The sequence below is a fragment of the Melanostigma gelatinosum genome, assembly GCF_949748355.1.
Source record: "Melanostigma gelatinosum genome assembly, chromosome: 2".
NCBI lineage: Eukaryota > Metazoa > Chordata > Actinopteri > Perciformes > Zoarcidae > Melanostigma > Melanostigma gelatinosum.
The window spans coordinates 22,482,677-22,625,487 of NC_136635.1; the positions used below are offsets into that span (position 1 = coordinate 22,482,677).

The following is a 142,811-nucleotide window of genomic DNA, read 5'->3' on the forward strand; positions in this document are numbered from 1 at the left end:
CAGCGGGCCGGACCTAGAGACCTGCGACTGCGCGCGGGACATGGAGTGCCTCGGCGCCCAAGCGCGCCGTGGAGCCGTGCCTCCCCCGCCGGCACCCGAGCGGACGCCGGCGGCATCGGCTGCATGGAGGCCCGGCAGCGCTGCGAGGAGGACGGCGACTGCCACGCCTCCCTCGCGGCCTACCTGTCATACTGCGGGCAGCTGTTCAACGGGCGGAATTGCTCGTCCAAGTGCAAGGCCACCATCCAGCAGATGCTGTTCATCCCGAACGGCGCGCCTGCTGAACCGCTGCGTTTGCGACGGGGTGGAGAGGCCCTTCTGCGAGGTGGTGAAGGAGAACATGAGCAAACTTTGCTCCATAGGGGACCACAATGGTTATTTCAGACCAGCCGGATGTGGAGGACCTGTACGAGGATGAAGACTATGACCCTAAAGGTGACAGAGAGGAGGAGTTTTCCGATCATTCCTCTGTTTCACAGAGGTTGCCCGGCTACATGACGCTCCTGTTTGTTCCTCTAGCAAGGATATTGTACTGAGACAATGAAACATTTATTGGATTTATGAGAGCGAGAGAAACCCCCCTCCTGAGAGCCAAGAGTCCAGCTGGAGTTGGGATGGAATCAGTGACTTGATTTAGAGACGCTTCGGTATGGACTCGAACTCAGGTCTGCCGGATAAGGGAGAGCTATTTTACACACCCTCAAGGCCTCGCTGCCATTCCATTTTAGTTGCAGGGCGACAGTAGTGATTTGCGCGTGCTTCCCATCACCGTATAATTTGAATAGTAATTTGTCTTCGAGCACATCTCCCTCTGAGCGAAAGTGTACTCTTTTTTTTTTTTTTTTTTTTTTTTTTGTCGAAGCCTTTCGGCAAAACAAAGTAGTTCCAGGTGACGATGAGAGGAAGTGAACCACGGCGGACCTTGTTGCTGAGTGGAGTGCCTTTAAGTAGCTCCCTGTTTGTTTGGTTGGTTTCAATGGTACTTGGGAGTGTGGCTTTATTAAGACCTTGGACAAACATTGGACCCGTCCCGGGTCTCTGTTTGCTCTGCTCTCCATTTCAAAGGGGGGGGCTCTCTGCATTGTCGCAGCGACCGCACTTCAAATATTTGTTGGAGCAGCAGTCGAAGGACGAGGCGAGGGTTGTGGGATCAAGTACTGAAATGAACTGAAGAACCTCTTCCGGGCCACGCCGTCTGCCCCCCCCCCCCACGTGAGATTGTTTTATTGAACTTTTCCTGAGACAGCCACCTACCCCCTCTTCCTCTTCTCCACCGCCTGCCCGCTTTCACGCCTTCAAAAAGACCCCCGTCTTTATCACTGCTCTCACACTGAAGCTCAGCCAGGAAACAGCTGACTGCTGCTGGTGCCAAAAGGTCGACATACCTGCTGCTGGTGTTACCCGAGGTCCACACCGATAGCCCAGAGATTCCAACCAGCAGCCTTTCAGCCCCGCTCTTTTCGTCCACTGTTTTAGGCCGATTTGTCAAAAAAGGGAACGCAAAAACACAAAGTTTTTGTCGGCAACGATCACTTGTGACGAAGCCGCTGATTTGTGTCGTCGCCACTTGAAGTTGTGTCAAAGCGAATGTTTCTCTTGTTTTTGTTCTGTCACGACGTCTCGAAGAATGTTGCTGAACGTTAAATTATGAAGCTAGAATATGAAGCATGTGTACGTGTTTGACAGTTATATGCAGTTATAAGTAAGCCAACGCAGTCACTTCGACTCAGCACGGACACACAAACGTAGCTCCGGGGGTTTTGTGCGCACGCGAAGAAAATGATTTGCGTTTTATAATAAAATGTTTATGAGCTAAAGTGGTGTTGTGATGTGATTCGTCCACAGAGAGAGAGAGATCCAGAGAGGAAGTAGAAAGATCAGTTGGTTTTCCTCTGAGTGCAGTAATACGTATACCATATTAGATTACTTTGTACGGTCTGATAAACAGTGTCTGAAAGCCTCAAAAGCAGAGGTTACGGTCTGAAAATGTCATTCTCGAGACAAGTGAGCACAGAAGGTCTTCCCGTCTGATGTTTAAGGGATGAGGTCAGTGTAACTGAAACCTGGTGAGGAATTTAAAGTGTCGAGCTCCATCTCCATTGAAGCAAAAAAAGACAATTCAGGATTCTATCAAATTTAGGCTCAAGTTGCAATTAAACTGCCATGATTTTTAGAAGAGGGCAGAGGGAAAGTAAATAAAACTCGTGAGTTGATCCAATTGAGTCGGTGTATCAGAAGGACTTTTTATTTTATTTTTTAGTATTAATGACCAAAACCTCTCGTGAACCAACTGTTTCAGAGCAAGCAGCCATGTGGGGCTTGCTCCACACTCGCTTTGGTATTTACAAGTCATTAACAGATCGTAAAAAAAGAGGCATTTAGCATCCAGGTGTGAGGTGTACACCTGCTCTGCGAATGTCACTTTAGTCACGTCCAAAAGGTGCAAACGTGCAGCATCGAGAGTAAAACATTCACGACCCGAGAGAAAAAAGGTGTTTAGCAGGACGAGAAGGAACTAATTCTGTTAAACCTGCCTCCGATGTCAAACTCTTTCCTGTTCCTTGACACAAAACAAAAAGACCCGTTTCTATGACCTCGTATTCATCAGGATGCCCCCCCCCCCCCCCCAGGATTGCGGGACTAAATAGACCTACACGTGACGGGGGATTACAAGTTTGTGACTTGGGTTACAGGTGCCAAATCTCAACATCTTCGAGCCCGGAGATGACTTCCGCACAGCGTCTCCTGATTTTCTCGCTAACCACAGGAATCCTCCGGAGCTTCCAACCGTCCAACTGTGTCGTAAAAAAACGAACCGGCGAGATAGAGAAAGACAAAGCGGCCCTTGGGCTGCAGTAATAGCAGGACTCCCTCCAGTTTAGTTGGATTGTTGTTTTGGTCCAATCTGTCTTAACCATTGCCATGCATTTTAAAGTCCTCCAACATAATCACCCCCCCCCCCCCCTCTCCCACCCTGATTCTGGGAGCAAAATCAAAACAAACAAGAGTCGAATGTGTGGAGGGAAACACAGAGGCAGCACTGTGCTGGAGCCCATTTTCTAAATTATCTTGATTCAACATGTCTAACAAACCCCCCCGACTACTCCGCCCCCCCCCCCCCCCCCCACACACACTTCGCTCCACCGCTCCAAAGTGGGAGTGACCCGGGGATTTAGGGAGCTCTTGTCCCCCAGTTGGTACAATGTCCCATTCATAATGGTCGCGATCGAGCCGCAGTGAGCGGCTGACCCGCTCTGTGTTTTTTCGGCGCAGGGGGTGCCGGAGTCAAGGGCACCCTGGTTCCCTTCAGGTCTAGAACACAGAGACCCCTCTTTGCTGGGGGCGACGCCGGTGCCAATATGACTCGACCGCTGTCCCATTGACGGCAGCCAGAGAGAGGGAGCCTGGAAGGGGAAAGGGCAATAAGTAGTGTTGATGGAGCTGCAGCGAAATGGAGGCCAATTACAGCCACAATGCCGTAGGTTGTGGTTTTGGAGAGGAGACTGGGGAGGGGGGGGGGGGGGTCTTGGAGGTCCTTCCATTTCTGAATCTCCCTCTCTGGGTTGCAGAGAGTCAGGATTTGTTTTTTTGGGGGGGGGGGGGGAATGTGATTAACCAGCAGGTATGGCAGAAAACATTACTGTGAGTCGTGGGCAGATCTGAAAACCACCGTTTAGACCTCAGGAAACTACAGCCACACGCTTGTAGGAAAACTAGACGTATTTTTTAAAAGTTAGCAATTCATTGATTATTTTCCCAAGATTTTACCTCCAAAAAATTCACTTTTTTGGAGGGGTCCTTAAGAGAGACTTAGTATTGCACTTCCATAAAGCTCAGGGACTCGCATTAAACACTTTATAAAAAGAAAAGAAAAAAGAATGGTCAAAATCATTTGGTTTAAGCCTAACCTGCCCCTACATTCCCCACAATGCAACGAGACAGCATCTTTGAGTCGACGCCCTACCTAGTAACCACCCTCAACTCCACACCTCCAGATCGCAACACAGGCTTTTTGGTGCAATAATTGATAATCAGTGCATAATGTATCATATTATGTCGTATATTTTAGCGCGTGCGAGCGTGCCAAACTGTCCAGCTTAGGGCCGCCGCTCTGCACTCAGTCGGTTCCAGCTGATGATGCCGTTCCTCCAGCTTTCTAAAATGGTTAACTTTCTTTGCTTTTCCGTTTTTCTTACGAGCTTTATTTCCACTTTTCTTTCGAATAAAGTGCAACCAGTAGTAAGAAGAGAATAGATAGAGACGAGCGCAATTAAAGATAATGTACTTGTAACGACTTCTGTGTGTAATTCCCACAGTTCTTCGAGATCTGGGAATTCTTCAAAATCAGTTTCCACAGTTTTGCAGAACCTCCACATGAATCATATGATTATCAAATGTCCCTACTTGGCCTGCCTCCCCCCCCCCCGTGGACACGAGCCAGCTGTTCCTGCAGAGCTGCCTTCCAGATGCTCCCACGGCGGCACATAAATCTCTCCAAAGGCTCTGAAAGACGAGCCTCGACAAAAAGAGCTTGCAGACTATAGAGAGGCTTCGGGGGTTTTATTTTTCCACTGCATTTCTCATGTAATAAATACATACGATATAAAATCACAGCTGTATAAACACTCACATAAAAAAAAACAACAACAACACAGTGGTGTGGAAAATCTCGCCAGCAGCCATATTTAAACGTTTCTCCCTTTGACTCCCGTTCCCACAAAGTAAAGCTCCCTTTTAGGTATTCATGCACTTTACTTTTCTGAAATCAAAACAGTGTGTGAAGACCTACAACAGCGACGGTTAAGCTTTTTCAGAGGCCTAGTTATGAAGGCTTTGCAACCCTGCCGGATCCCTCGCATACCCGGCCAGTGCCAAACCTAAGAAAATGCAAGTCCAGTGTAAATAAGGCAGAGGCCGCACCTCTCCAGCTTTCCCCTCATAGTGGTGGAGAGGGCTCCATCAGCGGGGAGAGCATGGTGAGCCTGTGGTCCACCCACAGCAAAGGCAGTGGGGAAGGGAGGGCGAGGGAGTCTGTGCATGTTTGCAGAGGTCTCCGTATAATATACTTAACATGACGGTCCAGAACCGACGAGATGCTTCTTCACGCCACAGCTTCCATTTGATTGCGTTTATTGCAGGTTTTCACAGTTTTCCCCGGCGCGCCCCGCAAATACTGTTTTTTCTCGTGCGGCAAACAATGCAACAGCCTCTGTTTGACTGGTTTTACCATGACAGTGTGGCCATTGTCACACAAGCTGTCCGGCATTTACATATCAATGGCGTGCCAGGGGGAGGGATTCAAGGGCTAAGCGGTGTAAAGAGCAGGGAACTGGCTTTCACATTCACCAGCGTGCAAATCCAAAACTCTAGAGCTACTTTCAGTATTTTAACAGCCAAACTTGTTGTTTTTTTTCCCTTCCTTCAAAAAGTATAAACACAAGTTCTCAACCTGCCAAATTATCAACTTTCCAGCAACGTCTGAAGCATTGGGCACATTTGGCTGGAAACTGTAATATCCCACCCGGACAGCGTTGGGTGGTGAAGGTGTGACGCAGGTTTAGTTTGGCCCGACAGAAACCTGGTCAGGTGAAGGCTCTGTGTCCCACATGAGCACCGACAGGCAGGCTGATGCTCCGCTTGGGCGTCCCGGCCCAGTTTCCCACGGTGGCCGTCCGGCTTACTGCAAACAGCAAGCTGAGAAAACACAAATGGTTGACGTGTGTTAGGATTCACTTCTTTTTTTTTTTTTTTCTTTTTTTTTCAAGATTACTGCACATCATCAATTCTGAATGTACCACCATGGTTTGAATAATAAAGACGACTCTGTGGGTCAGGAACCACATCCGCAAAATGACAACATAGATGGTACATAAGAAGTGAAGTTGGTCACCATGTTGTAGACCACTGTTTAAGCATTTGGCTTTTTGACAGTTGCCATCTTGTTTTTTTGGCAACCAGAAGTTACACGGGAGAGTGGTATGGCCGAACGCTTGTTAGGCTACCCAATTGTTACTATTCACTTCCATGAAATGAAAACACACTGTGAAAGGGTTAATGTAGTTAGACAAAAACGCAGACAACTCCTAGAATTTGAATTCTAGCATCATTGTGTACAATGTGAACGGTTGGTATGAATTGACATTTTCTCGGTACCCTACTTTCTCTCAACTTCGACTGAAACCCCTAATTTCCTACATTTCCCATCGTACCAGTTTAACACATTTCATTCATCTTCATGATGATGATTTTACGAGCCATGGAAATATGCATGCTGGGGGGGGGGGGCAGCTGTTGTTGGATCAGCGCCAGCTAGTGTGGCTGACTGGTGTGTGGTTTTATTAAAACAGCAGCAGCGGAATAAGACGCCACGTTCTTCGTGAAACTTGAACGGCCTCTAGAGTCATTGGGGGGGCCTTCCCCCATCGCCATTCTTTTGTATTATTTTTTAAAAATTCATAATTCCCCAGGAATTTCTTGCTGAGAACAGGATATTGTCAGGGCTTTAGGTATCCACTATCCATCCAGGAGCGAAGACCCAGAAAATACTGGGAATTAGGCTGTGTATATTAGTTCAAGTTTTGTACATTATTTCATTTAGTAAAATGTAACTTTTGTCAACGATACATTGCTTTCTATATAGTTTAGTAGTTGTTGCTTCTTTAGTGTGCAGACAGGGAAGCTCCCGTATATAAAATGTAACATTATTTAGATTTGATCTGAATGAACACTGATTCTTACAGTATTTAAAACTAATTTGCATGCGAGTATGTGATAGGAATGAAGTGTACATGGCTTTTACAAGAGGGCAGAGTACAGGAGGAGCCCAGGGCTGCCCTGACATGAAATCAAAGAGCCAGACAGTCCTGCGGGGCCGGCCAGCACAGCAAGAGAATGGCTCACATTTTACAAGTGGAAAAAAAGCTTTTCCTCACTTGATCTCCCCCCCCCTCCTCCACCACCACCTTTCCCGTACCAAACCTCCGTGTAGGTGTAGGCTACAGCCGGCTCCTGAAAGACACAGCTCTCGTGAGCAGAGGAGCGGCTCATGCAACGCTGCAGGGAAACTCACAGCTTCTGACGGAGTCCGCGAGATGTTCTCGGTCCAGAGACGCGTCCCTCTGAGTCTCCTGCATCTGATCAACAAACACATACTCGTGATCACCCAAAACTAACAACCAAACACGGACATTGCACACAGATATAGGGACCAAAAGGTTTTCCTTCATTCAACGTTTGCATCAATGTTAAGTAGAAGACATTGTAGTATCCAGAAAGGAGTCCTAATCTTACCCCTAATCTATTTTTAAATTCAAACTAATTGTGTCAAGGAATGCATGCTTACCTTGACATGCTTTTTGAGGTATTCAGCTCTGGTCATGAGGCTTTTAATCTGGTGTGAGACATAAAATTCCCGTAAATGTAATTACAATTTTCACTTCCAATGCAAGTAGTTACTCATGCCTTCATATGCATCAGTCATATGTTTTTGTTGCTTTTCTGTAAAGCATTATGGGTAGTGAGCATCCAGTAACGTCAACATTAATTTGTTATTATTCAGGTTTTTAATTGTAATGAATTGTAATTTTATATTTCCACTAGATTAATGTGACGTTATTCATACGTTGATGCATGCTTTTGTAGATTAGTCTGAATAATTACCTATGCCGGGAGAATCATGGAGCGCAAGTTACAGCTTTGAAAAGCTAAAGAGTGCTCTACAGTACGAACGCACACGGAGGCCAGTCGTGGCAGCATGTGCTCACACACACACACACACACACACACATACACATACACACACATGCTTTCCATTGAGTCCCCCACCCCCGCCACCCTAATGCTGTGTTAGATTATTGCGGCCGCATCTGAATTTACTTAAGACAAGCGCCCATAAAACTTCAAATGGGGAGATCTATGAGGCCTCATTCAAAGCCCCATCACCCTTCTGGGGTTGGTTGGTGAAATACTGGTGTCTGTTGTTGGCTCAACAACAAAGCACAAAACAAGGGATTAGGAGCTTTAACGGCAGACAGGCACAAGTCCTTTGCATGTGTTTCTTTGTCTTTACTGGACCATCAAACCTTTGGCTTTGTATGTAGTCTACAGAAAAAAAGGGTCTTATTGGTGAAACAAGACAAGAGACAGTAAATGGCAGGACTTTGTTGGTTTTCCATTAAAGTTGACTGCTGTTACTAACTTTTATTCAATTAATTGATCAGAACACAAAAGCCGTTTCTCTATAGTTACTTGGCCCCTAAACACAACACCGACACATCATCACCTTTTAAGTCAAAAAGGCAAACTTGTTAGGAAGCAGTTGCTCATTACACATCAGATACATCTGATGAACGGAACATTCAGGTGGTCGCTCTTCCTTTTAGCTCTTCTTGGTTTCCTCGAACTCCTGAGGTAAATATCGGACTGCTGAGCAGCACACGTGATACACTGTGTTCACCAGAGAGTCGCTCACATTCTCTAGATTGGCTGTGGGGCGGTTTCGCAAAAAAAGAAAAAAAGAAGCTGACTGCTGTGGCTGAAAACAACAATAATGAGGGCTGCAACCAAAACAGTAACGTTGTGGGTGGTAAAAACCAAACCAATGAGCTGAAAGACGTTGTAAAACTCTCTAGACTTGGGGCGATAATTGTCTTGGTTGTCACTACGTGCGTCTCTTTTCACAGACAAGTGGCCATGCGATCCATTGGGGATATAAAACAAATTCACTATAGCTGCTTTTAAGTGTTCAATTATAAAGTGGACAGTGATCTGTGCGTGTGTGTGTGCGTGTGTGTGTAACAGTAATCTAGACGATGGATTTGGCCTTTACCACAAACAAAACATGCACATGTGACAGCTGGAAAAGGCTCATGGGTCATGTGATGGCACTGAGTGATCGGCCCAAGAGGCTCGGGTGGAAGTGACGATTAGTTCTTCCGAATCATGAGCGCTCGACCGGTAGGCCACACTCACCTCGCTGTGGAGCAGCTCCCTCCTGCGGCCCTGGGGCTCGCCTGGCTCGCAAAAGAGAGGAAATAAAGGACAGGGAAAAAAAGACAGAGATGAATGAGGAGAGGAAGGGAGGAGAGAGTCCGCTACCTAATCACCTTGTTTGTTCATGAAGAGGTCAACTACTAGATAGGATTTCACTGGCGTAGAGACGGGGGGGGGGGGGCTCAGGGGTGGATTCTAATGTAGGCCGGTGTTTTCACAGTCGGTCCCCGTGGAAGGGGAAGAAGGACAGAGAGGGGAGGAGAACTCTCTGGTGGCAAGGCATGTTGGGAAGCTGCACGACAAAGAGCTCTTAGCCAAACAAAGAGAAAACTGGGTTTTTTTCCATGTAATTCCCGCTGCTCGGGACGGATTGGTCGGACCGGTATATTGCCGATCTGCTGACAAGACGAGGTTGCAGCACCCACAGTCTATCACCTCAAGTCAAAAATTGCTTTTATGAATCCAAGAATCCTCGATAGTTTACGTTCATTAGCGAGATCAAATCTCTTATTTGTTTCCAGCGTGTGATAAAGAGAAGGAAATGAAGTGCGCTGCCTGAACGGAATGGGAAGCAGATGGCCGGGCTCTCGTACCACACACGGGGGTGCTGGCACCGGGTCTCATTTCGGCTCAAAGCCACATCTGGATCACTCTATCCCACCTCTCCCATTAGGCCGATCTTCCAGATGAGCTCACGAGCCCGGGCCTAATGGACACCAGCCCACAGAGAGTCTCTTCTCTGGTGCCTCTGTCTGTCACGTATCAAGTGTCCCCGTCTCTCTCCGAGTCCATTGCTCCAATCCGTCAGTTTGTCTTTTACACTTTCTAAATCACGTCTCAGTTAATTTCCTGAGTCTTATTATACTCCTCGCTGCTGAGCTCTCTCTGTTTCCAGTTCAGTGTCTCTGTATCTTGACTCTCTCTCAAAGTTCTTTTTGTCCCTCTTTTTCAGCCCGTATCATTTTCCCTGTCCAGATACATCTTGGCTCGTGTCATTTTCTGGCTGTACCCTAAACTCTTAATTCATTTCTCTCACAGTCATGTCTCTCAAGTCCGCTTCTCGAATAATTAATGTATGCAAACACACACGGCCGCCTGAGGTCTGAGGGGATGTCTCTGAACGCAGACGTATCAGATTAGGACTTAAACCTTCGCTCCAGTGGAGCGTCTCTGTAGCCAACAGCAGTTAAGTACGATAATTGCGTCAAACCATCTTGCTTGGAAAGAAAAGGGGTTCATCTACCTGCCAGCGCCAACAGTAGTTCTCCTAAACACTGTTGGTACACATCCAGGGCCTCGAGATCATCCACCCCGCTCTCCTCCTATAACGGAAAATTGAAAATGAGGCAATGCACTCGGGCCACCCTGGTGCTGGCATGGATCCGCTATTTCAGTCGGTTAGCTTTGCAAGATGAGTTTATCATTCGTGTTCACAAACAAAAGAAGGCTGTAAACAGCAGAGACACATGAAGGAGATGGTTTTGGTTCACCAATGATTTGGAAAGCGATCTCTGAAAGGGGATTGGTTTGTACCCTGCAGGATTGTTTTTTCTCTCTCTTGTATTACTTCTGCTTCACCCTGCCTTTGTGTGTCTCTCTATAGCAGAGGCATCACCCCCCCCCCCCCCCCCCCCTTCTAACCTTAGCAATGGCAGCGGAGGCCACCTCCAGAGCAGCCAGCAGCCGTGGTTGGCCTCGAGACATTTCTGGAATGAGTGGAGGAAACAGGAAATACTACTTTGAGTCCTACTGTACGTCGATCAATGCATTCTGCTAGAGAATATGCAACACTTTGTAATCAGCATGCCCCTGCAGAATCCTCAGACTCCAGTATTGTGGACTAGAGATACTTCGATTTTTTTGTGAAAGATTCCATAATCTTGACTTTTGGGAAAACATCTGCGCTGAGCAGCAGTTTAATTCAATTACTAAATTAGCATAATTTCAAGATGTACAGACTCACCAGAAAAATCATAAAACATTATCATACAGCGGCCGCCGGCCTCTGCACTGAGATGCGCTCTTTACCTCGGAGGACATCCCTGGAGGTGCGGGCCTCCTCAAAGCTCAGCCTGTTGTCCGAGGCCACCAGGGCCTTCAGCTCCTCGGCTCTGGACACATACTGGCGGACCTGCGGGAAGTCCTCTCACAACTTAATCATGTCAACCACGCCACATGCTCTCCAGCCACACCGTAGGGTATTCAGAGAAGACAGTTCATTCCAAGTGAAAGCCCACCAGAGTGTGGGGAAGAAAAAACAAAAACAAAAAAGGACCAATTGAAAATAGAGCATCATCCAAATGTGAATGCGGGCGTGTTTTCAGGCCTACCTTCTGCCTGATGGCGTCTTTACGTTGTCGGTCCGTCTCGTCTGTGGGGGAGAGAAGAGATGTTTTACGTTTAGCGCATTATGCTCTGCCAGTTTATTGCGCTGGGACAAAAGGCGGTTGCATTGTTGAAGGGCTTCAGCCACGGACAGGATGTGAGAGCAGCTGTTGCTGTGCTTACAGTGAATGGAGGGGACAAAGTGCTCAAGGGCACTGCAGTAAAGAGACAGCGCGGCGGACCTCTCCCCCTGCTGGTCCTTCTGGACGGCCTGCAGGACCAGCTCTTTCTGAAAAGGAAGTAAAACAGGAAACTGGCATCAGCGAATGCAAAACCGGAAAACTTCCCCCCCCCCCCCCTTGCTCATGCACGCCTGCAGGGTCACGCGTGCTCGCGCTCTCCCTCACCGCTTTCACGAGGCTCTCGGCGCTCGGCATGTGCTCCATGTCCACGAAAGGGTGGGCGAAGAACTCGGCGAAGGTGATCCGGGCATCTGGGCTTCTCTCCAGCAGCCGCAGCAGAAGGTCTCTGCAGTCCTTGGATACCCTGGCCCCGGGAGGGAGCTGATGGACAAAACATGACCTTATTATGCTGCGCGCCATCCACAGGAGGGGGGGGGGGGGGGGGCAGAGAACTTTTATAGTCTCACGTCGCCACTTGTGAATCCCCTGGTAATGGGCCGTGTGCTAATGCCGTCCCTTTAGCTCGATGTTTGACACGAGAATTCAAGTGTCCTCTTAAGCCCTCCATCAATAAAAGTGCAGCTCTCCGATACCGTCACTATGGCGATTGACATTTGGTTTGCCAATGCAGCGGGGCAAATCAGGGCGGAGACACGACCATGACTCTTAATTGTCAGCAACCGGTTATTTTTCATGTCCACATGTCGAACTCGAACAATTTAGCATTTTTAAACCAGAGGTACCATTGAAAGACTACTTCATATCTCTTTAAGCTATCTTATTCCCACGTGTATGTATATTTGGATGATTTTATTTCCTTAAAAAAAAGGCTGGTTTACATCCCCATCAGTGTTACTGTAACTGAAGTACCAGCTAGAGGCCCTACGGTCCAGTCAACCTTATACAGGCAATGATGATCTACCCTCCATCATCACATGTCAAATTCAGATTATAAAGTATTTTATCTCCACACATATATTTAAGCAGGATTGCTGACTGTTTCAAGCAATTCACTGATGAGAAGCTCAATCACTGCTCAAAAACTTACCTCGATGGGTTGGTTGCTCCGGATCTTCTCCACCAATTCGGCGTATGACCGTGATGCAAATGGTGCTCGCCCAAACAGTGCCTCTATATGAACACAAGCAATGCTGAGTAGACTATTCCAAAAGGATAATCTGGAAGCTGATGCACCTACTGTAGTAGTAATAATAATAATAATAACAATGAAAAAAACAGAGTGCACGCAGCACTACAAATTAAGATTATCTGAAGCAGTGTGTCATTCATGTTGAGGTTTATTACACATTTAAAAGAGATGAAAGGGTGACCACAAAGTACTCACCATAGAGAATGACTCCGACTGACCAGAGGTCCACCCTGGAGTCGTACTGGCGTCGGCACACCATCTCGGGAGCCATGTAAAGAGGAGAGCCTCTCAGGACACTCTGCTCATCCCATGGTGACATGTACTGGGCGAAACCGAAATCTGGGAACAAATGTGACGGGTATCAGTGGGCGCAAGCCCCTCCTGAAGCTGACGTGTTTATCATGCAAAACGCACAAAAGTTTAAGTGGAGTTTAATAAGCTATATATACAAAAGGAAAGTTGACTTTCCTGCTCTGCAAGCAGAACAGTATAATCGTGTTAGATTCTTGCTGAAATCATCACCTGCTAGTTTTAGGACGGAGCCGCTGAGCAGAATGTTCTGAGGTTTCAAGTCCAGGTGTGAGATGTTTCGCTCATGAAGAAACTGGAGGGCACAGGCTGTTTGTGCAGAGAGACACACACACACAAGTCCTAAAGTTTGTATCGAATAAGAATACATTGAATGCTATTTATAGAGTGAGTTACTGTCGATTTCTTCAAACAATTTACATGGCTTTCAAAACGCAGTAGATTAAAATAACTGGTACGCAAAGGCTCTGTTGACATGGAACCAAATCTGTTGTGGCGATTTTGTTCAAAAAAAAAGTATGACTCACCAATCTGTTGCAGGAAGCGCCGGACCACCCTCTCAGGTATAATCCTGCGGCTGCGTATGAAGCAGGATAGATCTCCACCAGAGCACCACTCCAAGATCAGATAAATATTCTCAGCATCCCACTGATGAAAGAATACATGTATACTTTTTGACCACAGAAGTTGAAACCATCTCTACTGGGAGAGTGGTGGTTTCCTGCTGCACCTTCGAATGACGTCATGACCCTCCTAAATCAACATGTAGCTTGCATGGACAGATGCTCATCATTTTTTAAATATGCAGGGACTAGTTTTATTTGCTCTGAATGGACTTCGTTATTTTTATTCCCTTGTACAAGCTGCAGCACATCTAAAAGACACAAATGAGCTGACCTGAAAGTCTTTCAGCTGGACTATATGTGGGTGGCTCATCGTCTTGAGGATTTCAATCTCTGTGAGCAGGTTTTCAGTCGACGCCCTGTTCAGAGTCTTCTTCTCAACCACCTTCACCGCCACCACCTCTCGACTGTCCCCCTGCAACGTCACAGATGGGAATGAATCTTCAGCTTTCACAACAACAACCACACTGGCCTTATAATATCAGTGTTGACAGTCAATGCAATGAGATTTTTCTGTTTTTTTTGGGACCAGATTGCAAGATCAATATGCTATTTATACCAGACAAATGGCCCGATCGTCACCACATCTATGGTGAGGTCAAGGCCAGTCAGTGTAGTGATGCTTCAAAACAGTGGAGACAAAAAGTGAATTACATGACTACATTTTGACATATATGTGATGTTTCCCCTGACTCACCTTTCTGTAGGCCTTGTAGACTGTAGCATAGGTACCACTGCCCAGCCGCTCTGTGAGGATGAAGTCGGACAGTTTTGGAGGAGCAAAGCTGGAGGTGGAGGCCATGCTGACCACAGCGACATCAAATTCCCCAATCAGTCAGAATAGAGATAATAACCTTTGACCTATTGGGACAAGGAGGGGATGCTTTATAGGACATGGACCTGAACGTTTATCTGACACCATTCCAATTTTAATGTGAATTAATCATTTCACCAATGTGTTTGTCAATCATTTACAGAGATAACTGTAACGGTAGCATTTTTTTCCGATGTAAGGGGCACCATTTAGTCTGATGAACAAGTTCAAAGTTCACTGAATTGTTTTACTGGTTACTGTCGCCACACTTGTTCTGAATACGCGCTGAATTTCAGACAGACAGTCTTAAGCCGTATCCTGGAACACATGTGTCTTCCTAATGAGTAAGGAATCAGCAAAGAGCCAGGTTAGTGAACTGGATTTGTTGTGCACCCGTTTGGGAGCTAGCTAACGTAGCACTCTCTGTGCTGGCAGTGAACAGTTAGCAAGTATGCAGCTGAGGTTGCACAACTACTGCACAGTAGTAAAACCGATCGCCAGAAATAACGGTGAAGTAGGTTTGTAAAACAGACATGCAAATAGCTGACACTTACCTGTAGGCTAACAGCTCCACATCACAAGAATGGGAAGTCAGTGTTTACGTTGCTGTACTGCAGTGGTCAGCTGACATTAACGTGTATTAAGAAATACGTTACTGCCGCCTAGCGTCGGCACTTCATTACTGCAAAATACCTGCCACTATAAAGATGTATCTTAAATAAAATAAACCACAAAAATCAGACCGCAAATGTTACTCCCTTGGGTGTTTAACAATTTAGTAATAATTCATAATTTTAACCAAATGTTTTGTCAAGCAGCTAGTGTTATATTTCTCCTTTCGTCCACAAAAGTGGTAATTGTCATTTGCTTTGATTCGATTTTTAAACTCATATATATATATGTGTGTGTGTGTGTATATATATATATATATATATATATATATGTATCACAAGTTTTATGACAGGGGATACCCGTGTACACATGCTATATATATAACGTGAGCGGTGTTATTTTCAAAAAACCCTCACCGGAAGTGAGGGTGTCACGTTGGGCGTCATTTAAAGATGGCGGAGTGCTTGGCCGCACGCTTGACCGCCCAGGAGGAGCAAATTCGGCTCCTCTCCAAGGAAATCTCCACCTTCCGCGATGGATTGAGCCGCGGTGTGGATGCCGTCGGTGTTGCCTCGGGGGTCTCCCCGGAGCTGGAGAGCCTGCGGACCGAGAACGAGAAGCTCCGGTATCGGCTGCTGCACCTCCGGAGGGGTCTGCAGGCGGAGCTGGGGCTGGAGGAGGCGCAGGGCAAGAAACGACAAGTGAAGCGTGGCAAAGCTCCGGAGAAAAACACCAGCAGTGAGCAGCAGACAAACAACCGAGCTGATAAAAAGGTAATAAAGACTGTGACGGAGCATATTGTCCCAGTTTAAATGTGTAATGATGTGTAATATGATGAGGGGGTGAGTAGTTGTATCGTCAGTGCTGCTCCTGCTCGGCCTCAGTCCAGAGAAGCCAAATGACAAAACACCACCTCATTTCCAGAAATAGCTGCCCCTCTCAATGCCACACGGTGTGCCACGCTTTCAATAGTGAACATGTTAACTGACATAACAGGCTGATAATGTGACTCAGACAGAAATAGTGATAAGAGCTTATTGTATGAGGACACTCACTGGTCTCTGTTTGTGGACAGGTGCAGGTGGCGAACCCGGACACCAAACCAGGGGACAAGAACAAGAAGGCCAAAAAGCAGGAAAAGGGACAAGGAAACGGAGCCGTGAACGAGGTGAAGCACAGAAGGAACACAACCTGTAGGCTACTCCTTCAGTCCATCACCAAAAACAAAGAATCTTTTCAACGATTCAAGGAACTTTAAAAAAAATTGTTTTTATTGTGCAACACAGGGATGCACAACTAAATTCAGATGTAACACAAAAAACACAAGACGAGCAAAACAAAAACAGTCGTGCATGAAACTGACAGATGACGTCGCATGACTCCAATCCTGCCCGACGTCCTCTCATTGCTAATTCAACATGAGGAAAAACATTGTCCATCAACTTCGACTCTCACCATAGCTCTAGTCGTGAAACATGATGGCTCTCGGGGCAAATCTCTGGTCGTGCTTTTCGTTTGTCCTGAGCGAACCGGCGTCTTGGGTTTTGATTGTTGTCTGTAATATTTTTCCACTCTGTAGCAGAAGTCGTTGCCCGGGTACGTCGCAGAGCGCCTCAGCCTCTATGAGGAGCTGAAGAGGGAGAGCGACGCCCTGCTGGCAGAGAGAGCTGCGGCCGGCAAGCCCGTCGCCGTGGAGCTGCCAGACGGACGTACGGTGGCGGGCAAAGCGTGGGTCACCACGCCCTACCAGTTGGCCTGTGACATCAGGTAGGTGGTGCTGAAACACCCGGCCACATCCACTGACTGCAGCATCAATCGATTGCTGCCACAATGATCAGTTAAATTGCCTGACACAAGCAGACGCCTCAGAGGGAGACTTGACTCTCCTGTTTTCCCACGTGTGACTGCACCCCCCATTGTTGTTCCCAACTCATGACGCAGCATTTCTGAGGCCACCTGTCTTGATCTTTCAGCCAGGGCCTGGCCGACAACGCGGTGATTTCTCGGGTGAATGGGGAGCTCTGGGACCTGGACAGACCCCTCGAGCAGAACTGCTCTCTTGAGATCTTGCGCTTTGACGATGAGGATGCTCAGGCTGTGAGTACATTTGAGGTTTTAAAATGGATCAATGCATGGCTGGTGGCTACGGAGGGAAACCTCTGAGATGCGTTCTGTTTTACAGCGGTATGCGATCAGTTGTACCTTAAATGTCCCATGTGTTAAAAATGTCCGAGCCACAATGTACTTGTGCTGTGTCCTAGGTGTATTGGCACTCCAGCGCTCACATCCTGGGGGAGGCAATGGAGCACTTTTATGGCGGCTGTTTGTGTTATGGACCCCCCATTGAGAATGGCTTCTACTACGACATGTTCCTGGATGCACAGAAGTGAGCAAGTATTTTCACTATCACTGTTCAGACATGCATTCTGGTCTAAATACATTTGATACATTCTCAATGCGTCCAATCCTAATCATGAACATCACTGCTTCTCAAACCAATTTTGTTGAGCCAAAAATGTTGTGCGGTTTCCTTGAAAACCACAATAAGCTGAAACACTGTCGAACAGCATTTGGTAGTTAAAGGCACATCGGAGCAACACCGACTGTGAGCACTGGTATTAACTCAACCTGTGTGCTGTTTGCAGGGGGGTGTCCAGCACTGAATTCGGGGACCTGGAGACTCTGTGTAAGGCCGTGGTGAAGGAAAAACAGCCCTTTGAGAGGCTGGAAATCAGCAAGCAGACCCTGTTGAAGATGTTCAAGGTGGCCGAGCCGTTTCAAAAACAAAGAGAAAAGTGTGGTTTCTACATTCTTACATAGTTGTGTAATTATTATATGCATGTATGGAATTTGGTAAAAAAAAAATATATATCTATGAAAGACAAGAAAATCTTCGAACTAACTCTAGATGTTTGCTTCTTTCAGTACAACAAGTTCAAGTGCCGCATTCTGAATGAGAAAGTCAGCACCCCCACCACTACAGTCTACAGGTACGTTGCTTATGAGAAAGAAGAAGAAATATGAATTTGATACTTTTTTATTTTAATGCTTGAGTTGTATTTGGGTCTTGAAGTTAACGGTGGTGTCATTTCCTGAATCCTGGTTAGATGTGGGCCCCTGATCGACCTGTGCAGAGGTCCCCATGTCAGGCATACCGGCAAGATCAAGGCCATGAAGATCTACAAGGTATGTGGAAAGTCCTGTTCCCGGATCATGAATATTTTCAAATGTTGTCATTTCTTACTTTGACATTTTTGTATTTAACAAGTCATTTTAACATTTTTACCAAATTTGCTCGCAGAGTAGATTTCCCAGTGTGTGGCTCCTCTATAACCATGTTCATATTTCTCTGCCATCAGAACTCTTCCACCTACTGGGAGGGCCGCTCCGACATGGAGACTCTACAGAGGATCTATGGGATTTCCTTCCCCGACTCAAAGATGCTGAAGGAGTGGGAACGTTTTCAAGAGGAGGCCAAGAACAGAGACCATCGCAAGATTGGCAAAGTGAGTCACTGTAGGCAGTCCTGTTCAAGCCAAACCCAGCTGGCTGAGGCCCTAAAACCGGAGACTGAAACCCAGTACAAAGTGACATTTGGAATGGTAATTTCATAATATGATGGCTGACTCATCGCCTTTTTGAAGGAGCTTTTTGCGAGAGTGTTTCCTCGTGAGAGTCTCTCTGTTTTGTGTGGATGTGGTGAAACGCCGGAACGAACCCGGATCACAGTTTCCGGGCAAACAATATACAAACAAAATCCAACGGCATGCAGAGGTTAGGAAACGTTAAGTCATCCTTTTTTTTTTATTTTTATTTTTTACAGTTTTGGACAGTTTTTTTTTCCAGTAAATTGTCTGTTGCTGCTTCGTACCAGCTGAGGGCGCTGTGTGTCTTCACATCAGCACGCATGAGGACCACTGTGAGTCATCAGAGCACCCCAGCTGCTTCCCCAGCATGGGAGACGCAGGCGGCAGCACCACCTCAGTCTGCACCGATCGCAACACATGTTCCATATAACCCCCGCCCACACGAGAGTCCAACGGGAGGTGACAAAAGTGACATGTTGTTTTAAAGATGGTGCTCTGTGGCATGATCCCAAAGCCACTCTTCGCTTTTGAGTAGTGCATCATGAAGGCAGTATATTTTGAACATCCAGTTATATTAACCAATAGCATTGAAGGAAAAATAAATCATGTTATGATCAATGATTGGATTAGCATGTTATTCCTCACCGGTTTTGACATGAGACGGCCTGGTGTGTCAGATTACTTAAACAGGATTACTATTAAAACCAGTTTTAGGTAAGTCAGTCCTACGTTACCCTGGAAACCTCTCCTTCCAGACTAGCCTGGTCCTGGTCAGGCTGGTTTTCAGCATAACTGTGCGTTCCTTTACTGTTTAGTATGCCGGGCTGTTTAGTATGCAGGCCAAAAGTACCAGGTGTTACAATCAGCTGTACGGAGGACGGTTCCGCCGTACAGCTGTTTTACAATGTTCTGATAGTCTGTAATGGTGTTTTATTTTTATTTGACATTTCAGTTACAAAAGCCTAATTGGAGTTTTTCTTCAAAATCAAAGTGAATTTGACAAAGCAGCGTCCTAATTATTTACTCTGTTGGAGTGGTGCTGTAAATGGCTGCTGTGATTTGTTTCTGCTGTAGCGCCAGACAGAGAGGTGAGGGGAGGGCCTGTGTAAACTCAGACACCTTGTGTCAATGCTGTTTTAAAAGATGAATACAAGGAAGGTACATAAATCACAGGACCGCAATCCTTTTTATTTATTTTATTTTTTAAGTGGGGAAAGGAATAAGACTACCAGGGCACACCAAACCCATCGCTCTCTGTTTTTCCTCCACTCTCGAGTCCACTGAGCTTGTGGTTTCTTTCCCCGCCGTGTGACGATTGCAGAAGTCTCTCCTGTCCTTGCTACTTGTACCTGCTGCAAGATAATAAGTGACATGTGAAGTCTTTCTTTATCTGCTTCGCAGGATCAGGAGCTGTTCTTCTTCCATGACCTCAGCCCTGGCAGTTGTTTCTTCATGCCACGCGGAGCCCACATCTACAACACACTCACCGAGTTCATCAGGGTAGGAGCGGTGCCTCCCTTACTCAGTGCATTAATGTACATTAATATTCATTTGCTTACATTATCATTACTATAACCAAAATGAGCAAGTGCGGCTCAAGAGATGTGGATGAAGACTTTGAGGTGAAGACTTTGATCACCGTCTGCTGTTTTCTTGTGAATGCTTGTATGTGTCCCATCCTGTGGATGCTTGAGAGGCACTTTAATAGTTTTGTGCCCCTCAACATGGCAGGCTTTGTTGTTTTTCGTGATCCTGAAAAACATGTCTTCTTTATTATAATTTGTTTTTTTTAAACGTCCTCAATGAATGTTCTGTCAAGAGCACTGAAAACCAATGTATTTTAAAGAACATTTATTTCATGAGCATTACAATGGTGCTGAAAAAAACCGATATATATTCATTCCAGAGATGCTGAAACACAAAGCCCCTTAAAACCTCTCTCGTGCACGAGGCTACATAGTGGCTGTCGGCTCATTGACATGCAGACCACGAACTTCTTAACTTCTGTAAAACATGCGATCACTACGGAGCTCAATGATGAATGTTTTAGTTCAGGTCAGTCAGTTCAAACTCTGCTCGACGCCCGAGAGAAGCTCAATTAACACCTGAGCTTTTCACAGAATTGCAGTCAGAAGTGTCGGAACCAAAAAATGTCTCATTCGTCCGATTGGCCTCATGGGAAGGTAAATTTGAAAGTGTTGGGGTTTTTTTTTCTTCTTTACTTCAAAGCCAAGTTTCCACATGTAGTTAATTAGGTTGACCGGTGACTCGAGTGGGCAGAAGTTCTCCCTGTTAAGAGCAGACTTGTCTGAAGTTTTAGTGCGACCGCACAGGAACTGGCCTCTGAAGTCCCCGCGGAGATGTGTTGACATCTTGGAAGACTTTCTCACACAGCACACACTAACACGGAGACCTCGCATACATTGCACAGAAGCGGTGCAAGATCATTATCACGTCACTTCTGTTATCACGGTGTTAAAAAAAAGAAATACATGTGCAATGCATTTCCCTCTACGACATATTGCTAAAATGTTTTTGAGAACATTTCTAAATACTTGAGGGTGGCTTCTAATGACTGCAATGGAAGAGATGCAGTCAGTCGTCACTTAGCGCACGACGTTCAAGTTTTGTATCTCTCTTGTGCTAAATCGTACTGGCATGCGTTGTGTTTTTAAGCTCCTTCCTGATTGAATTCACAGTTACACATATTTGCAGCTGAACTAGACATTAAACTGTTTTGCTTTATGAAAACAAACATAAATAAAAACCCCACAGGATCTGATTTGCACTGCAGTAGCTCGGGATTTGTGCCAGAAGTCATGATTCAGCTCAGCTCTCAGTGAAGAACCTGTGCGTTTTTCAACTGGCCGGTCGAGCTCGTTTACGTGGTTTTGTTTTGTGTTTGTTTTCTAGGACGAGTACTGGAGGAGAGGCTTTCAGGAAGTAGCCTCCCCCAACATCTATAACAGCAAACTGTGGGAGACATCCGGCCACTGGCAACACTACAGCGAGAACATTTTCTCCTTCCCCGTGGAAGACGACATCTTCGCGCTCAAGCCCATGAACTGTCCCGGGCACTGGTAACTTTAGATCGCTCATCTCTCCAAAATGTTGTAAGTCAATCAATCAATTAAAGCGCGTCTCATGTCATTTCGGTGCCTCGCTCTCTGGTCGTCCCCGCAGTCTGATGTTCAGCCACAGGCCTCGCTCGTGGAGGGAGCTTCCCTTGAGGCTGGCAGATTTCGGGGTCCTCCACAGAAACGAGCTGTCGGGAACGCTGACCGGGCTGACCAGAGTGAGGCGTTTCCAGCAGGACGACGCTCACATTTTCTGCATGATGGACCAGGTGACCACATCATTAGACTTCAGCTTTCTTCAAGTTTTTTATGTCTTTGAACATGGGGAAAAACGGTTTTAGAAAAACAAGTTATGAGTAATTTCCTAAGTTCTGAGTCATGTTTGTTTTTGTTTATTTCTACAGATCGGGTCAGAGATGAAGGGCTGCCTGGACTTTCTGCGCTGCGTCTACGACGTGTTCGGGTTCTCCTTCCAGCTTCACCTCTCCACTCGTCCGGAGAAGTATCTGGGCGACATCGCTGTGTGGAACCAGGCAGAGAAGGTAAAACCTGCATCACGCGTCGTTGTGATGATTTGTGGTGGAAAAAGAACTCCGGGTACCTCAGTGAATTCTGACAAATACTCGGCAGAAGAGGTGACTTTGCCTTCCGGGTGCGAGTCATTGCTCTGGTGACATGCATATATGAAATTCAGGGATCAGCTGGAACATGCCTCACCTCAACACTTAAAACCGGGCTGATTTTTGTGTCCACTCTTTAATAAAAACTACATTTATTGTTTGCCTACTTTTCCCACTCAACCGGCCCTGAACTTGGACTTGTTGAACACCACACCACTCTCATTTCTGTCGGTGGTGTGTTTTCATTAGACGACATCGTCGTAAATTGAACAAGTGCATCACTTCTAATGCAAATGTAGAATGGGATTCAGGCAGTGCAAAGCCCAGACTGAACTCGTTAACGTGTTGACTGTGCATCGTGTTTGACAGCAACTGGAGAACAGCCTGAACGAGTTCGGGGAGCCGTGGAAACTCAACCCTGGAGACGGGGCTTTTTACGGACCCAAGGTCGAACATTTGAGATTTCTCCTGCCAAACGCAAAATCATGTTTTTTGTTTGAAGTCCCTGAGGTCTTTAAAGTCCTGCGTTACTTTCTGTGCCGTCGACAGATTGACATCAAGATCAAAGATGCAATCGGACGTTACCACCAGTGTGCAACCATTCAGCTGGACTTCCAGCTGCCCGTCCGCTTCGACCTGACCTTTGTGGGGTGAGTCAGCTGATGAAATCATTGACACACTGCCGTGTCTGTGAGCTCTACTGCACCGAGGGTTTATATGTTAATCCCCCCCCCCCCCAAATAATACGACGATAAACATGAAAGGCTAGGAATACGTCTAGTTTGCATTCATACTGGCGCACTTCCCAGAAAGCCATAATACTCTCCCTCTGATGCAATGTCTTACAGGAAGGATGGGGATGACAAAGCCCGACCAGTCATCATCCATCGCGCCATCTTGGGCTCCGTGGAGAGGATGATCGCCATTCTCACAGAGAACTACGCAGGCAAATGGTGAAGTGCCCTCAAGTCACTCATACATTTCAGAGCTTTCATTTTTTTTTTTTAATCATATTGGATAAAAAGGAAACAATATAGCCAATACAATTGAAAGCCCACTGCTTTCAATTGTCTCAGTGATGTTTCACCGGATGAATCGGATGCCATTATTCTAGATGGCTAGATTTCTTCTTTCTTTTTTTTTTTAACGATGTCTTCTCTCCTTTCAGCATCCCCATACCATAAAGATTTCACCCAGTAGTTCCTTTTGTTTTTTAAGAGAGAAATGTAGGTGGCAAAGCTCTTAACAGCAGCTTCATTAAAAGTCTGTCCGTCCTCCCAACAGGCCTCTCTGGCTCTCTCCCCGTCAGGTGATGTTAGTGCCCGTCAACCCGTCCTGTGAGGATTATGCCAAGAGGGTACGTCTTCCACCACCACCACATCTCGACCACATTCAAGTGCAACCACATGACTGCAGACAATGATTATCTATAATAATGCTGAACCATAAAGGATTGTTTTGTCCACCCTTTCAGGTGTGTAAGCAGTTTACGGAAGCCGGTTTCATGGCAGACGCTGACCTCGACTCCGGCTGTCTTCTCAACAAGAAAATCCGTAACGCTCAGTTGGCCCAATACAACTTCATTCTTGGTGAGATCATTAACTGGCCTAGCTACATTTGGCTACAAGGTTTTGAAAGGTTTTCAAAAAATTATCAACAGAAAGAACATGTGATTTGTATGAAATGAGCTAAACTCCTGCTATGGTCCTTCTTCACAGTGGAGTTGTCGGTAAACTAGAATAACAACAGTAAATTCTTAATTGGTTGTCTATAAAGCAAGTGGGCCTCCGAGCTGGCCGAACACCACAGTTGTTTAATTCAGTGGCGCAAAGTGGGAAACGTGTTAGGGTAGCTGTGTCTCCGTGGTGTGACCTGGCCCATGTCGAGCTGTTGTGTCTTGGCAGTGGTCGGGGAGAAGGAGAAGATGACTGGCGGCGTCAACGTGCGCACGCGGGACAACAAAGTGCACGGAGAGCTGTCGGCGGCCGAGGTGCTGGCTCGCCTGACCCTGCTCAAACAATGCCGCTGTCCAAACGCAGAGGAGGAGTTCTGATCGAGACCAACAGGACGGTTCCGGACCCTCACCTCGGAAATACCTCAACTACAGTCTGATGAGCCGTAAAGGGACGAGTGATGGCTCATGTCGAGCTGGTGCAGTGGTAGTGTAGAGCAGAAATCACAGATGGAGAAAAAACTGATGAGCCGAATGTGATGAATGGTGCTTCGTAACACCTGTAATGTGTTTGTGTACGTGGTGTTAAATGTCTAAGTAAGTTCATCTGAAGGAAAGTTGCGGGATAATGTAAAGAAACGATGTGATCATAATGAAGGTTATGTGAATTCTGCCTCTGTGTTGAACCTCAGAAATAAAATGAATCGAGACACGCAACCGAGCTTGATTGGTTTACTCATTTAAAAGAAATAACATGAAACTGAACGGGTGTTTTCTTTTATTTTTTTAAGGCAGTCGTTTTCTGTGAAGTGCATTGGTTGTTTGTAGTTGTCAACAATGGAAATACCGGTACAAACGTTAATGGTGGCAATGATTTGTCCTACTGAGCAATACAGAGCCACATGCTTCTACATGACAAGATCAAATCAGGAGCAGCTGTTCCCACGTCAGTGCTCTGGTGCGTATGACAGGACAGTAATTTAGTGTCTACAGAAACCATACCTCAAACACCGAATTAAATGTGACAACATTACAGGAGAAACTTTAATGACTGGTTAGCAGTTCATAATGAATGGATGTCAGGATTTCTGTGGGTGGAAGGGCGTTCTGCTTCTGCTGCGTTCACAGTCATGGGAAATATGGCACACAAAGTCTTTTCCGTATATCTTTTCTGTCAGTCTTTTCCACACTACTTTAAAACAAGGGTTTTGGGGACACACTAACATATTTTGCAACATGTATTTTGATGCCACCAGCTGATTATAGCTGTGGTGAACGATATAAAGCATAGAAATAAGTGGGGAAAAATGTAATTAAAGATGGTAGTCACAACAAGTTATAGTTGCAGTTATTATTCTGAAGTTTACTGTAAAGATATTGAGGTTGATGTTTAATTTTGCTGGAAGGTCTATGCTCAAACCCATAGACTGTATATAAGAAAACACCAACTATTCACTTTGCATCAAGGCTATGTGAATGGGTAAGTGTAACAAACGTATTACTGTTTGAGCAATTGTTGTCCACTAAATACATCTGCCATGTCATCCTCTAGGATTTAGCTAAGAGGTCAAACAACCAGAGAAAACATCAACTACTGTATTTGTGAGCACTTGCCTCAGTCTAGCAGAGGATTGCTGACAATCGCTTTTTCTACGTGACCTGAATGTAGCTTTGGGTAGCGCTGCTGCAACAATGGCCACCATCTGTCAGAAATGGAGACCCGACCGAGGTCGCTGCTTCAAAACCTACGGAATCGTTTTCGTGTTGTTTATGGACCTGGTCTTCCAATGTGTTAACGGTAAGGTTACGGTGACGGCTGCAGATGTAAAACCGCGTGACTCGCGCATATGGCTAGCTTACATTTTGTCGTTTTTGTACGAACGTTAGCTTCCTCCCACCGAGTTAGCATTGACGTCAACTGGTTAACGTTAGCCAGCGAGCTAACGCTAGTGCATCTAGCTAGTTAGCTAGCAAACACAGGACGCAATGAGTCGCGTTAATTGAACATTTGCTTGTCTAATACAACAACCACTTTAGTTTATGTATTTTTAATGAACAATAATAAAGAGTTAACAGTTGACTACCCCGCTAATTAGCGTGCAACGCCTCGGTAAAGTTACTGTTGAGCAGGAACGTTAGCTAGCTTAGCTTAGATGCGAACATATAATACTGTATATTTGATCACTAACACATTCACGAGACTTCTAAGTTAACGTTATATATTAACCATACGTTATTGACGTGTCTGATTCGTAACACGCCAATGCATCAACGTTATTGATCATCACTTAACATTTCCACAATCGGCACAATATGAAGGCTGTTGTTTATTGTGACGTTATGTTTCATATCCATGCTGTGGCAGATGAGGGAGTTAAACTGTTCCCTGTGTGGTTGCTTGTCAGGGTACCTGAGCTCCCCTCACGTTGGCCAGGAGCCTCCCTACTCCAGGGACGCCCAGCATGGACCCGTCATCACCAGCCCAGTGGTCCCTGCTGCCGCATCAGGTAAACACATCGGATATTAATCAACATCAATCACACTGACTGGAACCTGGAACATGTTGACATGTCACAGATTTGATTATTTTGAATGTCGGGGTGCGACATAGTAGAAATGAATTATAAACTCCAAATCTGGGCATATTGGTATACTGGTTATGTCACCTCTATAATATAATAAGGTAATTATCTTTCTTCGACTTAATTTGTCCGTGTAATAACTAGGGATGGGTATCGTTAGGATTTTATCGATACTAGTACTATTATTGATACTGCATATCGGTTCGGTTCCTCTTCGATACACTTATCGGTTCTTTTTGATTATTTTGTGAGAGAGAAAAAAAGAAAATTAAAAAGAATCAACAGTGCTTCATTATTCATATGTAAACAAATAGTCTTTATTGAACTGCAAAAGCAGAAATGTTTAAATAACTCACTGTTGTTGACGATACTATTTCAATACCAACAACTAACACGAACTTATAACAACACAGCTGCTCCCCTTTTTAATAACTATGTATCAAACAACTCAATACACACTGACTTATTGTTGTTATAAAAATCCCTTTGACTCCACTGTTGAGAAGGGCTGCAGGCCTTTAAAGGTAAACTGGGTAACAGCCCTCTGACACTCGCCCACCCTCTCCTGTGTCGTCTTCCCTGAGGCGTGAAGGGACCTGGGCTGGGACCGGTGGTAGAGGGAGGGGGGATGGGTCATGGCTGCAGCCTCAGCCCGACAATCTAGAGAAAGTTCCCAAATCCTTAAAATACAGTTGGTGTTTTATTAGCTAAGTGATTAGCTTTCATTGATTATACTGTTCTTATGATCCCTAGTTATACCAAACAAACAAGACCAGAGAAGCAACGGTTTGTTCAGGAATAATTGGTCAACTTTCAAATATATGTTTTAGGTTTTTAATTAAAAAATCTATTCTCTTTTTTACCCGGTATTAGAGAGAATATTGCTCTGATGTTGTCTCGACTTGGAAGAGTTAAATACTTTTCAACAGAGCAAGAACATTTTCTTTTTTTTTGTCTTGCTGGCCAGCAGGCAGCCTTAATGGAGCAATCAGGGATGAATGGCCCTGTTCAATGCCTCTTTGTTGGAGTTATTTTTTGTTTTGTTGTTGAGGACAGAGCGTTAGTCATTTACCTCCAGCAGTGGTACGCACTTACAAGTGCACTGCCACATGAAATTGTGCCAAAGCTTTGTTACATTACGTTGATTATTCTTGCTCGAAGAAAAAAACCCACGTCTGTAACTGAATGTTTTCCAGTGTCTCCTGCAGATGAAGAAAGCTACACTTCCAAGTGTCCTAGTGGGGGTTCGTGTAGTCGCCTGCCAGCTGATTGCATGCACTGCAATTACCAACACAATTACCAACCCAACTGCACCTACAAGAAACCAGCTTCCTTCACCTGTAAACCCAAAAAAGGAGTTCACTGCACAGTGAGTAGCAGTTTTTATCATGCGATAGATCTATGCTGCCTTAAAAAAAAAAGGATTGACAGTAGGGCTGCAACTAACGATTATTTTAATCATCGATTAATCGGGTGATTCTTTTTCCGATTAATCGATGAATCTGATTTTTTTTTTAAAGCATTCATTTCCAACCCTTTATTCAAAAACAGAACTGATCTTCAGAAAGTGCACAAACAGGTTGCTCCTTGAAAATCCCTGAGCTGTTAAAGTAACAATAAAAAATAAATAAAAAAATGGACGAACACAAAAAACATACACGTGCACGAAAATATGTATATTTTTGTTTAAAGGGACCTGAGCTGTCAGAACAATAAATAATTCATAAAAAATAAAGAAAAATACAAATCAGAAAACTTAACAGGATTTGTTTGAACGTCAGAACTTGTTCTCTACACTACACTCAACAGACGCTCACACTCACACAAGTTCACTTGAAGCTTATTCATTAAATTATTACCATCATTGTCGTAAGTGCAAGTTAAGTTAATTTATACACCACATTTAAACACAGCTTAATGACCAAGCGCTATAAAATAACTTTAAAATGAAATAAAAAAGTACAGCACACAAATATATTTGTCAACAATAACTGATATGGGACAAAGCACAGAATATATATACATGACAACAGATTGAAAAATGAATGGGCCAAAAAAGGCAAGTGAATACAAACGTGTCTTTAGTCTTGCAAACTATACCACCCCTGCTTTACTACTGCTATTAACGAGCTAACGCTAACTTGTCATGCTTGTCGAGCTGGATAACGAGTAAACACCAGCACCAGAAGAGCTACTGGAGGGACGTTAGGTTCCTCACTTCAAAACGGAACTAAAGTAGGATGCTGTAGTGATTTACCCTGCTGTTGAACATCCTTCCTCATCAAGGACTCCAACATGTTTACGTTGTTGAATCAGGAAATAAATACTGTAGCCATCTGTGTTCACCCAGAGCTCTAAGATACCTCATTTCAATAGAGACTGGACCAAACTGTGTGTACACGTGTGTGTGTGTGTAAACAATGAATCGACACTGCCGTATGTGGAGCTGCTACAATGTTAGCATAGCCTAGCATGAACACAAATAGTCCCAGGCGAGACTGGCGTTTTGTGTGAACACGGCATGAGGTCGTACTGATTTGTCTGCCTCCGCCATGTGTTGCAGAACAACGTTACGGGTCTTTCCTCTACCGCCGCTGTGCTCCGCTCTTTTTTTATTTTTATACTCAAACATCTCCGCGACTTATTGCGTGGCGTAATAATCGCGCGACACAACGAATCGATTATGCAATTCGATAATCGATAATGAAAAATATTTTAATAATCCATTGTTATCGATTTAATCGATTCTTTGTTGCAGCCCTAGTTGACAGTCAGAGGTCTACACCTTGTTTTGCTCATGGAGTGGTCTCGTGTGACGTCACAGTTTAGCTGTCGGCCATGTTGGAGTACACACAAAGCCACTGGCATGCACGGCTGAGTCGCATAACCTATCGGTGGTGAACTTTTGTGCTGTCTTTGGTTGTGGCAGCAGAGCTGATAGACAAGAAATCATTCTTTCGTTTGCCAGCGGTCATTACACATCAAGGAAATGACACGAAGGAGCTATCCAAGTGACGTCGCGAGAAATGGCTGTTACGCATCTCTCGAGATATAAAGGAATGGAATTTGGCGTACACTAGAGTATGTGCGGATCACTTTATAAGTGGTACGTGATTTTATATACAAATTCGTTTGTGAACAGTATTTAATAAAGGAAATATAAATTAAACTTTGACATGAGAAGGCTACCGAAGCTTCATCGGCCCGTGACAGCAGTCGGTACCAGAGACGTGTGGAGCGTGTACAACAGGCGAAACACAGAGATGCAGCCTCAGCATTGCTTGATACGAGTTTAACGTCAGATCATATATATATATATATATATGTATATATATATATGTATATATATATATATATGTGTGGGGGGGATGAAGTTAGGAGTTAGTTGAAAGTGAATTCCTACACACACGCACACAATGACGTGCACGTACAATGTAAACAAACACACGTGTCTGTTTGCGCTGAGTAAACATTGAATATTGCTAAATATCGGACCAGATCTGTATATATTTACTCTTCCAATGACGAGATGAGAATTGTCGACGACCGTTGCTTTGACGTCTCGGACCCATCCACTGAGAAACTGATTATAAGCGTCGAGCCCTTTGTAGCACTCCAACTCGTCTTTTGTGTAAGGACTGGGGGTGTTCACGAGATACGTGTAGATGTTGGCGTAGTTTACCGATGGAAGATAAGTAGGATCGGCACTGAAACGATCTGCACTCATCGTATAGGGATCCAAGTTACCAATAACCTTCAATTTGGCCAGGTAGCGAACCTTTGATGCACTATCCAGTGATTCAAAGTATTGTATTTTCGCCGCACTTCCTTGTTTACGCGCCGCCATGTAGGATCTGTATGTACTCCAACATGGCCGACCGACCTCGTAACTAAGGAGATCGTGACGTCGGTGAGACCACTCCATTGATAAAAAGGGAAGTGAAACATGACACGAGAAGTGAAGTTGTGCTTTTAGCGTTTGTGTCAGTTGTGAAGATGGAAGTGATCTGAATGCTGCTTGAAGAAAGTATAAATAGGGTTGTCGGGATTAACCGATTTTGTAACCAGACACGTTGTTTGTGTGTGCGGTAAAATCTCATCACGCACAAGTCACTCTATACGTGCGGTTTGTGTCCTGTGTGAGAGAGTCGTGACACTCACCTGAAGAGTTGAGAATGCGACCTGTAAAAATTTCTGAGGGCCCCGACATTCCAGCTTAATTTCTGGGGGGAAAAAACGTGCCTTCAACCGGCATTGTGGGAGCATTTTGTATATCTACAAAATGACCAGGAAGTTGTTGTAGAAAAGTGACGGGAAGGGGTCCAGCACTTCCAATATGTTCCAGCGTCCTCCATCCACCCCCTTTATCCCTGAGTCAAGGTAAAAACTAAAATTCAACGAGCTAATGTAATAAACTGAACCAACACAGTTTAAACTCGGCAGGAAGTTGTCCACAAGCTGTTACTGTTTGCTTCCAGAATCTTGCAGCAATATCATATTACCTTCTGTGCTGAGGGTGGAGCTGTTGTTCTCTCTCTTTGTTTCTCTCTCTCTCTCGTTGTGTATAGTCTATTTCTATACAAGCAGTATAAATGATTTTTAAGTAGCCATAGGTTACACTGTAAAAACTAACTCGTTACATTGATGATGATGAATACTTTAGTTGTTGGCTATGTAATCATGAAACCGTGATATTTCCTTTGAGAATAATCGTGACATCAGTCTCATATCGTGACATCACTATTGACAAATAGTAGTTGTGTGGTGAGAGAATTAGTGATTTTAAGAAACAGCTGTTTTTTGGAATACATGTGTGTTGATGACCTGATGTTTGTTTTTTTTGTATTTTAAGGGAGAGTTGGGACAGCAGCAAACCAACTTCTCCCTCTCCATCAGCTGTCAGTTCTGCTGGCAGCTGGACCCGTCCCAGTACCGCTGCTCAAACTCCACCAACTGCATGACGGTGTCCTGCCCACGCAAGCGCTACAACGCCACCTGTGACGTGTTAGACCACGTGCATTGTTTAGGTATGGCGAAGGCTCCGCTGTAGAGCCTGTTTGGTTGCTTTACCTTTCGTGTCTCAGTCAGGCATTTGCTTTTTCAAGGCGTGAGAGTTTTCCAGATTTTTTTTTCTCCCAGTTAAGATTTTACAAAGTGACCCTTTTGGCTCGAACAATAATGTACATTTTTTAGCCAATTCATGGTTGCCCAAAATGATAATTTGTCTATCAATTACTAAACTTGTGTTACCTTGAATTCTCGAAGATGTCTTTATCTGTCTTGCATGCCTCTGCAGTGAAAGCAGATTCTTATTTTTTTAAACAGAGAAAGGAAGAATTGTTTTGAATCGTAATAGTTATATACGATAATGCATGCGTTTTGTGAGAGGTTGTAAACGGATGTTTTGCCGTTCTTAAACACGGCCCCTATTTACTTCAAAGACGAGTTTTCTTCAAGAGCTCAAGGTAACACGGGATTGATGAAGTATTCCTTTAAAGTCTCCTATGCAGGGTTAGGCTCTCTGTTAGGTGATACTTAGTGTGATCTAAAAATAATACTGTTGAGTAATTATGGATCTTGATCTCATCAGGTACACAATTACAGTCTGTGAACCCACAATAGTTCATACAATAATAGGGTCAAGCATTTTGAAATGTTTTCCACAGATATTGTAATTTAGGAAAATGTGTTTCAGTCGTGCTAATTTGTTTCACCAACATTTTATTTGTGGTTTTAGTGTTCTTCATTTGTGTGGGAAATTTTTGTTTCCGCTAAATCTATTTTTTTTTGTCTGCAGGTAATAGACATTTTCAGAAACGTTTATTTTGTAACTGGACGGGTGGATACAAATGGTCAACGGCATTAGCACTCAGGTAAACCTGCCACTAGCATCAATAGTTATGACCGGCTTAGACGCTGCAAACACTCAACAAAAATCACCGTGGATCCAGATGTGTGCTCTAACAGTGTCTTTGTCCCGTGTCTTCTCTCATGTCTTTCCGTAGCATTACGCTTGGTGGTTTTGGGGCCGACCGGTTTTATCTGGGCCAGTGGAGAGAGGGTCTGGGCAAGCTGTTCAGCTTCGGGGGCTTGGGCATTTGGACTTTGATAGACGTTCTTCTGATAGGGGTCGGTTATGTGGGACCTGCCGACGGCTCGCTCTACATCTGAGGCGGAAGTCCCGTGACACGTGGTTTCGTGCCCCCCCCCCCCTTCACACCGCTCCACCCTCAAAGATAGAAGATCTGAGATGCTGTGTGCACGCTCCGAGCTCGCTGCGCAACACGTCCCCATCCCATCTGCTAACTGGCAGGAAGTGTTTTGCTCATTACGCCAGCCACGAGTCTACCCACACAGCCCATCAGGTCGATCCCAATCACTCGCCGTCCGTCTCCTGCTGAGATCCTGCGGCTGGATCTGTGCGCGGGGATGAGGAGCCGGTCATTATGTCTTTCTGGTTGGTTTGACTTAACCGGTGGTCAGGCTGATGTAGAGATCGGTTCGCTTTCCCGTGGAGCAGCGCTTTCACCGACATCCTGCCACCTTGGAGTCATGTGTTGCTCCGCCCCTATTGCAAGGTCAATGCCATGGTAACCATGTTGTTACCATGGCAATACCATGGTAACATCACACAAAATAGACTAGCTAAAAAGGTAGTATATGTATGCCCTGAAAGAAAGCATTAAATATGCAGAAGGGAGTTTGTCCAGGTGTTTGTATTTCCAGCAGACAGTTGGTCTTGTGGATGAGTTCAACGGTTATTTTAAAGTTGTTCTTTTGTTTTTATAAATTTTGTTTCCTAACATTGAGTCAGGCCACAACTGTATAAAACATCGCCTCAAGGGATAGATAAATGATACCGATGCTTTTCTTTAGCCCAAATAATGTAACGTTTATTATTAAAGTTCATATGTAGTAAAAAAAACGAATGCGTAAGAGTTACTGTATATTCAAGCTGCAACTGGTAGAGAACCAGAAAGAAGTGCGGCGGCAACAACTCATTTCTGTCATGACTCGCAGCAACGTGTAGTCACATATTTCTTTTTGGGAAAGGCAGAGATAAGAATCTCAACCGTGTCTGTCTACGTATTGAAACCCTTGAAATGTGTTGCACTAGAAAACTGCAGTCGCTTGTGGTTTCCCGTGTTGGAGATATATATATATATCAGAGATATCCAGTGCATTCAGCTGGTGTTTTACTTCCTCACTCATTATCGTTCTTCACATTGTAGAAAGGGTTCTGTGTACTAACAGCGTAAGATTCTTTGCTCGAGGCCGCGTGGCACACAATGGGCTCATCCTCTCACTTCATGTAAATATGTTTTTCTGTTTTCAGTGTCTGGTCAACTGTTTCACACTGTAAATTACGTTCTTTTTTTTAAGTTATGTTAATAAAATTGTGAAATATGACACGTGTTGACCCAATTGTACTCTCAGCACTAGCAGGTTGTCTGTTGTGATTCACTCGTTGGTTTATGGTGGCGTTTGATGGGGGAATGAGAAGTGGATTAAGAAACAAAACACTGAAAGCTAAACTATTTCAATTCTGAAATGCAGGATTGCAGAAATTAAATTTAGAACTTTTGAATTTGCAGTAAGCGAGCAGCGTTGTTTCCCATCCTGGACAAAGTGACGCTCAATACTTTGAGGTCAGAGGTCAGCCTCATTTCACTTTTAGGGAACAGCACAGATGTTTACGGTGGGACATGAGCTCGGGCCTTCTACGTCAATGCTGTTGGAATTCAGGACTCTTCATTAGCTCGGGTCATTTACACACGTCTGTGCCTTTTCTCACATTAAACACAGAAAGGGGTGTGTCCCTCACGGGTGTGTGACAGAGAGGGGGGGGGGTGCTTTCCTAACTACTTAAACATGAACAGAGTTATAGTGAACCAGTTATGTCAAGTTTTTACAACCGCACTATTGTACTCAACAATCCATGTAGAAACCCCTGTGCTCATGTTACATAATGTGAGGTTGAAAAAAAAGAAAAAAGTCACAGGGATGGTGGGCTTCATTTCCTTTCTCGTAACTTCTTGGTTTTCTGTGTCGACTTTTCCAATTGGCTGTTGTAAATAGACTCCACCCTAATGCTAGCTCCTCAAATGTTTCACCGCCCACTCACAGCTTCCTCCCACAGACTGATGCAAGCGTGTGTCACACACACTCCGAGTTGAAGTGGAGACGTGAAACGCTCGCATACATTCTGTTGGGTTTTTTTCTCCCCTTTTGGAAATGTTGACAAAAGGCTTCCACAGCATGCTCCCTATACGACTCAGATTTAAGCTTCATACCACAAATCTGCTTCCTTCAAATTAGAACCATCTCCAAAAATCAAACCCATCCTCTCACCCGCTGTTAAATCTCTTCTTAAAACCCATTTTTACAGACTGACTTTTATGAGATTTGTTTTTACTACTTTATTGTATTTCATTTATTTAATTCAGTTTATGGTATCGATTAGTTTTGTTTCATCGGTTGTGCCGTTTTATCAGGGTTTAACTTTTACCTGAGTTTGTCTTGCTTTGTTGGTCTTCGTCTGTCAAAGCAATTTGTAAACTCGTTTTTTAAAACTATAAAAATAAAGTTTGGATGTTTGCTGCTGTCTGCTCTAGTATGCTGTGGGTTTATACCCGTCACTGATTTATCCATCTGCGTGTATGCATGAAAGTATGGGTAAATTATTGTATTGTACGTGCATTTAAAACTAATAATGAATATACTTTAGTATAAGACAATGTGCTTAATGCACAATGTCGTGAAATGAACTTCCACAATACTGAACTCAAACAAAGGTTCTACTCTATAACACATGTAATCTGATCATCTTAAACGGTAAAAAGTAATGCACTAGATAACTTTTCATATATACATCAATGGCTACCGTCCAATTACAAATAATGACCAGAGTGGTATTTAGGTTTGCCATTATCCCTCTTTGTGGTATCCCCATTTGCTGTGATTATAACAAACCCTCCTTAGAGGTAATTATAGTTTGTCTCATAAGGATAACAGCGTAATTTTGCCGTACTTATCCCAAACAGTCTTTATTCGCACCGTTAGAATGAACAGCCATCGAGAGGCCGGACAAAAATCACGATGTCCTGATTTTGAATTGCTGATCATGCGACGAGGCGAACAAAAGTATTCATCCGTCTCTTACGCAATGCCACTTCGCTCTGAATGTCGGAGAACATTGAACATGAAAAAGATCCCACCCCTTGGACTTTTCTTTCATCCAATTTATTTTTGCAACACCATTGAATCAGTGATGTAATTAATTAGTTTGACACTAACCAGCACATATTATTTAATGACAGAGCTATCTAAATTAAGAACGAATATAAAACAAAATAACTGACTGCGTAAGTGCTCACGCCCACGCAAATCATTGCTAGTGAGGCCAATACTGTTTTAAAAGGCACATCATTAGTCGAGTGGAAATCACCTGTATGTAACCAAGCGATATTAGGATCAACGCGCCTGTATCTGAACAGCTGGTTCGTCATTAGGGCAAGTGGAAGTAAGTGGAAGGATGCTGGAAAATTTGCTAAATATCCCTCAAAAGGCTTTCCGAATACTAAAACATACTAAAGTCAAACATGAGCAGAACGCCTCCCATCCGCAGCATGAAGCCTCTGGTGGCAGCATGATGCTGTGGGGATGCGCCTCAGCAGCAGGCACTAAAAAATGCTGAGATTAAGGAAAGGTTAAACACAAATGCCGCAAAAATACAGAGAAATCATAGAGCATGTGTTGTAGTCTCTGGGCGATGACTTATTTTCCGGCAAGACAACACAAAACAAAGCCAAAGCCAGACAGGAACGCACTGCATCCAAAACAACAATCATACTCTCCCAATTCAGAATCCAAACCTCAATCACAAATATGTGGCGAGACTTGATAACTGCTGTTCACTCCCGTCTCCATACAACGTGATTGAGCTTGGACAACGGATGAATGGGGTTTGTCCAGATGTGCCTACCTATCCACTTAGACTTCAAATTGCTGTTAAAAAAGGGGCCTCTGCTACGACATGTTGACTGGAGGTGGTGAACACTTGCGCCACCAGTTATGTTGTGATACATACTTCAATCTTGATCATTTGTAGACAGTGACATTAAGGTTTTCCTGTTGACGTGTCAAAAAAAAAAGCCTAATCACAGTCAACAATGTAAAACATGAAGAGTAGAGACTACTTCTCGCATTGCAAATACCAAGACACATGGAATGGGAATAAATGACTTGTGCAACTGGTCTGCTAGGTTTGTGGAGGGTTGATATAATCTAGCATCTCTCTTACACCCCATCTGTGTAATCCATTCAAAAAAAAAACAACCACCAGTGTGCCAATTCTGCTTTCCAAGTGTTGAGACGCCTCGACAGTCTTGGCACTGCAACAATGTCTCACTCAAAACTCACTTACATATTGAAATAAAAACAAAGAAATAAGATTGGATCATGGGTGTGTCAGACCATCATGACCGCCTTGAAATGTGCCATAAAAAAAAGGAAATAGAGAAAGTCTGGTCAATTGCAATTTTAGTGATTTATTTGTACAATAGGAATTGCACTGTACAAATGCCCCAGCTCAGATGTAAAGGCAAGAACATCACGCATTTTTTTCCCTTCTGCCTGACCCCAACATCCCTCAAACCTCAGCGTGAGCTCGGACTGATAGTAGCTAGATTCAGAGAAACGTATAAAATAAAGCTAAAAAAATAAATAAAGCAGCTCCCTGCCGGACAAATCAACATTTACAGGGCGAGAAGAGACCCTTCCCAACTTACTGCCAAAGCGTACGGAAAATACTGAAATAAAAAAAGGAAAAATAAAAAAAACATGTCCAGATTTAGCTGTCCAACCTTTATGGCAGTGGAGCGATTATGGCCTCAGTTTAAATAGTATGTATAAAAAAAAAAATTTAAAAAAGGGAAACTCACAGTAGACAAATACAGAAAAGGCATATGGTGATGTCTCTATCACGTCCATGTGCCTATACCACTTATACATTTATACACCATCCACAGACACTGTTGTGAGCTTTTACACACAAGACAGAGGACACGTTTCAATTAAAACAAAAACAAAAAAGTGGAATTCCCTCTCCAACCCGCCCCATGTAGAACAAGTTTAGACGGTAATGGGGGTGACATGGTCCATTTCAAAGCAATATCAATTTACATTCACTCAAATCCCCATTAGTAAATCACTAATGTTACGTTATGGTAACTCATAACTTCGTATAAAAATATAATCAAAGAAAAAAACAAAAAAAACCCAATGAACAAAAATATATCTACACAGTCTCGAATGCGGGGTGGGGACTGAGAGCTACTGCCAAGAACAGCTCGAATAGATCATTTTTATTTAATTTTTTTTGTGGGGGGGCAGGTTAAAGGAATGCGTAAGGATGCTCCACATATCAAGTCTGAGTAGCCGCAGTCTTTCCCCTCTCAGCAACAGAGACACAGTGAAAGCCGCGGGTTCCGTCGGGACCCCTGGGCAGCCTCGTTACCCCCAGTGGCAGGCCGTCGGCGTTCTGGATCTTCCGACCCATCATCGGACTGCCGACCGGGCTGCTCTCCTGCGACGCCACCTGCTTGCGCCGCTGAACCCACGGGCTCCCCGAAGGGGTGAGGCTACTGTCCGAGGAGTAGTCTGCCCAGCGGCGCCCGGAATCCGGGCTCAGTCTGCCCTCGCTGGCTAAGGGAGACTTGTGGGAATGGGGGGATTTGCGCTGAGGACAGGGGCTGGCGCGGGGGCTCGTCCAGGGACTGTTGCGCGGGGACATACTGGGGCTGAGGTGATTGTTCTGGACGTTGAGGCCCGCAGTGGTGGGGCTGAGCTTGTTGCAGGACTGGGACTTCCTGGCTAGCCTCGGGGACGTAGGGTTGCTCTCAGTGTCCGAGGAGCTGCAAGCCGAGTCGTCCCCGTGGTACTGAAGCTCTCGCACCCTGCTGTTGAGCGAGCGACTTTTGCGCATCCCTCCTTCCTCCCGCGGCCTTTCCTTGGTTACCTTCTTCTTGGGCGGCTTGGTGCCGATCAGGACTACTTTCAACCCCAGCGAACCGGCGCCTCCATCCTCGCTCCCCACGGCTTCGTTGGCTTTGACAGAGGCCTCCACCTCTTCGAACTCCACAATGGCACATTCCTCAGTGCCCAGCTGAGTGTAGCGGCCGCTCAGCCTCTTCAGGTCGGCCGGCAGGTCCTTCCCAGGCTTCAGCACTCGGACGGAGGCGATGGCGCCGTATGCACCGAACTCCTTCAGCAACAGCTTCATCAGCTGCTCCTGCTGAGTCGCTCCTGCCTCGCCGCCGCCTCCATTTTCCTTAGTGAGAGCTGCCAGCTCCGGCCACCTCTGCAGATCACTTAGCAGCAGCATGCGGCTGGGCAACGACTCGCTGGCAAAGACCGGCACTGCGGATTTGCGCCGCACCTTGCGCCCCTCTTCGTTTAGCTCGAGTATACCGGAGTGTCTCAGAGCGTAAGCGGTTGTTCTCCAGTCTCGAGTCAAGTGTTTCACCTGCAAAAGAGACAAAGCCCGTGTTACATGGGATGCCAAGTAGTCCAAGAGGGCCTTCTCATAACCATCAGGGCACCTATTGATCCCCGGCAATCGCTTCTCTGAGAGAGTTATAAGGCCCATCAGCCGGATCAGTCAGCAGCGCGCACTGCCCTCCTTCCAGTCATGCTCCCTGAATCAATATCTCTACCAAACATCCTGGCCTCACCGCATTACTCAATTCACCGCTGCGTGAGCGTTGCTCAGGTGTAGAATGCGTCACCTCAAGTGTCTTCAAGCTCATATAAGAGTGTCCTTGTTTATATTAAAAATGAGTGCGTGCGTGGTGCCTCGGATTATTGGTGCCATAAATAGAAGTTTAAAAAAAAAATCAAACTACCAAACAAATCTGCATGCATGGGCCTAAAGAAGCACCAGCTGGTGTGAATCCATGTGAGAAAAGCATTATTTACACAGCCTGTACGTCACTGGGAATTTAAAAAATGACAAATGCTCTGCCCAGGTTCCTCTTTTAACCGCCTCCGCCTTGCTGTAAACTTCCATTTGTACATTTTGGCCAGTGTGCATATATCCAGTTGCCAATCGCTGCAGGAATATTAATAGACAACATGAAAAGAACATAATGACGACTATTAAAGCATGCGACGCGTAGGCTACAATTTGTGGACATGGAATTCCAATTATTTCCTATTGTGTTTCCCCATTCTACCCACGAGCATTGCAACCATGGTTACCTTTTTGAACGAAGTGAGCAACTTGACACTGACAAAGCCCAGTTTGTTGCGTCTGACGTGCTTAAGGAGGAAGGCGTCGTGCTCCAGGTTCTCATCGGACAGGTAGTACTCGATCTGAGCGACCAGCTTCTGGGTGAGCTCTGAATCCGGCGGCTGCCAGCTCTCCTCCTCCAACTCGCCTCCGCTGGTGCCGGCACCGCTGTGTGTGTGTGTGTGTGGGGAAGACAAAATGCAAACGTGAGTCTAAAACACCACCGCAACGGTTACACACCTCACTTTCATTAATACAATGAGCCAGAGGCTTACAAGTCATTTGGCAGGAAAACACCCTCATCCTGAAATCTCCCTCTGAAGTGGACAAGCTGTGTGCAGTCACCATGCCTCATGATGCCAGACCTCGGCAACCGTGCCCCACCAATCCTCAATAACTACCAAGACTTCTCCATCTGAAGGGCACCAGAGTCACAGGCTCTCCCTCCCACACAGAATATGGTAGCCTAACCAATAAACTCCTCCTCCTCCTCCTCCTCCTCCTCCTCCTCCTCCTCCTCCTCCTCCTCCTCCTCCTCCTCCTCCTCCTCCTCCTCCTCCTCCTCCTCCTCCTCCTCCTCCTCCTCCTCCTCCTCCTCCTCCTCCTCCTCCTCCTCCTCCTCCTCCTCCTCCTCCTCCTCCTCCTCAACTTATTGAGTGGCGTAATAATCGCGCGACACAACGAATCGATAATGAAATTCGTTGCCAACTCTTTTAATAATCGATTTTCATCGATTCATTGTTGCAGCCCTACAGACAATTGGAACAGCAGCTTACTTGATGACATCACTACCTCAGCTGGTCTCATGAGTTTAATCAGTTTTTCTTTCTGTAAAGTATTTTTACAATCAAACTAAATATGACAACCCTGCTGTTTTCATTTTCATTTAAAATCAAAAATGATATTATTATTTACCCTATATATACATACATACAATTATATCTGTATATATACACATATATACATACATACACATATATATGTATGTGGATCAGATCCCGCTAGCAACACCTCACATCTCCGAAATAGTCAGAGCAGATTTTTTAAATCGGCTGAATCTTAACAAACCGACCACAGACTGTGCTTGGCTCGACGTGAACTTTGAATTGGAACAGTACTTGGGCTGAGACTGATTACGTTCCACAAGTCCAGGATTTTACAAGTACAGAGAAGTACGTTGTCACTTGTTGGAAATTCTCTTTATGGGTTGTTGCATCTCCTGTCCACCCGCTGTGATAGTTTTAATGTCGGCACACAGACAACATGCTATCTCATCACTTCGACTTTCTATCTCATAATTTCGACCATGGGGATATTTTTATTTTCACATCTAACTTTTAATTTTTGTAAAAAAAATAAAAAAAGAAACTATTTTAATTTTATTTTTTTTGCTGGCGGATTCGCGGGCCACATAAAATGACGTGGCGGGCCGGATCCGGCCCGCGGGCCGTATGTTTGACACCCCTGCCTTAAGGTGTGACCTGCAGAACAAACTGAGAGGCATGGTATGGTCGGAACCCACGGATTTGCCCCCCCGTTGAACTTTCTATTACTGACTCACTCCTCGCGCACGCATTTCGGGGGGGGGGGGGGGGGGGGGGGGGGATACAAATAGCGTGGCCATAACGCAGGGGAATTAGGTTAAAGTGCAGAATATCATCCCTTTATCTCTCAGGTGTCTCTGGTTCTGCAGCGCCGGCGCGCGACCGACAGGTGGTTTAAACACTCTTTGACCAGTTAAATAACCCTCGAGTGTGTCCGTGGGTGAGCGTTGACGCCTCCCAGATTGTAAGCATCTATTGTCCCCGCACATTTGTGGCGTTGTTCTGTTGTCACCGCAATACACCTGTCGGGATTGCGCTTCTATATTTGCACAGCATTTTTTCTTTTCTCCTTCAACACGCTTGGCATTCTTTCAGTGAACGAAAACAGTCCCAGCTGTACCCACGCTGGTCATGTGCCGGAGTTCCAATATAACCTTGATAGCAAGAGGAAAAACCTGTCATTCACTCTCTGACCTAAACGGAACCGGGTCTGCCATGAGGACTAGTCTGCTCCCATTTATGAACGAAACAAGTGCACTAAAGTAAGTCAGTCAAGGCCAGGAATTCAGTTTTTGGTCACCAAGTGATGTATATAATTGACTACAATTTACCACAAGCATCACTGACTAAGACAATAAAAAAAGTAGCAAATAAGTCCAACCTGGATTTGTCGTGTCTTCCGATGTCGTCCTCACTACAGCTGCCTCCGAGGAAGTCAATAATATTGGCGGACACTTCCTCGGGCTCCTCGTCCTCCGCCGCCTGAATGGCCACCGTGATCGTCACCGTCCCCATCTCCTGCGTGTGCTGATCCACGGTGATTACCTCATCGATGCTGCGCTCCGCTGACGCATCCGAGACGCGCTCCTCCGGGCTCAAATCGGGGCTCCCCGCGGACTCGCTCATGTTCGCCGAACACGTCGAGGTGCCTCCACCCGCTCCCTTCCCTTCCGCGGCTGTAGCAGCTGCAGCAGCGGCAGCAGCAGCGGCAGCGCCTCCCTGGTCGCTTCGAATCTTGCTCAACGCGAAGGCACAGACAGGATACGGGGCGCGTAAAGCCGCTCGACGCTTCTTCTTCGGGCACCAGTGATGGCGGAGGAGGACCCAGGGGGCTCCGAGGACGCGCTCCACGGCTCGCCAGAGGCCCCCGATCCAGATCCGACCCGACGGAGGGCCCTGAGGAGCAGCGGGGCTCGTAGCAGCCGGCGAGACGCAGCCTGGTGGACCTGGCGAGACCGACGGGCTGGAGCCTCCTTGGTCTACCGCTGCTAGTGCTGCCACTTCCTCATATGTAAGAAGCTTTCTGCTTTTGAAACGAGCTCTGGGATTGGGCCGCGGCGGCAGCGTCTCCTCGCACTCATTCCCAGCCCACAAGCAAAAGCCGACACAAAGCCAAGAGGGAGGCAAGAGGAAGGAGAGGCAGCGCATGAAGGCGTTCACCAACGCGTGCATATTCCTCGTTCTCTTTTTTTGGTTTTTGCTTTCATACACAGGGGTTGTATTTGTTTTGGGGGTTGTTTTTTTGGACACACAGAGTGTTGTCTCTTGCTGGGAAGACACGAATGACGCGATGGCCCGGCGCTAAGTAGGGGAGCAAATGCACGTGTTCCCCTCTAATTGGGAAGTAGCCGTGTCAAGGACAACCCCTTCTCTAACGCCGCTAATTGGATAATAGGCTCCAGCGTCTGGTGTATGGCACACGAGCCAAGTATGCAAAGTAGCCTGTAGCCTGCCTAAAGGAAGGGAGGAAACACGGAAGTCAATCGTGGGTATTCATGGCAGTCAAAATCACAGAGCAGCAAACCATTAGGGTATCACAACTACAGAATAAGGAGTTTAAAAAAACTAAAGGCATAAGTCTTCCTCTCTGTTGGAATTTGGACCCCCCTCCCTCCAGAATAAGACAAAAAGTAAATTCTATTTTCAACAAAATTGTATTTACTCCACATTTTATACTGTTGTTCGGTCATATTTTCTGCAAAGGTAATCTCCATACACAATGGTCTGCATACCATTATCTATTTTCATTTGTTTTCATTTGTTTTACGGAAAAAGTGTGAATACAACTATATATATATATTTAAATTTATATACACCATGCGAAATAGCCTACTCTCATTTATGAACAAAACAAGTTGGAAAACAGTTTTTGGCGACTAAATGATATCATTTACGAGTTAGACTTTACCACTAGCATCAGTCACTATAAGACAAAAGTAGAAAACAACTCAAACCTTGATTGATCTTCAGATTTCGTCCTCACTACAGCTGCAGAGGAAGTCAATATTTTTGGATGATACATATTTATCAAATTGTGTAGGGAGATTAATTTGGCAGAAAATATAACCGAACAACAGCAATAAAATGTGGAACAAATACAATTTTGATGAAAACAGTATTGACCGAAGAATGATTGAAGGATATTGAGTCCACAAAACACAATATTGTGTTATGCAAACTCACCCTCAAATCTAAAAAAAACTCCCCAAATTCCCAGAGACAGTTGGCTTACTGAGGCCATGACCTTAGTGTTCTTAATGCTATGTGGCCCTGCTGCTCTTGGCCTATGGGGCCAGTGAACCCTCCCTAAAATCAAAGTGAACTCTGATTCATTTGTTTGGTCTCAGAGATCCACTGGGACTTTAAAAGTAGGCGTAGGTGTTTCGGTGAGAGTATAATTATTATTATTACAGTCAACCTGAATGTGTCTTATACCCCAGCCTGCTTTTCTTTGCTTGTTGTTGGCCTCATTCCTAATAGCCTTGTAAATCACACACACCAGTGTTGTCGGCTGTTGCCTGCCCTGCACGAAATATCTTTAATTCCTCCCCACTGGCAAGCCAGGCTCACAGCTGGCGGGCAGTCTGACTCATTCCCTGCACCACATGCCATACAACTCTCCAGTTTGTGTACAATGCAACATGGGGGGAAAGAGCGACAGAGACAATGAGTGATAGAAAGAGGGAGGAGAGTGGTTTGAGGAAGAGATTGGCATCAAATAAACGGAGGCATTTAGTTTCTTGTTGAGGACTTACAGTATATTCTCAGAAGAAGCTTTGCCATCGGGGTCATTTCAACTGTTTTCAATACAATTCCTGAACCCCCAGAATTGAGATGAAGATTGATGTGAAAGCTGTGAGTCCAGGAAGTGATGTCAGGACTGCACTGTAAGCACCCGTAAACTGCACCGCAGATCACTTCCTCTTTTCAGGCGAGGTTGTCCCAGTTTGGCATAGCCTCCTCATACGAGTACCGCGATCCACACAAAAAATGTCCGTTGAAAGATGTGTCTACTATTTTGTCACGAGGCGTGAACAAAGAAACAGAGGCCCCTTTAAGTACAATGCATTTCAGCAGCACCACCAACTACAGCCTATCAACACCTCTCTCAAAGACGTATTACAGGGCTGTTTTATTGGCACTAATTAAAATGCTTCTAGGTGTACTAATAAGCTGGAAACTCACTGCCATTCTGAAGTCCCTCTCTGGGCTTTTCCCCTCTAATTTGCATCATAACCATTTCTGGCTACTATTGCGTCACCAACACCCCCAAGGAGAATCTCTCTTTGAATTGCCTCTCCTAAGGATTCTTCTCCAGAGGATTTCACGTTTCCTTCCTCTTTATTTTCCTTTCTCTTGTCCCTTTACTTCTTCTTATCGTAACCAGAGTGGAACTGAAGCCTCTCAGATGAGTCTCATAGGCTTTCACTGCAGTATGTCTATATCCTGGAAGTCTGACAGTCTTCGTATAACTTGTGACTGTCTGACATTCCTAATGTTTGACTGTGCAGTTTAAGGACCCTTATTTGCAGAGGACAAATGCAACCATGTAAAATGAAGATTCATGAATCTACTGGTAGTACAAAAAAGTAAATGAATTATAATATCTCAAATGCTGAGACAAATCATGATGTGTCATCCCTAATGGGTCAGAGTCAGGTCCGCCACTTTGGTCCAGACTGAAATATCTCAACAACTGTTTTTTCACAACATTTGGTACAGATGTTCAAGAGCCACTGACTTTTCCTCAAGCACCACCTTGAGATTTACATTTGTGGTTTTGACTGAAATGTCTTCAAGGGGCCCTCCACCGATTGCACACGTGAACACAACATCGCTTGTCATGAGGAGTACTCAACCTGTGAAAAGAGTTGTGTACGTCCTATGTGGTGTGGCTCTGAATGGAGCTCTCTAAAGTCTGAGATAATACTCAGATGATGTCATCAAGTTTATTTCCACCCAATGATGTAATCAGGGTCAATGTAAGATGCCATTGAGTTGCATCATGGGAATTCTAGAGTCCCTTGTTTTAGTTTTTTTTATATTCTTTTAAGCTTTCGTCATATTACCAACTAAGTCCATTTATCTGTTTCAGTTTTGAGCATGCGTAATGTGGTTATAGTTTTAATTTGTCCAATAGGCCTACTATGGTTCATGTCCAAATACAGGAAAAACCAAGCCTCAGCTGAACTTTGTGTTTAACGCCAATTGGCAAATGTTACTAAGCCAACACGCCAAACTAAGATGGTGAACATGTTAAATGTTCTACCTGCTAAACATCAGCATGTTAGCATACTGTTGTTAGCAGTTAGTTCTAAGCATTACTGTGCCGGAGTAGAGCTGCTAGCATTAGGACAGAGGTTTAAGTGAAACAGATCCGTACCTTCACCCAGTAGGATGATTGAAGCCTTGGGTGAACAGCACATGCATTTCCCTTTGAGGTTGTCACTCTAGGTGGATGCTGTTGTCAAAACCTGCCTTACCACTCGCGTAGTTGAAGCCATTGTTGTTGTGAGCATGAGGTAAAAGTAGCTAAGGACAGGAGGGAATTTGCTGACATGAGGCGTGTGAACTTTTAACAAAGATTTCAAAAAAAAATGTAGCTCACTGAAAACAATTGTTGTTTATTCCCACTCGCTGAAGCCCTCCTCTCTTTGCTAAGCTTGATATTATTGACACGGTGTGACCCGGCAGATGGAAGGGGGCTTTGGAATCCGATCTGTTTTCCTTTTTTTTCTCTACTTCCATGTCTGAGGGACACTGCAATAAATGGGGGATGGTTGTCAAGGCTGCAAGGAAACACTTGCAACCCCCTTCTCTGGCAGCCAAACCGAGGGCGATTTAGGCATGTGAGTTTGTAATTACCACAGATGTCATCGATTACAACTAAAGAGAGATCTTACATTAATTTCATCAAAATAAGAAAATAAATGAAAAAGGAACAAGTCTCTTCATTGTCCTTCTCTTGTCTTGTGTACACTCTAGGTTACTGGGGAAGTGGGTTGCTGAGGACCATGTAAGCAAACAATAAAACTGTTCCTGGACCTGTTATTCTTTGCGTGTACACTTACACATAAGCCAGTGTTTCGACCGTGCTGGTTTCTCCTGAAGTATCTTACACGCACAGCGTGTTACATGAATGAAGAACTGAAGCTCGAATTCCTTAACCCAGGGTAATCCATTTTTCCATAAATCTTTTCAGTTGGTCTGGTTTAACAAGAAATAAAAATGAGAATATGTTTTCAAATAACGTTTCTGTTTTGACATCTACAGGTCCTCGATCAGTGAAGGCAGGAGTCACGCTGTGCTGCAGCCAACAAATCAGCGCTGCTGATGCAATTACCCCATGTTTATTTCTTCATTTTCTGTTCTAAAAAAACGCCAATGTGCATGTTTTTCCAACAACCAACAATATATATCATTTTTGCTGTGCTGTACATCAGACTGAGACTGAATGTGTATACTTTTCTGCAGCCGCCATGTCCAGTTTAAAACAAACAATCTAATTTTCACTCCTGCATGTATCCATCTCTGCGGCATGCCATTTGGCAAAGCTTTAAAAGTACTGTAGATAAAGCTACACATAACTGGAATTGACTGTACATTGTACTTTTTTTTCAATATGGCCTGTCATACAAACTGTTGATGCTCACCTCCCATAATATGTGTCAGCCTGTGCCTCGTGAATAGATTGTGACAGACAGTGTGTGGGATGGCCCTTTGATGAATCTGGACTTGTGTTCTCTGAGCAACCGCTCATTACTGCCAGAGTAAAAATGCTGAAAATACACAAACGCAATCTATTTCATCAAATGTGGTGTTCTGTGGTGTTACTGTCTGAGATTAAACGGGTAGTCACCTGAATTATTTTGTAAATAGAGCAAACAAAGAGCATCAAAACTGTGGCTCAAGACAGAGCCATCCATGGCATGTCAAATAATTTATATATGTGTAAATATACATATATATATATATATGACTATAGATTAACCTACAGTCAAATGCACCAAGAATCGCAATCAGGGTAGATTTTGAGCTATATTTTGACCAGAGGCTAATAACTAATGGCGAGAATGAATCAGCAAAGAACTCCAATTCCAAGGTATCTGAGAAATGCGAGTGACTCACTGCCATGGCTTTGCCGACACACCTAACTGGAACAGCGCCCCCATTCGTGTAATTTGTGGCCCCTGTAGCGTTTTCCTTTCATGACAAACATTTCACTGTGAGAAGAGGTCCGTTGTCAATGTTCTTGTGGTCATTATCAGAGCAATCTCTTGCCTCAGCGTTACATCAATTTAATCTGGACTGCAAAATAGGAGCCAAGTCAAAATGAAATGTTCACAGGAGCAGGTACTAAGTAACTGGTTGCTTTTTGAGGTGTTCCCTTTTAATTATGTTTAGAATTAGGATGGAAAAAAAGGCCTACGCAATAATATTGTTTGTAATTAGCATCACTACTAACATAGTACTGTTTTACAACCCCAGTTCAGAAATGTTGTCAAAAACACCAACAATTTGCCCACGTGCCTAATTTATTCTAATTGTGAGATGATTACTCTCGTTTATCTGTGTTGCTGGAAAGATTGTTTTTCACTGCACCCACACCTCAAAGGTAAATGTGACTGACCATAGCAGAGGCTACTAGTGTTAACTTAGGCCACTGTGTACATCAGACCATTTCTTTATTCTGTAGTATCCGGTGGGGCGTGTGCGATTGGCTGCTAGGCCTTTTTACCCTTGACCTGTTTAATTGAGAATCATCCTCAGTGTGATGTATATTGACAGCAAGATTTAAGGCTTAATAAACATGGCCAGCTTAACCCGGTAGGGGGCCCTAGTGTTATGAGCTGTGGGCCCCATCTGACCCCTGTTCTGCCCACTCTCTGTACTTGATGCAAGTAGGCCTCCTCAGTCAGGTACAGTCCGCACAGCAAACTACATTAGCAGCTTAGAACCAGAAGACCAGAGGTGCTCATATAGTTTCCCTACGGAGTGCTTTTTAGTGACACCGGAAGTGAGCGTAACTAAGCAACGCCGATGTTGGCGTGGCAACAGGGCTTGTCTCCCCCAAGAAGTTTGTTGTGCCTGAAGTAAAGATGAATATCGATTTTGGACAAACTAACATTTGCTCTTAAAGTGTCTTATTGTGGCAAATGAGTTCACTTATTTCGTTAAAATATTCATGAGGGTAAAGTCAGTATCGCTGCTGAAATAGAGCGTGTGTTCGGTTGGTTTTAGCAAACATTAACGTTAGCTAACATAAATGGAGTCGGAGCGAACTGGGGGCAAAACGATGCGAGCTCAGAAACACAACAGTGTCAACGAGAGATGGGTGTTTCTCGCCCCCACGGTAAATACCAATTTTAATCGTCTTTTAACATTGCTTCGAAGTATAATGGGCTAACCAATAAAAGTTTAAGCGTCAGGCTCAGTGGAGAAAATAGTCTGTTGTCGTTAGTTGAAGTTAGTAGCCTAGCTTAACTAGCAAACTAACATGCTAATGTTCGAATTAGTAAAAAATGTTTTTGCAGGTCAACAGCTGCAAGTTGCACCTTACAAGTGCCAAATCACTGGTGCCGGAGAGAGCCCAGAGGATGGTGAGTCATGACAAAGAACACTGTGAGACGAGATATGTGGTTAATAGCCTACACTCTCCCCCAATAAGTGCTTCTCAATCTATCATGTTTAAATACAGACTGTCTCTCAAGAAGAAAAAAACACGACTCAGTACAACCCAGGTAAGCTTTAACCAGTCCATTTGTACACTTTTTTTGGTGTGTGATTTAGCATTGTATTGTATATTCATAAATGGCTAAGGTATGTACATGATCTTACTGTTTGCACACTTTGTTCTACCATACATCTGTGTAGAAAAAAGGTTGCATGCTTGCAGAGGACTTGCCCAGACACCTTTTGTGCCATCATTTGCCAGTGACTCTACAGATCCCCCTGTACACAATCTAGTGCCAGAATGTGGTGCCCATAGCGGTTTGGATGTAGTATCACATGGTTCACAAGATACAAGAGACAAATCTAGGAGACCATCCCACAGTGCAGGGGCCACTTACTACCGGAATACCTTAAGCCTTGCTCAGCAGGCAGGTAAATACGGCAATGTCACTTGGAAAATATGATGGAATTGGGAAACTAGTTTCGTTGATGAATTTTAGATTTAGAGTTTGTAGTCTACAGCTAAGATTGTTGATTTGTATGCAATACGCTGTGTTATTTAGTGTCTCCTGAAGTCAGTGTTTAATGTCTGTATCAGGTGGTTCTGGAGGATTTAGATACAATGCAGTCCCTGGTTTTCCCTTCCCTCCATCGCTCTGTGACAGTTTTGCATCCAGTTTTCAACGAATCGACATGGACAGGTACGTCTGGTTTCTTTTTAAAGAACAATTCTAACAGGTTAGACTTCTATTTGTGTAATAAAGTACATTTTAGATTAGCTGCCACTGTAATCTGGACGTTTGATTGACATGTCATGCGCCACGGCAGTTCTACCTGTCTTTACTTGCATTGTTCATTCTCTTCAGTCATTGTTGGTTTTATGGAGTCATGCTTGTCACAGTATTTACAGTAGAAATGATAGCACTTTCACTTCAAATGGCACGTGCTCCAGATTGCCACCAGGGAGCAGCAAAGTCCCTTTAAATACCCACCCCTCCTCTCAAGGATATGTGTTTGCTGACAAATTGGTGACAGAGCAGATATAAGTCAATCTATATACCGGTATGTAGAGTGAGATGTCAACCATAAAAAGGCTAAATCATGCAAAAACTGTTCTTTATAATTTCCCAGGCGCTGTCTGGAGGAATGCCCCCAGCTGGGCATTATGGATGAACTACAGTTTCTCAACCTCCAGCACAATCTAATCACAGGGATCCAGCATCTGTCACATCTGCAGAAGCTCGTTTTCCTGAACCTGTACGACAATCACATCTCCCAAATGACTGGCATTGAATCTCTGAGCTCTCTCAGGATCCTGATGCTGGGGAAGAACAGGTGAGATGTCATCGTTGGATTCAAAAGAAAAAACGAACGCAAGAATTTGAACAGAGTTGCCTCTGTTACACAGGTAGTATTGTACAGTTCATATTTAAGCTAGTAAAGCAAATGTTGCAGAGTGGGTGACAATGCAAAGACATCAAATTGCATATTGTTCTTTAACATCTGGAGATCTGTGGTTTAATGTAAAATATATAAAAGTTGCTTTTAGGTTATACTAGACATCCTGTTTGCATTTATGGCCGGCAGGAAGGAAGATTCAGTTCATACATCATTGTAAAAGACATCAAGATCTTTCAGACAAACTCGTGGCATTTGTTTAACTCTCTGTAGGACGTGACAATTATCTGTTCATCTTCTCTGACCTCCCTCCGCAGCCGTATGTGGTTCTTGCAGAGTAAAGAATGCCACTGATTTATGTTTCCATCGGGATTCTTCGAGACGATCCAGCCTTTCATCCTTCAGTGTAATTTGACAGACACTCCTGAACATTCAGCCATTCAGCATGTTCGGTTTCTGGGAATGTAACCTTTTAATACGCTTACTGTCCTCCGCTCGGTACCTGTTCAATAGACACCTGGTACATTTAAGAAGGGGCAAAACAAATGTGTTATTGATTGCTGACATTGTGACAAATTGAATTTACGTGTACCGGTACATTTCTTAAGTCATATTTTCCAATTTATGTCCCTTCTCAGAATCCGTAAGATATGCTGCTTGCAGAGCCTGTCCAAACTGAACATCCTGGATTTGCATGACAATCAGGTACTGTCCATTCAGTACACTCCCATCTACACTCCAAGTGTGTTCGGTCTTGGTCACTTAGCTGCGCATGCTGTAACTGCAGATCATGATTTTTAGCTGAAAAGTTCAGCAGAAGTGAATCATCAGGCGTGACAATCAATGCACTGTGGTAGTGCAGCTCTATTTTGTAGATTGATTGAACAAAAAAGGTCCCTCTCTGTTTGACATTGCGTTGTTTTTTTAAACTCTGGTGGGTGTTCTGATCAGCCGTTCACCTGCCTCCATTTTTAGGGACTTCCCTTCAGCATTAGTTTTAGCACTGTTGAGAACAAAGGATTGAACACCATCAGAACCCACAGGTTCTCGTCAAGTGTCTACTCCCGCATTCATTTCCTCAGCGGCCCAAGCATAAGTTATCCAACAGGCACAACTGTTTCCTTGTTTTCTCCATCAGCGAATGGTGATGAACTGAAGCCGATTATATTGCTCTTCAATTCATTTGAGTCTGAAACTGTTGTTGAGGGGCTGTTTGTTCAGCCTCCGCGATAGAACCTTGGCTCGCTCATGTTACCTAAAACCTGGGAAACAAAAGGATGTGATGTCGGATGAGGATTTTAATAGCTCCTGGAAAAGAAAGATAGAATGAAAGGCTTCCCTTGGACAAATTAGTGTTTTGCCAGCATGCCGCCCACACCTCTCCTCAGAGAGCTGCTCCAGAGACCTGGTAAGACTCCCCTCCCGCTCTGATGTTGGCTGCTCTTTACATAAGCGTCCCGCTCACTATCCAAAGACCGCTTACAGCGTTGGTTTTTTTCCCCGACAGAGGACGCTTCGTTGCCTCAAATTTCTGTCCACTTGTTGTGTTACCTAACTACAGCTCTACAGTTAATTTAAACAATTGTGATAAGGAGTGAATCAGTAAATCGTGACATATCTTTTTGTACTGGCTTTGTTGGGAATGAGAGCACATTGCATTCAGAGGTAGCCATTTGTTGGCAGGAGCCTGATGGGGAGCAGATGATAAATCTATCGTTCCGACCAGGACTGGTTGCTTTTCACTCACTGACCTCAAAACCTCCTGTTTTGTGCATTTAAATAACTGTTCAATAACCTTTGCGCAACGTTTTCCAAACTCACTGGAGACCCGACCACCCAAACGTGTTGTGAATCACTGTAATTAAAGTATTAAAGTAATATTGTGGTTTAGTCGTAGAACACCAGCTGCTCGTCCGATTTCCTTTTGTGTTCTCGCTTTAACCGCAAGCAGTACATCACTGTCATCCTCTCTTCCTCCCATCTTCTAGCAGTGAGGCTCACATCCCCCCCCCCCCCTCCCAACCACCTCTTTTCACCCCTCATTTCCATAACAGGATGTCGTTTCATTTCCAGCATTCAAAAGGAGATATTCTCTTTGCGAGCGTGCATCCAACGCACACTTGGCCCTCAGTGACCAAGTGTCGGGGTTACGATGTGACCTGACAACGTTGGATATCCAATCTCTAGTTCGGCGGTGGTGTGTTTTCACTCGAGCAGTTTGACTGGAGCACCCGCAGAAGACAGTGGAGAATGCCCTACGGGGTGTGTAAAACGAAGTGAAAGAATCACAGAGTTGTGGAGGTTTGTCAAGCCCATGTCCGTAGTGGAAATAATTACATCCCTCCTGCAAATCCAGACATGATTTAGTTTGACTTCATCCGTCATGTGTGGTAAGCATAGCACTTTGAGTTAGGGTGAAGCTGGAACACTCCCCACAAGCACGCTCTGCGACGCCTTGCTGTCATTCACGACGCCTCTAACACGAGGTTTTGGCACATTCTCAAGAGTTTTCTACGAATGTTTAAAGGGACAGTTCACCCGCAAATCCAAACTATATTCTCACTCTTCAGTGCTATTTATCAATCTGGATTGTTTTGGTGTGAGTTGCTTAGTTTTGGAGATATCAGCCGGAGAGATCTTCTTCCTTTCTCCCATATAATGGGGCTTTATGGCACTCTGCTTGTGGGACTCAATGCACCAAAAAAATTGAAAAACTCGAACAGGAATGTCTCTTTCCAGAAATCATGACCCGGTTACCCAAGATAACCCACACACCTTGTTGTGAGCAGTTTCACATATGGTCGAAAAAAACGAGTTCCTCCATATAACTGTAGTTAGGTCTGTCCGGGATGCTGACGTCTGGGCCTGAGATAATTCATTTATTGATAATAATGTTAACCTTAAGACCATAATCTACGTTTGGAAGGCTCACTAAGCGTGCAGCTGTGTGCCATCCACCGGCTGCTTTACGTTCATGCATTTTACCGTCCTGATATGTGGACCACACAAGCCTTCCTCTCTTACCTCTTCGGTGCCTTTGTCCTGTTAGTGTGTGATGACAGAAAGCATTCAGCTGTGACGCCACAATACAACCGCTGTGAAGGTCTTTCAATGCAGCGGGATGATCTCACTCTGCTGTACCCGTCGGCAGACTTGACCATGCAGGTTGACTTGATGCGCTATTGTGTATTATCATCCACCTGTATGTGCACTGTCAGCACACTTGTTCATGCATCTAAAATAAATGACAGTAGCGGTCGGACCTCCCTGGTTTGTGATTCTGAACATTTGAATCTTTTTTATGAACGTTGCCGGAATGTGTTCATTTCTCATTCGAGCCAGTTTTCAAAAACTGCTGAGCGCTGTTATCTCTATTGTAATGTCTGCCTGTCTGAACTCCCTCAAACAAGAAATAGATCAACTTCAATTCATCCGCTGACTAGGACCAGATAAAAGGCACATATAGTGGTTCTCTGTTTGTGTACTTCTTGTTTTTAAATCTTCTTTAGTTGTTTCGCGTATGGACCATCTGGGAGTGCTGTACTAACTTGTCCAAAGCCCAGAAACTTTTGCACGGCCTACTTTCCAAAACACTTCTTTTTGAGCTGATACATAATACATTTTGATTCTCATAGTCATCTTTATTACTCATTTTAACAACGTTTCATTATCTAATTTGTTTGCAAAATTTCTATTCCAATCAACCTACCGTATTTAACATTTCAACTGATGGTTGGGTATTGCATTGAGACAGAATCCTTGATCACCTAATGATGAAGTCTCTTCATGACAGGGGCCCTGAAGTACTCTCCCATACAGAGGAGCGGGGAGAACTGTGCACCGACCCTCAGCTGCTTGTTTGTTCTCGCGGTTTGGGAGGTCAAACAGCAGTCACGACTCCATGTGACTGGCTGCATACCAGCCATTCAAGGTGTTCACAAGTGATACAGACCGTTGCCGTGAAGTGGTTGACTCTAGGGTAAATGAGGGGAGTGGAAAGGTGAAGCCTCAGGCATCGCCAAGAAAATGGAGCACACTGCGTTTTGGCCCCCCATTGCACCCAAAAACATTTATAGCTGTGTGCGGGCTGAAGAACTCCAAATAAATGTGAACCTTCTTTTCCTTTGCGTCACGCTCTGCCAGCCCTGCCTCCCTCTGTCTGTCTCTCTGTACGTAGAATATCAGTATCTATCAATGCCAGGCCACGTTGTTTTACGGTGTGCAATATCTTCGTCTCGCTTGTGCGTCCATCCAGATCTGCAGGATAGAAAACATGTCTCACCTGAGCGAGCTGCAAGCGTTGAACCTGGCGGGAAACGACATCTCCAGACTGGAAAACCTGCAGGGCCTGGACTGTTTGACTGAACTCAACCTGCGACACAACTGCGTCTCTGCTGTGGTGAGGGGGGCCTCTTTCTCAATTAGCGGCAGCTTAAAAAGCTTTTTATTCACTGCATGCTCACTATTCTACTCCTTCATACGCAGGAAAAGACACCAACTATCCACACAATCTCATTTTCAACCAAGACTGTAGCTTCCGCTGCCCTTTTACCTTCATGGGCCTTCTGTTTTCTTTCATTTGTAAGTGCAAGTAGGTGTTGGAAATATTATGTGTCAAACTAATGTGTTGTGTACATGCACCCTGACAACTGTTCCTTCCGAGAATGTTCTTCATAGGATGAAAGAACGAGTAGCGCGCCCCCGTCTTCATGTCATTCCTTTGGCCCGTGTCCTCTGCGTGGTTCCTGTTTCCCCTGTTATGGGATCACATGTAGCATTTTTCTTTGTCTCACAAAATAACAGACACGACATCAATAGCATCTTTGTAAGAAAGTCTGCGGTGAAATGTATCTCCGTGCTGTTACCTAGGGAGACGTAGGTTGTTACCCGCAACCTCCCTCTGACTTTCTGGCGCGGTGAAAGAGAAACTGGATCTTCTTAACGCGAAGATTCGCTCCCCTCGATTCCTTTACTTTTAATCTGATAAACAGAACAGTGCATGCCAAAACAGGCCCCTTCATTTGTATGCAAATCCCCTCAGCCCTTTCCTGCTTCTTGGGGGTAGGAAATAAGGAATCCAACATTGTGTTGTATAAAAAACCTCTTCCCATCACTCACCCTGTCCTCCGCCTGAAAGATCTGATCAAGAACCACTTCCAGTCCTAATTATCAGATGCAATGTTTCATTTGACGCACAGGAGAGGAAGAATGCTACGCCTCAGCAGATTCTCCAGCCTCTGTCATTAGTGGTGTTTGCTGCCAAGTGCTTGTATCACACACGAAGTAAATAAACCTCCTCCAGGTGTCCAGGTGTCCCCGTTCATTCAAGGCACATGAAAAGTGGAATTCTCGGCTTGAAAATAAAAAGCTGTGAGGGACTTGGAATAAGTACGTTGAAAACTTGCTTAGATGTAAGGCGCAGTCATCCAATACATACATTATAAGCATTATATGTTTTAAATGCATACTTTATCTTCAAGTGAATATTTTTGCATTTCGAAACATTAACACAATTAATATTCAGGTCAGGTTTTGATGCATCTCTCCTAATGTTGTCATCCAAACTTTTTTCCATAATTTCTACCATATTTATACTTAAATCCATAACATTGTCATAGAAACGACAACACAATAGCTTATAACGCAGTGGTGATTTAAGGCAAAACCTTTGCTGTTTACACCCAGGCGGCAACCTCCGCTTCTGAGAAGTGAAGCCAATGTGGAAGTGCCTTAAACCCCATTTCGAGTCCAATAGACCATAAAGCAGGGTATGCTTTAGGGCGGGGCTACTGTGATTGACCGCTACCACGGCGTTGTCCGGTCTGGGAGTTGTCCGTGTTTTCGTCTTACAACTTCAACCCTATCACAGTGGGTTTTCACTTCATGAAAGTTAATCATTAAAATGTCTTATTCAGCCTTCGGGTGTACACTGCTGGTTGCAAAAAAAAAAGATGGACGACGGCCAAAATACTGAACTCGAGGCTTCACAAGCCGATGGGTGACGTCACGGTGACTACATCCACTTATTATATACAGTCTATAGTTTACACTTGCTGACCCATCACGATCACTGAAAATGCACAAAAAATGTACAATGCCGTTTGAAAGCTCCATCATAGAATAGTCAGCTCTAGTGTGTGTGTGTGTGTGTGTGTGTGTGTGTGTGTGTGTGTGTGTGTGTGTGTGTGTGTGTGTGTGTGTGTGTGTGTGTGTGTGTGATTGATGGGGTCATAAATAAATCACTCTGAATACGCTCTATTACATAATTTCCCCGTTGCTAACATAGCTGAGTTCTACCTTTTTGATTTACTTTTTAAATTTGAAACTGAGGGGATCATCAAATCAGCATTCTGGTTCACATTGCTGTGGAAAGTATTAACATTCAAACTTGAATTATTAAAGACAGGGTCAATATTACGGCAAAAAATGAGGGCGAAGAGCATATAAAAACTGTAATTGAAAAAAAAGCAAAGTTAACTTTTGCAAATAACAATCCAAACTATTAATTAATAAAACAAAGGCAGTGCAAAAACAACACAACGATAATCACTTAACACCAGATTGTCGTCTCAACAGTTGCACGTGCATAACGCACAGCGTCCAGCGCACTTGAGGCCAGATGTGTGCCGGCTAAACTCACACCTCAAGTCTGTGCAAATCAAAGAGAAGCAACAAAAAAACCAACAACAACCCCCCCCCCCCCCCCCTTTGGCATCCACGTCGTGCTGTGTTTGTGGAGTAATGCCTCTGCCAGAGCTCAGTGTGAGAACCGAACACACGCAAGCTGTCAGCCAGAAGAGGGTGGAGCCGGGAGGAAGAGGGGAACGCGCAGCCACACAGATACACACCCGCAGGCTGACACACGCACAGCAACGCGCTCGTACCCAACCTCACATCGGATCCTGTCATACGATTGGCTCTGATCAAACTGGATTCAAAAAAAAAGAAGAAGGGAGAAGGAGAGACCACATTGGTGGGCGATTGTTATACAGCACATCAGCTCAGTGATGACATCATTCTGTCTGAGACAGGGCTGCTATATTTAGTCTCAGACAGCGATGGCGCTTCCCCAGCATCCACACAGGGACTGGACTGAGCCACTGGGAGTGCGGTGGAGGGTTAGATTCAGCTAGCATGACGAGCAGTTGTTATTTTTAAAAGAAGGAAAGAGAACACCCCTGTACTGCTGAGATGCACAGTAAAACATTACACAATCTAATGCAACAAAAAAATCCCGACACATTCTTGGTCTGAATGCAAATCATGTTCAACATGCTGTTGGCACAAGAAGCATAATTTGGCTCTCATATATCATTATATATTCAGCAACACAATCTCAAGTCACCTGACAAACGTTAATTTGGCTCAATAATGAAGGAATTTCCCAAAATACAGAGCACAGACTTTCCATGATGCTGAAAACACGCACAAAATAACTGCCACATTTAGAGCACTTACTTTTTACAAAAGGATGGAGCGTTTTGTTTTATAACTTTCAAGCACTTTCTTGTATAACAAAAGAGTGCAATATTGTGTTACGTCCAATTTTTTTAAATATGTAAAACTCTTTCAATTTTATTGGACACTTTTTCCGATGACGAAATGTGCTTGAATCGTAAAACACGACATTACTAAAAAACGGAGATATGGAACTTGGGAAAAAAACACAACAGGTGCACAAGTGTGGGTGTGTTTTTTGTGCTTCAGAACGTAACGGCGAAAACAATCAGAAAACAGCGCTTTATTTCTCTGATTCACTACTTTGTTCACGTCATGAATTGAGTTTTAATTCTGGGAAAACAACAGATCCCTGTATTATAACAGTCATATTGTCAGGTAACTATTTCAGCCTCATCAGGTATTACGTGCAAACAGTACTTTTCTTTTTCAGTGTGTGATAATGTAGAAAGCTGAGCAGAGAACAATACAATACTGGAAAACAGTTTTCAACAAAACAGACCGTAAGTCTACAGCCTTAGTAAGCGGAGGCATGTGCAGCAAATGTTTCAAATGTTGCAGGTTATTTTGATGTGTCGGTCTGTATGGGCCTCCTTATTCCTTACGCTTATTCTCATTGTGTGCCAGCGTGTTGTAAAAACCTCACTGCTCAGATATAACTAGATGAAACCGATCCATACGGGGGAGATGATTTCATTATATTAACGCCTATGGAGCACAACAGCCGCACACAAAACCATTACAAAACAAGCTCTCCCTCTCCAGCATTGCCCCCTGATGTTGCTCGCTGTACTGTGGTGGGCGTTTCGGTGCGTTGCAATAACAGAAACTAGGATGAGTAATTGTTGTGCTATATTTAAAAGGGTTGTGCGGACGGAGGTGGTGGGGAATCTTCTGAACGACCAGGCTGTGTGCTGCAGTGTTGCACCGTTTTCTGCTTGAGAAGCTGGCGTAGCCTGAACGCTGATCTCTCGTTTGAATGGAGACCGGCAAGAGTTCTGGAGGCGGTGGCTGCAGTATGGGGCGGACTGCTGACGCAGCTCATTCGGACTGCTCCTGGGTCTGGGAGCGTCTTCAAGCCTTGTGCAACGCTGGCCATCCATCCACACACACACACACACACACACACACCTACACACACACACACACACGCACACACGCACACACTCAGCATCTGATTAGCTGAAGTAATTGTGGTTTTGACATTACCCAGGTCCCTGTGTATCCTCTGTGAACATCTTGCCAGCTAGCCAGCTGCTGCTCGTTACCCCGCCCCCCTCACTCAATTCTGCATTGATTTACTTAGCCTGCCTGATGAAGAAACAGCCTCCACCCCCAGTCAGTTACCGCTGTATGTACCCAAGCTGCTGTTCTTCCATAACGAGGTACAGTGTGTGTCCGCACGCGACTGGATGTATATGTGTTCTAGTGGCATTTCGAGTTCGCCCTCCTGCAGCAGGGGATCTCTGCATTATTGCAGCGCACACTCTCTCTCCCCTCCCCCCTTTCCTCCTGATGCTCTCTCTCTCTTTTTCTCTCTCTCTCTCTTTTTCTCTCTCTCCCTGCCCCTCCTCTCCATGTGCAGACAAAGTGGTGTACTGTGTGTGTATATGTGTGTGTGTGTGTGTGTGTATGTGTGTGTGTGTGTGTGTGTGTGTGTGTGTATGCGTGCGCAGGATTGGATGGGGATGCTGTGTGCCGGAGCCGAGAGCTGCAAGGTGACTGAGGAAATGGAGAGGGATACAGAGCTCTGACGACAGCGACGATGCAGTGCCCTCTTCCCGAGCGCCGTCTCCTCCTCACATCCCTCCGTCTCTCACTCTCCCCTCTCCCGCTTTCTCTTTCTCCCTCTAGACCGAGGTGGACCGCCTGCCCCGCTTGCAGCGCCTCTTTCTCAGCTGCAACAACATCAGCAGGTAAGCTCTCGTGCCACTTAACTCCCTCCCCTTCCTCCCCGCGGGGCAGGGACGGGGATGGTGGCCGGTACAGTTTCACGTCCGCCCCCCCCCCCCCCCCCCCCCTCGGCTCTTGGCAGGGCCCGGACCGAGAAGCTGCAGGCAGAATACACACCGCGGGGGCCAGTTACTGTAACCGAGAAAAACATAACCCAGATGTGTTCTTATTGTCAGCAATTAGCTGTTATCTAAGAAGAAGGGTGTGCCAACACTTTAAAGTTATTCAGGCAGCAGTGAAGCAGGCTAAGAGAGGGCAGCAGGGGGGCTGAGAGGTGTCTTTTGTTGCTTAGCGCAAACGTCAACCTGCTTTACACACTTTTTCCAATATCTGTGATCCGTTTCTTTTTCTGTCTCATGCTTCTCCCTGTCCGAACCCAGCAGTAAAGATGTCCCAGAGTTCACTTGATAACGCGAGCATAGCCCTCCCACTGAATACGGCCGCTTAAGGAGGGGCCTGTGTGTGGGATTCAGGGCGGGACATGTTTGATTAGCATCCTCGACCATAGTCACCTTGTGGCGTGATAGATCTGACCTGACGTCTCGAGACGGCCCGTCTCCTCTAGTGTCTGCATGAATCTGTGTCTGACACAGGGCTTCAGAGAGGGTCATGACGAAGAAAGAGGCAGCAAATAAAAAATTGTTTATATTTGTGAACTCCTTTATCACACGATAGAGTGACACTGTAAGTATAGCGTGATTGCTGAGGTACATTTATTTTACACATTTGTTTCTTCTTCTACATGACACCATTATGACCTTTTTTTTTTAATGGATGCTCACCATGACATTGTGGAAACGGTGCGTGTTGAGAAAGTGTTCAGTGCTGATACAGCTGTGCTCTGTTGCTAGGTAGAGGTTTGTCTGCTTGGTGCAGTCAGTGGAGGATGTTGGAGCCTCTTGAATGTTTGCAATTATTACTTCACGTGTCATGATGTTGCATTTTTGTTTTTACTTTTCCCTGCCTGAATTATGATAATGTACCTTATTTTTTCCCCTTGGGAAACTTCATTTTTCATTTTTTATTACATCAGCCACCTCTTAAATCCGGTGTTACAGACAGAAATAACAATGAGAAGTCAGTAAAGAAATGGGTGCATGAGTTGTCGTTAAACCACACCCCACTCTGCGCACACAATATTCATATTTGACCTTTGATTGCAACCAGGGATTGCATGTATACTTTTCAATGAATGAAATGTAGTCAGTGTTTCCGGGCAAACGATTCATCAAGGTTATTGTCAGAAATTAGCGATGATGGAATCTCCACCGCTTTACTAAGCACGTCTTTGTTTGCCACATGGTAATATCAGCAGCGTGGTGGATTTTTCTTTCTTTTCATTGCCCCCCTGAGTAATGTCGAGCTGCCAGTGTGCCTGCTAAATTACCGATATTTTCACGTCTTGTTTCAGCTTAGCTCCATTCTGTCAATACAGATTCAAATTATAGAGAATCATAGAATCAAAACATAGGTTTGGGGAAAGTTGGATGACTCGTACATTCGTATTTTTGTGCAACTTTGACTCTCGAGCTCTTTCAAAAGACTGTTTTTTTCCTTTGTGTCTAGTTTGGATCGGCTAGCCTGCCTTGGAGAGTCGCGCTCCCTATCCGAGCTCACCCTGGATGGGAATCCTGTAGCCCTGGAGACATGGTACAAGCAGGCCGTCCTGCGCTGTGTGCTTCATCTGAAACAGCTGGACATGAAGCGCATCACAGTAAGGCCGAAATGTTTAACTGTGTGTGTGTGTGTGTGTGTGTTTGTTTGTTTGTTTACCAGAGGGAAACCTGGCCCCATGCCAAATAACTGTGGCTGTAATTGTTGGAATGCTGTTAAGCATTCCAACAACTACGATCTTTAGAGGTCTTTCCCCCCTCCTCCACCCCCCCCCCCACACACACACACACACGCCATTTTAAAATAAAAGCCCCACAGAATGAATCCTAACTGAAATGCTTGTGATGAGCCTGTCATTTAATAACCGGTTTGTGTTTATCTAACATTATGATTCTGTCTCCTCTCCCCTTCTCCCCCACACCCCATTTCAAAATAAAAGCCCCAGAGAGTGAATTCTAACTGAACTGCTTGTGATGAAGCCTGTCATTTAATAACCTCTGTTTATGTGTCAAACATTATGATTATGTCTCCTCTCCCCCTCCCTCCCCCACCCAGCCCCACCCTTTCAAAATAAAAGCCCCATGGATGAACTGTATTTAAACGTTTAGCTCAAAATTAGGCTTTTTTGTTGAAATAATGAATGCTCTTACTAATACTGCGACAACTACTACTACTGCTAATATTTCTAGTATTACTACTACTACTACTACTACTTCAACTTTTGCTGTTGCTACTATTACTACTACTGCTACTGCTATTACTGCTACCATAAATATTATTACCACCACTACTGCTATTACTACCACTACTATTATTACTTATACCACAACTGCTAATACTGCTATTCCTGCTACTACCAGTACTAATACTACTACAGCTATTAGTACGACTGCTACTAGTACTACTACTACTGCTACTTCAAATACTGCCATTACTTTTACTACTACTACTACTGTTATATTAAATACTACGACCACTACTACAGCTATCACGACGACTGATACTAGGCTACTACTTCTTCAAAATACTAATACTTCTTCGAAATACTAATACTTCTACTACTAATGATAATTCTACTACAACTACGACTTCTACTACTACTACAATTAAAAATATCACTACTGCTACTACTACTACTCATTCTAATGCTACTAATAATTCTACTACTAATAATACTTCTACTTCAACTACAACTTCTACTACTATTACTACAAATATCACTGCTTCTGAAATTTGTTTAAGCTACAGAAATTGTTTAAATATCAAAATGTTCAGCTCTTTCAGGAGAGGGGTGCTTTGACTTTTCATATTTGTAATCTTTAAACTTTTTGAATTAAGCTTTTTGCAATTTTCTTTTGAATGAGATCTCTATGGAGAAAATCTTCAAATCCTGTTATACTTCAACTTTCAAAACCTTCTTCTTCCTCATACTTTCAGCTACAGACACCATAGTAAGACATTTCAACTAGAAGGTTTTTCAGCAGTGCAGTTTAAATGCTTTTGGGCTTCAACATTTTTCTCCCATTTCTTAATTTTCAGCAATTTTTTCACAATTAAACATTCCAACGCATTTTCAGCAGGAAATGCATTTTCTAGTTTTAGCTTATTGTCCCTTTTTAATTATCTTTTTATTTTTATTTCTACTACATTCTACATTGTTTCGGCAATTGTTTTCTTTTTTCAAACATAATAGACAGCCAGGAGGATGTAGTGTTATGACGAACTTAAAGCTATAAAACCCTCACAACTCGTGGTTCATCAGACGGTCATGTTCAGCCAATGGCCATAACCTTTATGCGCCGCACATGCTGAGTCTTGACATAAACTTTATTATGATTTTACTGTTCAAAATAAACTTACGGTGACCCGTTCATAGGCAGTCTCCTATTCACTGTCTGCGGGGGCATCTCCTAGAGACACTCATTAGTCTTTGTTTTATGCAACAGTCATACTTTCCCCCGGTTGCCTTTTTAGAGTCAAACCTGCATCGGCGACTAAACTATGACTTGAAGCTAAGCGTTTACAACACACGCTACGTTTCCCGTGAAACAAAACAATGATTATCCTCGAGCATGAACATGAAGTCATTGCATTTATATAGCATGCCAGCAAAGTGCTCCAGTGAAATATCAGCATGCTTTTTAGAGGCTGTCAAGCAGGGAGCACCCAGGTCTCAGCTTGCACTTTAAAAGGAATCTGTAAGTACCACACACCTTGCGCCCAGAACATACAGCTGATAAATAACAAAAATAGAAAAAAACTCGTCACAATTCAACAATTTTCATGTTTTCACTTGAATTGTAAGGTACATGTGCTCCTTGACAGGTCTAGCAAATTTCACGACCTCCAGGGCCCATCAACCCCTTCAACAAACTACCGTCTGTAGCTGTCAAATCCTGAAAACAGGGAAGGTGTTTTATTTCCATGGAGATGCAAAGTTTTGATTATTTGACATCAACAAAGTCGGCCGAGGACTAGAGTTTACATCTTTTCAAACTGTGTCATGATGACATTACTGGGGGCAGACTTGGTTGTAGTCACTGAAGATTTATATTTTCCCCTTTAACCGTTTTGCAAAGAACTTGCCCCCAGAGCACGATGCTGTCAGCAGGCAGATCAGATTATTTGAGATAAAAATCTATGCCTGACAGCTGGCAAAGTGGATTTATGAATGAAATGACAGTTAATACTGCAAATGAGGAGATACAGTACTACTTTTGAGCTTTCGGGAAAAATGAATAAATGCTGTTTCTCTGTTTCCAGGGAGGAAATCTGAGCCAGAAGTCAATTGTCTTAGTCATTACATTTTATTGAGTGATAAAACATATAATCCAACTCTGATTATTATATTTACCTGGGAATCATTTAAATATAGAAAATAAAGCCGAAATGACAAATAGATTAAAATGTTTGAATTAGTATTACATTGAATGGAAATATAGTAGTTGACTGAGGCCTTAACAGTCAAATAATCAGCCGAATAGACTACGTGTAGGCTGCCCAAACAAAGACATTGTTATTGCTGAAGAAATAGCACTTTAGTGTAAAGTAGTGACATAATGGCTTCACATCTTTAATCTGCCTCTACCAGCTGACTGCCAGTGAGGCTCGAGTTTTGCCACCATTGATCCGGCTGAAGCGTCGTCTCTGCTAGCTCGTCAGACAGCTGAATATCCCCCAGCTCTCGGCTGGCACGCTCAGATTGTGTTGGCAGCTTTGCATTCTGGGAATTTTGGCCAAACAGCTGGGACCGGTTGATCCGAGACTGAAAATCAGACAGATAATCCCGTGATGCAGCCAGCTGGTGTGAGAGTCTTCTCCCATCCTCCACCGCGGTCCGGTTCCCCCCCCCCCCAGCTCTGTAGAGGACAAGCCTTTTCCTGGTGGTGTCCTTTGTGCCCCCCCCCCCCCCCCCCCTCCCCTCTTTCCTGAATAATTCCGAACTCATGAATGGAGCGACACTCTGATTGCACGAGCTATCTTTTTCAGGACGAGGATCGGCGCATGGCTGGTGTACAGGCTCGAAAAGAGGAGGAGAAGAAGAAGGAGAGCCACAAGCAAACCATTCATAAGGTACCGGTCTGTTCTGATTAGCTCCTGTTGCCGAGCATGTTGTTGCCGACCAATTTGGACAATAACAACCACTTTGGCCTCTTAATGGTGCTTTTTACCCATCAAAACACATTCGATGAGAAAGCTCTAAACAGTTTGGGTCATGCTCAGGATTTGTCGTTACTTTTCCCCTCTTCTTAGGTGTCTTCCAACGTATGTGTCTTTTGATCCTTGAGGCCGTGCGGCCCATTAAATACACTTTTTGGATGCTGACATGGCCTTTCATCTTTTCAAATGTATTCACAGCATCAGCATCACACAATAGAAGTACCCTTTAGGAACATCCTCAGTGCTACAGTATCTGTGAACTATGTTTCTTTAAATGATCTAAGATGTTCCGTCTTGCACGGGCATCTGTTTTGCAGTAAGCTGCGTTCGTGTGTGTGTGCAGAAGTACACATGGATGGTGCTTCTGCCGTGTCTGCCCTGCAGTGGTGTCTTTTCGCTGAGAGACGGTCTCTGTGCGGAACGCATTGTCTCTCAGTAACCTAACTCCTGTTAATCCCTGGTGTTGAGAAAATGTTATGCTGAATGCCGCAGCCAAGAGTTCGTAAGGGTGAAGGATGCGCCATGATTGATACTGACTCACCCGTCCGTCGGGGAGTGGCACATTCCGTAACCGAGCGCATCGAAACTACAGCTTGGCCAGGAGAGAACAATTGAAAGACCGCAAAGGAGCAGAAATAATCTCTCTTGCAGGGTTGAGATGTCACTTTTATTGCTGCAACTGCAATTAAATGAAAATGCTGCTGTAACAAGAGCTTAGAAATTGGACCAACACATGCATATACAATTTCAGATTTTACTTTAATAAGGGGTGATATCTGCCAGTAAGGCCAGTAAACACTTTTCAGCAACATACCTCAGAGACAAGCAAGGCAGGAGGTACATGTTTGCCTGTAATTATGTCAAGATAAATGGAGTGGTTCCATTAGCTTAGTATCAGCCCTCTGTGTTCTGCATAAGAGAAATGTCACTTGAAACCTCCTGTGTGTGTGTGTGTGTGTGTGTGTGTGTGTGTGTGTGTGTGTGTGTGTGTGTGTGTGTGTGTGTGTGTGTGTGTGTGTGTGTGTGTGTGTGTGTGTGTGTGTGTGTGTGTGTGTGTGTGTGTGTGTGTGTGTGTGTGTGTGTGTGTGTGTGTTGCGTCCCTCAAGGAGAAGCGGCGTCTGGTGATCCGTAATGCAGCGCAGCAGTGGGAGGGCGTCAGGGCCTGCCTGGAGCTGCCACCAACAAATGGTGCTAAAGAAGAAGTCAGTCCGGAGAACAGCCCCGCCCACAGCCCCGCCCAGACCAATGGCCTCGCACAGGAGCCCTCTCCAGATGAACCCAGGTACGCACCACTTCAGCAGACGATTGAGGCACGTTTCTAGAGCTAAAAGAGGGACGATTCGCGCTCAAGGTACCAGTGAGTGTGTGACTCTTGAGTGCACTATGACTGGTTAGACTGTACATAATGTAGCTCAGATGAGAACATAAAACCATAAGGGATCAATGAACGCTGGGTTTAGATTACCAGCAGGTTTGACTTGATATACAGTACTCATGAGTTTCCTCGGTTGGAGGAGAATTCTGATCTGGGGCCATGGTGCTGATGTGGAGCATGGATTATCTGTTTTCAAATAAAACTAACACTTTAGAGCTGTTGGCAGACACATCTGGGGCACGCTGATCATTCCAAACCAGAATGCAGAAATCTGAACCATTATGTCAGTGCCTTCTGAATCGAAACACAACAGTCAATGAGAATGTGATTCAGCTGATTAAAAAAGTATATTATGAGCATGGCTTTACAGGCTTGCTTCCAATTTATCTAAGAAGGTTCTGAAAATAATAGTTTGCTGTGTTGCTCAGTTTTTTTTTTAATTGATTTTTTTATCAGACGGGTAAGCCCAGGTTCAGGACCAGAGCGGCCATCAGCGGGAACTGAGAACAGACTTCGCACCAACAGCCGCCCAAACAGCCCACGAGATCCCAAGTAAGACAAACATGCGTGAGTGTGTACACTGTAGAGTGTATGAAATATGGACCTAGTCTCCGTCTCGTCACCCGTTTGGTTTCTGAAGAGTCGTTGTGAAGTTCAAAGTGGGTGCCTCCGGCCGTCACCAACTTCCTTCTAATTCATATATGAAAGAGGTGGATCATCGGTGTAGCTAAGGCAGGTCTGAGCAAGCGACATGGGCCGGCACCCACCTGTCACTCAAAGCGACCATGCCCTCAATCATGCCTCACTTTAAGCATTGATATAAGTTAAACGGGTGAGTTGTATTGAAATTAACAGGGAATTTAGCTATAGAGACCAAAAGCGTTTTTTTTTTGTACCAGGCTGTAAATGTGTTTATTTACTGCTGTGAAGCCTTTTAACATTGGGGTCTATTGGGATTGACTAGCTTTTGGAGCCAGCCTTAAGTTGCCATTTGAGGAACTCAAAGTTCCGGAACTTGCCGATTGGTGTACACCCGCCCTGAAGGAAGTAATCTGAAGAAAGCCAACAATAACCCTCACCTGTCCGGGTTCTAAAATAGTCTCAATAGATTAGTTAAGCTGTCCGTACTGACCAGTAACTGTATGGGACACAAACTGATATTTTCTGATGGGATCTAGATGTATTGTACACTTGAGTAAAGGATCACTTCACTCAAATGGCAAAACAAAACACATCTTACCTTCTGGCATCTAGCCCTGCAGAACGTTCTGGTTTTATTTGCCAATGGTTTGAGGAATCAGCCATTGTTACGCCTCCTTTGTGTCAGTAGAATAGAAGTTCCCTTCATGCAATGGGACACGAAATAACACTGAAATTAAGATTGCTGGTTGGCTGCTCCTACCTACCTGACCTCCTTGTCATTGAAATTTTCCATGCAGTGTTTCTAGCAGCTGCAGTACTCTTTTTGTTCTTTACTCATGGGTTGGCAGAATAGCGTTAATAGAACATGTAGAGAAATCATCCCGGTGACAGATCCGATCCCTGCAACAGCTGGTGCATCAAACCCCTCTTGAAATAGTCTTGAGCCACAAAGTGACCCCTTAGCTTCCTCCGGGTGTGTGTGGGTCTTGGCTGCTCCTGAGCTCTGTGAGCTCTCCGGTATAATCAGTCCATGTACGTCTAAGATGTCTGACGGTAGTTTTCTTCTTCCACTGTTTATAACGTGATGCTGGAGGTGCTCTAAATCAGAAGTCTCTGGAGAGTTAATGTGAGCACCGGGCGCTGATATATTATCCTGCACACTGTGATCCCGGTCTGGATGAGTTATGGGGGAGGAGGACTGGGATGCATTACATGTTTCAAAGACAGCTTTTCCTTCCTGCACCAGGATATGAAAATGACCTTTACAGGCTCTAGTATAATTTCAATCATGTGGCTTAACAGGTTCTGGTGACGAACAGCAGCTAACGCGATCCAATCTGCCGGGTTTTGTTGAGATGGAATTTGTGTATTGAACAACAGAATAACAAGGGCTCATACAAACCACGGCACCACCAGTTACTTGAACGAGAAGCAAGATCTATAACTAAAAAGCCAAGAGGTAAAAATTTAAAAATACCTGGGAATGTGTACAGGTGGTGGGAAATTTAAAAGCTATAAAGCCCACACATTGAAGCCCAGGCTACGTCAGATAGTTGTTCTAGATGACGGTAAAAAAATACATCATCCTCCCCATGTGTGGAGCACATGGGGGGCAGATGATGGATGGACTCGTTTCATATTTCTGAGGCCTGTGAGTCGACACTCTTGCCTCACCGGTGCATGACATCACTGATCAGGTCCATGGGTGGTGTGAATTCCCAGAAATCCCAACAGTAGGAGGAGGTTTATTCTTTTGCACCCTGAAGAAACAGCGCACCGCTGCGTCACAGGTTATCCATAATCCTGCTGCTCCAGAATCTCAACGGATTCTTGGTTTCCCGTGTAGGTCGGGGGCTGCACCTGGCACACCTGGATCTGCTCAGTGACAGGCTGGGGAGCGGAGCAACCTCTTAGTGCATGTGTGTTTGTCACACTGGAGACTATCTTCTGTTTCTTTACCTCCAAGCCTGCTGCTGAGAACTATCATCTCAATTAGACACAATTTAAACAAAAAAAGGATTAAGTTGTTGAGAGATGACAGATGTCCCTTTTTAAAAACTTGTGTAGGATTAAGTGAGATAGCCTTAATTGAATGAGAGTCTTAATAGGCCAGAGCAGGATCCATGTAACTGTGATCAACTCTTCATATGCTCTTCCGCTCCTCGATCGCTTTGCCTCTCGGCGCTAGCGGCTGGTCACAAGGGGGACTCGGGGGGCCAGCTGGCAGCCTTTTTTTAGCTGTGATTATGGGGGAACAGTACATGACGCAGTGCAGAGTGTGTTGGTGGCACGCGTCCAGGCGCACAGAACTTACTTACTCACTTCTTTACTGTCTGTCTGTCTGTCTGTCTGTCTGTCTGTCTGTCTGTCTGTCTGTCTGTCTGTCTGTCTGTCTGTCTGTCTAAAACTGACTGAACTCTAGGGCAGCCTTTGAGTTATGTCGCACTGTACACTTACTTAAACAGTATCGACACCTACAAGTGGACCACAGATCTCTCCTCTTTTCTCTTTTCTCCATGTTGTTTTTGCTTTAGCGGTCCAGGTAAAGGTATTTATTTGGGTCAGGACTACAATCTACTCCTGCATACCTTTTGTTTTACAGTTACTTTACTCCGGCAAAGAGAGGAGTCACCTCCTGGGCGGATGAGTCTTGCTGTGCCTGCAACAAACAAAGAGGCTTCGGTCACGGCAAAGCTTCATTTTGTTTCCTTATGTATTCATGTTTGCCATCCTTTTCCTTTCTCTGTCACTGACTCTCACTCCCACACACTTCTCAAACACACACTTTCTAAAAAGAATCGGTCTCAACAAGAATCTTGGATTGGAGTTCTGTAATCAGAGGATTAGTCTTCTGGCTTTCTAGATTGGAAGGGTGTGAAATATGAATAGGGCTGAACACAAAGTGATCAGCGTCTGGTAGGGTGCGGCGAGAAGCCATCTGATGCCCCCGCTATGCTGAGAAGGCCCCCTCGAGTGTCGGCAGACCCAGAGGGCTGAGCGCCGGGCTCGGGCGGGGAGATTATGTCTCCTTGAGACTCGCCCAGATCCTCCACTCTCACGGCTCTCTTATCACGGAAGGGCACTTCAACTGTCGTAAAGGAGAATAGAAAGCAATTAGGCGAGACAAATAGGACATTTACGAGACCGCCGCGCACTCAGCAGAAATGTAGCTTTTCCCTTCTTTTGGCAGCACTTTTTGCCCCAAGATATCCTTCAAATTCTTTGCGTTCAGCGTATCAAGACTGGTTTACAATGTGTTTTTGTGTGTGTGTGTTTATTTTGCAGGCTTTTGGAGGCAGGGAGCGGCAGCGTTCAGAGCTTGTCCCTCTCCGACAGCCACCTGGCGGAGCTGGACGGAGACACCCTGCGTTTATTCGGACCCGGAGCCCTGGAGGCCCTGGAGAGGGGCTGGGGTGTTCAGACCGCCAGCGCCGTCACCGCAATCGCCTTCCGCTACATCAGCTTCGACGCCATTGTACCAACACTGCCGCGAATAAGGGTCAAGTTCCCCAATATGTCGGTGAGGGCACTGGCCACGTTGGTTGTAGTAAATGATTGAGTGTCATCGAACACCAAACTGCCTTTGGCCCATTATCCACTGGACCATTTTCTACATTGGGCAATGATAACTAAAGGTGTTGGATATCCAGTTGTGGTCATTCTGACCCTCCTGCACAAAAACATACATTTCTTCTTGGTGCACATTTTTGGGGGCAGAACGGCTCCCAGCGTAATTTGTCATCACTACAAAATGGTCAGAGTGCTGTGGTAAAGAGAGCACTGGTTCCAAAGACAAAAGGAATAGTTAATTGTTCATGGTGAGCGCTACAACAAGGGCCTACCTCATCTGATATGTATATATTTATTTTACAACCCCACTTACCTACTCACTTACCTGCAGACTAATCAGAAAATATATATTTACTTTCACGCAGAGAAACAAAAGAAAAGGGAAATTTAGAGAGAAATTTAGATTGTCTTTGAATTGAACCAAAAATGTTGGTCTACGGGCGCTTTCATAAGCCGTCGTCCGTTTGGCTCGTCCAAATCAGAGTGAAGTTGGTACTTTGCGGTTTGTTTTCTTTTTGGTCTGGTTCGGTTTCACAGTGCACAAACTGAAGCAGACCAAAATAAAGTAAATGTATTTGCCGAGGCGGCGTGTACAAAGAAACTTTCAGAGAAGTTATTTCACTTTGACTCGGCACTGATGTGCTGTGCACTCGACTGCCTTTCTCCAGTTTATCTCGATTTACTTTATAAATGTCACTATTTTTGTGGACTTCGTGTGGCATATTCTGCATGATCCTGTCGACCCAGATGTCGAGCAAACATCAGACTTCTGCACAAGTTCAAGTGTCCATCTCAACTAATGTATCATCAATATAAATCGATTCTCCTGAGGGGATTAGAACTCCTTAACAGTTCAGTCTTTTCCATGATCAACTAAGTTAGTTACAGGCATGAATGAATATACAGCAGCTATATAGTTTTACCTTCTTTTTTTTAACTAACTTGTTACTTTTGCTGCAGCACCTGATCTTCTTGGAAACCAACTTCAGCCGTCTGCCCCAGCTGGCGGCCCTGGCTCAGGTGAGACGTCTGGACCAGCTGACCATCCACCCGGAGGCCAACCCAGTGGTCAGTCTGGCTCTGTGGCGCTCCTTCGCCGTCTACCGCCTCCACCACCTCAACCTGCAGAGGATCAATGGCCAGGAGGTGAGCTTGTTAATGCCTTCTTCCTGCTGCGTAAAGGTGGCGTCTCCTGCTGACTTTGTAAGACACAAAACCAGCAACAATGACGAGGCGTTAAATGGAGTATGTGTTACGCAAAATGAAATAGAATGTGTTTGATATGCCATTTCAGAATCACAATATTGTAAAAATGGAGATAAGAAGATTGCTACCGCCCTCAAGTCTGTTCGTTAAATGTAAGGCTACTTCCAGCAGCTTGTTAGCTTAGCTTAGCACAAAGACTGGAAATCAGCTAGCCTTTCTCTGTCCAGCACCTCTGAGGATCACTAATTAACACGTCATATTTTGTTTTCTTAATCTGTAAAAATTCTTCTCATCTACCTCCTCGGCCGGAAAGCAAATAAGCCTATTTCACAAAATGTCTCAAATCTTTTCCTTTACTCTTACCAGCCTTAAATTATGGGCTCCTTGTCTCCTGGAATCATCTACACTACAGCACCTGAGGATTTAGCCTCTAAATCATCTTTTAAGATATCCTGTTACACAGTGCAGAGTTGTGATTAATGGTTGTAGCTTTTGACACAATGGTTTAACCCAGGGCTGGCCAATCAGTCCAGCATAAAGAGCCCCCCCCCCAAAAAAAATGTAATAAAAATAAAAACACACGTCATTGCAAAGAGCAGCACAACACAACACTACATCAGCAGCATTGACTTATAGGCCTAATGACATAACACAGGTCTGACACTGAACATTTCAAACTCTCAGTTTCGGGAGAGAGGCTAGCAACAGCATCTCTGAGGCATTTGTAGCATGAGCAGAGGCAGCCATGCCGGCTGATATGATACTAATGTGACTGTCCCTGAATGCTTCATTCATTTTCGTAAAATACAAAACAGAGTCTGCTTGTCTGAATGACACGTCAGCGCGTTTACCTTGTGCTTGCAACATTCTGTGCCTTTTGGGAAACCAAACGTCCTCCCATTCAGATGACAATGTCCTGTGCTCATCTTCATAATTTGCATTTAGTTTTTACGCTCTCCTGACTCTGCCGTAGCTATTCAGTCAGTTGCCTAGCCTGGTAGATTTTCCAACCAACTTCTGTGAAAGTGCGAGTGCTGTATGTTTAAGTTTAGACAGCTAGTTGGCTACGTACATGAGGTTTTTGTGGGTAAATCCCATCACGCTCAACTCATGAACTCATTAACTTCACGGTCAGGCTCCGGCTTATGTAGCTGATCTACTTCGCCCCTATTCACCCGCCCGCACTCTCAGGTCAAACGCTCTAGGTCTTCTGTCAGTCCCACGCACACGATTTAAGACCCGTGGTGACCGAGCTTTTGAGGCAGTGGCCCCGAGGCTCTGGAATGCTCTGCCTGCAACTCTGCGCCTCGCAGATACTGTGGATACTTTTAAAAGCCAGCTCAAAACCCACCTGTTTAGGCTGCCGTTTGTGTAAAAGTAAACCCATGTCCTAGACCTGCTCTTAAAATATGTTTTATTTTATTTTTTATTTTTCTCTGTGTATGTAATTTATTGACCCTAGGGTCACATTGTGTTTTTATGCTTTTAAATGTCTGCTCTGTTAAGCACTTTGTGATGTTATGTCTGTGAAAAGCGCTCTATAAATAAAATTCATTCATTCATTAAAAAAAATAATATTATTGTGAATAAAAGAGCTGCGAGCCTCACAGGAGCAGGCATGGAGCCACAGGTTTCGGCAACAACCCATGACAAAGCTGTAACTCTTACTTTTGTCTTTTCACATTTCGATGCACACAAAGTAACAAATCAATCACGTATCCTCTGCTGTGTGCAAAATTCTGGTTTGTATTGTCTGCCTTAGGTAACCATGAACGATGTGATCGCTGCAGAGCGCGTGTTCGGCACACTGGGTCACATAGCAGCCACCGAAACTCCACGTTGCCGGCTCCTCCTGCTGCTGGAGGAGTCCAGGTGAGAACTTGATCTCGCGCAGTTAACCACAGCATAACAGTAACTGCAACTTAATGACAGGTGTGCGCCGTGTCCTGTGTCTGTTGTGCGTTTGAATATGTCAAGAATGTGTGGATTATTAACGTGTGTATGCGTGTATACATTTGTGTGTGTGTGTGTGTTTGTGTGAGACAGCGAGACGGAGCCTGGCACCGAGGAGCCTGGGGAATTAGACTGTGTGTCTCAGGGTAAAAGGGTGGGTACTTGGCACTTTGACACAAACATTCTTCTCTCCCCAGCCAAAAGCTCTCGAGGTCTGTCACTACTAATAAAAAAACATCGTCGCGAAGCAGAAATCTGCTGAATTTGTCACGCACAAGAACTTAAAAAAAAAAAATGGTTTCCTATCATCTGGTTAGTTATGGGAAGCCTAAAAGTCAAAAGCAAAGCTGCGCACAGTATCACTGCTCCTCTCAAAGATTGGAAAATTGCCAGATTGAATCATCTGACTCTGGAAGAAATCTGTATTACGTGTCGCTCTCTAAACAATCTGGTGTGTGACAGAAACACACAAATGGGTTTTGGGACACACACACACACACACACACACACTGATTCATGCATAGATAATGATAACATCTGTGGATAGATAGTACACAACAGCCCGAAGCCGGAGATTATTTTCGCATCATCACTGAAATCTTAATCACTGCATGCAGTCATTACCCCTTGAGTCAATATTTCCATTTATTTCACTAAATGCTGTTAGATTTGTCCTCTTATCTAACACAACCCTCCTGCTGTATGCTGGATGTCACATAAAGTGCTTTTTCTGGATACAAAAATACTGGAAAAGGGAAATGAGATAACAACTATAACATCTGCAGAAAACACAATAGAGTGTAAGTTTCATTTGCTCACGTTAATGCACGTCACGTGTTCTGTGTCAACAATCACTTTAACCGACACTTCCTTATTCCTGATCTCATTACACTAAATTCTTTCACACATTAATTGAGTAGATTGGGTCTAATTTTGCAGCATAAGAAACAAGTAGGATAAAAGGTATCTGAAAACAATTCAATTTGACCCAGATGTGATATCTAATATTTTTATCATAATTTATTATGCTGCTTGTAATCCATAGCTGTAGGATTGTGTTCACAGTTTGCTGTGGCTCCTGTAAAATGAATCATTTGGCCAGGTTTTTCATGGCAAACTGAAGGAAAAAAAGTTATAGTGTCACTCTTCTCCGCCGAATGGGGCTATTTGTAGTCATCACTACCCTGCTAGTGTTGCTAAGCTAATGCTAACTTGCTAACATCTCAATTCCACGCAAAATTTTAGATTTTTCAATGGTGGCAATGCCCAAAATGGCCGGATGAATGGTATTTTCACTGTAAAGAAAGACGGGCCTTTCACTAGAAAAGGTTTGTTCGATCTGTTGGTTGTTTGATTTCTATCTCAGTTGACCTTTGACCTTGTTGAGAACGAGGAAAGTTCACTTCTTCTACTTAACACACTTCATCACTAGGGGTCTCACTGAAAGGAACATATCGAGAATGAATGTGGAATGAATGTACACGCTATACTGCTTAATGCTCATGTTGCATATGATCTTATTCGTCAGCATGGTGTGTGACAGAAACACACAAATGTGTTTTGGGACACACACACACACTCACACTTCACAAACCCATATGATCCGATATGGAATTTTTGCCTCCAGCCTACTCTGAAAAGACTATTTCAGCACCCTGGCACTGGCCCGTGGAACATGTTGGTGCAGTAGTGCAAGACATGAGATTTCATACTGATAGACAGCTACATTTCATGTAGTTTACATCACGTTTAAAGCACTTAAAAACACTGACATTCAAATTTGAGAGTTTGATTCCAAGGTGAGAAAGTGATATTTGATTGACGCAAGAACATATTTTTTGTAACTTGGTGTTACTCCCTTTTCTGTATCACCCCCAGGTGTCTGTGTGTGTCCTCGCTCTGTGTCTGACTCACTCTTCTCTCTTCACCCCGTAGGAAGCGCCAGCTGCAATTCCTGTTGGAGGGGCGTGGCCGGCGGGCAGGACTGAGTCCGGAGGAGCTGCGAGACAATGGGAAGCTCGTGGGAGAAGGCCTGAGCAGAGCGCTGTTCAACTACCCAAGCAGAGACTGCAGTGCAGAGAGCCTTGAGGTCAGATCTGTTTTGTTTTACCAGTGGTTTGAGAGACTGCAACAACAGTCAGTTAGTTAGTTAAGCTCGGGTCCCACATTAATCCATTTGTCTACCAAAAGCCACCATGGCATTGTTGAGTTGTACAGTGACTAACCTAACCCCCACCAGGACTCAACACCAACTTTTAAAAGTGGTTGCCAGGCTGGAGGCATCAGCTTTTGGTTGCCAAAATACCAAAATACGGTTGCCATTTTTAGCCACCATATATTTTGAGTAATTAGGATGCTATGCAGTAATACGTTAACTTAATAATGAAAATCTTTGTGAATGGCGGCGTTCATCATGGTGAGTGTGCCAGCTCTTGCAGCTTCCACCTCATTACGTCATCGTGCCCGTGTTGCTTCGACCTCCCGTGTTGCTCGTCTGGCTCCGTGGTTCTGCAGGATGTGCTGCCTAGTGACTAGTGACGGGTTAGTCAAACTTTTCACCCTGCAAACAACTTTATTTGCTTAGCCATTGTCTCTAAAATAGATGCCGGTGCGCACGCGGATAAACCTGTGTTGGTTGCCAGTTCCAGTTCCACAAAAGTGTTGCTAATTGCAACCTGACAACCCTTACTGACGAACCCTGCCCACTATATGTCAGATGCACGTCTCTTTAACATCGGTTCAACCAATAAAGAGGATTTGATGTTGCGTTGCTAGGTGAGCTTTCACAAAGAAGTCTAGAAGCCACTAACTCAGGAACGTGTTTCCCAGCTTACCAGTATTCATATGTAAAAGGCGTCAATATACGCCAAATCAAGCGCACCATGAGACGGAATCAACACACGCCACCACCCTGCATAATTTGTGTGAACGGGCATATCACTTTGGCAACCTGCAATCGCAGATGTACCCTGAATGCACTATTTCGTCACTGCATCTCTTTCTCTTTCAGTGCCATTGTGTTGTGGTTTAAAGCCCCAAAAATATCTCCATCTTCATTTCCAACACAATAAATAATCAGGATTTGGGACACCAGCCCACTCGGCAGTCGAGAAGGTTTTATTCGATCTGCGAACAATGACAAGAATTTAAAGCAATCCAATTTAATACAATCTCAACCTGCATTCAAACCAAGAGAGCATACAGTGGTGCTTCAGGGGTTGTGTTTGTGCAGATCGAGCGCGACAGGACAATTTGGGTCGTGGTTTTGGAATGACATTGCTTGTGCTTTAAGCCCTTTCAACACCATAAATCAACATGAGCGATGTTCTCTTCGTTTTCCTCGCAGGAGGGCACCGTGGAGTCGTCGGACCGCGCCGCCATGGTAGAGCAGTACCTCCAGGAGTTGGTCCGAAGGGCGTCTGACACCAATCTGAAGGGCGAGGCCCTGCACAAGCTCTGGCCTTCCATGTTTGCAGAGATGGTGAGGGACAGCGTGTTGGAGATGAGGGACCGGGCAGCCTTCCGCCAAGCCAGCCTCGCGAAGCTCTCTGAGACCAAGTGAAGAGGACCGAAGGTTCACACTTAAGACCGCACACACACCAACACACATGGACATAGCTTTTCCCGGGGCGCCATCACAAACTCATTTATTTAACACGTCATCACTCAGTAACTTATCACCGACTATCAGCTGTGATCGTCGGTGGAAACGGAAAGGTTTATTTCCCCGACGAGTGTGTATCTCTTTAATTAAGAAGGATGCAGACTGATTTAGACAAAGAATGTAGATTTCCACTAAAAACAATCCGTTCGATTCTTCAATGCTTGGAGCTGTGATATACTTGGAGAGAGTGAAAGGGGACGTGTCGGGTCACAGTGCATCGTGGTCCCCTACGGAGCAAGCTGCACTTTAAAAGCTTTCTGAATGACCCCTCTTCACCGTAACTGTCATCAGCTGAAAATGAACCGAGTCTCTTTTGTCGAGACTATCGAGTGATTTTTCCGTGTCTTAAATAATGTTTCATGCATCGCTCGCTCACTTTCTCCTGTCTGACGTATAAAAGGAGGGCACAAACAAGGACTTTGTCTTTGTTTACCACTGATTTTCTGTATTGTACTGATTAGTATTAAACGATTCTGTATTAACACTATTGCTCTCTCTGGAAACCTTTTTTTATTTTTATTTTTTTATTATTTCTTTTTTAACAGGAGTGAAGAAGTCAAGTGGGTTCTGTGTGTGTGTGTGTGTGTGTGTGTGTGTGTGTGTGTGTGTGTGTGTGTGTGTGTGTGTGTGTGTGTGTGTGTGTGTGTGTGTGTGTGTGTGTGTGTGTGTGTGTGTGTGTGTGTGTGTGTGTGTGTGTGTGTGTGTGTGTGTGTGTGCGCGCGCGCGTTAGTGCTAGTGCTAGCAGGTCCAGCAACCACGAAGCCCTTGGTGGTGTGAACTCAGATTGGAATGTCCCCAAAGGCGTAGAGGCTTCACCAGTTTATCACCACCTGTTCCAGGCTCCCTTACTCAAACCGTCCCACCAAGAATTCTTTTAACCCCTTATTTAATCACGCATGTTAGAGGGGAGCGCAGCACCGACATGGAGTGTCACATTTTAGACCGTTGACAAAAGTGATCAGTTTACCCAGCCTCATCAGCCAATAGAAGCATCAACCGAAAAGTGCTTTCTCCCTTTTCTTAATTTTTGTGATTTGAACTGACTCTTTAATCCTGCTGAATTTCAATTTTGTATATAACAGAGTTTATTTGTGTGATTGCTGTTATACTTGTTGTTTAGAATGTGGTAGAGTTTAGTAAACACCATGCACATGTTGAAGTCAGTGCTAAACATAAGAGGAATACATTTACTGGCCTCTTTCCTGTCCGGGGGTTAAACCATTACAGAGTATCCAAACTGGTTAACGTGACCACAATGCGTGCAGATGACCAATTTCAGGAAAAAAAGAAGTCGCATATGTGCCCTGGTGTCTACCAACAGGGGCGCGTGGTGCAGCTTTTTGAGCTTTGGCTTCACTTCAGCGATTTGGACGTTTCAGTGTGAGAGGAAGAGATGCCAGAGAGTATGTTTCTTCCACACACAGACAGCATGTAAGCGCGCCACTCAAGGAGTGGGAGAAGGAGACACACACACACACACACACACATATTTACATGGCGCACATACACACGCAAAGAGAGCGAGAGAGAGAGAGCGCGCCTATTGCGGCGGAGGGCGCAGAAGAGGGTTGTTTTCTTTTTCTGCCGTGTCCGTTTTTTCCAACTTTCTGTCATTCAGTGGCTTTGCGCGTAAAAAAGCAAGCATAAGCGCTGGAATCACCAAGGATGACCAAGGTCCGGAGTTTCTCCTGCGCCAGGATCTGATTCGCTGCTCCACATACGGATTTGTTCATTTAAATGGTTTAGCACAAAGTTTCTGGAGAGAAAACCCCGAATATCCGCCTGGATTAATGTTCCAACACATGAGGATACCTGCTCCTGGAAGTGAATCACCTGTGATCGCTACAGTGTAGGATACAGCAGTTAGAAAGTACAGTGGAGTGGACGCGATGAGACGCGGGCTGTCAATGTTGATTGTTCATGACTTCTTTAATTCAAAATGTAATGCTATGGGGAGTTTTCTTTATTCCCTACAATAATCGCATACCGTGTAGTCTGTATGTTTTCGTGTGGTTTGGACGCTATTAAGTGTGCAGGACTTTTTGACCACCCTGTCTGGTTCAATGAGCTGAATTTAGACAAGCGGGGCTGAGTTATATGGTCTGGGGTGAGAGGCGAAGGTCCCGCTCGAACTGCATCCCAAGACCTGCTGTTTTGCAGTTTTTCAGCAGGGGGTGCTGCCTCCTTAGGAGTCAGAGGTCCGAGAAGGTCAACTCACATGGTCAAGTGGGTCGAAGTCGTTTCTTCCCCCCCCCCCACCCCCACCCCGAGTCAGTGTCTTGAGGCAGAGGGATAGTGGCAGGATGTTGACATTGGTGGGATAGTTATGGCACACAGGGACAGTAATATTTACATTTTGATACCATTCACATCTTGATGCTCTAAACAACTAAAAAGATGAATTATATGTAGATGGATGGTGTTTAGCTCCAGTGCCTCTTTACTGCAGGATCCCACAGACAGCGTTTGTGCCGGAAATGTCGGGACCCGTCAGGGGTGCTAATTTAAACTTCTCTATTTCACATTTTAAGTGTCCAACTTAAAGAATTCAGGAGCTATGCAGGCAGCCTGCGTCTGGATTGCCAGGTAATGTCAAAGTGTTTCAATTACGGATTTCGTAGTTCTTTAAAAGCTTGTTTCTTTTTAGTAATTTGTATTTAAATGCAGATGAATGTTTTTATGTAACTGTCTCATTCTCTGATGGGCCATTTAATCTCTCAATTTAGCAATATTGTGTTAGCATCACAGTGCTACGTACAGTACATTCTTGATTGTGTCAGTAAACAGTCTGTTTTTCTCTAGAGCTTCTGTCCTCTGGCTGTTGCTGTCAGACCTCCTGGACTGCCAGCGCTCAACAGACCAAAGAAGGGTGAGCAGCAGTTGCTTATGAAAATCAATAAATCTGTGAGCTTTTTGACACCCTCGTGCACGCGTTGCCAGACCTCCCTCGGATGTTTCCAGGAATTTTTTATGTTGTTTAATCAACCCGTCTGAACGCATGGTTGGCGCAGGCTGGTGGAACGCTCCTCCGCTTGGAGATGGCATGCATGATCGTGTCTCGTTGGCATAGCCAAACGCCGCCCTAAGTGATAGACTTTCACTCCTGCTTCCTCTGTCCCAGTGTGTGCAAGTCCCCCCCCCCCCCCACAGGGAACCTGACCAGGGTGCTAATCTGTTAAGTTGTAATGGGAGCATGAGAGGAAAGCTCTGTTGATTGCGGTGGAAACGAGAGGGCTTGTGTCAGCTGTCAGAGAGCCATCTCTTGACTTCTGGAGACTCAAGAACCACACGGAAGAAAACCAGTGGAATGCGCCTCGTCGATGAAGCTGACTGACAGATCGACTACCCAATCGGGTTAGAAGGGGGTGCAAGTCGGTGCAAGTCGGCTCAATGTGTTTCCGCTGGGGAGTCCAGCTGTGTGACCCACGGCTGACCCCGGGAGATGACAGTGGCGTTGAGTTACAAAGGCTGAGGGAGGGTAGGTCTGAATAGCTGCACAGGCTGATTGACACAAGAGGAACTTCCTGCCAACTGTCCCCAATGCGTCTGTATTCTCTCTCCATTTGCTAAAAGTCAAAGGCAGCTGAGCTTTTTAGTACGGCCATGTGTTTGCCCAGAGGTTGCTGTGAATGGAGACAAAGTGCTCCCTTAAAGAGTGGGATTTCCAAGCTGCTCGGCGGATAAAGCCGCCTTGGCACGAGGCTTCCCCCTGGCTGGTTCCTCAAACAGAGAGTGCAGTGATCGACGCTAATATGTCCCTGGCAAAGATGCACAGAGAGTTAGAGTCAACAGTGAGAAACACAGGTAGCCAATAGGGGAAAGGCCTTTAACAGACACCCACTAATCAGCCAAATCGGGGCTTTATAACCGTGAACAGAGGTCTGTTTCATGGACAGTGGTGGAGGCGGAGGGGCAGGATAGTCATGTTGATGAGATGAGGTCACTGACTTGAGCCTTGACACAACGCCATGATCCGGGGAGATTAAAGTCTTGTTGATGGAGGCTTTCCATCAGTCCCTGGCACGCACTTTGCGTGACGCTTTCCGGTGTCCTTAATCTCAGTTGTTTCATCTCCATGCAGGTTCCTGAGAGGGCAGCGCCCCAAGAGGAGTTCAGGGCAGAGCAGGGAGAAATTCAGGGCTCTTGGGGCGCCTGGGGGCCCTGGTCGACCTGCTCCCGGACCTGTGGAGGAGGGGTGCAGGAGCAGAGCAGGCCCTGCCTGCCTGTTTACACTCCGTCACAGTACCCCTCCAGGAGAGCCGGTGTTCACCCCCAGCAACCAGGCCACGTCATTTCAGCCCTGCGGCCAACGGTTCCTCTGCACCGCGACGCAGGCAGGTACTACAACAGCAGCAGTGGTGGCGATCTGAGGAAGGAGAAGGAGACCCGGCCCGGTGGACGGAGGTACTGTGTCGTCCTGCACTAAGTGAGATGTTTAAATCAGTGTGCTTACAACTGGTATTTTACCAAGTCTGGGATTGTTTTTATCTAATTAGAGGAAGTGTTTGGATTCAGATGGGTGACAAAAGAAAAAAAAACCAGATCAAATGAATGAAGAAACATTACAAATGCAGACGCTTCCAGACAGGACACGAGGAGTCAATACTTGATGAGTAACATTTATGGTATTGATATGCTTAGACCTTCACCCTCACCAGATTCCAAGCCAGTTGAACACCAATAAGAGATTTTGGAGCTGTGTTAGATGGCGCTCTCCACCACTACCATCAGCATTTCATTTTAACTTGTCACTTATCAGTAGCTAAAGACACAAGGTGCTGTGCAAATTGTCGCAAAAGAGTTTGTAATTATTGTGTATTTTATTTGGGTTCATATTCATTTATTTAACCTGAGTGGTAAACGAACGAAGTACTAAACTAACTGTCTATTGGAAGTAATTTCACGATCATGATGGTCAACGAGGAAGTCTTTTTCAGTCGTTCGTGTCTTTGTCAATATCTGCAATTCTTAAAAGAGCCTGTGCGGCTGTGCTGCATGCTGAGCAGCTCTGGTCTAAAAGTGACTCTTTGGAGCCATCGCTGTGGGCCGTCTAACTGCCATTCAGTGTGAAGCTAGTGTTTTATGGATGTCGTCAAAGGCTCGGCTTGTGCTTGGCAGCTTTGTGACCCCCTTCCTGTTGTGCTTGCCTTTAAACAAATAGCACTGACAGCTGAGTAATGGGGAATGGGGGGGGGGGCTGTTTGAGTTGGAATCTAAGGAGCCAAGCTACGACAAAAGCTCCCAGATCGTGACGCTTCTCCGATTTCCTTGTTTCGGATGAAGAACCGTGACAGTTTCCTCAGCCAAAGAAGAAACTTTGCTAAAAGATCAATTAAAAAGGTGTGGATCCAAATATGCTGCATGGCCTTTGTTGTACAATCTCTGGTTGGTTTTACGAGGTTTGATACTTTAATTTGACAGACGAAGGGGAACTGGATTCAATTCTAGTTAGCAGGGACGTGTGTGGGTCTAGAGATGGTGGTGACAACTGGCACAGGATTGGTCGAGTTGGTGATGTCATCATGTCTGTGTCCTCAGGAGGGTCACTCAGATCACCCCGGGGAGGTATGGCTACGGGAGAGCTCCTTACGTCACTCCATTGCAGACGGACACGGGCCAGACCCCTGGGACGGCTCGCCCCCACAGACAGAGACGCTCTGCTGCAGCTGACGCCCGCCAGTCCGCCGCTAGAGGCCACGGCAGCCACAGGTCAAACAACCTGGACCCCGCCAACACCTTCCATCGCCACAGCAGACCCAGGGCACAGCAGCCCAAACATAACCAAGTGTGGGCACCTCTCTACCAGCCTGGTTCGGTCAACCAGGTTCAGGTCCAGCAAGAGCCGCAGTCAAGCAGCCAGACGTCTGGTCGCCAGCAACACCAGGAGAGACCCTACAACCCCCTACCGAGTTCCTTCTGCACAGGGGAGCATGCTCACTACAGGATCTGCATCAGTAATGTATGCAAATCTGCACCGTCTTATTAATATTCCCAGCATGTTGGCTAGACATGGGAATTAAACAGATAAATAACATTACTGAGTTTTGTCATTGCTCTGATTTGTTTTCGATTCCTTTAATTCGTTTGTTGATAAAGCTGTGAGTGGAAGAAAATACTACATATTGATTTTGTAGAATTTATTTACAAAAAAAAGTGAGTGCAATTAAATAAAGAAGATGAGAGCAGGAGATAGAAGTGTAAGACTTACACAGACGGACCACTTATCGCAAGCTCGGTTTTTTCCACAGTGCCGGACGATGATAAAGACCCACTGTAGGTGGCGCAACTCAGCACTGAGCAAGGCATTGTGGGATTCCAGGAGCAAGATATTTGCTGGCTTGCGAGCATTGACACGCCCACCGCGACATGCTGGAAGGTGGTGGAGGCCGATATGTTAGCTTCTCACATAACCTCTGCAAAACAAACATTTGTTCGAGTTTAAAGCATGTAATACTGACACTAAATATTTAATGTTAATGCGATGACCCAGATATTATGCAAAGTAAAGCAGACCAGGGGCTTGTTTCGACAAAGGAGATACGGGGGGATGTCAGGGAGTTTGAGTTACACTGGCGAGCCTTCATCCAACTACTTTGGCAAGAGCTGCAAGCACAGGGTTAAAACTGGAGGTTGTCTGCAGCAGTCAACCAATGGCTGCAGAGCGTGACAATGAGAAATGTGAGCTTGCTGTGGTTACAAAAGGATTCACCTGTCTTTGTGTAAAATAAATGTATGTGTGTCTGATGTTTACGTGTGTTTCTGGTCCATCCTCAGGCCTGTCCTCCATCCAGCAGACACATCAGGGCTGTTCAGTGTTCTTCATACAACAACCGACCTTTCATGGGCAGATTGTACGAGTGGGAACCTTTCAATGAGGGTAGGTCATATGCAGCTCTAAGGACAGTTATGTATTTCCACTTTCAATTTTTGGAGACGAATAAAATTGCTTTGGTCATTTCTTTCCTCTGTGGCCCCCGGGGAGAGTAGTGTTCGCTGTTGTGCTGGCAACAGCTAATGGGGCTTCAGAAACGCCTCGTAAACATTTATATAAAAACTCTAATTTATGGTAAACAGTGAGGCTGTAATCATAACCATGTAGCTATAGTTACTTGAAAAACAACAAGGCCCTACATAACTGCCCTACATAATCATCCTCACAGTTCAAATAGTCAGATGTTAATGCTCAGCAGGTGATAGTTTGGAGCATCCTAACATTTGCTAATTAGCGCCAAACACAAATTGCAGAGTAGGCTGATGGGAATAGCATTCGTTTAGCTGATATTTTGTCATAAACGAAAGTACTGGACTGATTGAAATGTTGACCTGATGATGGTTACTGTCTCCAGAGTTGTTGAAGCCGTCCTTAGTGGGACATAAATGTGTGTACAGAGCAGTTTTGCCAGAGCAGATTGACAGTTTTCCATCCCAATCACAACTTAAAACCCAACCAATCGGCGCATATCCTAACCCTGCCACGAATCCTTGTCAGACCATAAAACCACAACATGTGCAATAGGAAACAAATCATAAGCATACAAAGCTTCACATCTTCACATCATATCCAAATGTTAAAAGAAGGCATCCCCAAATTTCATCTACCAGCCCAACGCTATTTTAATCAAAAGTAACCCGAACACTGGAACCGAATTTCATGACGATCCAATGAAACTACCAATGGCAAGCTCATGGTGGCGCGATAGTACAAGTCTGACTAACAGACCAACATTGCACGAGTTTAATAGAGGGTGAAAAGACAAATAGAAGAACAAGAAAGTAAGACCATACAGTCTGTCTATGAAAATATATACACAGTATGTCCTGCTGGTAAGTCTGAGGACGCTAGCCTAAAAAGTGCTCCAGGCTGCACAATCTTATGGTCTCACACAATTCACAATGAATCACATCTCCTCTGTCAGTCACATCTTCAGCTGCCCGACCTATGACCTACTATATGAACTAAGGTGTGTTGTGATGTAAGCGCTGCAGTGTGTCTGTTCGCTCACTGACAAATGTTCACCCATGCAAACCATCTGACCTCACTCACCTGAGGTATCCGGGCAACAGTCAAAACACCTCCTGCAATGTAATTCATCTGAGAACACAAATGGAACTCGCAGGCTCCAGATTAATATCCTGCCAAACGCGTGTGTATTTTGAGATCTGGTCTTTGTTTCGCAGACCTTGACTGACGGGTACTGCAGATGTAAAGATGAAATAACCTCAGCTAAATGTATGAGGTTGAGACTGGATTACTTGTCGCCCATCTTGAACAGTGCTTAAACGTGCTCTGGTACATCTGTTTAAGAAATACCTCACTTTTGGGCTTACAGTGTATCTAATTGATAAAGCACCTGAACAAAATGTAAAGAACAGGGATCGGGATCCTTTGTGGTCGCTCGCCGCTGTTTTTGTGTCACCAAATGAAACGTGGGATCTTCAGTTAAAATCACAGAGCTGGTTTCATACAAATGGGATCATTTGTAGGATGCGTTTTATTGTTTGTTTCGTCTAACTTTTGTGCTGACGTTAGCTGTGGGATATTATGAATTTGTACTCTCATGTAATTTAATAACTTATCAGACACTTTCCGAATCATTCTGAATTTGTAAACCCCATGTATCTGCTACTTTAGGGCACTTAAACACACATTATTTCTAAACTGTCGCCATGTTGCCGTACACTGCAGTTTTAAAGCAGCAGCCGAGGCACAAAGCAGGCATAACATTTTTTAATTTTTTGTCTAATCAATTGTTTTAGCGCTTTGACTGACTGGGATTAAAGTTAATTAAAAATAGTAGGCTTGTGTATTGGTTGCATTCGTACCATCGTGACATAATGTGGCCCTATGCACTGCACTTTTCACATCTCCAGTCTTTTGGGAATTTAAGAATTTGATTTGATTCATGGGATTACGTGACACCGCTATTCATCATACATCTTCGGGGCCTTACATTTACAAAGCATGTAGAAAAAAAAAGATAAACCTCAAATAGTTAAGTGTTGAATTGAATGTTAATATGTGACGTTCTTTTATTTATTGAGACACGGGATGAAAGTATTCTATTGACACAATAGATGTTAGGATGTAGAGTGATTTGTATTATGTGCTGTCAATCAAATGTCATTCATTGTCTTTTTTGCACTTATATCCCAAATAATATGTCATCAAAGTTTTCACAGTCTCCTAAATCTTTGCTTTCAGTTCCTGGGGATCAGCATTGTGAACTCAACTGCCGGGCCATCGGGTTCAGGTTCTATGTGCGACAGTCGGAGAGGGTGATCGATGGGACGCCATGTGGGCTGAATGATACTTCCCTCTGCGTGGTGGGGAAATGTTCGGTAGGCCGGTGTCTTTGCTTCCTTTCTCCTATGACTCTCCCCATGTCTACCAGATCCATGCGCTTTGCGAAGATATGTTGTGGAAAGCAATACATTTGCGTGTTGCTCATGCTAACATTAGCCTCCCATAAGCTTACTTTTTACAAGTTGACATTGTTGTTGGATCCGAACGTCCTTTACATTTTAATATCTGCCAACCAAAGTACAGTTAATAAGAGGACATGAATATATGAAGATCCTGGAAGTTTACTTTGCTCGCCAGCCAATAATTGAACAGGTGGTAGAAGTGTTTTGGCCAATATTTGGATGTTCTGTTACACTTTTTGGATAGTCCATGCTGCAACCTTGGAATATGGTTCATGCACATACAACTAAATCTGAAGGTTTAATCCAACCCACACATTTTAACTCTGTTCTCATTTAAATGAGATCATAATGACGTTGTAGTCACTTGATTTTAAATGGTGTATAAGAACTGGAGAATTAATCTCTGCTATGACCAAAATGTATCACACTTCAGGCAGTAGCTCGGGTGTAGTAACGGCTGTGACCACCAGAGGGCAGCATGGCATCAGAGTGAGAGGTCTTTGTGTGTGATGTGGAGGTTTCCACCCAAAGCAAGTGTGGGCCTTCTTATGGCTGGCTATGTAGGTGTGCTGGATTCACTTTGACGTTCTTTTAATCAAGGTTTAACTGGAAGAAATATGTTGGACAAAGAGCTAATTTCCAGTTGGTTTTTCCTTCTTTGCTCTGTCGACCCTGTGTATTTCCATTTGCCCGTAATCCGCCGACAATCTCAAGATGAAGGTTTAATCGACATGGAAAGCCCTCTGATCTCTTATTTTGGCTTTGATCACATTTCTACTGTTGACACACACACACACACACACACGACATGGTGATCCTCCGGAAGGGCTGAATTATTATTTCTAATAAGGGAAACTTAATTTGCATTTATAATCAAGCAATTACAGATCTGCAATAGATTAACCATTTACTCTCCTTCCTCAGACCACTGGCTGATTATTTGATGATTCAAACTCATCAGCAGTCTTTCAGGGAGATTTTTCAGAAGACATTTTTTCTCATCACTCTCTCCCCACTGGGATTTTCACAGCTGTTCCAGTCACTTGAACAGGAGATTTGCCCGGCTACAAGCCGAGAGATAAAACAACTGGGTCATTTTATTGAAATCATAACGTCGCTCATCATTGAAATGATACATTATTGTTGGAATTTGCTCTACTCTCCCCTCCAGTGGTAAGAGCACCCAACACAAACATGCCATGACATGTGGAATATACACTCTACATCGTGCTCAAAGCAAGAGATGCCATTGCACCCCGCTCTAGCAGATGTTTGAAGTGTCGGCCATCATGGGTGCCGGTTTGAATCAGCTGACGGTCAGCTGGTTTGTTGCACTCTGCTTGACCTGACATGATACTTTATGACTTGTTGAAATACTATAATAAATGAGGGTAAAAAATAAATGAACTAAACTTTTAAATGTAGCCTGATTAAAATCCAATTCTTGATCTCCAGATCACCACTTACTAAGGTGATCCTCTCTTGCGCCATCATGAAATTGATCTTCAGGTTTCAGGGAGAGATGTCTTCTATTGAGTGACACATATTGGATGGAATGCTGTAGTATTTGCGTAAGATATTCATGGTCCTTAGAGGATGAATTCTAAAACTTAGGTGATCGATTATCTTTTTCTACATGGCCACCAGCAGGTCTGAATACCAAGCTGTCAAATTCTTTGGTTTATGACCAGATAATTGCAAAGCTAATGACATTCCCTTCAGCCTCAACTGTACTTTGTAATAACTAATGACCAAATGTTAGCATGCTAACGGGCTAAACTAAGATGGTGAACCTTATACCTATTAGCATTCTGACATTAGCTTTTTTGCTTCAAGAACTGCCATACCTAAGTTCAAATGTCACAAGTCCGCTACCGTGGCTGGAGACAGGCTTGTTAAATGATGACACAGTAATGACATGGTAATACTGCCTACTGTAATGATATTGCATAACTAATAATAATTTAAAAGTGCACCCTCAACTCTACAATTGCCAATCAGGCTGGTGAAAATTGTCTAATATATTACACAGTTTTTAACAGTTTTGATCCACTTTGAAAGACATCGTATCACACTCTGACATGTTATTTCGTCGGCCAGCTGTTAGCCGATGTTAGCTTGTCAGTGGCTAACTTGAAATGCTGTTGTTTCTGTAGCTGCTCCAGCAGACAGGGTCCATGTGGAATAAGTGCTGTTTTGATGTGGCCCTGGTGGCTTCCAGCTCTGCCTAGGAGCCAACCAGCTGCTGTGCTCAGTGGAGTCCGGTGTATGAGTTAACTGTTTGATGGTCTCTAGCGTTGGAATATCATAGCGTCAGTATTTTTTAACAGGTGTGTTTAATTCATCGTGAGTGAGCACATTTGCTGAATTCTCTGGTGAAAGTCAAGCTGCGTGAGTGAATTTTGCAAGCGGGTCACTGAACAAACATTCATCAGATTGTATTTTACAACATCCATGACCGCCGGTTGCAGTTGTTTCTCTGTGGTAAAGCCAGTTGTGGTGGAATCCAGACAGTTTGATCAGTTTCTGAGCTGACGAACAACGATGACAGATCAAGATTGATTGAAGTTTTTGGTTCATGTGGGAAAGCTGCTATGGAAAAAAAAAATCATCATCTAGTTTGATTCTTGTTTATGTGGTTGTTATAGCAATACCCCCTTTTACAGCTCTGGTTTTTCAATGTCCTCGGTTCTCTGTCATATTTCATACAAAAACTGCACATGTTCTTTTGTGTCAACCAGTAACAGTGACCAGGTTAAAACCGAAAAGGTGTAAAAGATAAAGTGTAATTAACTAAACAGATATCTATTTAAGTCCCAACTAACAGAACGGAAACTCTTCTTTACTATATACTGTAGATCTATAGGTTTCTGTCGAACTCGGCACTAAGAAGCAATATCCTCAAAGTCTGACCTACCAGGTGCTCTGATAAGATAAGATAAGATAAAATAATCCTTTATTCGTCCCTCAGTGGGGACATTACAGGATTACAGCAGCATTGCTCACAAGTAAAAAAGAAAAGATAAAAATCAAGTAATATAATAAACTAAACAGTAAAACAGTAATAAAATAAGACAGTAAAGAAGAATATTAAATATTCCAGTATATACAGAATATACAGACGGAATAAAAATATAAGATAAATACTTAAAGTATTGGATATTGCACGGATTAGATATTGCACCAGGTGAATGAATTAAAGTGTTCAGAAGTGTTCAAAGTGTTCGTGTTCAAGTGTTCGTGTTCAGCGTGTTAGTGGTCTACCGACAGCAGTTTGTTGTGCAGCCTGACAGCAGCGGGGAGGAAGGACTTGCGGTACTTCTCCCTCAGACTCCGGGGGTGAATCAGCCGGTGACTGAAGGAGCTGTGCAGAGCTGCCAGAGTGTCCTGCACGGGGTGGGAGGCGTGGCTCATCAGGGATGAGAGCTTCGCCATCATCCTCCTGTCTCCCACCACCTCCACAGTGTCCAGTGGACACCCCAGCACGCTGCTGGCCTTCCTCACCAGTTTGTCCAGTCTCCTCCTGTCAGCTGCCGCGATGCTGCTGCTCCAGAAGACCACTCCATAGAAGATGGCTGATGCCACCACGGAGTCCAAGAGGGTCTTCAGGAGTGCTCCCTGCACCCCAAAAGACCTCAGTCTCCTCAGCAGAAAGAGTCTGCTCTGTCCTTTTTTATAAAGAGCGTGCGCGTGGTCAGTCCAGTTTATTGTTCAAGTGAACACCCAGGTACTTATACGACCTCAATGTCCAGTCCCTGGATGCTCACCGGTGTCGGAGGAGGGCGTTTGCCCCGGCGGAAGTCCACCACCAGCTCCTTGGTCTTGCTGGAGTTGATGTGGAGGCGGTTCCGCTGGCACCATCCTAAAAAGTCCTGGTTTAGTTCCCTGTATTCTCTGTCATCATCGGCGGAGATGATTTTCTACTTATTCAAACAGAGGGGATCCAGCGGGTCAGGGCCTGTCCCCCCAAAACACATTGATGACATTGTCAAGAAGCAGCTAGTCGTCAAAATGTGTGACTTTTTCTTGAAAAAAGAATCACTTTGCTCTCTGTACAGATAGATGGGTGTATATCTTTTATCCATTCATCATTTAAACATCTACTGTTATTGAAATCACTCATACAAAACATGTTATGGCCATTTCAAGTGGGTGGTTGACAACACATGCACTTGGTTGGACAAAATAACTGCACACGTACCAGGTATGGAGTGTGGACTGGTAGCTGGAGAGGTGCCAGTACATCTGCTGGCCACTGATGAGCAAGGCACCAAACCCCCTCTGGTCACTGTGCCATGTATTCAGCAGCCTCACATGCTGATATCACTCCACATTTGATGCAAGGTCCTGTGTGTGTGTTTGTGTGTGTCTGGCTGTGGGAAATTAACAATTTTTATTCCCCTTAATATAGACATAGATAAGATATTGATTGAATCGTCACATAGAGTCACATATTGTCGATTTTAAGTCCTCTATTTGTGGGATATTACAGTGCAGGAGTAGGGATTATTGCCTTGGTTCGAGTTTGAGATTCTTAATCATGACAATGAAAACAAATTCATTCAAATCATTTGGACTGTGCTCTTTTTCTTAGAGGGAAACATTTCATTTTCCATGCAAACAAAACCACCGATGGTTGATGGATGTGTGCTTGTTGCGGTGACGCACTGCTGCTGATTACAGAGGGAAGCACACGGCCACATTGTGTGGTCCCCAATACTTCTCCCTGACACCTTTCCAGCAGCATGAATAACAACCCAGCTCTGTCCATTTGACCTTTGGCTCCTGGTGCCACTGCAGGTGTCCATGTCAGATTTTCAGAATCTGACACAGTGACACCCTCAAAATTGGCCTGTTAGAGAGACTCACGTCTCCTTTCCCTTAAGGAAGTTAGAGAGTCTCACGTCTCTCTGACTAATGAGGCAAATCAAGGTCTTTTGAGGTCCGTACCCCTAAAGTTTTGGACTGTGGCACTGCTGCTGTGCAGCTTTGTTTGCTGTGTAGAGGACTGTAGGGATGATGTATTTTTGTCGGCCAACCCCAGAAGTACTTGTTCCCTCGACACAAGAAACAATGGGATTTTTCCATTGGATTTTTGAAATATTACAGAAAAGTATACACAACGAGGCTGTAAGGGTGGACTAGTTTGTCGTCTCCTTCAGCCGCTTGCCAGCAAACACCTTTTTTAAGACTTGTAAAAGCTTCAAAATTCATGAGAGGGGTATCTACTATATTATTTATTTAAAATTTTATATTTTATTTAAACTCTTCAGAGTATATTTAAGATCAGATGAGATGAAACTGTAAAACACAGTTTCGTCTTGCTTCACAAGTATTTATCACTCGATTGTGTGATGGAACTCATCACCAGCATGTTAACTGCCCCCTTGTGGTGTAGTATGCTATTACCCAGAAAAGTCTTAAAAACATAACAACACTCATATTGGCTCCAACACTGTTTGATTCCATTCCGGTTCAAGCACAGTGTTTTCATATGTAACTTTCAAAATGTTTTATTTTGTACTGCATTTGATCAAGCGTTGCATGTAAACTGAGGAGAGAACTACGTAAAAATAGTGAAATAATAGGAGTCATGACGTTTGAGAGTTTTGTCGAGTGTATCTAATATCCAGATATCCTTTTGATCAGCTTTTTTAGGTTCCCCGTTTGTCTTTTACAAGTGGAAAAGCTGTATATAGATGTGAGTGCGGACACGTTAACAGCCAGCTCTGAGGCACTGAACCCCCCTCCCCCCCCTCCCGAATGTGGTTCCTCATTTCAGACAAACGGTGAAAGAAAGATCCCTTTATGGTGGGAATTCCATTCAGCCGCGACTTCTCTCCCTTTGTACCAAGGAAGGGCATTTGAGAAGGGTGGTGTGTTCTTAAGGGCCGATCAATGAGCACTCACTTCCCCTGCTGGCGGTGGTGGGCCCCGCTGAGGGGAAAACTCTATCAAGCCCACTACTCTAGACCCGGTAGTGGCTTTACTTTGCACCAGCCTACTTCCTGCTGCTCTTCGCAATTTGGAGGGAGACGATGATGATGATGAAGGATGGTAGAAAGAAGTCTGGTTACATGCAAACATGTGGATGATAAATGTGCCAAATACAGCATGAGCCCATATGTTTCAATTCAGGAGGGGTCTCCGTCAACATGGAGCTGACTGATTTCGGAATGGATTTTGACGTATTGCTCTTAATAAAGATGACAGATAGAATGTAGGCTCTGCACGACCCAGCGTGGCCACGGTCTTCCTCTCAGCACTGGCATGCTTCCCGGCACCCAGAGGCCCCAAACTCATCAGACAACATCCCGAGCCCCACTCCTCGCTTCTCTCCTCTGACAGCTGCATCTGTTTTGTGCATTGCCCGCTGCGGTGCACTGGGACGGGCGGACTTGTTAAAAGGAGGATGAGTGCTCTGAAATACAGCCTGCCCGGCGAAGACGAGTGGAGATACCTCAATCCCATCTCTCTGTCACGGCAAGCCCCAGCTGCTGCACGCTCGCAGGGTGTTCCCCGCCATTACCCGCCGCAGATGGTTATGGGTTCATGTCGGCGGAGCCTGTCGTCGGTTGTCGGACATGTGCGGTGACATTTATGATGTGGTATTTGCTGAGGAAAGGTGCTGTCTTTGCAATTAGTGCTGGTGACATCAGACCAGGTATGTTCACTGCTGCGTTGCTCCAGGGATGGCAGTGTTGGTTGGTCAGTCCTACACTTTGAGAGTGAATATAGATGTGTGCTGCTTAATTTATCCCTCGAATAGAGATACTGTTTCTTCGAGCTTCCCTCCACAGGGAGTCAAAGGTCAGGTTCAGCGACAGCCCTGGAGCTATAGAGACACAGCGCCCTGTGTTAATGACACTTGTTGGAGCACTTGCCGCTGGTAAGGGGCTGTGGGAAATCCAGTCGGAGGACGGTGAAGACAAATGGTGTTTGAGAAGTTGTGCTGCGAAGGGGATGACAGATGGATGACTTAGCTGGGCCCCGCTGGCTGTCACTGGCCCACGTCGGCCCCGACCGGCTCTGTGTGACCTGTGCAACTCCGGGAGCGTTTAACCGTGTGAGAGGGGCTTCCTTCAAGCTGTGGAAAAGCAAAGCATTTTATGGGATCTCCATTTGACGTGTTCCATCACTCTGTATCCTGTCTTTTTTTTGTTTTTGATTTGTTGATTCCTGTCATTTTCTAATTTTTTTTTAATCCTGTTTGCTACTGAAACACACAGAAATAAGTGAACTAGTTTGTTAGAGCTATAGGGACATTATTGCTTTCACGCTTTTTTTGGTTATATTTCCATGGTGCCACATGGGACTGCGGTTGAATTTCCATTTCCTGGTCGTATTCTGGCAATTCAGCACAACGACAGCTGGGCCAGCGTCTTCAAATATTTGTGTCAGCAAAAAAAAAAAAAAGAAAGTATCTGCACAATCAGATGCACGATTGTTTTCTCAGTCTAAATGACTTTCAAAAATACATAGACTTACTTCACTAGAGATTATGCGCAGATGAAGGAAGTTTATTCCCAAATGAAGCAGAAAAATTGAAACATTGCGAAGTTAACTCCCTTGTGGAAGACAAGTTCCATCTTTTACATCCTCAATATTTGTTATTATTCGTATTCTGTTTTGCTATGTCCAGATGTTCTGTGATGCTTTTCCCTCTTTAGCTTTGCCTTGCCAGGGTCATCATGCATCTCCCCTTCACAGCGTGCTGACTCATGATATCATGATGATGTGTTGAATGTGTGGTTCTGTCTGATAGCTGCACAGCTGATGTGGCTGAAGCACAGCAGGTTTGAGCTCTTCAGTGATCAAGACAACTCTTCAAGATAAGATATGCAGGTGTGAGAGTGTGTCAGTGGATGTTGCACTTACCAGGTACGTGCAAGTATTTTGTGAGACTATATCTGTTTTGAATCATCATAAATGCCTATTTATAAATGTGCATTTCTAGGTCAGCATGTGTTCGTGTGTGTGTGCGCTCGTGGATGTGTAAATCTGCTGCTGAGTGTGTGTAACGGAGAGCTGGTCTGTGCTCGAGGTTCCCTGCTGCTCAGGGTCAAGCCCCGTCGTAAATTAGACTCTTATCGAATGGCGTCTAACTGCTTTATTAACAAAAGGCCTCCAGCAGGTGCATAGAGACAAATGAGTTTACAAGGAACTTGTCCGGTCTTTTTGTCCATTGGCTCGTCAGTCAGTCTCAGGATTGTGCTTCACAAGAGCTTCTTGTTGAGGTCAAGACTACTGAGTCAGGAATGGGCCCTTGTCTGAAAACAGATTTCACGAGAAAGGACAACGTCAAAGACAACACCATGTATTTGGAGATTGTGTATGTTTGGATTGTCAAAATTCCACCTTTAACAATCACCTATCTGCTTTAAAGGGGTCCTGGTGTCACATGCCCATCTGCATCTTCACACTGAGAGCAATATGACCAACAAACACACCGGAAGACCGATGGCTTCCCGTAAAGCTACGGAGTGAGACCTTGTCCGAGATGTATCGATGGTCAACGAGTTTGCCATGGGCTGTGAAGAGCATTTCATTCACTCACTTTACATTTTCTTGACAAGCGGTTCATCGCAGCTGTTTCTAGCTCTGTGCTGGAGAGTTACAGTAATTATTTCATGTTCCTCCTGCAGACTGTGTCATCCACCATCAGCTGTTTGTTGTTTAATAGACACGGCTTTCCTAAGCCACACCTTCTCTCTCCCAGTCCAAATCTCCTCTAGACCTGCTTTATTCATTAACCCGGCTCCCTCCACTGCGCTCCTGCCGTATTCAGTCAAATACAACAATCTTAGGACCTGCATGGCTGGCTCTGCTGACTAATATGTATCCCAGATGCACAAAAATCATGCGTTTTCTCTCCACGCTTTACGCCTTGTCTTACTACTTTTGCTGCATTAGTTTATAAGTTGATAGTCTCGTATTCTGTTCATAAGAGGCAGATCGAATGAATAGAGATGTTTAAATGTGATTGAAAAGCAACAGATTTGTTCGAGATTGTGAATATGGCTGCGGACGTGTTCCTGCATCCTCCTTTCTCATCTATTTCAGTGTGAAGCATGATGTAAGCCAGATTAATGGCAAAGGCAGCATTACATCTGTCAGGTAGAGCGTGTCCCACCGAGGCCACACCTGCATAAACTGTTTGCCGTCACGGTTCTGCTAATGAGCTTTGGATTTAAACGTCCTTCAAAATTGCCCCAAAAGAGACTGGAAGCGTGACAGAAAATAAGAACTGAATACAGCGATTGTATTGAGCACGTGCCTGCCGGACACTGACAGCGTTCTGTGCAGTGACGTTGAACCCACCTGCTGCAGAGCACGACTTTGACGCGTGTGTGCGGGTCGGAGACCGGAGGAATCAGGGGGCCCCCAAGAGCCGAGGTTGCTTCGGGGCCGACCCACTCGTTGAAGGAAAGAAAGAGCCCAGGGGTGTACTGGAGAGTCAGCCTGGCCCTGCTCGAGGTGGCCAAGGTGTGAATTGTTAAGTATATTGCCGACATGCGTATCATCACAAAGCAAACATCTGGCAATCCGTTCAGCAGACTTGTTGCAAAGTGTGAGTGCACACATAAAGTCCGAAACTTCATAGTAGCTGTTCATTTTAATGGGGATATAGTTTTACTGTGAGCTTGTGTTTAAAACTGCTAATCTGCATCCTCCTGAAGGACTGTTATAATTAAGTCATTTTTCCAGACTTTTACGAGTTCTGTATGCGATCACTGCACACGAGGCCGACAGCCGCAGCAGTGCTGCTTTTTAAGGTTATTTTCATTTTCGAATATCTTACTATTCGAAAATATATTCATTCCTTTACAGCCATACATTGCATGTTGCCCCTTTTTAAACCTAATTTACAACCAACTTGATATGAAATGCATTACACTGTTAATAATTAGTTGCATCAGTGTGGCCGAAGTGTTTCTGTCTTTCTCTGATAATATATGCGGAGAAATGATTACACCAAATAACTTCCAAACCTGAAGAGATTTGATGTCAGTGTGTACATTTGAATGTGTTCCAGTAGAGTAACAGTCATGTTACGAAAAGCAGGCGAAATAACTACAATATGTGAATGACCGACAGAAAACAAGTGTTTTATTCACACCCTTTTACAACATAAATGACAGTAAACGAAATTAAATAACGTACACAGTGTATAAACGCTGCTCAAAAGCAACTCAAAGTCTCACCAGTAAAGTATTCAACCGGTTTTATGTCTTCTCAGTATTTTTATATTGTATCGTCTTGTCAGTCCGTCTCCTTCCCGCTCCTCTCCTTGCGTTCCCACCATGTGTGCCGTTGTCCTGGGCCGTCTGAGACACAGCCCTTCAGTGCATACAATGGGACTTTCGCAGCAGCCTGTTATGGTCTCCGGGTGCCACTTCAAAACAGGACAGTTTTCAATTATCTCGCGCTTGTTTCCAGAAGTCTCTTTGTGTAGAATCGGGTCCAGCCGCAATGTCCCAGATGTGTAAAATCAGATCGTATCAGATGAGAAGTGTTCTCCTTTCCTCAGTAAAGTATATCCTGGTCAATTAGGATTTAATGTCGTGGAAACAATGGTGGCGCAATAGGAAAACCATATGATGAGTCTGGTCTTTTTGGCTGCATCAGTTGTGCTTCCAGCATTGCGACGTGGCTTGAAATGAAGTATTTGGTTGGCGTTGGGTGGAGGGTTCGAAGAGGGCAAAGGGATCTTTTTGTTATCCCTAGAAGATGGCCTGCCCACCTGCCAATTACATCCACACAATTTTAACCATAGCGCTTTTGCTTACACATCCATTCCAGCAAGAATTTCCTTCCTCTCTTACTTTTTCTGTCACATTGAAAAATATTCCCCGAAGCTTCCTATCTGGGTTCCAAATTGCTGTCAGCGGTAGCTGCCACAGTCTCCGTCCTGCGTTCTTTCCCTCCCGCCTCTCTCTCTCTCTCTCCCCCCCCCCCCTATTCATTTTCTACCTCTCCCTCCTCTAAAAAAGCCCCTGTCCCCCCATTCAGTACCTCCCCCAGGTCAGTTTACAAGGGGGAGCTCGTAGAGATCAGCTCCGTAGTGAGAGAGGTTTTTGGTTTTTTTTGGCCATTCTCAGAGAGGCAAGAGGAAGAGGCTGACTGGTAGCAGCCACTGGATTCGTGATTCGAAACCCTGAGTGACTAGTTGGAGCTTTTCTGCAGCCACGTGAGAGAATGCTGTCAGGACTCGCTCTCCTGCTGCTCGTCTGCCTCCACATGCGTGTGCAGGGGAAGCCGCGGTCTCAGGTAGGACCTGCTCCACCTCTGCCGGGTCCTGGAGGAACCTGGGAGAGCCTGGGGATCCCCACTGACACTAACACTCTGGCTTTAAGAGTTGCAGTTGCAAAGTTTCTTCGGGACTCTTTGCAGTGAGGTTTGGGAAGTTGTCGATACCCTTCTGCAGCCATGTCATCGAGATAAATTCTGTACAAATATTGGACTTGGTGGTTAAAGTAGATTGGGTTAAGACATCTAAATTGACGGCTGTAGATGTAAGTAAGCCTGGTACTCATACACAAACATTTTCTAGTGTTTATATGCAGCAGTGGACGGTGTCACTCCATAACTCGGACTGTCGGTGCGGCCCCATGATGCTGAGTGGAAGTATTTACAGTGTGGCTGTTTTCACTGTGGCTCTGCTTGCTCTCTGAGCGGTTTATTTTTCCACTGCACATTCACAGGCTACTTGTGGGATTAGATTTCCTTCCGAGTGGAAGACTCGGTGGTCAGGCCTGTCCTGGGACTATAAAGATGTACTTGGAACTCTTATTAGGGATAGACTGCAACCCCGAATTAGCCTGTCGCTGCCTGTGGCGCTGCTCGGTTAGTTTTAGCTCACCTGGTGTTTGCTGATGATTAATGAGGCCGCTGAGGTGCCTGAGGTCTTTAATGCAAACTTTTGCAGTGCCAAGGTTTGGATGAGGATGTCTGTGCCAGCTTTATATGACTCTAAACTGCATAGCTATCAATTTCATATGAACGTTGGAATCTGTCAATGGAGAAAATGCAGGTTGAGTTCCTCTTGTGATATTTTGTGTGAGCACTTGGATGTTTGGGGGCAAAAAAGCAGTTTGAATTTGAGTTGTTGTGGGTTTGGAGAAGTCAAGTTGACGTAGTCATCATGAATGTTTTATCCAAGTCCTACGCTTTGTGGAAAAATGATAATGATGATTTCCTTTACATATTTTTGGTCTTTTCTTATCTTATTATTAAAACTCAAAAGGTAGAAACCTGTCACTTTGCCACAATGCGTTTGCACATTTGATGAGGATGACAAAATAAAGAAATGAGCAAAAAACATAATTATTTCGCTGTATAAGTAAAATAATAATAATAAAAAAAAAAATATATATATATATTTACATGTAGACCAGAGCGGTCCTAAGCATAGGTGATATAGGCGACTTCTAGAGATGCCCCAAATGTGGGAAGAAAAAACTTTTGTAAATTTCTAATTCTTTACTAATACAATTGTATTACTGTTATATAGAAATAATACAAAAAACATTATAACAAACCCTAACCCTATTAAATAGGCCCTATTTCCCAGGTTGCCTGCATGGGACACTAGCTAAAATCTTGCCAAGGGCCCCATATTGCTCAGGGCTGGCTCTGTCTGAGACCTCAAAACAGAAGTAAATCATCACTTGCTGTAGTGGACAATGTCACCAGCTCAAAATCATGTTTATTAGCAAATTCCTGTTAAATTGTTCAAATTTAAAGCTGGTACTTGGTACACTCAGCCATAACTCAGTGTGATTTCTGAGCTGTTTAAAGAGGGCCTGGAGTGACCCCTAACAGAACAGAACAGGCACAAATTACCAACCACAGTTAGTGCAGCTAATGCCAAAATAACAGTGACATAGTTTGACACTTTGGTTATCTACTTGAAACGGTAAAGTCCTCCTGTCAGCCTGTCATCAGTCTGTGTCTTTTGCGGATGTCCTCAGTGGGAATCAAACCCATTACCTCGCAGTGTTAATGCCCAGCAGAGACCAATCTCTATGAGTATGTGTTTTTCACTCTGATCCCAAAGAAGTGCATCCAAATCGTCGGAGTGATGTCAGGAGAAACCCTACGCGTTTGTACGGCTGTATATGCTCACATGCTATTTCTGAGCGTTTTACAAGCGTGGGAGCCTTTAACCAAGACGCTCTGCCCTTCGCCCCGTGCTGTGCGGGCAGTTTGCGGGGTGTTCATGACGCCTCCTTTTACTGTTGGGGTCAAAGGTCTCACCACGCATGTTTACTACCTCTCTCTGGGCGACAAATGCTCGTGCTCGTAGCTTTTAGGATATCCCGCAGATATGATAAGCTGATGTGAGTTTTGAGAAAGAGCACAAACAGCTACAGTGTAATGCAATTTGGAAATTTGTTGGAACCAGAACTGCTCCTTTTTTTGTCCTCAGCTCATCCCTTCCTACGTTACAGTAAATAATCCAGGCTTGTCTGTGCTCCCAGTTTGGTTGGACACATGTTGCTATTGGTTTTCATGAAATGCTATGTTGTGGAGTGTGGAAAGCAGAGTGATTACGACCCAAAACACCAGAACTTGTGTTTCTATTTATGGTTACAAACCACGGTAAGTCCAGTTAGTGTTCCCATTATACCAGAGCCAGAATGAAATCTGAGGGAAACGGAGAAATTGAATAAATCTGTGAGTTTTGAGCCATTGATGAAGTCACATCTTCCATATCGTACATGCACAGCCGGGCCACAGTCGTGGCTTGATTCCTCTCAAAGACTGTAAATATGAAGAGGACTGAGTTTGGTTCTTTGGCCGTCGCCATCTTGGCTTTTTTCAAGCAGAAGTGACATGAGAGGATGAAGCTAAGCACAACAAACACTGAATCTGACACCTGTAGGGGACCAAATTGTTACAATTAACTTCCATGAACTGAAAACGCACTGTGAAAAGGTTAAAGGTGTAAGACGAGAACTCGTACAACTCCCAGACCGGAGAATGTCGTGGTAGCGACAAGGTAGACACGTCCTAAAGCATACCCTGCTTCATGCTCTATTTGACTCTCAATGGGACCATCATTTACTAAATGAACAATATGCTGTTTTAAAAAAAGACTTGAAACTAGAGATGGAAACTGTTTATCTGGGGTAAACCTGGCTGTTGTTCATTCCTATAAAGAGCAGGACAGAGCTGCTATCATTACCCTAAACTCTGATAACATCTCGGAGCGGCTTCCACACAGAGGGGAAATACTAAAGAGTGTGGGGGAGTCGTGAGTGGGCTCTTTATTATTGTACCCGAATGTAATTAACGGTGTGTTTAGGGGGATCTTTTGGCAGAAATGGAATATAATACTCTAAATTGTGTTTTCAATAGTGAAATAGTGATAATTCAATTTCTTACACTGTTCTTAATTGCTGTTCAATCTCCTTTTCTTTTGCCTTATGTTTTGATGCTTTTAATGGTTTTAAAAGGACTGCACAATATATCGCCATTTCCTCCGGGACCGAGTTCGTGCAAGGCGTACACTATAAAACGCAGATCGGCAGAGATCTTTTCCAGACGTGGTTTGTGTGCGAGTAATTGCAGAATTGCGGCAGTGTATGGTTGATTGCGTGCAGCGTAATGTCTCAGGGAGACATCAATTATTGTTTCAATGTATGTTTTAAATCTCCTTTACTTTTTACTGCTGAATTTTATTTCTTACACTGTTTCTTTAATTGTTTTTAAATTTCTCTTTTCTTTTGCCTTATGTTTTGATGCTTTTAATGGTTTTATGTGAAGCACTTTGAATTACCTTGTTGTTGAAATGTGCTATACAAATAAAATTGCCTTGCCTTGCCTTGCCTTGCCTAGTGTAGAATCACCTGAAAATAGCAATTGTGTTTTCGTTAGCTTAAAATGAGCCCTGCTTATCTACGTAGAGAGCAGGTCCTCTTCCACGGTGTCTGCCATGTTGCACCGCTGTCTTCACAGTAACTCAGAACGGACAAACCAAACACTGGCTCTAGAGACGTTTTTACGTTACCTGAAGGCCATCGTAGTTCACCGACACGCTTGTGAAACCGCCGCAAGGCCAGCTGCCTTTTGAATTTCATTGCTCCTTATGTAGGCGAGGCGAAGGTCCTGAAAGACCTAACCACGGCTTAACGACTGTTTTGAACTCAGCAGCTCACGTTACCTCAGTCTTGCAAAGGGAGCTAGGTATTCAGTTGGTTGCAAACTGCAACCGCAGCGCTAGATGCCACTAAATCCTGCACACTGGCCCTTTAATGAGGCGCTCCTTTGCCTTGGAAGTAACGCTATGTTACTCTTGTAGGCGGTGGGCGATTTGAGGAGGCGTTTAGGGGGTATGGGGGTATGCCGTGCTCTTTGTTAGCAAGATGACCAAAATGCATCCTTCTGTTTAGCATGCCATACCTTCCCCCCCCCCCCCCTCTATCTCCTAGTAGCAGAGAGAGTGCGGGGGCAAAGGGGCTGTTCAGTTGAATACTTCAGTCTAGTCTGCCTGACACGACCAAAATGATCAAATCGCCTGCTGTCAAATATTTTTGCATAGTAACCCAAAGAAGAAGAACACATTTCATACAATATATTTATTTTATAGATACGAATAAGACAATCAGAACCAATAATGGATGTGCCCTGATTCACATTCAGTGTAAACCTCAAAACGAGCACATTTCTGTCATATTTAGTACTCAACGGTGTGTAACAGTAAATCAGTGATAGTCAGTAGTTCAGTCAGTTCCTGGGGGAGAATGTCACATGTGAACTTGACGACAGTCTGGCTTCCTCAGATACAGACGCGTTTGAAGTGCTGACTGAAATCAAATCAGTGTCGCCTTCACCCGCTCATTAAAAGCAGTTGAAGATCCACAGCATCCCAGCATGTGGGAGGCAGATGTCGGTGGCCGTGGTAACCGCAATGTGCACTTCATGTGAAAGAGAGGGGGTGTATTATCATACCCTGATCTTATTTCATCCCAATCTAAACCTTAAAAGCGTATTAAATCATAATCTTAAGTGATTTGTACGTCTATGAAATGTCTGTAAGAGCTCAGTAATGTGTCTTGCGGTCACTTCCACTATGAATTCCTTGTCGGCGGGACGATGTTGCCTCTGTATTCTCAACCTTTGAAGCCAAGTTAGGCCTATATTGCATTTCCAGATGAGCTGGTGTGTCACAGATGACTAAATCATGATATCTTCTTTGGCCGTTTGCCAAAGAACATTACAGCCGCTCTTACGTGTATAGAGCTGTAGAAATCCCCAATGTGTTCGCCAAACGGCCTCCTTTAACCCAGCGCTCATAAACATGTTTTAAAATACTGCACTGCCTCCGGGATGCATTTTTACAGTAGGACAGATAGCATGCCTTTATTCCCAGAGGTTTACCACGAGGAGCCGTGCTAGTATCCCACCAGCTTTGCTAGGCAGGAGGTGCACTGTCTGATAGCATGAATGAGATGGAGTTCATTTGTTCAATTTCTTAACAGAAATGTTGTTGCTATGGTACATGTGAAGGTCTTCTTTCTGAAGGAGACAACAGTCCACAGTATTGTCTTTTTGTTTTGTTTTTTTGCTCTGAGGGAAAGCTGAGAGGGAAACCGCTAAGACACAAGTTAGAACGTTCTGGTGGGATCTGAGCCTCAGCCAACATGGATTCATGTGGATTCAGACTTGGGGGGGGGGGGGGGCTAACAACTGGATCATCTCCAGGTTATTAAGAAAACATCCTTTTATTCATAACCTCCATTTCATTGCCTTTTTGCAGAACTAGGACTGGCAGCATTTAGCCATGTGGGTTGTTCTCAGCAAATGTTGTCATTCTTAACTGACATCCTGTCGATGAGTTGAAAGCCTTGCATGTCTAGTGTCGCCCTGCTACCGACAGCAGTGTACTAACGTACTGTGGGAACCTCTGCTGAGGACAGAGTGAAGCCTGGCACGTTGCTCCAGACATGGGAAAGAAGCAGCGAGTCACATGAACTTTGTGTTTGCGTTGAGCTGCGTCTGTCGACGCCCCTTTAAACAACATGACATTGTATGTTGACAAACTGCCTCGCGTCTGCTGATTGACTGTCATTTTGATATAAGCCACTTTATTCACTATGAATTATTGTCTTAGTATTCAACCAAAAATGTATTTCATGTTTTTGTATTTTGAAGATGTAAGAAGCGAATGTCAGAAATGTGAGTTTCAGTTATTTTAAACCCTAATAGAGGGATGATGTATTTTTGTACACCAACCAGGAAGTTAGCATCGCACTAGTTCCCACGACAAAAAAGCCGATGGGATTTTTCTGTTGGATTTTGGATTTTTGCAGGAAATAAGATCGGTGGCAAACACAAGCTTATGATACGTACATGTTTTGTTCAGCAAGATAATCTTCACAAATAAACACCGCTTTTATGAATTTTGAAGCGTGAATGCAGTCAGTGGAAATAAAAAGCCATACAGGCTATAAAGGTACCACACAATGGTCACAAGAGCACACGTTTACACGAGGCTGTGAAGGCAGACTAGTTGGCGTTATTACGTTTTGTAGACTCATTTAGCTACTTGTTAACAACCGCCTTTTTAAGACACCCAAAAGCTCTTAAGCTTGGGTTAACCCAGTGGTTCTCAAACTGTGGGGCGCGGTGGTATTACAGGTGGGGCGCAGGGGGAAATGCAGAATTTTTGTATTTCAAAAAAAAGAACATATGATGAGGCCTCTCTTGCTCTGGGTTTCACAGTGAACGCGGTAGGAGATGAGGAGAGACCAGTCTGTGCTTTATGTCTGAAAACTAGCTGCGGATAGTATGAAACTTGTTTTGATTAGTTTTTCACAGGTTGCACTTCATTGTTATCTTGAAAAGATGTTTCGTGCAAAACAGGTTAATTGCAGCCAATTGCAATAAGCTATTTTTTGCCAAATTGTAGTTCTTTTTTGCACATATATAACTTTATTTGCAATGTTCTAACAAAGTGATTGCACATTTTATTTGTTTTTGTCTGATGGAGCAATCTGGTTTACCTTTCTTTCTTCTATGATTTGAAAAAGCACAGACGGAGGAGTCACACAATGTTGTTTCAATAAAAATTCAACATAGACCATTTTGTTACAATTTTGTTGGGGCGGTGGGGCACGAACATTTTTCTTCCTCCAAAGTGGGGCGCGACAGAAAAAGTTTGAGAACCACTGGGCTAACCACAGAACTTATGTCAAGCATCTGACCAAAAACTCATTTAAAAAAAACACTGATTTTGAGATGAGGAAACCAGAATGGTTTGTGTATGTGGCCCAAGACAGCTGGCCACATTTGGATGCTGCTGATGCAGTGGATGTAGTGTAGCTCTGCGTGTCCGGCCATGAGTATCTGCTGGTGTCCGTTCGTCAGCCTTGGGCTCTTTGTGTCTGTCAGTCGGAGATTATTCTGTCTGAGCAGCCTGAACAATGGGTGACAACGTTCACCTCTTAGAATCAGCAATCTCAAAATACAGTTTGGATCTCAACCCGTCACTCAGGTCTCAGATACAGTCTCTTCGGCAGCCTGGTTTCAGGAAGTCACCAGACCACCTGCCGCTTAAAAGTAAGTCACGAAGGAGCACTGATGTAATTTGAGCGGACAAAATCGTGTTAATAAGGCTGTATAAATATAACCCGTCGAAATAAAAGTAGTCATCTCTGTCACAGAATAAACTGCATCAAATATCTTGACTGATGCTTCAGGAAAGTCATGATGTCTCACTCAATCTGGTAAAGACAAATAACAGCGTCTGAGAAAACCTCGCGAAAGATTTAACCGCTGTAAAACAAACAGAGTTAATCACTGTAGCAGGTTCTCTGCTACCCGGTGGGTCTGGGGAGCACAATGACGCCAGCACACGGGGGAATGACGGTTCAAATGTTCTTTATTGTCCTATACCGAGCCTCCGAGCACACGGAGCTTTCCGTGCTGTCCGTCTCAGCCTAACTCTGCTCTCGTCCCGAGCTGCCCCTCTCGCCTCCGTCTCTACTGTGGGATTACATACAGCCAATCAGACAATCAGGCTCCGTTTCAGCTGCGCCTAATTACGTCCCTTCCCGGCACCGTTCCCCGAACCACTCCCACACTCCGCCCCCTCCACAGCTGAGTCACCCACGCCCGCCACCACATACCCCCACCGCCCGACTTAGGCCGGGGAGCCATCCGGGCTGACTCACTTGAAAAGTCACTTGAAAAGTGGCTGGGGCACCGAACAACCCAAAGGGAAGTGTGGTGAATTGGTAGAACCCAAACGGAGTGGAGAAGGCTGTTTTTTCCCTGGACTCTGGCAACAAAGGAATCTGCCAGTAGCCCTTGGTTAAATCCAATGTCGTAAAAAACGTGCAGTGCCTAGTCGGTCCAGGAGGTCGTCGACCCGGGGCATTGGGTAAGCATCAAACCGTGACACATCGTTCACCCTGCGATAGTCCACACAGAACCGTATAGACCCATCCTTCTTGACAACAAGAACAATGGGGCTACACCAGGCACTGTTGGACTCTTCTATTACCCCCATCCCCAGCATAGCTGCTAATTCCCTCCGAACCACTTTCTTTTTGTGTTCAGGTAACCTGTAGGGTCGTAACCGCACCGTCACGCCCGCAGGAGTCTCAATTTGGTGCATTATGAGGTTTGTGCGCCCTGGCAGCAGGGAGAACACATCGGCAAACTGTTCCTGTAACTGTGCAACGTCTGTTCTCTGGGTCCCGGAGAGATGGGCTTCACAAAGGAGCGAGGTTGGATTGGAGGATTTTGGAACCTCCGGCCCCAGCTCCTCTCTCTCAGGAACCGCGGACACCAGAGACACAGACTCCACCTCTCTCCATGCTGAGTCACCCACGCCCGCCACCACAATCACAAACACACTCGCTCACTCTTTTGCTCGACAATCCAGCTCAGAGTAGAGCCTGTTTTCCACCACATCTCAAACTTAATTGACGAGAGTAGTGAGGAGTTAAAAGCCTGCGTGTTACATTAATTCAAGCATGATATCATTTGGAACACAAGCGATCTATTCAGATTTGCATTACTAGTTTGGAGCAATGAACCAGGCCTCCTACTTGGATAAAAGCTCAATGATTGCAAGGCAACAGTAACATTACGTCAGAGCTGTCGGGAAGAGATTCAGTGCCCGTGCAACTGTATATCTTGACTGTGTGCATGTTTAGTGTTAAGGAATCAAACAAATGCCTGATATTTGCCCCGACTCTCTGATAGTGGTTAAGACAGTTATTCAGTGCCTCGAAATCTTTGCCTCAGAGAAGAGACGCCTCTTCACACATGCAAGTGAACCAGCGAACTGGGACTCATTTCTACAATTGCGCTCTAATGGACAGATCAAGGGGCCTCTGCACATTATCACTTATGGCCGGGCTACAATAGGAACCTCAGAAGTGTTGGTCGGAACTTGTATTCAGTGGAGTATGTGTTTTTAAATGCTTTTGTTCAGTGTTAATTGTAAATATTACCAACGCCTTTATGGTGCTTGTCAGTGTACCCCGTTTTAAGCTGCACTCATCAATATTTTATATTATCAACTGATGAACTGACTACTTGTAATGTGAAAGTTGCTGCTCATAGTGATACACACAGAGAATTATACCTAACTCTGCCTTCCCTTTAGCTCTACAGAGAGTTGTAGTGTCATTCAACTCATCGATTTGGTTTTACAGACGACTTCAATGTTTTGGCTCGCTGCTCTCTCATCTCATCGACCTCGTTTCCAGGAGCTGCAAGCAGCTGTTTTCAACAAAATGCTTCGACAAACCCAAATCTGCCGACATCAAAATGTTAGACTGGCGAAGTTAGCAACTAACTGGTGAACAGAACGGAGCCTTTCGTAGCTAAAGAGACAAATATTTCCCTCAGAAGTTTGGTGGAGAGGAAAGGGGAGCGAGCACTGCATTTACATGTCAGGTTGCCTGAAACAACACTCCGCATGATTACTAATGTTGCTCAATGCCTAGTGGGTGGGTGGACTCAATTGTTTGCAAATGTCAAATTTGTGTTTGAAGCTTGTCTCCAAGTGGCCAAAACTTATTTAATGCTGCTTTAAAGTACTATTTTTATTCATAAAAATGTCCTGAAAATAACATTCCCTGAGACATGCAGTGGCTTTGGAAAACGCCTGGAAATACAGGAAGTGACAGAAAGCCCTGGGTTCAAGAGGTTTTAAGTGTAAAAGGAGCGAAAGCTTCTTCCCTCTAATTCCAAGGTCCGCAAATTCACATGACTCCAGAAATACGTTTGAAATTACTTCTTTTTTAATTACTTTTAGGACCCAACATACTCATTGTATATGTTAACATGTAACTCACAGTTCACTTGGTGACTGCTGTGATTTGAATATTGAAAATATATTAGGGAAGAGAATGTAAGGTTTACATTCTCTTCCCTAATATATTTTCAATATTCAAACATTAAAGTTGCAAGGGGAGTGGAAGTGTTGCCATCGTTGATCCATAGTGACAGGGACGTGCGGTCAGGGGAGGCAGGTAACAAAAAGTAAAAAAACAAATAATGATGAAATAAATATTAATATTTCTCTACTGATCTGTGCTATAATAGATGTAATTTCTGTATGATTCCAATCATTTCAAGCATTTTTATAATCTAAATCGCTGAATTTGCGCATGTCAGGAGGCAGCGACGAGATGCCTCATCTCAGATTGTGCAACCCTCACAAACTGGGTTGAGCGCGTGCCTTTTGCGTTCACATTGTTTTATTATATGTCCTTTCTTTTCATAGAATATTTAATGTATTTCACGTATGTGTAGAACATATTTCGTCTTGCTGATCTGACATAAAACCGCAGTGAAAAAGCCTCAATGAAGGGGGCGTACCGTACCTATGTCTGTGTGTGTAAAGAATGCTGATATGAAAAACAACCAGTCGTCAATGTGCAAGCTGCCAATTGAATGGTGATTTAAGCTACTCTGTTGGGTTCATACATTTGTAAATCTGAGTCCAAGAACCTCACTGCACGTCACTGGCATGAAGGGAAAACTAGTTCAACGAGAAAGGGCCTGAAACTGGCCTCTGTGTCCAATTCTAAATGTCTTGTGTTTGCTGGCAGAGGAAGAAATCTCCTGTGACATGTGCCTTTGGCTGTGTGAGTTCAGTTTCTCACAAAACAAACCTCTGAAATATGATGAGTTTAACCCGGCTGCATCTTCTGTAACAATACCATCAGGAATTACTTTAAGACGATGTTGTTTTCAGCGTTCGCAAGTTGACTGGGAGTCAACTGTGTGCCGTCGTGACACGTGTAACCATACCCAGATGAAGGTGGGCTTTGGGGACGTTTTAAAAATAAATTCTGTCATATTTCCGCCGTAAACATGGCGATTTATCTCACCAGATGGCACAAAACAGTGCTGATGTGATCGCCGAGTGAAGTAACTGGACCGAGACCCCAAAGCTGCCGACTCGTTCGTCAACCAGCATAAGATTTCTCTTTGCGTCCTTCTGCGGAGAGCTGGCGAGGCTTTCCCCCGGCCGCTGCTGCGTTCATTTGTCCCGACGCCTCATTCTGACGGGTTCACAGTTGAGGTCACGTTAGTCAGAGACGACCCCGAGGGCACATGTGACAATATGTGTGTGTGGGGGGATGATTTAGGGGACAGATGAGGACGTTAGTGTCTTGACAGTTGAGTGGTTTTAATGGTGAAACTGTCCGAATCACTAAATCTCAAGGAGCCTCTTTACTCCCTAATGCTTTCTGCGTTGTAGCCGTAAAAATCCTCTTGGCTCTTCCCATGTAAGGAGAAGGAAAAACCCTGTGTGTTTTTAAATCCACAGTCATACGATATTACATTGACAATTCAGATTCGGGGGTCAATAAATGTCACTGCTTATTCTCCACTCCTACATTAATGTGTTTTGATTCAGACATTTTCTCTCATCGTGTCTGCATCTGTTTTACGAGAATAACTTTTTTTTCCCACTTTGTCAGGCAAAGGCTGCCTAGCTGCTGTTATCGTGTTGTTTTGCTTTGAAGGGATTTATGGTGAAAAAGGAGACGCGGAGGAGATATTCATTGGTGGCCGTGTAACCGTCCTCTTTGACTGCATTTTTATTTCTTTTCCATCGTGGTAGCAAGTGAAAATGTGATTTTGTTTTTTTCACCATGCGTTATTTCTGCTCTGTTGTACTTTAAGTTGCTTTATAGTCACTGGTCTGTAAAGTGAGATCATGAAATGCAGCCGTTTATTTCAAAATGTTATGGCATTATGTTTTTTTATCCCGGTTTTATCCAGCCCCATGCTGTACTGAACCATAGTTCCACACTGACCACAGAAGCATTTGGCAGTTTTATGTCCCCCCCCCCCCCCAGCTCTCTTAGTTTGCTGTTCTTTCCCTCATGGAAGAAGGCATTTCGTGTGTGTTTTGGCCCAGGTGGGGTTTTGGCTCAGAACACTGCTGCGGGTAAGGGACGTGCCAGACTCTCCACTTGAATCCACCATCCTCTCCTTGCTCTCGGTCTATTCCTTCCATCCGACATACGGCTGCTCTGGTACAGCTAAACCACAACTTGTTACGAGCTCACGATACACTTCCTGTGAATGTCATGTGCCATTCGTCTTCAGAGTGAGGTTTGGTAGCCCGTGACTACATGTAAAGCTCTGCAGCCCCACGTTGGGCTACGTTGTCAAAGGAGTTTTTTGTTACCAATGTTATGACCCAACATTCATAGCTGTGGGCGTAATATGCTCGCATGAGAGGACGGAGCAGGAGGAATATGTCATCTTCAATCAGGGAACACACATGGAAGCCATGCGAGAGCTGCAAACTGACTAGAAGGCCCGGAGATTGGCTGCTGTCCAATCCCAGGAAGCCATTGTATGATTATGCCCCCTTTGTTGGTTTCCTTATTGCCGACTGTGATCATTTTGGGAACCGACCCTGGCACCGGCTCGGTGTGCCGTGTAGCTCACTGGAACCAGTCTCGGCCGCTCCAACACCTGTTTGCACAGCGAGTTGCTGTTACTGCTGCTTTGAGGGACTTCATGGACTGCTGATGTGAACTGTTCTATTTTTACTGTGCCCCAGGTTTCCTCCAATATATTAAACCAATGTGACACAGAATAACTCGCACCCCAGAGGTTTAGGAAGGCAATTCTGGCGTCCGTTCAAAGACAGTCACGCCAAAACGATGCCTCCTGGAAAGTAACAAGAACTCTGCTAATTAGTTGTTGTACTATTGTAGCTAATGGTGTTTTTCTAGTTCATTTTGCAGGTGCAACTTGGCTTAGCTTTGTAAATATATTCTTTTATGCCTAATTAGCTCTTTGTCTATGACCAAGAATAGCTTATGTGATGTGCGGACATTCCGTTAAACTTAAATAGCTTTTTTATTGAACACTTTCAGTGCTCAAGTTTGATACATCAGCTGTTCACTGTCACTCGACACTTCATCATTTTAGACTCCTCTTCCTTCTCTGTCTCACAGAGTCTGGGCTGCGACGACTATCTCGGCTCAGGAAAGGTGATGGACAAGTGCGGCGTGTGTGGAGGCGACAACATCACCTGCAGGCTGATCTCCGGAGTGTTTCAACACAGTTTGACCAAGGTTGGCTACCACAAGATCGTGGAGATCCCAGAGGGAGCAACCAAGATCAACGTCACAGAAATGATGAAGAGCAGGAACTACCTAGGTGGGAGAAAAAACAAATCTGAAGCAGGGAAATCTTGGTTGCTTTTTTTTATTTTATATTATTTATTTGTCATTTTACAGAAACATACATCCATACATACATACATCTATGTACAGACATTAAAACAATAACAACAATATTAATAATAATAAAATGAATTAATGAAGAATAAATGAAGTATATTAGAATAAATAAGTAAAATAAACTGGGAGAGAGAGATTCAAATAAAATATCTAGATAAATTAATAGATTCTAAACATGTGCATGTCCAAGTACATGCAATATATACTGGAGCAACATGAAATGTGACACCTTTATCAAGTTTCGGTGACTTTTCGTGACTTTTCGTATTAAGTAGCTTGTAACTGTAATTATTCTCAAAATGCACGACCATCTTAAATACAGGTTAAGACATATGAATATCTAGATATATATTAAAATAGTTACTTTTATATTTCAACTTTATATCTATATAAAAATAGGGATTTTCCGTTTCCTTCCAGATGTGCAGTTTCATCAGTTGCAGAGCTCTGCCTTCATCCCCGCTCGAAACATCTCCCTCCACCGCATGTAGTGTTATGTTACAGATTTAAAGTATGACACCATTGGAAAAAGTTCATGGCAGAAAAAATTAAATTATAAATGTATTTGATTGGTTGCCATTTGGCAATTTTACCAGTCGCAGCTGTGCAGGCAGCAGCAACCGATCTCCCCCCCTTCCTCCCTCCGCCGCGGCCTTTCCTTCCCTCGAGGAAAGTGCATAAACACGCTTTCATTAGAGGATCTTACTCCTTAAGCCTCACCATCCTTTTTAATTAAGGTGGGGAATTTCACCACTCTGTAAGAAAACACTCTGAGGATCGATTCCCAACGACTTGGATGCCAAGTACTTTCTGCTTTCTTTAATTTGAGCTGACCGTTTACATACACAAGTGCAGTTCTATGCAGCAACGCACAGACACACACTTTCCCACACATATTTATATGCACCGTCTTCTGCTAGATTCACACACACATGCATACTGTACCCATAATTCTGGACAACACATGCAAGGGATATGGCTCCTTCCACTTTCACAATGTAAGAAACTGTGAAACGTCCTTGTGGATGAATTAAACGGGTCTTCTTAAAATAAATTTTGTTTTAAATTGACGAGGACTGTCCAAAATTCCAGACAGCAGCATATTTTTTTCCCAAATGGATACGTGGGTTTTAAAATGCAAACAAGAATATGAGCCGAGGGCAGGAATCTAGCCGGAGCCACTCACCGTATCCTCACCACGTGCCTGGTTCTCCCTCAATAGGCCTCTGTTCTACGCTGTGCATCTCTAATGTGCTGTTAGTTGTCCAAACGCTCTTTTACCAGCCCGTCTAATGTTACACCTCTAATGCTGTTCTAACGGCCTCTCGTACTTAATCCACAAAATCAGTGGAAAACATTTCGAGGGATTGCGTTACCGGATTTGCATGACAGATTTGCCAGCGCAAACAGATTGTCACGTTTATAAAGGACATTTCTTCGAAAGTGCACGTGAGAGCATTTATTCCGTTCGCTATAATTACGTTGTTTTGGGTGGAGAAAGTCTGTGTTTTTTTCCCTCCTTCTTTCCCCACAGTTCTCACTATGCCTAAATGCTTTTACATTCTACAATAATGATGTGGAAGTGGTTGTGGCAGTATTTTCCTTTTCGTTTGAGCTCAGGGCCATCAGTGGTGATTGTGCGGTCGTTCTCTCCGTCTCCTCCAGCTCTCCGAAGCCGATCGGGGCGATCCATCATCAATGGAAACTGGGCTATTGACCGCCCGGGGAAGTATGAGGGAGGGGGGACCATGTTCACCTACCGCCGGCCCAATGAAATCAGAAGCACGGCTGGGGAGTCCTTCCTCGCTGAAGGGCCCACCAATGAGATCCTGGACGTTTATGTAAGTAACAAATCAACCTCCAGATGCTGACAGTCGTGACTCTCCTTCTCCTTTATTCATTCTTAAGTTTGACCTGAGAAACTCAGGGTTGTCATGCATGTGCATCTCTCATTATTGTATGATTGTTAGTGAATCTCGTCTACTTTGCCTCAGATGATCTTCCAGCAGCCGAACCCTGGTGTTCACTATGAGTACGTTCTCTCCTCTGAGAAACCAGTCGTCCCTCAGCAACCAAACCACAGACCAGAAGGTAGATGAGACCTACTTCATACACCCGTAATTGTTTACCATAGCTTTGTCTGATTGCTCAATGCATTTTATAGGCAAAACAACTGAGAAAATAATCAAACCTACCAGCTACCCAACCAACCAAGCCTTTCTTCATTGTCGTATATTTACCCATCCGTTCACCGCAGTGACTCTAATGTGTTGTTATGTTTCCTAATGTGTCACAACTTATGTGTCTATGTCGAAGGGAACGCTGTGAATGGACAGGGGGGTTACGACCATCACAGCAACACTCACCAAGAGCGCTTCAATCCAGCAGGTGGCGGGCGTGAACCCCCCCGTCTCCCCGAAAACCAGGTTCCCGCCGCACAGCCACCCAGACGCGAGAGACAGTACAACTGGAAACTGGCTGGCGCCACAGAGTGTAGTGCCTCCTGTGGTAAAGGTCAGTCAAACTATTTATATTCTTAGTTGTAGTTGTTTTTCTGACCTTTCCCACATTTATAAACAAAACCACTCCAGGTAACATTTCATACAACACATGCAATTACTTTTTTGAGCTGTAGAATTCAGTGCTTGAAATAAAAGATCTGCTTTGTGTGCATGTTAGGATTCAGACACTCCATCTTTCACTGTGTCTCCCGGCTGAACCATGGCCAGCTGTCAGACGCTTCGTGTGACAGCAGCAGCAGACCGACTCCCCAGGAAGAGGCCTGCAACCTGCAGCCCTGCCCGGCCTTGTGAGAGACCACCCTGTTCTGTTCTCACACTCGTGCACACTGCTGAATGCTGGTACAAAGAAAAGGGAACGTATCTATGTTCCCAGGGTTCTATGTTGCAAGGGTCCGTGTGTTCCCCAGCCCAACACGGTGTTATCTTATCGACACATTAAGAGGCCTGAAAGAGGATTTCATGTTCTTAGCAGTCTTTGCACTTGGTCAATGTTCTATATAATTGCCCCTGCCAACAGCTAAAAGCCTACTGATGGTATTTTTCCATGAAACCTAACCTTACATTTGCAGGCAAGATAGTTTATTGACTTTAGACATTTACATCTCCACAGTAGTTAAATGGGTTTAACCATTCAAACTGCATTTGAAACATCGTCATGCCTCCATTCTTTTGCAATTCAAACTACTCTTACCAATCTCTTACAATGATAGTTGATGTCAAAAACATAAGAGCCTGGTAATCAAAAACATAAGAGCCTGGTCATCAAAAACATAAGAGCCTGGTCATCAAAAACATAAGAGCCTGGTAACAAAGGGATTGAAAAGACTCAAAATGCAAGTCACTAAATAGCATACACATTACTACCTGGTAGTCAAACAATCAGCGTGTTTTCTGCAATGTATGGCAACACCTATTTAGTGTTTACGTCCTTGGCAGTGTTGTCTTATATATGAAACATGAACCTTCCTCAACCCATTATTAGTCTAATAGTTCTTTCAAAATGTAGAAATACAAGATTTGCAGACTGAACCTTTTACAGCCTCGTTCTCATAGGTGGTCAAAGCGTGTCTTCATATGAACACATCTCAATACAAACAACAGCATTTATGTAATGGACATACATGTGAGTGTGCAATATACACCGTGAAGGATGTCCTCCTAACTCCAAGCTCTTGTGATTGTCACCTGGGCAGCTGGGATATTGGAGAGTGGTCAGAATGCAGTAAGTCCTGCGGCCTGGGCACGCAGCACCGACAGGTCCTGTGTCGGCAGAGCTACGCAAACCGCACCCTCAACGTCCACACGAGTCGCTGTCAACACTTGGAGCGGCCTGAAATCACCAGTTCCTGCCAGATGAAGATCTGCAGCGAGTGGCAGATACGCTCCGAGTGGACCGCTGTGAGTGGCAGCTGTCAGTCACCATGTGACTGCTTTGCCTTTTACTTACTACCTGTTTACATCTCTGTGTATGTTCATTTGTTACTTGTCATTACGCAAGCACACGTCCCTGTTTAAATTACTGTCTACCAGAAAGATATTTTATTTTATATATGTTACATTTGTTTAACTTCTGCACTATTTCATTTCTTCGACATCATTTTTTGTACTTGCGAGATTTTCCTTTTTCCACAGACTCAATAAGCACTTTTGGAGGGAGCTTGAGATCTGAGATTTTGCAAATGACAGTAAATAACTTGAAGCTTGAATTGCACCTGTCTGACGTGTCTCTACAGTTAGTGTGCAACATCAACTTGAATGAGAAAATCCATTCTTTTCCTTTGACACTTGTATCAACTTGTATGGAATACGCTTCCTCTCCACTCCAAGAGCAAGTCACTAAACAGCATACACATTACTGCCTGGTGGATTGACTTGTAATCCCCTTTAAACCACAACTTGTCATTGTTACACTTTGGCGTTTGTACAGATTGAAGCAGTTCATTTTTCTATTTTTATTATAAAAATGTAAGAAATGTTAAAACAATGTGGTCTCTCATGGTGATGAGCCTACAGAGGATTGTCACCTGACTCTTCAGCCTCCCTCAACTTTAAGGAGCGCCACTGGCTTTACTGTCGCTCTCTCAGCTCATACGTGTAGCTCCCAAAAACATAAAACGACTCCTGTAAAGTCTGTTAACAGAGTGAGCAGGGCATACAGAGGATAAAACAGTAATTCTCTAAAATAGAGAGATTCACTGGGTGCACTAAATACCAGCAGCACGTACCCCCACAGTACAGTGCTAACCATGTGGCCTCTGTCTCCGTAGTGTTCGGTGCCGTGTGGGGTGGGTCAGAGGTCACGAGAGGTCCGCTGTGTCAGCAACGTGGGCGACTTTGTTCCCGATGAGGAGTGCAACATGAATCTGCGGCCCATCAATGTGGAGAACTGTGACAAGGGATCCTGTGCCAAGAGCTGGTTCTACACCGAGTGGGGCAATAAGGTGGGAGTTAAGAGTCAATGGCAGACGTTGTGACTTTCATTCAGTTCTATTAACAGAGGTCGTCATTGTGTAGATCTGTCTTCGTGCATCCAGCAGCTGTTTTGAAATCCAGATAACATATTGATCTTTGAAAGGTCTTTGAAAGATTCTTATCCTGTATTCTTTTCGTCAAATTTAGCAAATATCTCCTGACAGTCAGCTCGCTGTCTGATCTGTGTGTGCGTTGACAATTAAAAAAAAATCAGAGGCCTGGTTCTGTAAATGGGAAACAACTAAAGTGGTTCAGATCGACGCCTTTCCACTTTTTTTCCATTCAACCTTTATTTAAATCTCAATGAGGGAATGTCCTCTCTTTCAATGATGTGTAGAATACAGTTAAAACAGAATAAATACTCGCATAGACTCGAATAGCTTCAAAGCCTTCACAGACTGGAGGGTCAGGGCTGTTCAAGAGTCATTGACAACATGAATTGTAAAACGAGCGTTTGCTCCACAGTGCTCAGCTGACTGTGGGATGGGTGTGCGAACGCGGGGAGTCCTGTGCCTGACCAGCCACATCAGCAGCCTTCCTCTGGAGGGGTGTGGCAGCGAGCGGCCCGCGGACGCTCAGGTCTGCAACAACGGCCTCTGTGAGAATCGCATCGAGTGGTTCACCGGCTCCTGGAGCCAGGTATGAGGATGACAGAGGGTGGCACTGGGCTCAAAGGGGAAGTATTGTGGAGTAACTAAATATATGGGATTTTACTGTGATTTGCTTGTTTCTGTTTTCCCGTCTCAGTTGTTTGCACTGTGCGATTGAATCCATATGATCTGTGCTGTTGTTGTACGTGACCCAGTGCTCTGCAGAGTGCGGCGCAGGCAGCCAGCAGAGGTCGGTGGTGTGTCTGATGAAGTCAGATGAAGGATTCGCCATCATGCCTCCGTACGAGTGCTCCTCCCTGGATCGGCCCCTCGGCCAGCAGAGCTGCAACCTCAAGGCCTGCGGAGCGAAGTGGTACCACACTGACTGGAGTGCTGTGAGTATGATATGAAACCCTCGGACCTCCAGCTGTTTAGATGCCCTCAGGCAACGCATCTACTCCCTACTGCGCTTACGAACTGCTGAATGGCTGATACACCCTGCTCCCTCCTATTGGAGAAATCAGTTAAAATCATATTTGGTTACATTGTAGTATACGTTTTTTTGAGATTCAGACCGCAGCATTAAGGATGTAGCAGCAGCGTCAGCAGTAGACCAACTCTGAGGTGGAGTTGTATGAGCCTGGGACTTGACTGATGTTACCGACCCCTGTGCTTCCAGTGTTCAAAGACATGCGAGGGAGGATTCCGCGTGCGGGAGGTGCGCTGCCTGTCCGACGACACGATGTCCAGCGAGGGCTGCGATGAGCAGCTGAGACCAGCGGCGAGGGAGGACTGCAACCCAGAGCCCTGCATACCCAGCATAGGTCAGTCGTCTCCCAGCATTTTATCTGGAATATTACTGACTCTTCCTCGGACCGTTAGGAACACAAGGGTCATTGTTATGACTGTTAAGTCCAGTGAGTAGAGTAGAGTAACGTTGTGTGCCATCTCTGACTGCTTGAGGTGGAAATGGCACGTTGAGCAGGGTGTTGATCGACCCTTCTTTTTCTTTCAGATGAAAACTGCAGAGACAAATACTTTAACTGCAACGTGGTGGTCCAGGCCCGCCTTTGCGTGTACGACTACTACAAGACGGCGTGCTGTTCGTCGTGCTCTCGAGTGGCCCACAGACAGTCCATTCATCGGGGCCGCAGCTAGCACCCTCCACCAGGGCCCCTCAGCTCCATGTTGGGCCGGACTCAATACCCGCTGCAGGCTCCCGGGTCAGCCAGGGGAGAGGACCAGCTGGACCTTGGGCTTAAATGGACAAATTATTTGACAGCCAAGGGCGGAAACTGAAGAAGGAACAGTTCTGTTGGTTCACTCGGAGGCAGCTGTTGGGAGAAAGGAATACCTACGAGTAGTGGAGGACAGGAATTCACTCACTGGATAAACAGAGCCCTGGAGGGGTCAGAGAGATCCGTAGCAAACCGAGGAGCCTGCAAAAAAAACCGATGGATTTTAATCACAGAGGTTTAATCTAATATAAAGAATCCATCCGTTTATGTTTCAAGGCCGAGCAGCTTGCAGCTGTACTGGCTGTTGTGGATTACGTGATATGAAGAGGAGAGCACCTGGGAACTGTTAAAGGTGGACTACATATAGAAAGTATATGTTCTAATATGGTTCCTTACACTTCAATGGTCAGATTCATGGCACGATGTCATATGAAGTTGATGCAGTCTCACCTATAATCAACTATTTAACACCCACTTTGTTGACCAAAGATATGTAACTATCAAACTGAAGACAGTGACTAATTAATACTTTTTCCTAAGAAACAAACACTGCACAAAAACCCCTCCATGGTGCTGATGCTTGTTATTTCACGCAGCATGGATCCACAAGAATTTGTATTCATTGTGGCACAGATGAGGTTTTTCTGACTGCCTAAACAATGGCAAACCGCTTTCTTGTTTTTCCTGCCTGTCGGGTCAGAGATGTAAATGCAGCCTGTGTAATATGTATATAAGTATGTATGACAGAATGAATGATTGACGTTTTTTCTTAAAGGGGTCTCAGACAGTCCTCCCAGCAACTGAAGAGAAAAAGGCCCTCTTTACTTATTTTAGTGGCTCCCCAGTGAGGTTGCTGGTTTATCGGCCGCCGGTGGCCCCTTGGCTGTGGGGATGAAACCGTTGCTGCTTCTCCACCAATCACAGCCTCTGAACTAGGTATCGGCATTCCACAGCCTGCTGGATGGTAGAAGCAGATGGACCCTAAGAAAAACTAAATGTGTGTATATATATATATATATATATATATATATATATATATATATATATATATATATATATATATATATATATATAATTACAACTATTGATCTGGTATGGCATAAAATGATGTTTAGATTAATAGTAAATTTATTATTTATAAACCATATTGCCCCTTTTTTCAGCTTCATACACAACCTGCACACAGTACCTCTCAAGTGTTCAACTGTTTATATATATATTTTTATATGTTATCATATTCCCCCCCATGCACTATACACTTACCTCTGTTTCATAAGTACTGTATGTGTGTCAATGTTTAAGTTCAAGATGACTCAAGTATGCAAATTATTCGATCCCGAAGGGTAAAAAAAACACACCCTGGTGTGCCAGCATGATGGCATGATTCATTATTTTCCCCAAAAACAATCAAGAAGTGTGTAACTGAATTACCAGAATTCTCCAGTATTCCAAATATGTCTGCCACCAATAAAACAACTGTATTTGCCTTATTATTGTCATTACATTTCTAGTGTTCAGCCATTGATTTTAACGAGGCGTGTTCTTAAACAAATAAAGAAAATGACTCATTATTTGTACATTTTACAGCATATTTTCTCCCGTGTGATTCCTTAGTTGATTCAGTTTAATGTCATGTAGAGGACCAGACAGAGATGTTTCTGATTTAAGTCATCCATCTAGAGGACAGAGGCGGCATTACAACACAGGTTTACAGGAGAAGTTCCACCTCTCATAATGGTTAAGAGAGGCAAGTGTCTGGTCTGGTTCACAGAAACGTTGTGGCCCAATGTACTGAATAGTAGTCATTTCTACCGGGAGGCACACATATTGATTGTGGACATTTAAAGGGGCGAGGAATGAAAAAACAACACCACGTGACCAAGATGAGGTTAAAATCTAGAACCCATTCCTGCAGCTTGACCTCTTTTCTTTTTTTTCTCACCTCAGGGTATCCTCCGGCATCGTGCAAATCGATGGCCAGCAGGTGTCCCAGGCCGTGGGGCATGAAGACGAAGCCCAGGTGAACCTTCAACACTTCCTCCACGCTGCACTTCAGGATGCCGATCTTCACGAGCTCCTCCAGGTGAACCCAGTCAGCCATGCGGTGTTTGTCAGTCTGACTTTTGATGATAAACAAAGATATAGGAGCTCTGTGATGACACGGTGCTCATTTCTCAAGCTCTAAATGTGAACATGAAGGTAGCTCGCCTCCACTCATCACTAAGGCCCCGGTAGTACTCATTACACATGGCCTTTAATACAAAAGGCCAAAGCATGATTTGCAACAACGTCTCAAAATTCTTCATCCTGAATGACGTTGCCAGCTGACAGTGGAAAGCCTCACGTAAAACAGATCGGGTGTGACGTGTGACGCCTCCCGCCCTTAGTGTGGAAGTAGTGCTGGAACAGGCTGCAGAAGGGGAAGAAAGGATTTCAACACTCATCAGATGAGGAACTTTAACTGCCCTCTTCCTGACTCCACGCTTTTTAACAATTCATTCAGGACTCGTTCTTTAATCATCACACGGTCAAGCACATCAAACACTCAGCGTGTGAGTGTTTCATACTCTTCAGCGGTGTATGATTATGTAGAGTCCTGATACTGTAACTGTTTTTGACATACTATACTACTTTTTCCCACATATTATACTGTGACTTTTTTCGACATTCTAAACAATGAATTTTTGGGGTTTTTTTCGACATGACTAATAACTTGGGTTGTTTCATTGCCAAATTTCATGACAAATGGCAATGACAAAACGTCCTAAAGCAATTCCTTGGAGAAAGCAAAGCACATATGGATATGTGTTGCATCCAGTTATAATAACCTCAATGCTAAATACTCACATAAAAAAACGTATTACATTTCAAGCACAAGCTGAGCCTGCCATCCATTATCAGGTTCTCTATGTCCACTAAATCTCACTGTAGTTGGAATCAAATTTTGCTAAATTGTGATAACGTGCAGATTCATTATTATTTTAGGCTTGATTTTCTTTCTTGAGAAGAATCCATTTGAAAGACATTCATGAACACAGTTTGGAGCACCATGCACACAACACATTATCTTCTCAGCGTGTGTTACAAATGACAAGTGAATGACTGTAGTTCTGCATTCTCAACAGAGAAGTGGTGAGAATGAGTCGTTCTTTGTAGAGGTTTGAGTAAAACAAAGCTGGCTGCCGACTGTGTTTTGGTAGTGCAATCCTGCTGGCTCGGCCAGATGCAGGAGACCTATTTCCACATCAGTGAATGATAGACTGAATCTCAGTGGGCTGGTTGACCCACTTTTCAGCTCTCCAAGTGTATGTAAGCGCTGTGCGCTGCACGTCACACAGCCGTTATCTAGATTGCCTCACGATTCTGCCATCTTCTCGTGGCAGAAGGGATAACAGCAAGGCGTGCCAGCCACTGGCATTGTGTCATAAAGAGCACCAATAATGTAAATATAAAACATGTGTTGGACATCTTTCATTGGCTTTAGTAGTGCTACTAGCACAGCCCTGATTAAGAAGCTTTGTGAGTATTCTAGACTGAATTTGAAATTAATATTGACATGCCGCCATTATTGAGATTAAAGAAAGTGGCCTAGACTGCCGGGGGACTTCCTATGAAATACTGAGCTCCTCTCTCCTCCTGTATGAATTCATGTCCCATTAATAACTTTGCTTCTTCCCTTCAGTCTCTGATTTCTCACCTCGCAGGTTTCCGTGAACCGTGGTTATATCTGGACCGTGGTCCCGCCTGACACCCATATGCTTTGAATGTGTTGTAACTCTGTTATGTTGTTCATTCTGTACACATGACATCTATCACACTTCTGCCCACCCTGGGAGAGGAATCCCTCCTCTGTTGCTCTCCCACAGGTCTCTCCCTCTTTTCTCCCTGCTAAAGGGTTTTTTGGGGGAGTTTTTCCTGTTCCGAGGGTCCCGGGACAAGATGACGTTGCACGTGCACAGATTGTAAAGCCCTCTGAGGCAGATTTGAGACGTTGGGCTGTACAAAATGAATAGAATAGTTACTTTTTTTTGTTTTATCGAACAGCTATACTATGACTTTTTTTGATAAGCTTTGTGACTTTCGACATGCTATACAATCTATTTTTTTAATCTAATGTTCTGCAGCTTTTTTCTACATTCTATACTATGACTCTTTACTTTTTTGGATGTACTATACTGTGTTTTAAACAGTTTTCAAACTACTATATTGACATACTATACTTGTATATTATTATTATATTTCATTCTATCATCTGAATTACATTTCTGACTTTTGACTTACTTTACTATGACCTTTTCATTACGAAAAACAAACAAGTCTTTTGCGAACAGTTGACCATTAAAATGTTTTATTGAAATAAATTTTTGTGAATAAATGTTTACAAAGAGGAACAATTTCAACATGAAAGTCATTCTTCCAAGAGGCACGATTACCACACATTTTGATTGTGTGTCTGTTTTATAAAAGTGAGAAATAAGAGCAAAAACTTGAAGTTTCACTGAAGAATGTTATTGTATATCTGTAGCAATTAATGCCATCGCAGTGTGCAGCACTCTCTTTACAGCGAGACGTCCTTCAGGGCTTCTCACTGGTGACGACGGGGCCGAAGGGTTTTCCAGAGTCGGCCATGAAAGCCTCGATCTCCTCCACGGTACGAGGGACGCAGGTCAGCAGCTCGATACCGTCCGCTGTCACGGCAATGTCGTCTTCAATGCGAACCTGCGCGCAGTAGTGACAGACGTCAGTCAAACAGACCAATTCAAAAGGAGACAAAATTTGGAAAACTCAAAAAAAGTAAATGCACATAATAATTTGTATTCGTGCTGGATCGGTCACCTAATAATCTGCATTCCGGGAGAAGTTTTTTAATTTAACACTTTCATTTCCTTGAATACCACAGTCAAGTGTGAATTCACTACGACTGGAACACTCAACCTTTTTCCTTTTCACAACATAGATTATCATCCTTATATCATTTATGATAATTCACCAATTTAGTGCCGGAGATCAGATGCAGTCAGTCCAACAGTTCAAGACAAAGCCCCCGTTTTATTTGGTCTAAACTACTTATTTAAAATTACAAAACCTTAACTTCCATGCTGTAATACATTGGATTTTCTTTGCATAACTTCCATGTTTAAAAGGAACAATACTCTAATAATCTTTATAGCTCCTAGCGTCACAGCTGTACACAAAACATGGAAGAATAGCAATGATGTCATTCTGTGGACTAAGTATCAAGCGCTCTGTTGCCCTTCTTGTGAATCCATTCCAACAAACACGACAAAATAAAACCGTAAGCACACTGACCCCGCCAAAGCCTCGAAAGCGAGCCAGCACTTGGTTGTTGAGGAAGCAGCTCTGGGCGGGGTTGTCCAGGGCCTGGTCCAGCAGGTGGTTGATGAAGTATATGCCGGGCTCCACGGTGAGGACCATCCTCTCCTGCACCAGACGGCCCATCCGAAGACTCTTCAGTCCAGGCTCGTTGACACGCTCGACCCCCTGGACAACAATGGTTTATTAAAACCTCAGCTACATTTTCTACTTTTGATAACAGTATTAAGTTTGTAATGTTTATTTTGGATGAATTACACTGTAGGATACCTGCAGCCCAGATGCTGCTGGAAACATTTTTCTAGAGGGAATCGGATCATCAAATCGTAAACTGTCAAAGTTTCTCTGGCAGCCGACAATTAAGAATTGTATTTGACTGTTTCAGCTGAGTCTACTGCTCTTTCTGGTTCAGACTGTGATTAGAGATCAATGAAGTCAGATAATGAAGGTCTGACTGTCTTCCTGAAACTAGCCAACAGTGTCATGTGTCTGCGGACTGACTGAGCACTGTTTTCATACTCAGCGAGCTCTGCTCCACAGTGTACTTCCCACGCTGACACCTTCTGCTGCTGAACACTCCGCAGTTCCACTTCTGTATTCAGTTTTGAGAAGTGCATAACTGAACTCTGTATTCAGAGTTCAGTGCATAACTGAACTCTGAACACTGACAATTTGAGGTTGTGGTGGAGGATTTTGTACAAACAACATCTACCCTTCCTCTCTCTCCTGCTCTCACCCTGAACCACGTCTGGGGTCTCTTAATTATTGATGGCACATCAATACTGGAGGAACAGGAATGTGTTTTCCTCTTCTATACTTCTTTAAGCCTTCTATACTCACCTCAGGGTATCCTCCCACATCGTGGACATCGATGCCCAGCAGGTGTCCCAGGCCGTGGGGCATGAAGACGGAGCCCAGGTGAACCTTCAACATGTCCTCCACGCTGCCGGTCAGGATGCCGATCTTCACGAGCTCCTCCAGGTGGATCCGGTCGGCCATGCGGTGCATGTCGGTCCACTTCACACCTTCAACACAAGCAGCTTTGTTAATGAGGAACAGACGTTTCTGCGAACCAAACTTTAATTTCAAAGTGACCGCGAGGAACTTTTAACTGGTTATGAAACCGTCTTAATCTAACACTGATGCCTCCAGATGACCTACATAAGTAAACGAGAGCATCAGCGAGGACTGTCTACTTATATAAAATCATTTCATCCACAGGGACCGCCAAAATCAAGACCAGGTTTGCATTTTACTTGCAGGGTTTTCAAAGAAATATTAAGAGCTCGGCATCTGTAATTTAAATGTTTAGTTGTACTGAAAAACAGCAACAAAATAAGATGCCTTTAAAATGCAACAAAACAACCATCAGTTCACTCTCTGCTGGTCGTGCTTCTTTGAGGGCAGACGATTACATTTGAAGAACTTTGCCTCATCTTACTCTTCGTCAGTGAAGTGCGCTCAATAGCTAAACGGACTAAAAGATGATAACCTGGTTTGATGGCAGCCATGACAGTGCGGGAGGCTTTGAGGACAGCCTCGTAGACGGCCCTCTGGTCTGGAGTGAACGTGCCGTTGGCTGGGAAGGAGCATGTGATGTCTGAGGAGTAGCAGTAGTACTCTCCACCCATGTCGAACAGACTGCAGGGTACAAGATTTCAAAACTCTCTCAGCCAAAGTGTTTCTACATACAAGTGCTTTTGTTAGTGTTCGTGTGGGAGTGAGTTCCCAGACAGTTTTAGGAGGCGCTTGCATTTAAAAACTGTTGAAAGCTACTCACCACATGTCACCGTCCGTAATTGTCTTTTCATTCGGAGCACTGGCATGACCGTAGTGGAGAATGGAGGAATTGTTGCCCCTGTTAAAAAAAGAAACACCATGTGAATTGAAAAGCCATAAATAGAATTAGAATCTTTCAACTTCTTTAACCCTTTTGAACAGAAAGCCCAGACACAGCGCCTCTGTGTAGAATCACTGTCATGATCAGCTCGTATCCATTAATCCCTGTGGAGTACTCACTGCACATGGTCTTTAATGCAAAAGGCCAAAGCATGATGAGCGACAGTGTCTCAAAATGATTCATCCACAATGATGCAGCTAGCTGACTGTAACCCTGAGGAAGTCCAGCTTCTTAACTCTGCTTTGAATAACACATCACGCTTACATGCATCTTTGCAGGAGCATCATTTCAGCTTCAGTTCGACGTTTAACAGCAAAACAATCAACCATTGCCTTACGTTCCACAGATGCAGGTGTATGAGGTGTGACGCATCCCTCCCTTAGTGTAGCAGTAGTGCTGGAAGAGGCTGCAAAAAAAAACACAAAAAGCAGCAGTGTGTGAGAGAACAACCCCTGTGAGAATAAAGAAACTAAATATCAGCACAGCAGAGACGGGTTGAAGGACTTTCACTGCCCTCTGCCCGACGGCATGCCTTTTAAAAATTCATTCAGCGCTAGTTCTTTAATCATCACGTGTCCAAGCACATCAAACATCTTTATGGATCTGGACAGCGTCGCACAGCTGAGGACGATGTAGAGTCCAGGGTTCCTGCTGCTCCTTACACAGCAGAGGCAGAATAACCATCAGGACGCCACATTATTAAAAACCAACAACTAAAGACGATTCATATATTATATTTAATCAAACATTTAAATGACAGTTTCTTTTCTTTTGCTCCCAGCTTGGTATTTTTTTTAAACGCAGTTGATCATAAGCTGCACATAATATAGTTATATAGTTAGTAATGGAACTGCAGGACAACAGGACGAGTCCTGAAATGCACAGGAAGCAATCGGAGGGCGGCAAACACGTGTGATCTGTGATCCTGTTCTCGTTTTCCAGTGAGAAGACGAGAAACTGCATTTTGTACAAAGAGACGGCTGCTTTACACCCACTGACGTAGAACGACAGGAGTCAAATAGAAGAGGGACAAAACATCTCGTCATACTCTCTTGTGTCACTCTCTTGATATATTTTCAGAGAGCGAGAGCCCTTCACGTTGTCTAAGTGCCTTCACTTCATTCATTTGTTTATCAAATTTGAAAAAGCTGTGAAAATCAGCCCACGGTTGTGAACAAAATGATTGATTGTGAGAAGCTAAAAAGGCCAAGAACACGAACAGAGAGCTCCACTTACCTCTCCATCTCATATTCTTTCTGTCCAGGTTTCACACTCTTCATGATCTACAGAGAAACAGTGGGATTATACATGTGTGATTTAGATAAAAAACCGCTATGGACTGTTAAAATATAGAAAAATAGCATCCAGAAGTTGGTGAAAACATTTATTTCTGCTGTACGACTTTTCTTGCCAGTTTCCTTTTTCCCCTCATTTGTTTATAAGATGCTTTAGAATGAATTGTGGATCATTTTCTCAGGCAGTCTGCAAGATTTACACACAAAATAAAAAAAACAAAAAAAAACAAACATAAAGAGTCAGTGCCCCTCTTGCTGATTTGGGAGAGCTCATTTACCCGCATACCCACAGGGAGCCAGAGGTGGTTCTGGGCAAAAAACGTCCAACGACCGCACTCGTAACTACAGGAGTAAAACAAGATTGAACGCTGATGGAGACGGACTTCAGAGGACAGATAGCACCGAGAGGTTAACTGCTCCTCCGGCCCCCGCAGAGCTTATTCACGGTGTTAAGAGTGAAATCCTGTGCAGAAGTAAGATATCGCTTTAATGTTACAGCTTATTGGTCAAAGGCTATCTCTGTTAACTGCTGGCCCCGAGCTGCTGGATGAAGTCAGAATCGATAGCATTTAAACAGCGTACAGCCCGAGAGGATCCAGAATCCTTTGGGCCAGTTTTAAGCTCAATAAGGTGCTTGATACTTCGGCCATTTCATTCCATACTCTGAACATTTATATTGTTTCTGCTATCGTTTGATAATTTAAAAGGCATAGACCATTCGAGCAGATTGCTCCTTCTATCCGAGGAGGATCTTGCCATTTTATGGGCTTCACTGGAAATCCTGTTGGTGTAGCGCAGGACCTCCAGCTCCATATCCGTCTTCACCAGACGGCTGCAGACACAAACAGAAAGAAGAAGCGAGTGAGCAGCTCCGGTCCATACACAGCCAGTTTATCCAATGTACAGCCACACAACATCCATAAGTCACCTTTCACATTGAGCATCTTTCCCGGGAACATTGTATATAAATGAAACCTGTCGGGAATCTCCTATAATCTAGTGCTGCAGGGCTGAACACGTCTTAAAGCACAATAAAAGGTAATGCAGTGTTTGATTTGAATCTAAGCTGAGAGACTGTTGGAACTGAAGCTCTCTCGCTTTCATCTTTGCTAGGAAAGCAGTAGCCGCACCGTGGGAGGCTTGATACAATAGTATGAAGGATTTCTACAACAGCAGAAACAAATAAATAACACAAGGCAGTGGTAACCACTAGCAACACAAATGAAAGTTTAAAAAAAAAGTTTAAAAACAGCCCATTCTAAAGAGAGCCATGTGAGCTCCGTGCAGTGGAGGTTCAATCAACTCCCTCTCCCCAGGAGGTGTGCCTGAAAAGCATTCCTCCTTATTTCAGAAAATGTCAATTCATCTGGAGAGTGTAAACTCTAATGCCAAGGACAACCAGGAGAGCACGAAGTCCATTACATCTGTGCAGACTGGCTTCTCACTCGGCGAGGAAAGAAAAAAGAAAAACAAGCCAAAGAAAAGCTCCCGTTTGTGATTGCAGACACACAATTACCCCAGTGGGCAGAATGTTGAGGTAATGAAGGGAGAGGAGACAGGAAGTCTTCATTCTCATCTTGAGTGGGCTTTCTGAATAATACAAAACGCATTTTAATTACTTACCATTCCACAATGACTGGGTGTAAAAGAGTGTTGTTCACTTGGAAACTGAAAAAAATAAATAAAAACAAACATTAAATGAGTCTTTGGAAAACGTTCTGCCTTTATTCCTCAAAGAGTGAACGTCTGCTATTTCCTGCGGCTCCATTTTTTCTCCATCCTTTCACATGTATGTATTAGGTTTGAAATAACTTTACAGCACAATACTGATTTTTCAAAGCAGTTAAGGTCAGAGTGTGGAGAAAACACAGAACCCAGACGAGTGCCGAGAACAGTAACATTGCAATTAACGAGCAAAAGCAAGATCGTTTGCTTCATTAAATTATATTTAGAATCGGGTTATTCAGAAACTATCAGTATGCACGAGTCTGTTGCGTCCTTGGTTATAAAAGAAAAAGAAACCAATAACCTCCCTAAACAAAAGTATAATTATGTTAATGCAAAATGGCACGACCGGTAATTAAACATACCGACTAATTCCTTCAAAGGAGGCTTCGCGGCAGATGCTCCCACTGTCTGTGTTCTGACCGCGCTGCAAGGAGAAAAACACACAAGTGAAATCTCCACCAAGTGCATTCAAATGTCAATACGAAACACAACACTGGTTCATATCCAGGCTGATGATCCATCCCGTCATGGCTGATGGATCATCTGGTGACAGCATTTATTCTCAGGCTGTACGTCATTCAGCGGTTGAAAGAGGGCGGCAGATCTGACTGGACCTCTTAACACTCTGAACCCCAATTTTGGGCGTTTTTTACTCTCGTCACACTGAACTCTCTGTGGCCTTGATTTTCACTGCAATATGCAAAGTCCTGCACCTTTATGGAAACGGCACAATCATGGCTAGAAGTAGAGATAACACAAACATGTATTTTGTGCAGTCAATGCCACTATGCCATAACTCATGAAAAATTAAAAACAAAAATGCAAATTGAGTTCATGTGATAACTTATTTAATCAAAAATTTAAAAATCCTGGAATCTATACATCCAACAATTTTTCCAAGTGATTGTGAGGACCGCAGGTTTTTTGGGGTGGAATTTGAAATGAGACGTGTAGAATAAAATGTTTTTGATGAAATATTAAAACGTTTAACTTTGTGTGACGTGTTCAAGGACCGTCGGAAAGACGACAATCTCACGACGACGACGGTTTTTACAGCTTCTGGCTGCGATAAACAGTGTTGGCGACTGTTTGAAGAAAACATGCTGTTCAATCCCACCGGCATTTTTCGGGGGTTTTAGAGGGCTAAAGACCACCATCCTTGAGTCGGTTCAGTTAAATTCTCCCACAAGACACTTGAAGAATTGGTCCTGTGATCATAAAATAAAACTATGCATCACTAGCTGTAATCAGGTAGGAGTGAGTGAAGCACAGTCCAACCACACACTATAACACAGAGACACCATCGGCATACCAGTGTCAGGAGCAGTGCTGGCCTCGGGTTGGACAGGACATCAGCAATCTAGAAGGAAGCAGACAGGGATTAATGAGGAGACAGAGACGCACAGCGGGGAAGCAGAGACGCCTTCTGCTCTCGCTCTGCAGAATAAAGGTCACTCAGGCAGACGCCATGTCTACGTGGTCCCTCTGCTACTCAGCAGCACACTGAATGACAAACCACAAGCTAATTCAGAACTCTGCTGCCAACAGCCTAAATGTCAGAGAACAGATCCCTGACTCGGCGCTCAGAGACACTGCTGATATTTGAGTATTATTATTGATACCACTAAAGTTGACTTCATAACACATTCACTGCAGAAAAAGCCGTGCCGTACACATCGAATTTAAATTGCGGCTTACTTTTAAGACATCGGATTAATTGCTTCTATGCTTAAGAGTTTTAAATGCCGTTGTGAGCGTATCACTCAGTTTAACAGTGATCCAATTAGTCAATGACTAGCTGCAACAAAACATAAATAAAAAGAGGCTGATACGCATGTGTGTGGAAAAACACCTTCCATGTGCGAGTGTTTGAAACATAGAAAACTGCTCAAATATTCATGAACTTGCTCCGATAAAAAACAAATACTGTTCTCTTTTAGGTCCTTTGGTAGGCAGCATTACCAACTGACTGCTAAACACCAGCAACTGAGTCAAACAAACGATTATGTGATTTAATGTTGTTTTTTTCATCATATGTTGAGTGTTGAGCTGCTACTACTTCATGGAAGAATTGGCTGTTGATTGGAGTGATAATTAGCACATCTTAACCTGTGAATTATCAGGAAATCTAATCTCATTTCCACACAGAGTGATTTGTTGGCCAGTGAAAGCAGTTATATTAAAGTCAGACGATATCATTTTTGATTTGTCAACACGCACACCTCCAAAATAGCTCTGGAGCCGTCAACCGTCCACTTTAGCGCCCCTGGGAATCTGCTGTCAACACCGATATACAGAACACAAACATTTCCCCAAACTCTCAAAATAGGCAATTATAGGCCGTCTGAGCAGGAATGCATTTTGTAGACGAGATAAAATGAAGACGTTGGATCTGCGGGTAACAGATTTAAGATAAAATTCAAAAATAAAACACCAGAGTTCTCCGCGGACTTCTATGAGAATTTTGGTGGTTGATTTCCGTCAGAGCAGAATGCCCACTAGTGAACTGTTTAACAAAAATAACGTATCAGCGTAATACTCTGTGTAAACCCAAAAACCGGCAACATTTTCTCTGATGTCATGGACTGCACCCTCCGCACTAACAATGGAGGCAATCTCCTGTGCAAACCGAATAGTGTCCCCGCTATCTGGTGCCACCGATATCTCTGCATAGAGGTTCAAATAGCAGAATGATGACTTTCACCTTTAAAAAAAAAAAAAAAAAAAGTCTACGGCGGCACTAAAGTCCTTTGCTGCAACTTCATGGAAGGTGGCTGAACACCAAGGTTCAGTTACTGCACGGGGAAAAAGGACAAGAACACACAGACTTACGTCACAGGCGTATCGCACCTCATCCACAGCATACTTCTCCTTGAAGTGCTCTTTAGGAAAGATCCTGTCAACAGATGCAAAACACAAATCAAGTAAAAACAACTTACACTCATTGGGTATTTTTTAGGAATCAATCTCTAAAAACAGACACTAGCAGAACTGAAGGATTAAAGTCTAAAACGGCTCTTGGTGGCATTTACAATACAAATATAATACATTTGTTCTGGGTGCAGACAACTTTGTCAACCCTTTCCTCAAGTTACAGCTCACGGCCATGATGATTGTTGGCCATGTGCGCCGCTCTTTGAAGATTAGTGCGACTCACTCTCCCATCCAAGTGGCATAGCTTTCAGGCAGTTTGGGAACAAAAAGGACGGATTTCCCAGAGTCCACATCAATGGCGCCGTAGCAGTCGGGCTCGGTTATTCCGAAAGCCCAGTGGAAGAAAGACTCCTGCAGAAGTGAAAGAACCAGCCAGAGCATTAGTGCGGGAGATTATAAACAGTCCGCTAGAACAGAAAGTTACTGCCGGTCAGATGATGACAAAAGTAGAAATGCGATGCTGTCCTCAGGAGCCGGTTCACAGAGGTGAATGCTCAAACAAAACTCTGTGTGCCCTTTGATGTTTTTGTTCAAAACCAATTACAGTCGCAAGCTTAGACGGGAGCGTTGGGGGGGGGGGGGGGATGAGATCAGGAACACAAGTGATTTCTCTGCAGAGTGGCTGGCCCACATATTTTTGACAGAGTGAAGAGATTAACGCGCCGCCGTACAAGCTAAGAACCGGACTTCACTTGAGGAAAAGCCAGAGAGGTTCTGGTGGCGCCCTGATAGAATCTCTTTAGGGATTTGGCACAACCAGCAGAGAGGTGACTGACACAGGAAGTGCTGGAGGGACTTAAACTCGCTGCTTGCTTGGGGATCATGGATAGATGGACGGATAAATAAATGCAAGACCTTGCCCTCCCCAGAGTCAACTAGAGTCAACTAACCTGTCTGAAAAGGAGGTCCGTGTCCGTGCAGTGCCTCTGCTTCTGCTCCCCTCCCTGCAGCAGCACCAGCGACTGCGGCACCACTCCGTCTTTGTCTTTCAGCCCGTTGCACAGTCGGCGGCGGTTCTCTGCGAACAGAGCAGCGGACACCCTCAGGGTGTCGTTCCCCAGCCAGTAGACGGGTCTGGAAGGACAGGGAGACAGAAGATGGGACGGCGTACTGGTCGGAAGAGACAACTGAAGGACTCTGGGTCAAGATTAGCGTTGACTGGTCACAAACTGCACAAGCCTAAAATAACACAAAGCTGATATTAAATCCCATTTCCATAATTCAATTCCCCGAACCTCTCTCTGTAAATTGATATTTAAAGCTTTGAATTCTGTGGGCAAATTCAAGAAATCATTTTTGATCTGCTGAGCAAGGAGAGGGGACCGGTTCTGTTTTAAGTTCTCTCTGGAGGTAAATCCTCGGGATATGGTCAGTACGTGTCAGCCTGAAGAGGTGGGTGAACCGCGGCGCAACCCGTCTTCAAACAGTTAAGATATGGATACAGACTGAGAGACGCAGCCGTGTCACTGATAGGCATTGGTTATAAATCTTGTTCTTTGGCCCACGGCTTTGCCGATAAGATAACAAACATGACATATCTGATGCAGCCTGGACTATACTAAAGGTTAATCCATAAGATTTTATGGTTCAAGGATTTCTGTATCATTCGCTGCTGGCTGGCTGAGTTTACAGGTGTACCTGTGACTCTGTGAGGGTAGATCGTCCCCAGCGAGGACAAATTATGTTTTTATTGGAGGAAGTACACACAATCGTGTACTACACTGCAATCCAAACACCCTGCAGGGCAATAGCTCAGGGTTAAAAATAAATAAATACATATACACCTTTTAAAATGCATTATGTACTTGTTTTTTTAGGATTGTGTCAGTTAAACACTCAATAAAAGTATGTTTCTGGCGTTGTATTGTGTTACATAATATCATAAGGTGCGTCTGATGTTGGTTCCAACCTCTGGCAGAGATCACCGTGTGATTGCAGACGACTTTCCGATTACCACAGCAGATAGCTGGTGCGGTTTTATCAAATGATCACACCAAGCATGCGTGGGTTGTGTCGTGATCACGAGAAAATGAAGCTTGTTAATTATTTTACGATTGCAACATCAGCAGTTATCTCGTGTTCCCAAAACACAATTACCGGTATACTGCTGGCTTTCCATGATCTTGCAAATCAGAGCTTTCAATACACATTCACCACAGGTTGGACAGATACTGTATACATGCATGTCAACTGCTACATTACCATACACCTATAATACTGTTAAAAAAAGAAGAAAAAAAAAAAGGAGTGTGTTATGTAGGTCCCCTACATCCACGATTATTTTAATAACACTTTGATTATCTTCCTAAGTGGATACTGCGCTTTCTAAAACACAAAACATCTGTATCACATACAGATGCACAGAAATGCAGTAACCACAATGCATCTCCCAAAGGATCGGGGACATTCAAAGCAGCTATAAGCATGCTTAGTTCAGTTTTAAACATTCAGAATTTGAAAGTAAGCTAAATCTATGAGCAGATTAAACGTGTTACTGAACGCAGCTCCAGTATTTTTAGTTTAAGACACTAAAGTTAAGAGTTTTTTTTATTAAGATATAAACGTGCATGCAATTTGGCCTGTTGAGAAAATGTCTTGTTTTCACAGAGACTGTTAAAGATGTAACATATCTCCTCAAATGTCCATAGTGCAGAAAGTCCACTAAAGCTACATCATTACGAAACAGAACTTAACATGTTTGTTAGGCAGGTTGAAAGAGACAGTGTAGTGACGGCACACCTCTGCCTGGCAGCTGTATTATCAGACGGGCTCACGAGCTTAGCGCAGTAACATCTTCATGTTACGGTGGACTGAGAGTAGAAGCTACCAAGACTCTCTTAATGATAGGAACTAACAGAAATACATGTTCTGGTCAGCTAAAAAGCTGCCAGAAATCAGAAAAATCAACTTACTTTGGTGCTGCAGCCATATTGAAGTGCTGGTCTCCAGACTGTCACGTGAGCTTTGTACGGCTCTGCCTCGCGTATCAGCTGACGTGACATTGTGCTGCGTTCAAGTCTCTCGGAGAAAAAGAGCTTTAACAGGCAGGAACGTTGAGAGGCTCATATCGTGTTATATTTTTCCAACTACGACTGTCGTTTACAACGTGCTGCAGTCAGCACGAGAAAAACACCATCGACTGAATTGAAAACCGTCACATGAAAAGCTAAAAAGAAGAGGCAGTCCGAACGATGCAGAAATAAGTGCTGCTAATGAAAACAATGGCGGAAATTCTTCACCCCCTAAATGTCACACCATTGCAAGCGCTGCAGTTGCCAAAACATTACAAAACTGCTGGTATTTTACGACCTTACAATATGCAATATTAAAACCTTAATATTCTGAAAACCATGTGACACCATCAGAGGCACACATCAAAATAAAAACAGTGTACACTATACTGTCTCCTTTGATTTGATTCAGTTATGGTGTTTTTACAGTAAAAACAGTAGGGGGAGATGCAACTCTCTTTTGTCACAATGCAGGGAGAGATTTTTAGAAACAATGAATTATTATGAGGGACTGCAGATACATGATGCAGGTAGATGCACGTTTTTATTAGCGTCATAAACACTTTAATCTAGGAATCCAGGTAGAAGTTATTTTTAATGTTTATTTTAACCTTACTGAAGGTAGATATACAATTTACCATAAACTGTTGGAACTTCTGGACTGGAAGATAGCAAAGAACTCAATAATAAGATGGTAAAGTATTTACAAATGTAATTTGTCCCTGTCTAAACTCGTTGGAAGTGTGCGCTTAATATTTAATACAAAAATGAACACTGAAGACTTATTTCGATTTCAGGATATTATTAATAAGACTCTTAACCTTCCATCACCCTTTCTGCCAGTGTGGTCTCAGTTAAATGAGGCCGTTGCTCTCTGCACATTTTGCCTGATTTGAACTAGAGGCAGTTTTACCCAGTACTCATTATATTCATGTGCATATATTGGCCACTTTTGAAAAGGCCAAAGTACAATCCAATTATAGTCATCCTTGTTTTTTCTTGTAAAATACAATAAACTTGCAGAAAAGTCAAATGTATTCACACAGACAAATCAATGGCTTGATTCACGCTCCTTCCTGACACGCCGCAAAAATATATATAAGGTTACACACCCATAACTTGGTTGTTATCCGCTAATGGCTCCCTGGCAGAGAGAAAGTGTTTCTGTAGTACAAAGGAGGACTCTGGGACACCAGGCGTCAAGCCACCACTGTCACTGTAGACTGAGTGCCAATTCCCCTGCATCCTACATTTTATCTCTCCTGCCAGCTGCAAGTTGTGCTGATACAGTTGTACTGCTGGGCTTTGAACTCTCTACTCTCCTCCCTGTGGGCGTTGGACATTTGCAATGGAGGGAGGAGCGTCGTCAAAGACACTCTGACTGTCGGGACAAAAAGTGCCAAAATGAATACGCGATGCAGGCCAGCGAGAAAGTAGGGTATAGCTGGGGGTACACATGCTTCAAATTTCTGGTGAAAGACAATAAAAAGAGTGTTTTTTTACAGAAAAAAAGTTAAGCGGTGATGACCTTGTGACTATAACAGTCGCTGTCTGCTCAAACCATCTCAAAAAACCTGGAGAGGCTTAACCGTGAACGTGACAGCTCCCAGATGTAAATCTGTGTATATATTCTTGCCTTTAACTATTTCTAAATCATTTTTCCGACATGCCCAATTAAATAAAGCCTCACAAATGATTTGCAGTGAGCATTTATTTCTAATGAGGCAAATGTTACTGTAAATTCCAGTGACTACAGAGGCAGAATATTAGTAATGCTTCCCTGTTGCCCACTTATGTGAAGACTGAAAGCTGTGTTTTTAGCTGAATTTTTGCTTAATATGACCATCAGCATATGGATGAAAATAGGAAAACATCGGTTTGTATTATCAGGCAGGATGGATTTGAGAAGGTTCTGCAAACATTGTGACATTAGATCCATTCCAAAGTCTTCTCACCGCCGGAATCCAAAATAACAATCATGATAAATCAACTACAGACCTTTTATATGCAAGCCAATGGGAGATGAGACTGTCACACTTGGAAGATAGATCAGATGGCTTTAAGATTCATCCAGAAACTATCTCAATCCCCCTCCTACAAAACTGCTTCGGTCAATTAGACAGATAGCGGCGTGTGGCGAGAAACACCATTGATGCAGATTATTTACTCTCTTCAAATGACCAGAAGAAGGTTTGATTAAAACGTAAAAAGCTGCCTGCAGGCAGATGGATTCTGCTGAGTGGGTTCTTACTGTAATGCCTGCTGGTGCGTGTGTCTGACAGAAGTGAGGAAAAGTATGAACTTCTGCCAAAACGCATCAAAACACCATAGAAGCAACTATAATTACAGCCTTACGGTTTTATGCCTTCGCCGACCAGACATAGCTTCAGTTTACGTCCATGTCTGTCCAAAATGTCATCACTTCATCATTTTATCCTTTTAGATATTTGTGTGAGACTGTCATAATTAGCATCGGAGTTCTTGAGTAATGGCCAACAAGGTGTTTTGTGAGGTAACAGTGACTTTTGAACCAGATATTTTACTCAGTTCAACCTTTAGTCCAGGTGCCCTTGTACCGAGTCTGAAGAAATTCACTCAAAGCGTTCCTGAGACACCTCTCGCACAAGAATGAGTCAGACGTGAGGTCACAGTGACCGTTGACCACCAAAATCGAATTACTTTATTTTAAGTCCAAGTGGACGCTTGTGCCAAATTAGAAGAAATTCACTGAAGGCGTTCCTGAGAATGGACCGCACTGACAATAGTAGAACAGCAACTTCTAGATTTAGGGCGGGAATGGTTCGTAACAAAGCTCATTTTTAAGACTTAGACATTTGTGTAACCAATGTGCATTGAGCAAGTTTAATTTATTCATTCATAAATGTAGTCATACTCTCAGCTTTAGTTAGTGCGTGACCATCAGCCAATCGGAAATATAAATTGCAAGGCAGAAGGCCCTTTTTCCCTAAGCAGCTGTATGACAGTGTAAAGCTGTACTTATACCAGAGAGCTCAGGTGTGACGGCGAGCCAGAATGTGAATGTTAGCGAGGAGAGTTGCTGAAAAAGAAACAGATACACAAAAAACTTGAAATACTTTCTAAATAGCTTGGGGGGAAACTACGCTCGATGCTAAATGATGAGATTTCTTTCAGCCTACAGGAGGTGAACTCTGTAAACAGAGGAGAGACTATTTGAGGTTACAAGGTGAGAAACGGGACACGCCATATAAATTGTGTTCATGATGATGGCAGTCAAAAGATCAGAGAATATGCTAATCACCTCAGGTCTAATATGTCTTCATCATCTGAAGCCATTTCTTCCTTCCTCGCCCGCTCTCTTTCTGGTCTGCAGCTTCATGATGTTACAAAGTGTTCTCTAATAATCACACAAGCAGCCACATCAAACACCTTTGCTGTTCTGACCACTCAGAATTAGTCTCAGGATGTCTTGAATAAGGTTAATATGACCTTGGAACCCTCCACTAACATCCAACAAAAACTGTATTTATTGCATTTGTCATTGAAAGGTATCCTGATAATAATCAACATAACTGTGTAACGGCAAAGCGAGGAAAGATATGAATGTGAATGTGGGTCTACAACATGAAGCATAGCGGGTTGTACGTCAAAGCTAATCATTAAGATGCATTATTACAGCACATACGGTTTCATTGTTCGCTGATTTTAGAACAAGAATCGGTCCCAGAAAGTAAGAACAAGAGCACTGTTGATTGCACATTGTCCTATATAACGCACAGACCTCCACCTCAATGGAAACACTGATCACTATCTAAACAAACTCACAAAGGGCTGAGTTAACAGAAGAATATCAATTTGTAGCTAAAGCCTACGGGGGTCTGTTTGAGGTAGAGTAACACTGATTATTAGCTCCTGAAGCAGATCAGCACCAGGCTAATTACAACAACACCCTTTTACTCCAGTAAGGAAGGAAACCAGAGTTGTTATGACAAACTCATACATATGAGAGCAGTGCAGGGAAAAAAACACACTTTTCTTACAGTAGATCTTACTTAGATCATCTTAGTTTGTGGTCTCAACTGTATGGTTTCCCTGTCACGCTTTAATGTGGGTTCCCACAGGGGGAAGTGATTGGACCACTTTGGTTTTGTGTGAACCTCCCATAGAAACAGAACAAGACTTTGAACTGTCATTTGACGAGTATACAAAGGACAATGTTGATTGTTGTTAGGGCGACGAGGCGCAGTGGGGCCGTAAAGTGTTGTCGCAGATCAACTGGGAAGAGATCGGATGCAGCGCCGGAGACTGACTGGAATATAATATTAATAAGTATGTTTTTATAGTTTTTAAATCCTCTGAAAATAAGAATCGTTGTGTTTTTGTTACCTTAGAATGAGCCGTATATATATCTACATAAGGAGCGGGTCCTTTTCACCTCCTTTTCAGTCCCTGTGTTTCTAAATTAGTCCTGACCGGACAGACCATTCACTGGCTCTAGGTATATTGCCATACATGTTTTGTGTCGGCCATCGTAGTTCTCCAACACGCATGGCACACAGGAGAAGTTTTTTGGGTCGCAATCTGCAACCTCTTTGCTAGATGCCACCAAATCTGTTATTTATGTTATTTATCTAGCACATTGCACTGCACCTTACTGCTTCTTTTTGCACTTCTGGTCAGACGCTAAAACTGCATTTCGTGGTACTAGTACTTGTACTATGAAAGTAAAGTTGAATAATCCACGCTGCACCTTTAAAGCTGCTCTTTCTAGATGGTTGCACGGTGTCTGTAGGATGGAGAACAGTATTTGTGGCCACACGTGTGACAGTCCAAATGAATCACGCTTTGGCAGCTGGAATTGACGTGTACACTGCTCCAAGGTCAGTGTATTCTTTCATCTCTATGCGCTTGCACAGACTATTCACTCATGTGCACCCCAGGTTGCATGGCCGACAAAACCCTTCAGGAAATCATCTGATTGATTTCCTTGCATATCATGTAAGAGTGGGTTTACATGTTTTCATCAGCCTATGGGACAGATTTGTCCCCAACACACAACAGACCATTTGTTTAGACACATTTATAACTATTTATGAGGTCACCTTAGGAATTGGCAGCTGGAATACACAGACAAGATGCAGACAACAACATCAGCATACCAATAGTCACTAACACAGAGTTCAATGAAGTGTAAATATCAATACTTAGAAAGTCTTGTATTGGGCAACAACAGTGCACTGTCATCTTTGCTTTACTGTCAGACTTCTATCCTTCAAAGTGTTGACAGCCACTACGTTTGCATCCCCATGGGTGCGGTGCTGGTGGCATGAATATGATGTGCCAATTCCTCTCCATCTGCCAAGATGCCAGAGCGAGAGATGAATGGTCTAATATAGTCGGCTTTGCTTGTTTCCATCTTGTTAATATGCCTGTGAGAGGCCCACTATAGTCAGGAGACTCAGCAGAGGCTGATCTCCAGAGAGCTGAACAAGATAAACACTGCTATAGGAGGCAGTGGAGACCTTCAGAGCTGCGTAAATTACCCTGCACAGAGTAGAGGACAAGTTGTTCTCTTTTTGCAGAGATGGAACTATAAAGCTGCGTTATGCAAGTCAATAATATGTTTGTAATATGAGCCAATCACTTTCTCGTGGCTGACCAAACACTTGCCATACGAATCCATCTGAAAAAGAGTAATATGAGCAGTCTTCTCTCTGGCCATCAGACCAAAAGGCTGGCGGATATGCTCAGTGGATGGAGCGGGCGCTCCTTTAACTGCAAGGTTTGATTTTAAGAGTTAAAAAAACATCCAAGCGCAAACATAATGGACAATGCACTTTTGTTGCATGGGGAAGTCATTTTTAGGAGAACAGGCTGCAATTGGTGAACTTGTGCCCACAAGTTTTATTGGACCAAGATAATGAGCGAAACATTTCTGAGATCCGCATAGAGGTGCACGCTGGATTTGTGCTTCTCAGCTGGATCTGCACTATAATGTTCATTGATTAAAACATTTTCTGCTAAATACAACCAATTTCGCTGTAAGCTGCAGAATATACAGAATGTTATGTGTTAGAAAATGTATTGCATTGGGAGGCAGGTTTCACACCTGAGAGGTGCCAAAGCCTTATGTTGCCAAATTGGACTGATCGTTCCCGATCATGTCACTGTGCTGTGGTACAGCCTGTTCAAGGAGTTTAATATACTCAAGTCTTTAACATAATCTCTCTGTTGCAGCCATTAGGCTCCACATCAGTATTAGACCATGTTGACGAATGTCCTCGATGTATTTTAGCATGCCTGTATGAAATCTGGGTGGGACAACAGGGCAAACTCAGTTTATTCATGGCCACACGTGTGACAGTCCAAATGAATCACGCGTGTCTACTTGCAGTGGAAACAAGCTGTGTCCGATTCTTCTTTCTCTACACATGACATACGTGTACCTGATTATTCTCTTGATAATCTCTCATGAAGTGTGTTCAAAAATATAAAAATGTATTCAGGGAATCATCATGATAATTATAAGAGTTGATGAAACACAATAAACATGCAGCTGTTTTATCAGTCCAAAATGATTCCTATTGGATAAAGTGATGGAATAAAACAGCCCGACTGGCTTTGCTAAAATTGACTAGTTCAGGTTCAGATGACTACTTTGGGTGATTCAATTCCATGGTATTGAAATGTTATTTATATATATTCATATTCGAAAAAGTTTACAAAGTAAGTACGTCATTTTTTCACACCTATTTTTCCCGATTTGGTATGCTCTTGTTGACTGGAACGCTGTCAATGTTGTCAGAGCTGCAGCCCATCCTATTAACCTGGTCAGAACCCAATTGTGTTCCAAATACAAACAAAAAATATATTGTAAAAGTGGATTTCTACTTTATAGTCACTCCTAAATCATTAGCAATAAAAAAAAGATTAAGATATTTCATTATGTGGTATTTTTACATTTCATGTTTGCTTTGCACACAGTTTAAAACCAAATGATGCATGTTAACAATATGATCGTTAGATTTAAATGTCCCTCACGCTTTCTCTTTAATCACTGTCGGCCATGCTGCAGTCTACTTAAGATGATGTGGCGCATTGTGATTGGCTTATAGACATTTAATCAATCAGGTCTGTGCGTTTGGGTGGAGTAAGATGACAGTAATCATAGATCTAGACGTTCTAGAAAAGTTATTTCCATTGGGATGTCAAAACAGTTAACCCATGTAAAAACAGTTGGTTTTATATCCTTTTCAGTACCCCGTTTCTTTACACTCGTCAGCTGCCCTGGACTATCACAGGCTTCCACTGATGGCCACAACACGCTTGTAGAAGTTACCTGAGAGCTCAGTACTTCTATCCAGCTGTTTAGGGATGAATTGTAGTTTTGTTCAATGTAGCTCATAAAATGCCCTCCGATTTTCACAGCGGCTTGCAACTGATACAGTAGTACTTTTGTTTAAGCACTGCAGAAATACAATGTATTATTATTAATTACAGCAGAGAATACATTGTCGTACATTTAGATATTGTCACTCGTTGAAACTACTTTTTGAGAGAACATCAACGTATCTCAAATTACTCTTTATAGGTTATTTTGTATTAGTTACCTTGGTATTCAGCCCAACTATTTAATTTAAAACTTATGTCTCAATTGTTTTCAAGTCGTTGACATGCATTTTAGGAATTCAAATGTATTGCCATTGTTTCGGGCAGACACGGCAGTTTTTAATTTGCTACTAAAAATCTCTTTGGCTTGTTTCGCTGCCAAACAAGCTGGGTCGTCCAAGTGCTTTATTTTGATTTTTATTATT

The 142,811-nt window shown here is 44.1% G+C and overlaps 7 protein-coding genes, 1 long non-coding RNA gene and 1 pseudogene across 14 annotated transcripts in view; 6 read left to right on the forward strand and 3 right to left on the reverse strand.

The window, feature by feature from the left end:
• The window catches only part of LOC306796713 (growth arrest-specific protein 1-like), a 2,618-nt pseudogene extending 868 nt beyond the window's left edge, over positions 1-1,750 (forward strand). Inside the window, exon 1 of the transcript in view lies at positions 1-1,750. This exon is cut by the window's left edge and continues 868 nt beyond it. The product of the transcript in view is annotated as a growth arrest-specific protein 1-like (transcript).
• A 2,803-nt stretch (positions 1,751-4,553) lies between these two features.
• Positions 4,554-15,001, reverse strand: ulk3 (unc-51 like kinase 3). Of its 3 annotated transcripts, XM_079287089.1 has the most exons (17): positions 14,949-15,001; positions 14,278-14,441; positions 13,855-13,995; positions 13,485-13,605; positions 13,171-13,266; positions 12,844-12,987; positions 12,547-12,629; positions 11,724-11,879; positions 11,500-11,605; positions 11,322-11,362; positions 11,020-11,122; positions 10,633-10,697; positions 10,235-10,313; positions 8,971-9,011; positions 7,343-7,390; positions 7,070-7,133; positions 4,554-5,694 (listed from the first exon to the last, which is right to left on the reverse strand). In XM_079287089.1, the coding sequence occupies exons 2-17, from the start codon at positions 14,380-14,382 to the stop codon at positions 5,678-5,680; spliced, it is 1,410 nt and encodes a 469-aa protein (XP_079143215.1). In that variant the 5' UTR covers positions 14,383-14,441; positions 14,949-15,001; the 3' UTR covers positions 4,554-5,677. The 3 variants fall into 3 exon arrangements, with proteins under 3 accessions (XP_079143215.1, XP_079143216.1, XP_079143217.1); XM_079287090.1 differs by lacking the exons at positions 4,554-5,694; positions 7,070-7,133; positions 8,971-9,011; XM_079287091.1 differs by lacking the exons at positions 4,554-5,694; positions 7,070-7,133; positions 7,343-7,390; positions 8,971-9,011; positions 10,235-10,313 and having other exon boundaries at positions 10,656-10,697; positions 10,955-11,122.
• A 448-nt stretch (positions 15,002-15,449) lies between these two features.
• Positions 15,450-24,673, forward strand: tars3 (threonyl-tRNA synthetase 3; the record flags this gene model as incomplete). 2 transcript variants are annotated; one of them, XM_079295029.1, is made up of 19 exons in its annotated part: positions 15,450-15,779; positions 16,082-16,174; positions 16,586-16,773; positions 16,980-17,103; positions 17,268-17,392; positions 17,652-17,769; positions 17,932-17,996; positions 18,114-18,192; positions 18,366-18,512; positions 19,995-20,093; positions 21,507-21,673; positions 21,777-21,939; positions 22,075-22,212; positions 22,660-22,737; positions 22,840-22,940; positions 23,139-23,243; positions 23,575-23,647; positions 23,765-23,879; positions 24,195-24,673. In XM_079295029.1, 19 exons carry the CDS (start codon positions 15,459-15,461, stop codon positions 24,341-24,343), a joined length of 2,448 nt encoding a protein of 815 aa, XP_079151155.1. In that variant the 3' UTR covers positions 24,344-24,673. The 2 variants fall into 2 exon arrangements, with proteins under 2 accessions (XP_079151155.1, XP_079151154.1); XM_079295028.1 differs by having other exon boundaries at positions 15,459-15,779; positions 16,589-16,773.
• Positions 24,674-25,626: 953 nt separating this feature from the next.
• Positions 25,627-35,151, forward strand: tm2d3 (TM2 domain containing 3). 2 transcript variants are annotated; one of them, XM_079288652.1, is made up of 6 exons: positions 25,627-25,760; positions 26,368-26,469; positions 27,741-27,913; positions 31,397-31,571; positions 32,342-32,417; positions 32,550-35,151. In XM_079288652.1, exons 1-6 carry the CDS (start codon positions 25,655-25,657, stop codon positions 32,713-32,715), a joined length of 798 nt encoding a protein of 265 aa, XP_079144778.1. In that variant the 5' UTR covers positions 25,627-25,654; the 3' UTR covers positions 32,716-35,151. The 2 variants fall into 2 exon arrangements, with proteins under 2 accessions (XP_079144778.1, XP_079144779.1); XM_079288653.1 differs by having other exon boundaries at positions 27,753-27,913.
• Positions 35,152-37,086: 1,935 nt separating this feature from the next.
• On the reverse strand, positions 37,087-42,831 carry larp6a (La ribonucleoprotein 6, translational regulator a; the record flags this gene model as incomplete). The annotated part of the gene is made up of 3 exons (XM_079285648.1): positions 37,087-39,070; positions 39,805-40,003; positions 42,041-42,831. 3 exons carry the CDS (start codon positions 42,829-42,831, stop codon positions 37,970-37,972), a joined length of 2,091 nt encoding a protein of 696 aa, XP_079141774.1. The 3' UTR covers positions 37,087-37,969.
• Positions 42,832-46,267: 3,436 nt separating this feature from the next.
• LOC306786679 lies at positions 46,268-47,056 on the forward strand. The gene is made up of 3 exons (XR_013772499.1): positions 46,268-46,508; positions 46,645-46,832; positions 46,933-47,056. It is a non-coding gene; the product is annotated as an uncharacterized lncRNA (long non-coding RNA).
• A 2,905-nt stretch (positions 47,057-49,961) lies between these two features.
• lrrc49 (leucine rich repeat containing 49) lies at positions 49,962-78,246 on the forward strand. 2 transcript variants are annotated; one of them, XM_079282722.1, is made up of 15 exons: positions 49,962-50,033; positions 50,464-50,667; positions 51,369-51,435; positions 54,986-55,129; positions 60,043-60,104; positions 61,708-61,855; positions 65,245-65,328; positions 66,522-66,697; positions 67,247-67,342; positions 70,718-70,952; positions 71,963-72,148; positions 73,971-74,080; positions 74,255-74,315; positions 76,097-76,250; positions 77,508-77,637. In XM_079282722.1, the coding sequence occupies exons 1-14, from the start codon at positions 50,026-50,028 to the stop codon at positions 76,247-76,249; spliced, it is 1,734 nt and encodes a 577-aa protein (XP_079138848.1). In that variant the 5' UTR covers positions 49,962-50,025; the 3' UTR covers position 76,250; positions 77,508-77,637. The 2 variants fall into 2 exon arrangements, with proteins under 2 accessions (XP_079138848.1, XP_079138847.1); XM_079282721.1 differs by lacking the exon at positions 74,255-74,315 and having other exon boundaries at positions 77,508-78,246.
• A 1,769-nt stretch (positions 78,247-80,015) lies between these two features.
• Positions 80,016-119,796, forward strand: thsd4 (thrombospondin type 1 domain containing 4). Its single transcript, XM_079287604.1, has 17 exons — positions 80,016-80,411; positions 80,628-80,694; positions 81,907-82,229; positions 83,364-83,784; positions 84,600-84,702; positions 87,028-87,164; positions 111,707-111,911; positions 113,660-113,835; positions 113,989-114,085; positions 114,311-114,508; positions 114,674-114,803; positions 115,710-115,914; positions 116,784-116,957; positions 117,454-117,627; positions 117,794-117,973; positions 118,258-118,402; positions 118,594-119,796. Exons 1-17 carry the CDS (start codon positions 80,383-80,385, stop codon positions 118,734-118,736), a joined length of 2,907 nt encoding a protein of 968 aa, XP_079143730.1. The 5' UTR covers positions 80,016-80,382; the 3' UTR covers positions 118,737-119,796.
• A 3,351-nt stretch (positions 119,797-123,147) lies between these two features.
• pepd (peptidase D) lies at positions 123,148-134,959 on the reverse strand. Its single transcript, XM_079284016.1, has 15 exons — positions 134,920-134,959; positions 132,898-133,081; positions 132,231-132,358; positions 131,906-131,969; positions 130,386-130,433; positions 129,436-129,497; positions 128,969-129,013; positions 128,102-128,177; positions 127,287-127,333; positions 126,388-126,456; positions 125,931-126,008; positions 125,643-125,791; positions 124,991-125,175; positions 124,127-124,318; positions 123,148-123,535 (listed from the first exon to the last, which is right to left on the reverse strand). The coding sequence occupies exons 1-15, from the start codon at positions 134,934-134,936 to the stop codon at positions 123,392-123,394; spliced, it is 1,488 nt and encodes a 495-aa protein (XP_079140142.1). The 5' UTR covers positions 134,937-134,959; the 3' UTR covers positions 123,148-123,391.
• Positions 134,960-142,811: the final 7,852 nt, after the last annotated feature.

Coding starts and splice junctions, on each gene's coding strand:
- ulk3 (XM_079287089.1), bottom strand. CDS start 14,382: ATGGCCTCCACCTCCAGCTTTGCTCCTCCAAAACTGTCCGACTTCATC. Junction 7,391..8,970: donor GGGAGCTGCTCCACAGCGAG/GTGAGTGTGGCC, acceptor GTCTCACACCAG/ATTAAAAGCCTCATGACCAG. Junction 7,134..7,342: donor ACCTCAAAAAGCATGTCAAG/GTAAGCATGCAT, acceptor TTTGTTGATCAG/ATGCAGGAGACTCAGAGGGA.
- tm2d3 (XM_079288652.1), top strand. CDS start 25,655: ATGGCCACCATCTGTCAGAAATGGAGACCCGACCGAGGTCGCTGCTTC. Junction 31,572..32,341: donor AGACCACGTGCATTGTTTAG/GTATGGCGAAGG, acceptor TTTTGTCTGCAG/GTAATAGACATTTTCAGAAA. Junction 32,418..32,549: donor TCAACGGCATTAGCACTCAG/GTAAACCTGCCA, acceptor GTCTTTCCGTAG/CATTACGCTTGGTGGTTTTG.
- lrrc49 (XM_079282721.1), top strand. Junction 72,149..73,970: donor AGAGGATCAATGGCCAGGAG/GTGAGCTTGTTA, acceptor TGTCTGCCTTAG/GTAACCATGAACGATGTGAT. Junction 74,081..76,096: donor CTGCTGCTGGAGGAGTCCAG/GTGAGAACTTGA, acceptor TTCACCCCGTAG/GAAGCGCCAGCTGCAATTCC.
- thsd4 (XM_079287604.1), top strand. CDS start 80,383: ATGCAGGCAGCCTGCGTCTGGATTGCCAG. Junction 80,695..81,906: donor GCTCAACAGACCAAAGAAGG/GTGAGCAGCAGT, acceptor ATCTCCATGCAG/GTTCCTGAGAGGGCAGCGCC. Junction 111,912..113,659: donor GAAGAGCAGGAACTACCTAG/GTGGGAGAAAAA, acceptor CGTCTCCTCCAG/CTCTCCGAAGCCGATCGGGG.
- pepd (XM_079284016.1), bottom strand. Junction 131,970..132,230: donor TATGCCACTTGGATGGGAGA/GTGAGTCGCACT, acceptor ATCTGTTGACAG/GATCTTTCCTAAAGAGCACT. Junction 129,014..129,435: donor TCCTTTGAAGGAATTAGTCG/GTATGTTTAATT, acceptor TATTTTTTTCAG/TTTCCAAGTGAACAACACTC.